At 50.1% G+C, this 139,135-nt stretch overlaps 6 protein-coding genes, 2 pseudogenes and 16 gene segments (V, D, J or C); all 24 read left to right on the forward strand.

The window, feature by feature from the left end:
* Nucleotides 1–5,013: 5,013 nt before the first annotated feature.
* Nucleotides 5,014–6,880, forward strand: LOC132502440 (immunoglobulin lambda variable 3-19-like). The segment is given in 3 exon segments: nucleotides 5,014–5,059; nucleotides 5,206–5,493; nucleotides 6,822–6,880. Coding segments are annotated over 3 exon segments (393 nt in total).
* A 6,071-nt stretch (nucleotides 6,881–12,951) lies between these two features.
* On the forward strand, nucleotides 12,952–17,707 carry LOC132502441 (immunoglobulin lambda-1 light chain-like). Its single transcript, XM_060118339.1, has 3 exons — nucleotides 12,952–12,997; nucleotides 13,144–13,467; nucleotides 17,358–17,707. Exons 1-3 carry the CDS (start codon nucleotides 12,952–12,954, stop codon nucleotides 17,705–17,707), a joined length of 720 nt encoding a protein of 239 aa, XP_059974322.1.
* A 3,171-nt stretch (nucleotides 17,708–20,878) lies between these two features.
* Nucleotides 20,879–26,045, forward strand: LOC132502442 (immunoglobulin lambda-1 light chain-like). The gene is made up of 4 exons (XM_060118340.1): nucleotides 20,879–20,924; nucleotides 21,070–21,393; nucleotides 25,004–25,350; nucleotides 25,977–26,045. The coding sequence occupies exons 1-4, from the start codon at nucleotides 20,879–20,881 to the stop codon at nucleotides 26,043–26,045; spliced, it is 786 nt and encodes a 261-aa protein (XP_059974323.1).
* A 2,250-nt stretch (nucleotides 26,046–28,295) lies between these two features.
* LOC132502443 (immunoglobulin lambda variable 3-19-like) lies at nucleotides 28,296–32,706 on the forward strand. The segment is given in 3 exon segments: nucleotides 28,296–28,341; nucleotides 28,487–28,816; nucleotides 32,633–32,706. Coding segments are annotated over 3 exon segments (450 nt in total).
* A 2,999-nt stretch (nucleotides 32,707–35,705) lies between these two features.
* On the forward strand, nucleotides 35,706–40,240 carry LOC132502444 (immunoglobulin lambda-1 light chain-like; annotated as a pseudogene).
* Nucleotides 40,241–42,182: 1,942 nt separating this feature from the next.
* Nucleotides 42,183–46,705, forward strand: LOC132502445 (immunoglobulin lambda-1 light chain-like). The gene is made up of 3 exons (XM_060118341.1): nucleotides 42,183–42,228; nucleotides 42,375–42,698; nucleotides 46,308–46,705. The coding sequence occupies exons 1-3, from the start codon at nucleotides 42,183–42,185 to the stop codon at nucleotides 46,703–46,705; spliced, it is 768 nt and encodes a 255-aa protein (XP_059974324.1).
* A 1,940-nt stretch (nucleotides 46,706–48,645) lies between these two features.
* LOC132502446 (immunoglobulin lambda variable 3-19-like) lies at nucleotides 48,646–49,226 on the forward strand. The segment is given in 2 exon segments: nucleotides 48,646–48,694; nucleotides 48,841–49,226. Coding segments are annotated over 2 exon segments (432 nt in total).
* Nucleotides 49,227–51,412: 2,186 nt separating this feature from the next.
* LOC132502447 (immunoglobulin lambda variable 4-3-like) lies at nucleotides 51,413–55,263 on the forward strand. The segment is given in 3 exon segments: nucleotides 51,413–51,428; nucleotides 53,006–53,332; nucleotides 55,028–55,263. Coding segments are annotated over 3 exon segments (579 nt in total).
* Nucleotides 55,264–55,346: 83 nt separating this feature from the next.
* Nucleotides 55,347–55,924, forward strand: LOC132502449 (immunoglobulin lambda variable 3-19-like). The segment is given in 2 exon segments: nucleotides 55,347–55,392; nucleotides 55,539–55,924. Coding segments are annotated over 2 exon segments (432 nt in total).
* A 3,377-nt stretch (nucleotides 55,925–59,301) lies between these two features.
* Nucleotides 59,302–60,501, forward strand: LOC132502450 (immunoglobulin lambda variable 4-3-like). The segment is given in 3 exon segments: nucleotides 59,302–59,347; nucleotides 59,460–59,806; nucleotides 60,433–60,501. Coding segments are annotated over 3 exon segments (462 nt in total).
* Nucleotides 60,502–62,751: 2,250 nt separating this feature from the next.
* On the forward strand, nucleotides 62,752–67,159 carry LOC132502451 (immunoglobulin lambda variable 3-19-like). The segment is given in 3 exon segments: nucleotides 62,752–62,797; nucleotides 62,943–63,272; nucleotides 67,086–67,159. Coding segments are annotated over 3 exon segments (450 nt in total).
* A 2,996-nt stretch (nucleotides 67,160–70,155) lies between these two features.
* LOC132502452 (immunoglobulin lambda-1 light chain-like) lies at nucleotides 70,156–74,639 on the forward strand. Its single transcript, XM_060118343.1, has 3 exons — nucleotides 70,156–70,204; nucleotides 70,351–70,680; nucleotides 74,290–74,639. Exons 1-3 carry the CDS (start codon nucleotides 70,159–70,161, stop codon nucleotides 74,637–74,639), a joined length of 726 nt encoding a protein of 241 aa, XP_059974326.1. The 5' UTR covers nucleotides 70,156–70,158.
* Nucleotides 74,640–76,629: 1,990 nt separating this feature from the next.
* LOC132502453 (immunoglobulin lambda variable 3-19-like) lies at nucleotides 76,630–77,206 on the forward strand. The segment is given in 2 exon segments: nucleotides 76,630–76,675; nucleotides 76,821–77,206. Coding segments are annotated over 2 exon segments (432 nt in total).
* A 2,185-nt stretch (nucleotides 77,207–79,391) lies between these two features.
* On the forward strand, nucleotides 79,392–83,242 carry LOC132502454 (immunoglobulin lambda variable 4-3-like). The segment is given in 3 exon segments: nucleotides 79,392–79,407; nucleotides 80,985–81,311; nucleotides 83,007–83,242. Coding segments are annotated over 3 exon segments (579 nt in total).
* Nucleotides 83,243–83,325: 83 nt separating this feature from the next.
* On the forward strand, nucleotides 83,326–83,903 carry LOC132502455 (immunoglobulin lambda variable 3-19-like). The segment is given in 2 exon segments: nucleotides 83,326–83,371; nucleotides 83,518–83,903. Coding segments are annotated over 2 exon segments (432 nt in total).
* Nucleotides 83,904–87,280: 3,377 nt separating this feature from the next.
* On the forward strand, nucleotides 87,281–88,480 carry LOC132502456 (immunoglobulin lambda variable 4-3-like). The segment is given in 3 exon segments: nucleotides 87,281–87,326; nucleotides 87,439–87,785; nucleotides 88,412–88,480. Coding segments are annotated over 3 exon segments (462 nt in total).
* A 2,250-nt stretch (nucleotides 88,481–90,730) lies between these two features.
* On the forward strand, nucleotides 90,731–95,138 carry LOC132502457 (immunoglobulin lambda variable 3-19-like). The segment is given in 3 exon segments: nucleotides 90,731–90,776; nucleotides 90,922–91,251; nucleotides 95,065–95,138. Coding segments are annotated over 3 exon segments (450 nt in total).
* Nucleotides 95,139–98,136: 2,998 nt separating this feature from the next.
* Nucleotides 98,137–102,897, forward strand: LOC132502458 (immunoglobulin lambda-1 light chain-like). Its single transcript, XM_060118344.1, has 3 exons — nucleotides 98,137–98,182; nucleotides 98,329–98,607; nucleotides 102,500–102,897. Exons 1-3 carry the CDS (start codon nucleotides 98,137–98,139, stop codon nucleotides 102,895–102,897), a joined length of 723 nt encoding a protein of 240 aa, XP_059974327.1.
* A 1,942-nt stretch (nucleotides 102,898–104,839) lies between these two features.
* Nucleotides 104,840–109,311, forward strand: LOC132502460 (immunoglobulin lambda variable 3-19-like). The segment is given in 3 exon segments: nucleotides 104,840–104,885; nucleotides 105,031–105,354; nucleotides 109,187–109,311. Coding segments are annotated over 3 exon segments (495 nt in total).
* A 3,164-nt stretch (nucleotides 109,312–112,475) lies between these two features.
* Nucleotides 112,476–117,285, forward strand: LOC132502461 (immunoglobulin lambda variable 4-3-like; annotated as a pseudogene).
* A 3,122-nt stretch (nucleotides 117,286–120,407) lies between these two features.
* LOC132502462 (immunoglobulin lambda-1 light chain-like) lies at nucleotides 120,408–126,770 on the forward strand. The gene is made up of 4 exons (XM_060118345.1): nucleotides 120,408–120,453; nucleotides 120,599–120,922; nucleotides 124,760–125,036; nucleotides 126,710–126,770. Exons 1-4 carry the CDS (start codon nucleotides 120,408–120,410, stop codon nucleotides 126,768–126,770), a joined length of 708 nt encoding a protein of 235 aa, XP_059974328.1.
* Nucleotides 126,771–127,101: 331 nt separating this feature from the next.
* On the forward strand, nucleotides 127,102–127,679 carry LOC132502463 (immunoglobulin lambda variable 3-19-like). The segment is given in 2 exon segments: nucleotides 127,102–127,147; nucleotides 127,294–127,679. Coding segments are annotated over 2 exon segments (432 nt in total).
* Nucleotides 127,680–131,056: 3,377 nt separating this feature from the next.
* LOC132502464 (immunoglobulin lambda variable 4-3-like) lies at nucleotides 131,057–132,256 on the forward strand. The segment is given in 3 exon segments: nucleotides 131,057–131,102; nucleotides 131,215–131,561; nucleotides 132,188–132,256. Coding segments are annotated over 3 exon segments (462 nt in total).
* A 2,250-nt stretch (nucleotides 132,257–134,506) lies between these two features.
* Nucleotides 134,507–138,914, forward strand: LOC132502465 (immunoglobulin lambda variable 2-14-like). The segment is given in 3 exon segments: nucleotides 134,507–134,552; nucleotides 134,698–135,027; nucleotides 138,628–138,914. Coding segments are annotated over 3 exon segments (663 nt in total).
* Nucleotides 138,915–139,135: the final 221 nt, after the last annotated feature.

The raw sequence follows: 139,135 nt of genomic DNA on the forward strand, positions 1-139,135 counted from the left end.
GGCCTTTCCTGAATGTGCTAGCAAGTTCTCTCTCCTATTTCAGACACAAGTGACTGACATTGTGACTTTGCAGTGCTGCCCTATCCATTACATGCACTATTTGAACCACATATGTAATTTTAAATTATCCAGTAAACACGTTTTAAAAATTAGGAGAAACCGATGCCGTTAGTCTCCATAATAGGTTTTGCTTAACGAAATTACTTGAAAATATCTTTTCAATATGAATTAAATATAAAAATATTGATACATTCTACACTACACTATCCTAAGTCCTTGAAATGTGCTGGGTATTTCATATCTACAGCACATCTCACTGCGACCACCCACATTGCACGTTCAGAAGCCTCATTGGCTTGTGGCCACCATGTTGGACAGAGCAGGTGAGATGGATGAGGTTTCCTTTGGGTAACCATGCCTGTAGTACATACTCACCACACCAAGAGGCGATGGAGGGTCCCAATCCCAGAGTCTTTGCTGGAGAGGAGCGACTGATCCATTTTCACCCAGACCAGGGATATTGAGGGTACCTCAAAATGAGGAGATTTAATACATGTATCCGTGTGACTTCTTTCTCATACGCAAGATAGTAAATACAACTATAATTTTAAAGGTGGTTCTGAATCATTAAACACATTTTTATTATAGTCTGTAAAGTGAATGGCAATACTCGGTACATTTTAAGGTAAATAGTGTCACATCACCCCTTTCAGTAGGGAGATCATTTCCATAAACCCCACAAGTCATAAAGTTATATTTTGTGAAAAGATCTAGATGGAAAGGTGGACCATAAGGAATATTTTATTGACATTGGATACGGATCACTTGAATACAGAAGAGAGGGTGGTGACAGGAGGGGCTCAGGAGGACTGGAGTAAGGATGGAGGAAACTATGGGGTGTTTTGAGGGGGCAGGGTTGGGAGTGGGCTGAAAGGTCCAGCTCTGAAGTCAGTCCCTTGGATGGAATCTTGACCCATGCAGCCCTGTCTGGGGGAATCTGGGAAAATCATTTACCCTCCCAATGATGGCTCCTCCTCATTAGACTGGGGAGAGGTTGTGCCTTCAGCAGAGGGCGCTGTGGGATTATTATGATGCCTGGTGAGGTGCTGCAGGAAACTCACCAAGGGTCTGGCATATTCTGGGGTCTCAAAAGTTGTTATTCTATTAAAGTAGCTCCATGTGTAGGAAGACGTCCATCTTTGGGGCACCAAGGGGCACTGTGGGTCCTGACTGGGACCCTCATAGGTCCAAGTCCCCTGGGGAGGGCTCAAGTGCAAAGGGCATGACTGATGCTGCCTTGGAGACACTTCTCTTGAGGAGAGTAAATCTCTCTCTGAAACCCACAGTTGGCCCTACTTCTGACCCCAGGGAGTCCCCAGCGTGATGTCCCTGGGCTCAGGGCTCAGCCAGGAGCTGAGACACAGGATGGGGAGGGAGGAGTAGATTTGCATTCACTGCTCCTCCCTTTTTGAGCTGCAAGGGGAGAGGATAAGACAGAGACCTGGAGAGGCCAGTCCAGCTGGGCAGCCTCAGTGCAGAGCTCGCAGAAGGACTTCCCACCATGACCTGGGTGCCCTTCTACCTCCTGCCCCTCCTGGTTCAACACAGGTCAGAGTGGCCCAGGGACTCGAGGCCTCCCAGCCCCTCCCTCCAGCACCGTCCTCAGGGTCACCTGCCCAGTGTCAGTGCCATCAGCCAACCCTTGCATTTCTGTCTGCAGGTCTCTGTGCTGTGCCTGTGCTGACCCAGACCCCGTCTGCATCTTCTCCCCTTGGAGGCTCGGCCAAGCTCACTTGCACCCTGAGCAGTGAGCACAGCACGTACTACATTGTGTGGTATCAACAGAGAGTAGGGCAGGCCCCTAGGTATCTGATGAAACTGACTAGTGACGGAAGCGTCACCAAGGGGGATGGGATCCCCAACCACTTCTCAGGCTCCAGCTCTGGGGCTGACCGCTACCTGACCATCACCAACATCCAGTCTGAGGACGAGACTGAGTATATCTGTGGTGTCAGCTATAAATCTGGTGGCCAATATGGATACCACAGTGACACAGACAAAGGGGAAGTGAGGCCAAAACTTCCCTCCCATGCCCTGCGTCCCACGGCACCAGGGTGGGTCTGTCCCCAGTGTCCTGACCTTTGAGTCTTCCCCTTGCAAACCCCTCACCCCCAACCTCTCCCCGAGTCACCCCCAGGGAGATGCAGACACACGTTAAAATTTAAGTGGTTTTGACGAGGTGGGATTCTGGTTCCTCCTCACAGGCCTGTGTGAGCAATGCTGGGAGAGACCAGCCCAGCCCAGGGCGGAACAGGACACTGGGAATGGGCTGAGCTGAGATGACCCTTTCCCCAGTGGCCCCCAGGCCCTGTGCTCCAAGTCTCTAAGGGAAGGAACATGGATCTTGGCATCCAGAGGCGACATGCAGGTCATGGTACCAATTGTCCTGACTTGGGTGCCCCGGGTGCAGAGCAGGACCCTGGCCAGGACTGAGGCCTCAGCAGGAAGCACTGGGCCTCTGGGGAGGGAGGATGGGAACCTTGACCTGATGGTGGGTGCAGAGCTGGGTCCTTAGTGAGTCAGGTGGCGGTGAGGGGGTCTGTGGCAGTACAGACTTGGAGCTCGGCAGGGCTTCTCCTGCTGAGGAAGGGTCTCAGCTTTGGTGACGAGAATGGCTCCCCTTTCTCCCACAGGACTTTCTAGGGACCGGCCAGCACAATGTCCACTGGTACAGCAGCAGGGATGGGGAATGGGGATGCTGAGCTGGAGAATATGGTCCCCTTAGAGCAGTCGGACACCCAGTGACTGAGGCCTGAGAGGCAAAGTCCAGGAGCTGTCCGTGGCCTGGAGGACTCCATGGGGGCAGGAGGGGAAGAGGGGGCTGGTCTTCGCGGGAGGGATGACGGCGGGTCGGGGGCAGGACTGGACAGGACATCAGGCCTCCGTCCTGCAGTGACCTCTGTCCCCAACTCACCGGGACTCACAGGGGACACAGGGCCCTCTCTGTCACCCCATCCGGGAAAGGGTTGTCCTCTCCAAGGGTTTGCTGTGACTTTGTCCCAAACAAGGCCTCCTGCAGTTCCCTCTAGTGGGGAGTGTCCTGGCCCACTTACACTGTAGGAAAGGGAGCCAGGAGGATGGGAGGGAGTAAACCCACCCCCATACAGGTCCCACCACATCCACACGCCCCGGGGCCTGGGCTGCTAAGAAGTGAAGAAAGCAGGAGCCTGTGACGGACACACAGAGGGACACACGGCAGGATGTGAGGACAAGGATGGAAAAGGGAAGACGATGAGACCATACCCTGCTGTGCTTAGATGGCGGCCCACCAGGGAGGGGTCTGTCCCTATGGACTCGATCAGAAAGAGATGGACACCCATTCGAGGGCATCTCTCTGGTCAAGGTCATAATAGGGTCAGGGCCTGGGTGAGAACGCTGTCATCCTGTCTGTGAAAGGGACTGATGAGCAGCGTGGAGGACGGTATCTCCTCCCAGGTTGGTCCGCACCTGTGGACATAGGATTAGTGAACTTAAAAGAAGAGACCAGAAACACACCCCTAACCCCAAGTGAGCCACTGAGACAGACCATCTAAGGACAGAGCCAGAAAGTGCCTTCAGGGAGCCGGGAGAGAGCTTGCACTGAAAACAATGTTAGGGCATCTTGATCACGGACTTCTGACCTCCAGAAGCATGGAAAGTAAATTTGTGGTGTTTAAGCAACATGTGGGTGGTATTTTTCCATGGCTGCCTGAGCTGATTAAGACAGGAGCTGGGAACACTTGCGTGTAGGTGTTTATGTGAGCATTAGTCTTCATTCCTCTGAAATAAAATCCCAAGGGTACAATTCCTAGATTGTACAGTAATTGCATGTTTAGTTTCATAGTAGCTGCAAAGCTGTTTTCTAGGGTGGCTGTACCACTTTATATTCCTACCAGCAACACCTGAGCGACTGGTCCCTCTGCTGCGCAGCCAGCGTTGGTTTTGCCACTGTTTTTTACTTTAGCCCATGGGCTCCATTCTGACTGCTGCATAGTGGCAGCACTTTAGGGTGTGACTGAAATTCCCCTAACGACTCACAGGGACCATCTTCCCGTGTGCTCATCAGACATCTGTACATTCCCGAAAAAATGTCTCTTCACATCATTTCCCAAATTCCACTTGGATTTTAGTTGTTTTGTTTATTGATTAGTTTTGACACATTTTTAAATGTATATACAAGTTTTCTGATGAATATGTGAGTGGAAAGTATTTTCTCCCTCTTTACTGGATTTTTCAACTCCATAAAAAGGACTTTTATAGAACAAATGTTTTTCATTTGAATACATTTTAATTTATCTTCTTCCTTTTACAAATCATGCATGTATTGTCAAGCCCAAGAATTCTTGCCTAGGTCTAGATAAGGAAGCCATTTTTCCTTTTTTTTTTAAATATAAAATGAAAAAGAATACATATGTTGATTTGAATCACTTTGTTGTGCACATGAAACTAAAACAACATTGTAAATCAGCTGTACTTCGAAAACTAAAAATAAAAAAACTTTGAAGAAATATACTAAAAACTCTGCCAGAGGTACATGACCAGTGTCCCTGTATCTGCTGCTGGAATTCTGGGCTCTCGCAGCAGCATGACCGTGGTCCCCACAGTGCCAGCTTCCAGCACCGTTCAGCCCACCACAAGATAACCTCATCCACAGAGAGGACACCTGTGTGACCCCAAGGCCCAGGGGGGAGCCCAGGAGGAGACTGGGAGGTGTGTGCACGTGCTGGGGCAGGGGCAGCCTTTCTCACTCCGCACCAGAAAGAGTTCTGGGGACCTGGGCTCAGTCCTGGAACTCAGGTCCCAGTTGAACTCCTCCTTGGATCCCAGCTGTTCTCTGCTCAGCAGGGAGCCAGTCACAAGGCCAAAGGTGGCAGGAAGGAGATTTGCATGAGGACACCCCTTCTGAGGATAAGAGAGGCCCAGAGGCCCCACCCCAGCTGTGAGCTCAGAGGCAGAGCTTGGGGCGTCTCCACCATGGCCTGGACCCCTCTCCTGCTCCCCCTCCTCACTCTCTGCACAGGTGCTACCCCCAGGCTCAGCCCGAAAAGTGACCAGAGCTCAGCCTGGTCCAGAACTTCAGCTCAGCACAGGAGCTGCTGCAGGGGGCATGAGGCTGCAGGGATGAGACCCTCTTCCTCACCCTCACTCTCCTCTCCTCTCTTGCAGGTTCTGTGGCCTCTTCTCAGCTGACTCAACCACCTGCGGCGTCCGTGTCCTTAGGACAGATGGCCAGGATCACTTGCCAAGGCGATAGCTTAGGAAGCTATTATGCTAGCTGGTACCAGCAGAAGCCAGGCCAGGCTCCTGTGCTGGTCATTTATGGTGATAGCAACCGGGCCTCAGGGATCCCTGACCGATTCTCTGGCTCCAAATCAGGCAACACAGCCACCCTGACCATCAGCGGGGCCCAGGCCGAGGACGAGGCTGACTATTACTGTGCGTCAGCTGACAGCAGTGATTATCCTCACAGTGACACAGGCAGACGGGGAAGTGAGACACAAACCACCTCTGTGTCTGGCTCACACTCTCCTCCAGCCCCAGGAGGACTATGAACAAAACAGTGACATGTGTGGCCTGGTTCCTCAAGATCTGAGACCCCAGGCTGCCCCTCCTCTCAGCCCTCCAGGCAGGCTCTGCACAGGGGGCTCAGGAGTGATTTTGGGCTGGCAGGACCCAGTTGTCTCAGGGTCTCGGCAGTGGTGTTGACTAGAGGAAATAAGGCCTGAATGAAGGACAGAAAGAGAGGGCAGAGACCCAGTGCTAGTGGACCCTGGATGTCCACATGGTGCTGACTGGCCACTCATGAGCCCAAATCTCTTGGATGGATGCCCAGAACCATCCAGCTCGTCAGAGCTCTGTAACCTCCAGGATCCCGTGACAACCTGGGACTCAAAACAAGGCAAAGCAGCACAGTGGCCAGAGTGGGGGCCACCACGTCCCTCCTCCGGGTTCACCCACCTCACACCCATGTTGGGGCCCCTGGCAGCTTCCCGCTGTGCCCTCCCTTGGGAAGGCTGTCATTGTAGAGACAGTCCCCCCAAGGTCGTGTCCCCTGGTGCCATCTCAAAAAGTGTAACAGCAAGTACAGAAAGGATTTAACTGTGACCAAGTACCTTTGTTGCAACTAAAAATAATAAGAAAGAAAGAACGTAGGGAGAAACAAACTAACCCATACCCAGCAAGGAAAGATTTACAATACCTGAATATCAAAAATTTCCTGTAAGGAATCAGAAAAATAAGAGTCAGAATAAGGACAAAAATCAGTTAATCCAAACTTGCGCTGAATGGCCCAGATGATGTATTTGATAGACAAGGACACAAGAGCAACTTTTATAATTATAGTCCATTTGTTCCTGAGGTTGAAGAAAGATTGAACATGTTAAATGGAGACACAGAGTGTAAAAACCTGATCCACATTGAATTTCTGCAAATGAAAACTACAACATCTAAGATTACAGTAATCTGGATGAGACTGAGAGCACATAGATTCTGCAGAAGAAGATCACTGAACTTGATGAAATAGGAGTAGAAACTATTCAAAATCAAACACAGACCCCGCCGAAAAAAATGATGAGAATTGTCATCCCCTGCCGAAAACCCACCCATGTGGCCTTAGAAAAAGTCTCCTCTTAACAAATTTTGCCCATCATTCCAGGGTCTAGAGTCTGACACAAGCTCAGTTTGATGAGCTTAGGACAGTTAAGCTCCAGACCCAAGTGGCCTTAGAAAGACTATGGAGGCCAGCAGGAGAGGGTGAGGGTGTCCATGGTGACCTGGAACAGAGCTCCTGAGATATGGTGGGCGCACTGAATGGATTGAGGGGCCCCATAATCCAGTATGAACTCAACTTAAGTAATTACATCTGAATGGACCCTATTTCCAAATAAGGTCCCACTCTTGGGTACTGGTGGTTAGGACTCAACTTGCAATTGTTAGAGGTCCTAAAATATGTTTGTGTATTTTGGTTTGGCTAGAAATTTTTGTCAGTGGCAAATCCCATACCCAAGACGTTTCCCTTCCATCCCATTCCTACATCCACTATTCCACTGTCTCTGCTTTCTATTAAGTGTATGGATAAGGATTAAGGATATTCATAGATGGAAGAGGAGTAAATATTCATGTGTGCTTAATACATATCAAGACCCATCCGTGTTCTTCCTACTTATTCACTTGTTTAATCACAACTAATCAATGAACAAGCATCGCCATTATATCCCATCTTACAGATGCGGAAGCTGAGGCATGAAGGGCAGAGCAACTTGTTTCAAGTCAGAACTGGAACGGGGCAGACCCGGCAGCACAGAGGTCCCTCCACCCGAGTTCCTGGACTTCCCCACCTTCCTGTGGCCTCTCATGGTGCTTCCCAAGCTAAGACATGGCCTTTCCTGAATGTGCTAGCAAGTTCTCCCTCCTATTTCAGACACAAGTGACTGACATTGTGACTTTGCACTGCTGCCCTATCCATTACATACAGTATTTGAACCACATATGTAATTTTAAATTATCCAGTAAACACTTTCTAAAAATTAGGAGAAACCCATGCCGTTAGTCTCCATAATAGGTTTTGCTTAACTAAATTACTTGAAAATATCATTTCAATATGAATTAAATATAAAAATATTGATACATTCTACACTACACTATCCTAAATCTTTGAAATGTGCTGGGTATTTCAGATCTACAGCATATCTCACTGCGACCACCCACATTGCACGTTCAGAAGCCTCATTGGCTTGGGGCCACCATGTTGGACAGAGCAGGTGAGATGGTTGAGGTTTCCTTGGGGTAACTGTGCCTGTAGTACATACTCACCACACCAAGAGGTGATGAAGGGTCCCAAGCCCATAGTCTTTGCTGGAGAGGAACTGCTGATCCATTTTCCACCTAGACCAGGGATATTGAGGGTACGTCAAAAGGAGGAGATTTAATACATGTATCCATGTGACTTCTTTCTCAAAGGCAACATAGTAAATACAACTACAATTTTAAAGGTGGTTCTGAATCGTTAAACACATTATTTATTTATTTATTTATTTATTTATTTATGGCTGTGTTGGGTCTTCGTTTCTGTGCGAGGGCTTTCTCTAGTTGTGATAAGTGGGGGCCCCTCCTCATCGCGGTGCGCGCGCCTCTCACTATCGCGGCCTCTCTTGTTGCGGAGCACAGGCTCCAGATGCGCAGGCTCAGTAATTGTGCCTCACGGGGTAGTTGCTCCGTGGCATGCGGGATCCTCCCAGACCAGGGCTCGAACCCGTGTCCCCTGCATTGGCAGGCAGCTTCTCAACCACTGCGCCGCAAGGGAAGCCTAAACCCATTTTTATTATAGTCTGTGAAATGCATGACAATAGTCTGTACATTTTTCAGTAAATAGTGTCACGTCATCCCTTTCAGTAGGGAGATCATTTCCATAAACCCCACAAATCATAAAGTTATATTTTGTGAATAGATCTAGATGGAAAGGTGGACCTTAAGGAATATTTTATTGACATTGGATACGGATCACCTGAATACAGAAGAGAGGGTGGTGTCAGTAGGGGCTCAGGAAGCCTGGAGTAGGGATGGAGGAAACTATGGGGGGTTTTGAGGGTGCAGGGTGGGGAGGGGGATGAAAGGTCAGGCTCTGAAGTCAGTCCCTTGGATGGAATCTTGACCCATGCATCCTTGACTGGGGGAATCTGGTAAAATCATTTACCCTCCCAAAGATGGCTCCTCCACATTAGACTGGGGAGAGGTTGTGCCTTCAGCAGAGGGCGCTGTGGGATTATTATGATGCCAGGTGAGGTGCTGCAGGAAACTCACCAAGGTTCTGGCATATACTGGGGGCTCCAAAGTTGTCATTTTAGTAAAGTAGCTACATTTGTAGGAAGACGTCCATCCTGGGGGCAGGAAGGGGCATTGTGGGTCCTGACTTGGACCCTCATAGGTCCAAGTCCCCTGGGGAGGGCTCAAGTGCAAAGGGCATGACTGACGCTTCCTTGAAGACACTTCTCTTGAGGAGAGTAAATCTGTCTCTGAAACCCACACGTGGCCCTTCTTCTGACCCCAGGGAGTCCCCAGCGTGAGGCCCCTGGGCTCAGGGCTCAGCCAGGAGCTGAGACACAGGATGGGGAGGGAGGAGTAGATTTGCATTCACTGCTCCTCCCTTTTTGAGCTGCAAGGGGAGGGCAAGACAGAGACCTGGAGAGGCCAGTCCAGGTGGGCAGCCTCAGTGCAGAGCTCGCAGAAGGACCTCCCACCATGACCTGGGTGCCCTTTTACCTCCTGCCCCTCCTGGTTCAACACAGGTCAGAGTGGACCAGGCACTCGGGGGCCTCCCAGCCCCTCCCTCCAGCACAGTCCTGAGGGTCACCTGCCCAGTGTCAGTGCCGTCAGCCAACATTTGCATTTCTGTCTGCAGGTCTCTGTGCTGTGCCTGTGCTGACCCAGACCCCATCTGCATCTTCTTCCCTGGGAGGCTCGGCCAAGCTCACTTTCACACTGAGCAGTGACTACAGCACGTAGTACATTGCCTAGTATCAACAGAGAGTAGGGCAGGCCCCTAGGTATCTGATGAAGCTCACCAGTGACGGAAGTGTCACCAAGGGCGGTGGGATCCCCGACCGCTTCTCAGGCTCCAGCTCTGGGGCTGACCGCTACCTGACCATCGCCAACATCCAGTCTGAGGACGAGACTGAGTATATCTGTGGTGTCCACTATAAAATGATGGCCAATATGGATACCACAGTGACCCAGACAAAGAGAAAGTGAGGCCAAAACCTCCCTCTCATGCCCTCCGTCCCACGGCACCAGGGTGAGCTGCTCCCTGTCTGTCCCCGGAGTCCTGACCTTTGAGTCTTCCCCTTGTAAACCCCTCACCGCCAACCTCTCCCAGAGTCAGCCCCAGGGAGACGCAGACACACGTTAAAATTTAGGTGGTTTTGACGAGGTGGGATTCTGGTTCCTCCTCACAGGCCTGTGTGGGCAATGCTGGGAGAGACCAGCCCAGCCCAGGGCGGAACAGGACACAGGGAAAGCGGTGAGCTGAGATGACGCTGTCCCCAGTAGCTCCCAGGCCCTGTGCTCCAGGTCTTTCAGGGAAGGAAGACGGACCTTGGCGTCCAGAGGCGACATGCAGGGCATGGTACGAAATGTCCTGACTTGGGTGCCCCGGGTGCAGAGCAGGACCCTGGCCAGGACTGAGGGCTCAGCAGGAAGCACTGGGCCTCTGGGGAGGGAGGATGGGAAACTTGACCCCATGGTGGGTGCAGAGCTGGGTCCTTAGTGAGTCAGGGGGCGGTGAGGGGGTCTGTGGCAGTACAGACTTGGAGCTCGGCCGGGCTTCTCCTGCTGGGGAAGGGTCTCAGCTTTGGTGCCAAGAATGGCTCCCCGTTCACCCACAGGATGTTCTAGGCACCGGCCAGCACCACGTCCACTGGGACAGCAGCAGGGATGGGGAACGGGGATGCTGAGCTGGAGAAAATGGTCCCCTTAGTGCAGTCGGACCCCCAGTGACTAAGGCCTGAGAGTCAAAGTCCAGGAGCTGTCCGTGGCCTGGAGGACTCCACGGGGGCAGGAGGGGAGGAGGCTGCTGGTCTCCCAGTGAGAGATGGACAGGGCCTTGGGGGCAGGACTGGAAAGGACATCAGGATCCGTCCTGCAGTGACCTGTATTCCCGACTCTGCCGGGACTCTCAGGGGACCCAGGGCCCTCTCCTGTCACCACACCCCAGAAAGGGTTGTTTTCTTCAAGGGTTTGCTGTGATTTTGTCCCAAACAAGGCCTCCTGCAGGTCCCTCTAGTGGAGAGTACCCTGCTCCCCTTACACTGTAGGAAAGGGAGACAGGAGGATGGCAGTGAGTACATCCACCCCCACGCAGGTCCCACCACATCCACACGCCCCGGGGCCTGTGTGCTAAGAAGTGAAGAAAGCAGGAGCCTGTCACGGACACACAGAGGGACACACGGCAGGATGTGAGGACAAGGATGGAAAAGGGAAGACGATGAGACCATACCCTGCTGTGCTTAGATGGCGACCCACCATGGAGGGGTCTGCCCCTATGGACTCGATCAGAGAGAGATGGACACCCATTCGAGGGCATCTCTCTGGTCAAGGTCATAATAGGGTCAGGGTTTGGGTGAGAACATTGTCAGCCTGTCTGTGAAAGGGACTGATGAACAGGATGGAGGACGGTATCTCCTCCCAGGTTGGTCCGCACCTGTAAACATAGGATTAGTGACCTTATAAGAAGAGACCAGAAACACAACCCCAACCCCGAGTGAGCCACTGAGACAGACCATCTAAGGACAGAGCCAGAAAGCGCCTTCAGGGAGCCGGGGGAGAGCTTGCACGAAAACAGTATGAGGGCATCTCGATCACGGACTTCTGACCTCCAGAAGCATGGAAAATAAAATTGTGGTGTTTAAGCAACATGTGGGTGGTATTTTTCCATGGCTGCCTGAGCTGACTAAGACAGGAGCTGGGAACACTTGCATGTAGGTGTTTATGGGGGCATTAGTCTTCATTTCTCTGAAATAAAATCCCAAGGGTACACTTCCTAGATTGTACAGTAATTGCATGTTTCGTTTCATAGTAGCTGCAAAGCTGTTTTCTAGGGTGGCTGTACCACTTTATATTCCTACCAGCAACAGCTGAGCGACTGGTCCCTCTGCTGCGCAGCCAGCATTGGTTTTGCCACTGTTTTTTACTTTAGCCCATCGGCTCCATTCTGACTGGTGTGCAGTGGCAACTCTTTAGGGTGTGACTGACATTCCCCTAACGACTCACGGGGACCCTCATCCCGTGTGCTCATCGGACATCTGTACATTCCCGAAAAAATGTCTCTTCACATCATTTCCCAAATTCCACTTGCATTTTAGTTGTTTTGTTTATTGATTAGTTTTGACACATTTTTTAATGTATATACAAGTTTTTTGATGAATATGTGAGTGGAAAGTATTTTCTCCCACTTTCCTTGATTTTTCAACTCCATAAAAAGGACTTTTAAAGAACAAATGCTTTCCATTTTAATACATTTCAATTTATCTTCTTCCTTTTACAAATCATGCATGTATTGTCAAGTCCAAGAATTCTTGCCTAGGTCTAGATAAGGAAGCCATTTTTCCTTTTTTTTTAAAAATATAAAATGAAAAAGAATATATATGTTGATTTGAAACACTTAGCTGTGCACCTAAAACTAAAACAACATTGTAGGGCTTCCCTGGTGGCTCAGTGGTTGAGGTGCGCCTGCTGATGCAGGGGACGCGGGTTCGTGCCGCGTTCCGGGAAGATCCCACATGCCGCGGAGCGGCTCGGCCCGTGAGCCATGGCAGCTGAGCCTGCGCGTCCGGAGCCTGTTCTCCGCAACGGGAGAGACCACAACAGTAAGAGGCCTGCGTACCTCAAAAAAACAAAAAAAACATTGTAAATCAACTATCCTCGAAAGTAAAAATAAAAAAACTTTGAAGAAATATAATAAAAACTCTGCCAGAGGTACATGACCAGTGTCCCTGTATCTGCTACTGGAATTCTGGGCTCTTGCAGCAGCATGACTGTGGTCCCTGCAGTGCCAGCTTCCAGCAATGTCCAGCCCACCACACGATAACCTCATCCTCAGAGAGGACGCCTGTGTGTCCCCAAGGCCCAGGGGGGAGCTCAGGAGCAGACTGGGAGGTGTGTTCACATGCTGCAGCAGGGGCAGCCTTTCTCACTCAGCACCAGAGAGACTTGTGGGGACCTGGGCTCAGGCCTGGAACCCAGGTCCCACTTAAACTCCTCCTTGGATCCCAGCTGTTCTCTGCTCAGCAGGGAGCCGGTCACAAGGCCAAAGGTGGCAGGAAGGAGATTTGCATGAGGCCAGCCCTTCTGAGGATAAGAGAGGCCCAGAGGCCCCACCCCAGCTGTGAGCTCAGAGCCAGAGCTTGGGGCGTCTCCACAATGGCCTGGACCCCTCTCCTGCTCCCCCTCCTCACTCTCTGCACAGGTGCTACCCCCAGGCTCAGCCCGAAAAGTGACCAGAGCTCAGCCTGGTCCAGAATTTCAGCTCAGCACAGGAGCAACTGCAGGGGGCATGAGGCTACAGGGATGAGACCCTCTTCCTCACCCTCACTCTCCTCTCTTCTCTTGCAGGTTCTGTGGCCTCCTCCCAGCTGACTCAGCCACCTGCGGCGTCCGTGTCCTTGGGACAGACGGCCAGGATCACCTGCCAGGGAGACAACGTAGGAAGCTATTATGCTTACTGGTACCAGCAGAAGCCAGGCCAGGCCCCTGTTCTGGTCATTTATTATGATAGCAACCTGGCCTCAAGGATCCCTGACCGATTCTCTGGCTCCAAATCAGGCAACACAGCCACCCTGACCATCAGCGGGGCCCAGGCCGAGGACGAGGCTGACTATTACTGTGCGTCAGCTGGCAGCAGTGGTTATTCCCACAGTGACACAGGCAGACGGGGAAGTGAGACACAAACCACCTCTGTGTCTGGCTCACACTCTCCTCCAGCTTCAGGAGGACTATGAACAAAACAGGGACAGGTGTGGCCTGGTTCCTCAAGATCTGAGCCCCCCAGGCAGCCCCTCTACCCAGCCCTCCAGCCAGGCTCTGCACAGGGGGCTCAGGAGTGAATATGGGTTGGCAGGACCAGGCTGTCTCAGTGTCTCCGCAGTGGTGTTGACTTGAGGAAATAAGGCCTGAATGAAGGACAGACAGAGAGGGCAGAGACCCAGTATTAGTGGACCCTGGATGTCCACATGGTGCTGACTGGTCACTCAAGAGCCCAAATCTCTTGGATGGATGCCCAGAACCACCCAGCTCCTCAGAGCTCTGGAACCTCCAGGATCCCGTGACAACCTGGGACTCAAAACAAGGCAAAGCAGCGCAGTGGACAGAGTGGGGGCCACCAAGTCCCTCCTCCGGGTTCACCCACCTCACACCCATGTTGGAGCCCCTGGCAGCTCCCAGCTGTGCCCTCCCTGGCGTGGGCTGTCATTGTAGAGACAGTCCCCTCAAGGTCGTGTCCCCTGGTGCCATCTCAAAAAGTGTAACAGCAAGTACAGAATGGATTTAACTCTGACCAAGTACCTTTGTTGCAACTAAAAATAATAAGAAAGAAAGAACATAGGGAGAAACAAAATATCCCATACCCAGCAAGAAAAGATTCACAATACCTGAGTATCAAAAATTTCCTGTAAGATATCAGAAAAATAAGAGTCAGAATAAGGACAAAAATCAGGTAATCCAAACTTGCCCTGAATGGCCCAGATGATGTATTTGATAGACAAGGATACAAGAGCAACTTTTATAGTTATAGTCCATTTGTTCCTGAGGTTGAAAAAGATTGAACATGTTAAATGGAGACACAGAGTGTAAAAACCTGATCCACATAGAATTTTGACAAATGAAAACTACAACATCTGAGATTAAAATAAACTGGATGAGACTGAGAGCACATAGATTCTGCATAAGAATATCACTGAACTTGATGAAATAGGAGTAGAAACTATTCAAAATCAAACACAGACCCCGCCGAAAAAAATGATGAGAATTGTCATCCCCTGCCGAAAACCCATGTGGCCTGAGAAAAAGTCTCCTCTTAACAAATTTTGCCCATCATTTCAGGTTCTAGAATCTGACACATGCTCAGTTTGATGAGTTTAGGACAGTTAAACTCCAGATCCAAGTGGTCTTAGAAAGACTAAGGAGGCCAGCAGGAGAGGGTGAGGGTGTCCATGGTGACCTGGAACAGAGCTCCTGAGACCTGGTCGGCACACTGAATGGGTTGAGGGGCCCCATAATCCAGTATAAACTCACCTTAAATAATTACATCTAAATAGACCCTATTTCCAAATAAGGTCCCAGTCTTGGGCACTGGTGGTTAGGACTTCAACTGACAATTGTTAGAGGTCCTACAATATGTTTGTGTGTTTTTGTGTGGCCAGAAAATTTTGTCAGTGGGAAACCCCAAGCCCAAGACTTTTCCCTTCCATCCCATTCCTACATCCACTATTCCACTGTCTCTGCTTTCTATTAAGTGTATGGATAAGGATTAAGGATATTCATAGATGGAAGAGGAGTAAATATTCATGTGTGCTTAATACATCTCAAGACCCATCTACGTTCTTCCTACTTATTAACTTGTTTAATCACAACTAATCAATGAACAAGCATCCCCATTATATCCCATCTTACAGATGCAGAAGCTGAGGCATGAAGGGCAGAGCAACGTGTTTCAAGTCAGAACTGGAACGGGGCAGACCCAGCAGCAAAGAGGTCCCTCCACCCGAGTTCCTGGACTTCCCCACCTTCCTGTGGCCTCTCACGGTGCTTCCCAAGCTAAGACATGGCCTTTCCTGAATGTGCTAGCAAGTTCTCCCTCCTATTTCAGACACAAGTGACTGACATTGTGACTTTGCACTGCTGCCCTATCCATTACATGCACTATTTGAACCACATATGTAATTTTACATTATCCAGTAAACAAGTTTTAAAAATTAGGAGGAACCGATGCAGTTAGTTTCCATCATAGGTTTTGCTTAACTAAATTACTTGAAAATATCATTTCAATATGAATTAAATACAAAAATATTGATACATTCTACACTACACTATCCTAAATCTTTGAAATGTGCTGGGTATTTCAGATCTACAGCACATCTCACTGCAATCACCCACATTGCACGTTCAGAAGCCTCATTGGCTTGTGGCCACCATGTTGGACAGAGCAGGTGAGATGGTTGAGGTTTCCTTGGGGTAACTGTGTCTGTAGAACATACTCACCACACCAAGAGGTGATGAAGGGTCCCAAGCCCAGAGTCTTTGCTGGCGAGGAACTGCTGATCCATTTTCCACCCAGACCAGGGATATTGAGGGTACCTCAAAAGGAGGAGATTTATTACATGTATCCGTGTGACTTCTTTCTCAAAGGCAACATAGTAAATACAACTACAATCTTAAAGGTGATTCTGAATCGTTAAACACATTATTTATTTATTTATTTATTTATGGCTGTGTTGGGTCTTCGTTTCTGTGCGAGGGCTTTCTCTAGTTGTGATAAGTGGGGGCCCCTCCTCATCGCGGTGCGCGCGCCTCTCACTATCGCGGCCTCTCTTGTTGCGGAGCACAGGCTCCAGATGTGCAGGCTCAGTAATTGTGCCTCACGGGGTAGTTGCTCCGTGGCATGCGGGATCCTCCCAGACCAGGGCTCGAACCCGTGTCCCCTGCATTGGCAGGCAGCTTCTCAACCACTGCGCCGCAAGGGAAGCCTAAACCCATTTTTATTATAGTCTGTGAAATGCATGACAATAGTCTGTACATTTTTCAGTAAATAATGTCACGTCATCTCTTTCAGTAGGGAGATCATTTCCGTAAACCCCACAAATCATAAAGTTATATTTTGTGAATAGATCTAGATGGAAAGGTGGACCATAAGGAATATTTTATTGACATTGGATACGGATCACTTGAATACAGAAGAGAGGGTGGTGACAGGAGGGGATCAGGAGGCCTGGAGTAGGGATGGAGGAAACTATGGGGGGTTTTGAGGGGGCAGGGTGGGGAGCGGGCTGAAAGGTCAGGCTCTGAAGTCAGTCCCTTGGATGGAATCTTGACCCATGCATCCTTGTCTGGGGGAATCTGGGAAAATCATTTACCCTCCCAAAGATGGCTCCTCCACATTAGACTGGGGAGAGGTTGTGCCTTCAGCAGAGGGCGCTGTGGGATTATTATGCTGCCAGGTGAGGTGCTGCAGGCAACTCACCAAGGGTCTGGCATATACAGGGGGCTCAAAAGTCGTCATTTTAGTAAAGTAGCTACATGTGTAGGAAGACGTCCATGCTGGGGGCACGAGGTGGCACTGTGGGTCCTGGCTGGGACCCTCATAGGTCCAAGTCCCCTGGGGAGGGCTCAAGTGCAAAGGGCATGACTGACGCTTCCTTGAAGACACTGCTCTTGAAGAGAGTAAATCTGTCTCTGAAACCCACACGTGGCCCTTCTTCTGACCCCAGGGAGTCCCCAGCGTGAGGCCCCTGGGCTCAGGGCTCAGCCAGGAGCTGAGACACAGGATGGGGAGGGAGGAGTAGATTTGCATTCACTGCTCCTCCCTTTTTGAGCTGCAAGGGGAGGGTAAGACAGAGACCTGGAGAGGCCAGTCCAGGTGGGCAGCCTCAGTGCAGAGCTCGCAGAAGTACCTCCCACCATGACGTGGGTGCCCTTCTACCTCCTGCCCCTCCTGGTTCAACACAGGTCAGAGTGGCCCAGGCATTCGGGGGCCTCCCAGCCCCTCCCTCCAGCACAGTCCTGAGGGTCACTTGCTCAGTGCCGTCAGCCAACCCTTGCATTTCTATCTGCAGGTCTCTGTGCTCTGCCTGTGCTGACCCAGACCCCGTCTGCATCTTCTTCCCTGGGAGGCTCAGCCAAGCTCACTTTCACACTGAGCAGTGACTACAGCACGTACTACATTGAGTGGTACCAACAGAGAGTAGGGCAGGCCCCTAGGTATCTGATGAAGCTGACCAGTGACGGAAGCGTCACCAAGGGGGATGGGATCCCCGACCACTTCTCAGGCTCCAGCTCTGGGGCTGACCGCTACCTGACCATCGCCAACATCCAGTCTGAGGACGAGACTGAGTATATCTGTGGTGTCCACTATAAAATGATGGCCAATATGGATACCACAGTGACCCAGACAAAGGGGAAGTGAGGCCAAAACCTCCCTCCCATGTCCTCCGTCCCACGGCACCAGGGTGAGCTGCTCCCTGTCTGTCCCCGGAATCCTGACTTTGACTCTTCGCCTTGCAAAACCCTCACCCCCAACCACTCCCCGAGTCACCCCCAGGGAGACGCAGACACACGTTAAAATTTAGGTGGTTTTGACGAGGTGGGATTCTGGTTCCTCCTCACAGGCCTGTGTGGTCAATGCTGGGAGAGACCAGCCTAGCCCAGGGCGGAACAGGACACTGGGAAAGGGCTGAGCTGAGATAACGCTATCCCCAGTAGCCCCCAGGCCCTGTGTTCCAAGTCTCTCAGGGAAGCAACACGGATCACGGTGTCCGGAGGGGACATGCCTGTCATGATACCAAGTGTCCTGACTTGGGTGCCCCGGGTGCTGAGCAGGACCCTGGCCAGGACTGAGGGTTCAACAACAAGCACTGGGCCTCTGGGGAGGGAGGATGGGAACCTTGACCCCATGGTGGGTGCAGAGCTGGGTCCTTAGGGAGTCAGGCGGTGGTGAGGGGGTCTGTGGTAGTACAGACTTGGAGCTTGGCCAAACTTCTCCTGCTGGGGAAGGGTCTCAGCTTTGGTGCCAAGAGTGGCTCCCCATTCACACACAGGACGTTCTAGGCACCGGGCAGCACCACGTCCCCTGGGAGAGCAGCAGGGATGGGGAACGGGGATGCTGAGCTGGAGAATACTGTCCCTTTAACGCAGTTGCACCCGCATTGACAGAGGCCTGAGAGGCAAAGTCCAGGAGTTGCCCGTGGCCTGGAGGACTCCACGGGGGCAGGAGGGGAGGAGGCGGCAGAGCTCCCGGGGAGGGATGACGGGGGACCGGGTGCAGGACTGGACAGGACATCAGTGCTCCGTCCTGCAGTGGCCTCTGTCCCCGACTCTGCCAGGACTCACAGGGGACACAGGGACCTCTCCTGTCACCCTACCCCGGAAAGGGTTGTTCTCTCCAAGGGTTTGTTGTGACTTTGTCCCAAACAAGGCCTCCTGCAGGTCCCTCTAGTGTGGAGTGTCCTGCCCCCCTACACTGTAGGAAAGGGAGCCAGAGGATGGCAGTGAGTAAACCCACCCCCATGCGGGCCCGACCACATCCACACACCTCGGGGCCTGTGCTGCTGAGAAATGAAGACAGCCGGAACCTGTGACGGACACACATGAGGGACACACGACAGGATGTGAGGACAAGGATGGAAAGGGAAAGACGATGAGACCATACCCTGCTGTGCTTAGATGGCGACCCACCATGGAGGGGTCTGCCCCTATGGACTCGATCAGAGAGAGATGGACAGCCATTCGAGGGCATCTCTCTGGTCAAGGTCATAATAGGGTCAGGGTCTGGGTGAGAACAGTGTCAGCCTGTCTGTGAAAGGGACTGATGAGCAGGGTGGAGGATGGTATCTCCTCCCAGGTTGGTCCGCACCCGTGGACATAGGATTAGTGACCTTGTAAGAAGAGACCAGAAACACACCCTCAATCCAGAGTGAGCCACTGAGACAGACCATCTAAGGACAGAGCCAGAAAGTGCCTTCAGGGAGCCGGGGGAGAGCTTGCACTGAAAACAATGTTAGGGCATCTTGATCATGGAGTTCTGACCTCCAGAAGCATGGAAAGTAAATTTGTGGTGTTTAAGCAACATGTGGGTGGTATTTTTCCATGGCTGCCTGAGCTGACTAAGACAGGAGCTGGGAACACTTGCGTGTAGGTGTTTATGGGAGCATTAGTCTTCATTCCTCTGAAATAAAATCCCAAGGATACAATTCCTAGATTGTACAGTAATTGCATGTTTAGTTTTATAGTAGCTGCAAAGCTGTTTTCTAGGGTGGCTGTACCAGTTTATATTCCTACCAGCAACACCTGAGCGACCAGCCCCTCTGCTGCGCAGCCAGCATTGGTTTTGCCACTGTTTTTTACTTTAGCCCATCGGCTCCATTCTGACTGGTGTGCAGTGGCAACTCTTTAGGGTGTGACTGACATTCCCCTAACGACTCACGGGGACCATCTTCCCGTGTGCTCATCGGACACCTGTACATTCCCGAAAAAATGTCTCTTCACATTATTTCCCAAATTCCACTTGGATTTTACTTGTTTTGTTTATTGATTAGTTTTGACACATTTTTTAATGTATATACAAGTTTTTTGATGAATATGTGAGTGGAAAGTATTTTCTCCCACTTTCCTGGATTTTCAAACTCCAAAAAAAGGACTTATATAGAACAAATGTTTTCCATTTTAATACTTTCAATTTATCTTCTTCCTCTTACAAATCATGCGTGTATTGTCAAGTCCAAGAATTCTTGCCTAGGTCTAGATAAGGAAGACATTTTTCCTTTTTTTTTTAAACATAAAATGAAAACGAATATATATGTTGATTTGAATCACTTAGCTGAGCAACTAAAACTAAAACAACATTGCAGGGCTTCCCTGTTGGTGCAGTGGTTGAGAGTCCACCTGCCGATGCAGGGGATGCGGGTTCGAACCTCGGTCCGGGAAGATCCCACATGCCGCGGAGCGGCTCGGCCCGTGAGCCATGGCCCCTGAGCCTGCGCGTCCGGAGAATGTGCTCCGCAACGGGAGAGACGACAACAGTAAGAGGCCCGCGTACCTCAGAAAAAAAACCCCCAAAAAACCACTGTAAATCAACTATCCTCGAAAAATAAAAATAAAAAATCTTTAACGAAATATAATAAAAACTCTGCCAGAGGTACATAACCAGTGTCCCTGTATCTGCTGCTGGAATTCTGGGCTCTCGCAGCAGCATGACCGTGGTCACGGCTGTGAGACCTTCCAGCACTGTCCAGCCCACCACACAATAACCTCATCCCCAGAGATGACGCCTGTTTGTCCCCAAGGCCCAAGGGGGAGCCCAGGAGCAAACTGAGGAGTGTGTGCACATGCTGGGGCAGGGGCAGTCTTTCTCACTCAGCACCAGAAAGAGTTCTGGGGACCTGGGCTCAGGCCTGGAACTCAGGTCCCTGTTTAACTCCTCCTTGGATCCCAGCTGTTCTCTGCTCAGCAGGGAGCCAGTCACAAGGCCAAAGGTCTCAGGAAGAAGATTTGCATGAAGACACCCCTTCTGAGGATAAGAGAGGCCCAGAGGCCCCACCCCAGCTGTGAGCTCAGAGGCAGAGCTCGGGGCGTCTCCACCATGGCCTGGACCCATCTCCTGCTCCCCCTCCTCACTCTCTGCACAGGTGCTGCCCCCAGGCTCAGCCCGAAAAGTGACCAGAGCTCAGCCTGGTCCAGACTTCAGCTCAGCACAGGAGCTGCTGCAGGGGGCATGAGGCGACGGGGATGAGACCCTCTTCCTCACCCTCACTCTCCTCTCCTCTCTTGCAGGTTCTGTGGCCTCTTCTCAGCTGACTCAGCCACCTGCGGTGTCCGTGTCCTTACGACAGACGGCCAGGATCACCTGCCAGGGAGACAACTTAGGAAGCTATTATGCTAGCTGGTACCAGCAGAAGCCAGGCCAGGCCCCTGTGCTGGTCATTTATAGGAATAGCAACCGGGCCTCAGGGATCCCTGACCGATTCTCTGGCTCCAAATCAGGCAACACAGCCACGCTGACCATCAGCGGGGCCCAGGCCGAGGACGAGGCTGACTATTACTGTGCATCAGCTGACAGCAGTGGTTATCCTCACAGTGACACAGGCAGACGAGGAAGTGAGACACAAACCCCCTCCCTGTCTGGCTCACACTCTCCTCCAGCCCCAGGACGACTATGAACAAAACAGTGACAGGTTTGGCCTGGTTCCTCACGATCTGAGCCCCCCAGGCTGCCCCTCTACCCAGCCCTCCAGGGAGGCTCTGCACAGGGGGCTCAGGAGTGATTATGGGCTGGCAGGACCAGGCTGTCTCAGTGTCTCGGCAGTGGTGTTGACTTGAGGAAATAAGGCCTGAATGAAGGACAGACAGAGAGGGCAGAGACCCAGTGCTAGTGGACCCTGGATGTCCACATGGTGCTGACTGGCCACTCATGAGCCCAAATCTCTTGGATGCATGCCCAGAACCACCCAGCTCATCAGAGCTCTGGAAACTACAGTATCCCGTGACAACCTGGACACCAAACATGGCAAAGCAGAACAGTGGACAGAGTGGGGGCCACCATGTCCCTACCCGGGCTCACCCACCTCAAACCCAGTTGGGGCCCCTGGCAGCTCCCAGCTGTGCCCTCCCTGGGGAGGGCTGTCATTGTAGAGACAGTCCCCCCAAGGTCGTGTCCCCTGGTACCATCTAAAAAAGTGTGAAAGCAAGTACAGAAAGGATTTAACTCTGACCAAGTACCTTTGCTGAAACTAAAAAACATAAGAAAGAAAGAACATAGGGAAAAACAAAATATCCCATACCCAGCAAGGAAAGATTCACAATACCTGAATATCAAAAATTTCCTGTAAGGAATCAGAAAAATAAGAGTCAGAATAAGGACAAAAATCAGGTAATCCAAACTTGTGCTGAATGGCCCAGATGATGTATTTGATAGACAAGGACACAAAAGCAACTTTTATAGTTATAGTCCATTTGTTCTTGAGGTTGAGGAAAGATTGAACATGTTAAATGGAGACACAGAGTGTAAAAACATGATCCACATTGAATTTCTGCAAATGAAAACTACAACATCTGAGATTAAAATAAACTGGATGAGACTGAGAGCACATAGATGCTGCAGAAGAAGATCACTGAACTTGATGAAATAGCAGTAGAAACTATTCAAAATCAAACACAAGCCCCCCAAAAAATGATGAGAGATGTCATACCCTTCCCAAAGGCCACCCATGTGGCCTGAGAAAAAGTCTCCTCTTAACAAATTTTGCCCATCATTCCACGGTCTAGAGTCTGACACAAGCTCAGTTTGATGAGTTTAGGAAAGTTAAGCTCCAGACCCAAGTGGCCTTAGAAAGACTAAGGAGGCCAGCAGGAGAGGGTGAGGGTGTCCATGGTGACCTGGAACAGAGCTCCTGAGACCTGGTGGACTCACTGAATGGGTTGAAGGGCCCCTCAAGCCAGTATGAACTCACCTTAAGTAATTACATCAGAATGGACCTTATTTGCAAATAAGGTCCCACTCTTGGGCACTGGTGGTTAGGACTTCAACTGGCAATTGTTAGAGGTCCTACAATATGTTTGTGTATTTTGGTGTGGCCAGAAAATTTTGTCAGTGGCAAATCCCAAGCCCAAGACTTTTCCCTTCCATCCCATTCCTACATCCACTATTCCACTGTCTCTGCTTTCTATTAAGTGTATGGATAAGGATTAAGGATATTCATAGATGGAAGAGGAGTAAATATTCATGTGTGCTTAATACATATCAAGACCCATCTGCGTTCTTCCTACTTATTAACTTGTTTAATCATAACTAATCAATGAACAAGCATCGTCATTATATCCCATCTTACAGATGCGGAAGCTGAGGCATGAAGGGCAGAGCAACTTGTTTCAAGTCAGAACTGGAACGGGGCAGACCCGGCAGCAAAGAGGTCCCTCCTCCCGAGTTCCTGGACTTCCCCACCTTCCTGTGGCCTCTCATGGTGCTTCCCAAGCTAAGACATGGCCTTTCCTGAATGTGCTAGCAAGTTCTCCCTCCTATTTCAGACACAAGTGACTGACATTGTGACTTTGCACTGCTGCCCTATCCATTACATACACTATTTGAACCACATATGTAATTTTAAATTATCCAGTAAACACGTTTTAAAAATTAGGGGAAACCGATGCAGTTAGATTCCATAATAGGTTTTGCTGAACTAAATTACTTGAAAATATCATTTCCAATAGAATTAAATATAAAAATATTGATACATTCTACACTACACTATCCTAAATCTTTGAAATGTGCTGGGTATTTCAGATCTACAGCATATCTCACTGCGACCAGCCACATTGCACGTTCAGCAGCCTCATTGGCTTGTGGCCACCATGTTGGACAGAGCAGGTGAGATGGATGAGGTTTCCTTGGGGTAACCGTGCCTGTAGTACATACTCACCACACCGAGAGGTGACGGAGGGTCCAAAGCCCAGAGTCTCTGCTGGAGAGGAACTGCTGATCCATTTTCCACCCAGACCAGGGATATTGAGGGTACCTCAAAATGAGGAGATTTAATATATGTATCCGTGTGACTTCTTTCTGAAAGGCAACATAGTAAATACAACTACAATTTTAAAGGTGGTTCTGAATCGTTAAACACATTTTTATTATAGTCTGTGAAATGAATGACAATAGTCTACATTTTTCAGTAAATAGTGTCACGTCATCCCTTTCAGTAGGGAGATCATTTCCATAAACCCCACAAGTCATAAAGTTATATTTTGTGAAAAGATCTAGATGGAAAGGTGGGCCATAGGAATATTTTATTGACATTGGATACGGATCACTTGAATACAGAAGAGAGGGGGGTGACTCTAGGGGCTATGGAAGCCTGGAGTAAGGATGGAGGAAACTATGGGGTGTTTTGAGGGGGCAGGGAGGGGAGTGGGCTGAAAGCTCAAGCTCTGAAGTCAGTCCCTTGGATGGAATCTTGAACCATGCAGCCCTGTCTGGGGGAATCTGGCAAAATCATTTACCCTCCCAAAGATGGCTCCTCCTCATTAGACTGGGGAGAGGTTGTGCCTTCAGCAGAGGGCGCTGTGGGATTATTATGATGCCAGGTGAGGTGGTGCAGGAAACTCACCAAGGGTCTGGAATATTCTGGGGGCTCAAAAGTTGTTATTCTATTAAAGTAGCTACATGTGTAGGAAGACGTCCATCTTGGGGGCACCAAGGTGCACTGTGGGTCCTGACTGGGACCCTCATAGGTTCAAGTCCCTTGGGGAAGGCTCAAGTGCAAAGATCATGACTGACACTTCCTTGAAGACACTTCTCTTGAGGAGAGTAAATCTGTCTCTGAAACCCACAGGTGGCCCTACTTCTGCCCCAGGGAGTCCCCAGCGTGAGGCCCCTGGGTTCAGGGCTCAGCCAGGAGCTGAGACACAGGATGGGGAGGGAGGAGTAGATTTGCATTCACTGCTCCTCCCTTTTTGAGCTGCAAGGGGAGAGGATAAGACAGAGAAGACAGAGACCTGGAGAGGCCAGTCCAGCTGGGCAGCCTCAGTGCAGAGCTCGCAGAAGGACCTCCCACCATGATGTGGGTGCCCTTCTACCTCCTGCCCCTCCTGGTTCAACACAGGTCAGAGTGGCCCAGGCATTCGGGGGCCTCCCAGCCCCTCCCTCCAGCACAGTCCTGAGGGTCACCTGCCCAGTGTCAGTGCCATCAGCCAACCCTTGCATTTCTGTCTGCAGGTCTCTGTGCTGTGCCTGTGCTGACCCAGACCCCGTCTGCATCTTCTCCCCTTGGAAGCTCGGCCAAGCTCACCAGCACCCTGAGCAGTGAGCACACCACGTACTACATTGCGTGGTATCAACAGAGAGTAGGGCAGGCCCCTAGGTATCTGATGAAGCTGACCAGTGACGGAAGCGTCACCAAGGGGGATTGGATCCCCGACTGCTTCTCAGTCTCCAGCTCTGGGGCTGACCGCTACCTGACCATCGCCAACATCCAGTCTGAGGACGAGACTGAGTATATCTGTGGTGTCAACTATAAATCTGGTGGCCAATATGGATACCACAGTGACACAGACAAAGAGGAAGTGAGGCCAAAACTTCCCTCCCGTGCCCTCCGTCACACGGCACCAGGGTGGGTCTGTCCCCAGTGTCCTGACCTTTGAATCTTCCCCTTACAAACCCCTCACCCCCAACCTCTCCCCGAGTCACCCCCAGGGAGACGCAGACACACGTTAAAATTTAAGTGGTTTTGACGAGGTGAGATTCTGGTTCTTCCTCACAGGCCTGTGTGGGCAATGCTGGGAGAGACCAGCCCAGCCCAGGGCGGAACAGGACACTGGGAATGGGCTGAGGGGAGATGACCCTTTCCCCAGTAGCCCCCAGGCCCTGTGCTCCAAGTCTCTAAGGGAAGGAACACGGATCTTGGCGTCCAGAGGCGATATGCAGGTCATGGTACCAAGTGTCCTGACTTGGGTGCCCCGGGTGCAGAGCAGGACCCTGGCCAGGACTGAGGGCTCAGCAGGAATCACTGGGCCTCTGGGGAGGGAGGATGAGAAACTTGATCCCAAGGTGGGTGCAGAGCTGGGTTCTTAGGGAGTCAGGGGGCAGTGAGGGGGTCTGTGGTAGTACAGACTTGGAGCTTGGCCGGGCTTCTCCTGCTGGAGAAGGGTCTCAGCTTTGGTGACAAGAATTGCTCCCCTTTCGCCCACAGGACGTTCTAGGGACCGGCCAGCACAATGTCCGCTGGGACAGCAGCAGGGATGGGGAATGGGGATGCTGAGCTGGAGAATATGGTCCCCTTAGGGCAGTCGGACCCCCAGTGACTGAGGCCTGAGAGGCAAAGTCCAGGATCTGTCCATGGCCTGGAGGACTCCATGGGGGCAGGAGAGGAAGAGGGGGCTGGTCTTCGCAGGAGGGATGACAGGGGGCCGGGGGCAGGACTGGACAGGACATCAGGGCTCCGTGCTGCAGTGACCTCTGTCCCTGACTCACCGGGACTCACAGGGGACACAGGGCCCTCTCTGTCACCCCGTCTGGGAAAGGGTTGTCCTCTCCAAGGGTTTGCTGTGATTTTGTCCCAAACAAGGCCTCCTGCAGTTCCCTCTAGTGGAGAGTGTCCTGCTCCCCTTACACTGTAGGAAAGGGAACCAGGAGGATGGCACTGAGTAAGCCCATCCCCATGCAGGTCCCACCACATCCACACGCCCCAGGGCCTGTGTTGCTAAGAAGTGAAGACAGCAGGAGCCTGTGACGGACACACAGAGGGACACACGGCAGGATGTGAGGACAAGGATGGAAAAGGGAAGACGATGAGACCATAACCTGCTGTGCTTAGATGGCGACCCACCAGGGAGGGGTCTGCCCCTATGGACTCGATCAGAGAGAGATGGACACCCATTCGAGGGCATCTCTCTGGTCAAGGTCATAATAGGGTCAGGGTCTGGGTGAGAACGCTGTCATCCTGTATGTGAAAGGGACTGATGAGCAGCGTGGAGGATGGTATCTCCTCCCAGGTTGGTCCGCACCTGTGGACATAGGATTAGTGACCTTATAAGAAGAGACCAGAAACACACCCCCAACCCCGAGTGAGCCACTGAGACAGACCATCTAAGGACAGAGCCAGAAAGTGCCTTCAGGGAGCCGGGGGAGAGCTTGCACTGAAAACAATGTTAGGGCATCTCGATCACGGACTTCTGACCTCCAGAAGCATGGAAAGTAAATTTGTGGTGTTTAAGCAACATGTGGGTGGTATTTTTCCATGGCTGCCTGAGCTGACTAAGACAGGAGGTGGGAACACTTGCGTGTAGGTGTTTATGGGAGCATTCGTCTTCTTTCTCTGAAATAAAATCCCAAGGGTACAATTCCTAGATTGTTCAGTAATTGCATGTTTAGTTTCATAGTAGCTGCAAAGCTGTTTTCTAGGGTGGCTGTACCACCTTATATTCCTACCAGCAACACCTGAGCCACCGGTCCCTCTGCTGCGCAGCCAGCATTGGTTTTGCCACTGTTTTTTACTTTAGCCCATCGGCTCCATTCTGACTGCTGTGTACTGGCAACTCTTTAGGGTGTGACTGACATTCCCCTAACGACTCACGGGGACCATCTTCCCGTGTGCTCATCGGACATCTGTACATTCCCGAAAAAATGTCTGTTCACATCATTTCCCAAATTCCACTTGGATTTCAGTTGTTTTCTTTATTGATTAGTTTTGACACATTTTTTAATGTATATAGAAGTGTTTTGATGAATATGTGAGTGGAAAGTATTTTCTCCCACTTTCCTGGATTTTTCAACTCCATAAAAAGGACTTTTATAGAACAAATGCTTTTCATGTGAATACATTTCAATTTATCTTCTTCCTTTTACAAATCATGCATGTATTGTGAAGTCTAAGAATTCTTGCCTTTGTCTAGATAAGGAACCCATTTTTCCTTTTTTTTTTAAATATAAAATGAAAAAGGATATATATGTTGATTTGAATCACTTTGCTGTGCACATGAAACTAAAACAACATTGTAAATCAACTATACTTCGAAAAATAAAAATAAAAAAACTTTAAAGAAATATAATAAAAACTCTTCCAGAGGTACATGACCAGTGTCCCTGTATCTGCTGCTGGAATTCTGGGCTCTCGCAGCAGCATGACCGTGGTCCCCACAGTGCCAGCTTCCAGCACTGTCCAGCCCACCACAAGATAACCTCATCCCCAGAGAGGACGCCTGTGTGTCTCCAAGGCCCAGGGGGGAGCCCAGGAGCAGACTGGGAGGTGTGTGCACATGCTGGGGCAGGGGCAGTCTTTCTCTCTAAGCACCAGAAAGATTTCTGGGGACCTGGGCTCAGGCCTGGAACTCAGGTCCCTGTTTAACTCCTCCTTGGATCCCAGCTGTTCTCTGCTCAGCAGGGAGCCAGTCACAAGGCCAAAGGTGGCAGGAAGGAGATTTGCATGAAGACACCCCTTCTGAGGATATGAGAGGCCCAGAGGCCCCACCCCAGCTGTGAGCTCAGAGGCAGAGCTCGGGGCATCTCCACCATGGCCTGGACACCTCTCCTGCTCCCCCTCCTCACTCTCTGCACAGGTGCTGTCCCCAGGCTCAGCCCGGAAAGTGACCAGAGCTCAGCCTGGTCTAGACTTCAGCTCAGCACAGGAGCTGCTACAGGGGGCATGAGGCTGCAGGGATGAGACCCTCTTCCTCACCGTCACTCTCCTCTCCTCTCTTGCAGGTTCTGTGGCCTCTTCTCAGCTGACTCAGCCACCTGCGGCATCCGTGTCCTTAGGACAGACGGCCAGGATCATTTGCCAGGGTGACAGTTCAGGAAGCTATTATGCTAGCTGGTACCAGCAGAAGTCAGGCCAGGCCCCTGTGCTGGTCATTTATAGGAATAGCAACCGGGCCTCAGGGATCCCTGACCGATTCTCTGGCTCCAAATCAGGGAACACAGCCACCCTGACCATCAGCAGAGCCCAGGCCGAGGACGAGGCTGACTATTACTGTGGTACTAGTACTGGTTACAGCAGTGGTTATTCTCACAGTGACACAGGCAGACGGGGAAGTGAGACACAAACCCCCTCACCGTCTGGCTCACACTGTCCTCCAGTCCCAGGAGGACTATGAACAAAACAGTGACAAGTCTGGCCTGGTTCCTCAAGATCTGAGCCCCCCAGGCTGCCCCTCCTCCCAGCTCTCCAGGCAGGCTCTGCACAGGGGGGTCAGGAGTGATTATGGACGGCCTGGACCAGGCTGTCTCAGTGTCTGGGCTGTGGTGTTGACTTGAGGAAATAAGGCCTGAATGAAGGACAGACAGAGAGGGCAGAGACCAGTGCTAGTGGACCCTGGATGTCCACATGGTGCTGACTGGCCACTCATGAGCCCAAATCTCTTGGATGGATGCCTAGAACCATCCAGCTCGTCAGAGCTCTGGAACCTCCAGGATCCCGTGACACCCTGGAACCCCGGACAAGGCAAAGCAGCACAGTGGAGAGAGTGGGGTCACCACGTCCCTCCTCCGGGTTCACCCACCTCACACATATGCTGGAGCCCCTGGCAGCACCCAGCTGTGCCCTCCCTGGTGAGTGCTGTCGTAGAGACAGTTCCCCCAAGGTCATGTCCCCTGGTTCCATCTAAAAATGTGTAAAAGCAATTACAGAAAGGATTTAACTGTGACCAAGTACCTTTGTTGAAACTAAAAAAAAATAAGAAAGAAAGAACATAGGGAGAAACAAAATAGCCCATGTCCAGCAAGGGAAGACTCACAATACCTGAATATGAAAAATTTCCTGTAAGGAATCAGAAAAATAAGAGTCAGAATAAGTAGAAAATTCAGTTAATCAAAACTTGCCCTGAATGGCCCAGAAGATGTATTTCATAGTCAAGGACAAAAAAGCAACTTTTATAGTTATAGTCCATTTGTTCTTGAGGTTGAGGAAAGATGGAACATGTTAAATGGAGACATAGAGTGTAAAAACCTGAACCAGATTGGATTTCTCCAAATGAAAACTACAACATATGAGATTAAAATAAACTGGATGAGACTGAGAGCAGATAGATGCTGCAGAAGAAGATCACGGAACTTGAAGAAATAGCAGTAGAAACTATTCAAAATCAAACACAGAACCCCTCCCAAAAAAATGATGAGAATTGTCATCCCCTGCCCAAAACCCACCCATGTGGCCTGAGAAAAAGTCTCCTCTTAACAAATTTGGCCCATCATTCCGTGGTCTAGATTATGACACAAGCTCAGTTTGATGAGTTTAGGACAGTTAAACTCCTGACCCAAGTGGCCTTAGAAAGACTAAGGAGGCCAGCAGAAGAGGGTGAGGGTGTCCATGGTGACCTGGAACAGAGCTCCTGAGACCTGGTGGGCACACTGAATGGGTTGAGGGGCCCCTCAATCCAGTATGAACTCAACTTAAGTAATTACATCTGAATGGACCCTATTTCCAAATAAGGTCCCACTCTTGAGCACTGGTGGTTAGGACTTCAACTGGCAATTGTTAGAGGTCCTACAATATGTTTGTGTAGTTTGGTGTGGTCAGAAAATTTTGTCAGTGGCAAATCCCAAGCCCAAGACTTTTCCCTTCCATCCCATTCCTACATCCACTATTCCACTGTCTCTGCTTTCTATTAAGTGTATGGATAAGGATTAAGGATATTCATAGATGGAAGAGGAGTAAATATTCATGTGTGCTTAATACATATCAAGACCCATCTGTGTTCTTCCTACTTATTAACTTGTTTAATCACAACTAATCAATGAACAAGCATCCCCATTATATCCCATCTTACAGATGCAGAAGCTGAGGCATGAAGGGCAGAGCAACGTGTTTCAAGTCAGAACTGGAACGGGGCAGACCCGGCAGCACAGAGGTCCCTCCACCCGAGTTCCTGGACTTCCCCACCTTCCTGTGGTCTCTCATGGTGCTTCCAAAGCTAAGACATGGCCTTTCCTGAATGTGCTAGCAAGTTCTCCCTCCTATTTCAGACACAAGTGACTGACATTGTGACTTTGCAGTGCTGCCCTATCCATTACATACACTATTTGAACCACATATGTAATTTTAAATTATCCAGTAAACACGTTTTAAAAATTAGGAGAAACCGATGCAGTTAGTTTCCATCATAGGTTTTGCTTAACTAAATTACTTGAAAATATCATTTCAATATGAAGTAAATATAACAATATTGATACATTCTACACTACACTATCCTAAATCTTTGAAATGTGCTGGGTATTTCAGATCTACAGCACATCTCACTGCGACCACCCACATTGCATGTTCAGCAGCCTCATTGGCTTGTGGCCACCATGTTGGACAGAGCAGGTGAGATGGATGAGGTTTCCTTTGGGTAACTGTGCCTGTAGTACATACTCACCACACCAAGAGGTGATGAAGGGTCCCAAGCCCAGAGTCTTTGCTGGAGAGGAACTGCTAATCCATTTTCCACCCAGACCAGGATATTGAGGGTACCTCAAAATGGGGAGATTAAATACATGTATCCGTGTGACTTCTTTCTCAAACGCAAGATAGTAAATACAACTACAATTTTAAAGGTGGTTCTGAATCGGTAAACACATTTTTATCATAGTCTGTGAAATGCATGACAATAGTCTGTACATTTTTCAGTAAATAGTGTCACATCATCCCTTTCAGTAGGGAGGTCATTTCCATAAACCCCACAAGTCATAAAGTTATATTTTGTGAAAAGATCTAGATGGAAAGGTGGACCTTAAGGAATATTTTATTGACATTGGATACGGATCACCTGAATACAGAAGAGAGGGTGGTGACTGTAGGGGCTCAGGAAGCCTGGAGTAAGGATGGAGGAAACTTTGGGGGTTTTGAGGGTGCAGGGTGGGGAGGGGGCTGAAAGGTCAGGCTCTGAAGTCAGTCCCTTGGATCGAATCTTGACCCATGCATCCTTGTCTGGGGGAATCTGGGAAAATCATTTACCCTCCCAAAGATGGCTCCTCCACATTAGACTGGGGAGAGGTTGTGCCTTCAGCAGAGGGCGCTGTGGGATTATTATGCTGCCAGGTGAGGTGCTGCAGGAAACTCACCAAGGGTCTGGCATATACTGGGGGCTGCAAAGTGGTCATTTTAGTAAAGTAGCTACATGTGTAGGAAGACATCAATCCTGGGGGCACCAGGTGGCACTGTGGGTCCTGGCTGGGACCCTCATAGGTACAAGTCCCCTGGGGAGGGCTCAAGTGCAAAGGGCATGACTGACACTTCCTTGAAGACACTTCTCTTGAGGAGAGTAAATCTGTCTCTGAAACCCACACGTGGCCCTTCTTCTGACCCCAGGGAGTCCCCAGCGTGAGGCCCCTGGGCTCAGGGCTCAGCCAGGAGCTGAGACACAGGATGGGGAGGGAGGAGTAGATTTGCCTTCACTGCTCCTCCCTTTTTGAGCTGCAAGGGGAGGGTAAGACAGAGACCTGGAGAGGCCAGTCCAGCTGGGCAGCCTCAGTGCAGAGCTCGCAGAAGGACCTCCCACCATGACCTGGGTGCCCTTCTATCTCCTGCCCCTCCTGGTTCAACACAGGTCAGAGTGGCCCAGGGACTCGAGGCCTCCCAGCCCCTCCCTCCAGCACAGTCCTGAGGGTCACCTGCCCAGTGTCATTGCCTTCAGCCAATATTTGCATTTCTGTCTGCAGGTCTCTGTGCTCTGCCTGTGCTGACACACACCCCGTCTGCATCTTCTTCCCTGGGAGGCTTGGCCAAGCTCACCTGCACACTCAGCAGTGACCACAGCACATACTACATTGAGTAGTACCAACAGAGAGTAGGGCAGGCCCCTAGGCATCTGATGAAGCGGACCAGTGGCGGAAGTGTCACCAAGGGGGATGGGATCCCCAACTGCTTCTCAGGCTCCAGCTCTGGGGCTGACCGCTACCTGACCATCGCCAACATCCAGTCTGAGTCCGAGTGGTGTCAACTATAAAACTGATGGCCAATATGGATACCACAGTGACCCAGACAAAGGGGAAGTGAGGCCAAAACCTCCCTCCCATGCCCTCCGTCCCATGGCACCAGGGTGAGCTGCTCCCTGTCTGTCCTCGGAGTCCTGACTTTGAGTCTTCCCCTTGCAAAACCCTCACCCCCAACCACTCCCCGAGTCACCCCCAGGGAGACGCATACACACGTTAAAATTTAAGTGGTTTTGACGAGGTGGGATTCTGGTTCCTCCTCACAGGCCTGTGTGGGCAATGCTGGGAGAGACCAGCCCAGCCCAGGGCGGAACAGGACACTGAGAAAGGGCTGAGCTGAGATGACCCTGTCCCCAGTAGCCCCCAAGGCCCTGTGCTCCAAGTCTCTCAGGGAAGCAACATGGATCATGGCGTCAAGAGGCCACATGCAGGTCATGGTACTAAGTGTCCTGACATTGGTGCCCCGGGTGCAGAGCAGGACCCTGGCCAGGACTGAGGCCTCAGCCGGAAGCACTGGGCCTCTGGGGAGGGAGGATGGGAACCTTGACCCCATGGTGGGTGCAGAGCTGGGTCCTTAGGGAGTCAGGCGGCGGTGAGGGGGTCTGTGGCAGTACAGACTTGGAGCTTGGCCAAACTTCTCCTGCTGGGGAAGGGTCTCAGCTTTGGTGCCAAGAATGTCTCCCAATTCACCCACAGGACTTTCTAGGGACCGGCCAGCACCACGTTCCCTGGGACAGCAGCAGGGTTGGGAATGGGGATGCTGAGCTGGAGAATATGGTCCCCTTAGTGCAGTCGGACCCCCAGTGACTAAGGCCTGAGAGGCAAAGTCCAGGATCTGTCCGTGGCCTGGAGGACTCCATGGGGGCAGGAGGGGAGGAGGGGGCTGGTCTTCGTGGGAGGGATGACAGGGGGCCGGGGGCAGGACTGGACAGGATATCAGGGCTCCATCCTGCAGTGACCTCTGTCCCTGGCTCTGCCGGGAATCATAGGGTACACAGGGCCCTCTCCTGTCACCCCACCACGGAAAGGGTTGTTCTCTCCAAGGGTTTGCTGTGATTTTGTCCCAAACAAGGACTCCTGCAGGTCCCTCTAGGGGAGAGTGTCCTTCTCCCCTTACACTGTAGCAAAGGGAGCCTGGAGGATGGCAGTGAGTAAACCCACCCCCATGTGGTTCGACCACATCCACACGCCTCGGGGCATGTGCTGCTGAGAAATGAATACAGCAGGAGACTGTGATGGACACACAGAGGGACACACGGCAGGATGTGAGGACAAGGATGGAAAAGGGAAGACGATGAGAGCATACACTGCTGTGCTTAGATGGCGACCCACCAGGGAGGGGTCTGCCCCTATGGACTCGATCAGAGAGAGATGGACACCCATTCGAGGGCATCTCTCTGGTCAAGGTCATAATAGGGTCAGGGTCTGGGTGAGAACGCTGTCAGCCTGTCTGTGAAAGGGACTGATGAGCAGGGTGGAGGACGGTATCTCCTCCCAGGTTGGTCCGCACCTGTGGACATAGGATTAGTGACCTTGTAAGAAGAGACCAGAAACACACCCCCAACCCCGAGTGAGCCACTGAGACAGACCATCTAAGGACAGAGCCAGAAAGTGCCTTCAGGGAGCCGGGGGAGAGCTTGCACTGAAAACAATGTTAGGGCATCTCGATCACGGACTTCTGACCTCCAGAAGCATGGAAAGTAAATTTGTGGTGTTTAAGCAACATGTGGGTGGTATTTTTCCATGGCTGCCTGAGCTGACTAAGACAGGAGGTGGGAACACTTGCTTGTAGGTGTTTATGGGAGCATTAGTCTTCATTTCTCTGAAATAAAATCCCAAGGGTACAATTCCTAGGTTGTACAGTAATTGCATGTTTAGTTTCATAGTAGCTGCAAAGCTGTTTTCTAGGGTGGCTGTACCACTTTATATTCCTACCAGCAACACCTGAGCGACCGGTCCCTCTGCTGCGCAGCCAGCATTGGTTTTGCCACTGTTTTTTACTTTAGCCCATCGGCTCCATTCTGACTGCTGTGTAGAGGCGACTCTTTAGGGTGTGACTGACATTCCCCTAACGACTCACGGGGACCATCTTCCCGTGTGCTCATCGGACCTCTGTACATTCCCAAAAAATTGTCTGTTCACATCATTTCCCAAATTCCACTTGCATTTTAGTTGTTTTGTTTATTGATTAGTTTCGACACATTTTTTAATGTATATACAAGTTTTTTGATGAATATGTGAGTGGAAAGTACTTTGTCCCACTTTCCAGGATTTTTCAACTCCATAAAAAGGACTCTTATAGAACAAATGCTTTTCATTTCAATACATTTCAATTTATCTTCTTCCTTTTACAAATCATGCATGTATTGTCAACTCCAAGGATTCTTGCCTAGGTCTAGATAAGGAAGACATTTTTCCTTTTTTTTTTTAATATAAAATGTAAAAGAATATATATGTTGATTTGAATCACTTTGCTGTGCACCTGAAAGTAAAACAACATTGTAAATCAACTATACTTCGAAAAATAAAAATAAAATCTTTAAAGAAATATAATAAAAACTTTGCCAGAGGTACGTGACCAGTGTCCCTGTATCTGCTGCTGGAATTCTGGGCTCTCGCAGCAGCATGACCGTGGTCCCCGCGGTGCCAGCTTCCAGCACTGTCCAGCACACCACACGACAACCTCATCCGCAGAGAGGATGCCTGTGCGTCCCCAAGGCCCAGGGAGGAGCCCAGGAGCAGACTGAGAGGTGTGTGCACATGCTGGGGCAAGGGCAGCCTTTCTCACTCAGCACCAGGAAGTGTCTGGGGACCTGGGCTCAGGCCTGGAACTCAGGTCCCAGTTGAACTTCTCCTTGGATCCCAGCTATTATCTGCTCAGCAGGGAGCCGGTCACAAGGCCAAAGGTGGGAGGAAGGAGATTTGCATGAGGCCAGCCCTTCTGAGGATAAGAGAGGCCCAGAGGCCCCACCCCAGCTGTGAGCTCAGAGGCAGAGCTCGGGGCGCCTCCACCATGGCCTGGACCCCTCTCCTGCTCCCCCTCCTCACTCTCTGCACAGGTGCTGCCCCCAGGCTCAGCCCGAAAAGTGACCAGAACACAGCCTGGTCCAGAACTTCAGCTCAGCACAGGAGCTGCTACAGGGGGCATGAGGCGGCGGGGATGAGACCCTCTTCCTCACCCTCACTCTCCTCTCCTCTCTTGCAGGTTCTGTGGCCTCTTCTCAGCTGACTCAGCCACCTGCGGCATCCGTGTCCTTAGGACAGACGGCCAGGATCACCTGCCAGGGAGACAACGTAGGAAGCTATTATGCTGGCTGGTACCAGCAGTAGCCAGGCCAGGCTCCTGTGCTGGTCATTTATGGTGATAGCAACCGTGCCTCAGGGATCCCTGACCGATTCTCTGGCTCCAAATCAGGGAACACAGCCACCCTGACCATCAGCAGGGCCCAGGCCGAGGACGAGGCTGACTATTACTGTGGTACTAGTACTGGTTACAGCAGTGGTTATTCTCACAGTGACACAGGCAGACGGGGAAGTGAGACACAAACCCCCTCCCCGTCTGGCTCACACTGTCCTCCAGTCCCAGGAGGACTATGAACAAAACAGTGACAGGTCTGGCCTGGTTTCTCAAGATCTGAGCCCCCCAGGCTGCCCCTCCTCCCAGCTCTCCAGGCAGGCTCTGCACAGGGGGGTCAGGTGTGATTATGGACGGCCTGGACCAGGCTGTCTCAGTGTCTGGGCTATGGGGTTGACTTGAGGAAATAAGGCCTGAATCAAGGACAGACAGAGAGGGCAGAGACCAGTGCTAGTGGACCCTGGATGTCCACATGGTGCTGACTGGCCACTCATGAGCCCAAATCTCTTGGATGGATGCCTAGAACCATCCAGCTCGTCAGAGCTCTGGAACCTCCAGGATCCCGTGACACCCTGGAATCCCGGACAAGGCAAAGCAGCACAGTGGAGAGAGTGGGGTCACCACGTCCCTCCTCCGGGTTCACCCACCTCACACATATGCTGGAGCCCCTGGCAGCACCCAGCTGTGCCCTCCCTGGTGAGTGCTGTCGTTGTAGAGACAGTTCCCCCAAGGTCGTGTCCCCTGGTTCCATCTAAAAATGTGTAAAAGCAATTACAGAAAGGATTTAACTGTGACCAAGTACCTTTGTTGAAACTAAAAAAAAAAAATAAGAAAGAAAGAACATAGGGAGAAACAAAATAGCCCATATCCAGCAAGGGAAGATTCACAATACCTGAATATGAAAAATTTCCTGTAAGGAATCAGAAAAATAAGAGTCAGAATACGTAGAAAATTCAGTTAATCAAAACTTGCCCTGAATGGCCCAGAAGATGTATTTCATAGTCAAGGACGAAAAAGCAACTTTTATAGTTATAGTCCATTTGTTCTTGAGGTTGAGGAAAGATTGAAGACGTTAAATGGAGACACAGAGTGTAAACACATGATCCACATTGAATTTCTGCAAATGAAAACTACAACATCTGAGATTAAAATAACCTGGATGAGACGGAGAGCACATAGATGCAGCTGAGGGTCACTGAACTTAATGAAATAGCAGTAGAAACTATTCAAAATCAAACACAGATCCCCCCCCCAAAAAAAATGATGAGAGATGTCATCCCCTGTCCAAAACCCACCCATGTGGCCTGAGAAAAAGTCTCCTCTTAACAAATTTTGCCCATCATTCCAGGATGTAGAGTCTGACACAAGCTCAGTTTGATGAGTTTAGGAGGACAGTTAAGTTCCAGACCCAAGTGGCCTTAGGAAGACTAAGGAGGCCAGCAGGAGGGGGTGAGGGTGTCCATGGTGACCTGGCACAGAGCTCCTGAGACCTGGTGGACTCACTGAATGGGTTGAAGGGCCCCTCAATCCAGTGTGAACTCACCTTAAGTAATTACATCTGAATGGACCCTATTTGTAAATAAGGTCCCACTCTTGGGCACTGGTGATTAAGACTTCAACTGGCAATTGTTAGAGGTCCTACAATATGTTTGTGTAGTTTGGTGTGGCCAGAAAATTTTGTCAGTGGCAAATCCCAAACCCAAGACGTATCGCTTCCATCCCATTCCTACATCCACTATTCCACTGTCTCTGCTTTCTATTAAGTGTATGAATAAGGATTAAGGATATTCATAGATGGAAGAGGAGTAAATATTCATGTGTGCTTAATACATATCAAGACCCATCTGCGTTCTTCCTACTTATTAACCTGTTTAATCACAACTAATCAATGAACAAGCATCCCCACTATATCCCATGTTACAGATGCGGAAGCTGAGGCATGAAGGGCAGAGCAACTTGTTTCAAGTCAGAACTCGAACGGGGCAGACCCGGCAGCAAACAGGTCCCTCCTCCCGAGTTCCTGGACTTCCCCACCTTCCTGTGGCCTCTCATGGTGCTTTGCAAGCTAAGACATGGCCTTTCCTGAATGTGCTAGCAAGTTCTCTCTCCTATTTCAGACACAAGTGACTGACATTGTGACTTTGCACTGCTGCCCTATCCATTACATAGACTATTTGAACCACATATGTAATTTTAAATTATCCAGTAAACACGTTTTAAAAATTAGGAGAAACCGATGCAGTTAGATTCCATAATAGGTTTTGCTTAACTAAATTACTTGGAAATATCATTTCAATGTGAATTAAATATAAAAATATTGATACATTCTACACTACACTATCCTAAATCTTTGAAATGTGCTGGGTATTTCAGATCTACAGCACATCTCACTGCAATCACCCACATTGCACGTTCAGCAGCCCCATTGGCTTCTGGCCACCATGTTGGACAGAGTAGGTGAGATGGATGAGGTTTACTTGGGGTAACCGTGCCTATAGTACATACTCACCACACCAAGAGGTGATGGAGGTTCCCAAGCCCAGAATCTTTGCTGGAGAGGAACTGCTGATCCATTTTCCACCCAGACCAGGGATATTGAGGGTACCTCAAAAGGAGGAGATTTAATACATGTATCCGTGTGACTTCTTTCTCAAAGGCCAGATAGTGAATACAACTACAATTTTAAAGGTGGTTCTGAATCGGTAAACACATTTTTATCATAGTCTGTGAAATGAATGACAATAGTCTGTACATTTTTAAGTAAATAGTGTCACATCATCCTTTCAGTAGGGAGATCATTTCCATAAACCCCACAAATCATAAAGTTATATTTTGTGAATAAATTTAGATGGAAAGATGGACCATAAGGAATATTTTATAGAAATTGGATATGGATCACTTGAATACAGAAGAGAGGGTGTTGACAGGAGGGGCTCAGGAGGCCTGGAGTAGGGATGGAGGAAACTATTGGGGGTTATGAGGGGGCAGGGTGGGGAGGGGGCTGAAAGGTCAGGCTCTGAAGTCAGTCCCTTGGATGGAATCTTGAACCATGCTTCCTTGTCCAGGAGAATCTGGGAAAATTATTTACCCTCCCAATGATGGCGCCTCCTCATTAGACTGGGGAGAAGTTGTGCCGTCAGCAGAGGGCGCTGTGGGATTATTATGATGCCAGGTGAGGTGCTGCAGGAAACTCACCAAGGGTCTGGCATATACTGGGGGCTCAAAAGTTGTCATTCTATTCAAGTAGCTACATGTGTAGGAAGACGTCCATCCTGGGGGCACCAAGGGGCATTGTTGGTCCTGGCTGGGACCCTCATAGGTCCAAGTCCCCTGGGGAGGGCTCAAATGCAAAGGGCATGACTGACACTTCCTTGAAGACACTTCTCTTGAGGAGACTAAATCTGTCTCTGAAACCCACACGGGGCTCTTCTTCTGACCCCAGGGAGTCCCCAGCCTGAGACCCCTGGGCTCAGGGCTCAGCCATGAGCTGAGACACAGGATGGGGAGGGAGGAGTAGATTTGCATTCACTGCTCCTCCCTTTTTGAGCTGCAAGGGGAGAGGATAAGACAGAGACCAGGAGGGGCCAGTCCAGCTGGGCAGCCTCAGTGCAGAGCTCCCAGAAGGACCTCCCACCATGACCTGGGTGCCCTTCTACCTCCTACCTCTCCTGGTTCAACACAGGTCAGATTGGCTCAGGGACTCGTGGGCCTCCCTGCCCTTCCCTCCAGCACAGCCCTGAGGGTCACCTGCCCATTGTCAGTGCCGTCAGCCAACATTTGCATTTCTGTCTGCAGGTCTCTGTGCTGTGCCTGTGCTGACACAGACCCCATCTGCATCTTCTTCCCTGGGAGGCTCGGTGAAGCTCACCTACACCCTGAGCAGTGAGCACAGCACATACTTCATTGAGTGGTATCAACAGAGAGTAGGGCAGGCCCCTAGGTATCTGATGAAGCTGACCAGTGACGGAAGCGTCACCAAGGGGGATGGGATCCCCTACCGCATCACAGGCTCCAGCTCTGGGGCTGACCGCTACCTGACCATCGCCAACATCCAGTCTGAGGACGAGACTGAGTATATCTGTGGTGTCAGCTACAAAACTGATGGCCAATATGGTTATCCCAGTGACCCAGACAAAGGGGAAGTGAGGCCAAAACCTCCCTCCCATGCCCTCCGTCCCACGGCACCAGGGTGAGCTGCTCCCTGTCTGTCCCCGGAGTCCTGACCTTTGAATCATACCCTTGTAAACCCCTCACCCCCAACCTCTCCCTGGGTACACGTACCCCCATGCAGGTCCAGGCACGTCCACACGCCCCGGGGCCTGGGCTGCTAAAAAGTGAAAACAGCAGGAGCCTGTGATGGACACACAGAGGGACACACACCAGGATGTGAGGACAAGGATGGAAAAGGGAAGACGATGAGACCATACCCTGCTGTGCTTAGATGGCGACCCACCAGGGAGGGGTCTGCCCCTATGGACTCAATCAGAGAGAGATGGACACCCATTCGAGGGCATCTCTCTGGGCAAGGTCATAATAGGGTCAGAGTCTGGGTGAGAACACTGTCATCCTGTCTGTGAAAGGGACTGATGAACAGGGTGGAGGACGGTATCTCCTCCCAGGTTGGTCCGCACCTGTGGACATAGGATTAGTGACCTTATAAGAAGAGACCAGAAACACACCACCAACCCCGAGTGAGTCACCGAGACAGACCATCTAAGGACAGAGCCAGAAAGTGCCTTCAGGGAGCCGTGGGAGAGCTTGCTCTGAAAACAATATTAGGGCATCTTGATCACGGACTTCTGACCTCCAGAAGCATGGAAAGTAAATTTGTGGTGTTTAAGCAACATGTGGGTTGTATTTTTCCATGGCTGCCTGAGCTGACTAAGACAGGAGCTGGGAACACTTGCGTGTAGGTGTTTATGGGGGCATTAGTCTTCATTTCTCTGAAATAAAATCCCAAGGGTACACTTCCTAGATTGTACATAATTGCATGTTTAGTTTCATAGTAGCTGCAAAGCTGTTTTCTAGGGTGGCTGTACCACTTTATATTCCTACCAGCAACACCTGAGCGACCAGTCCCTCTGCAGCGCACACAGCGTTGGTTTTGCCACTGATTTTTACTTTAGCCCATCGGCTCCATTCTGACTGGTGTGCAGTGGCAACTCTTTAGGGTGTGACTGACGTTCCCCTAATGACTCACGGGGACCATCGTCCCGTGTGCTCATCTGACCTCTGTACATTCCCGAAAAAATGTCTGTTCACATCATTTCCCAAATTCCACTTGGATTTCAGTTGTTTTGTTTATTGATTAGTTTTGACACATTTTTTAATGTATATACAAGTTTTCTGATGAATATGTGAGTTGAAAGTATTTTCTCCCTCTTTAATGGATTTTTCAACTCCATACAAAGTACTTTTATAGAACCAATGCTTTTCATTTCAATACATTTCAATTTATCTTCTTCCTTTTACAAATCACGCATGTACTGTCAAGTCCTAGAATTCTTGCCTAGGTCTAGATAAGGAAGACATTTTTCCTTTTTTTAAAAAATATAAAATGAAAAAGAATATATATGTTGATTTGAATCACTTTGCTGTGCACCTGAAACTAAAACAACAGTGTAAATCAACTATACTTCGAAAAATAAAAATAAAAAACTTTAAAGAAATATAATAAAAACTCTGCCAGAGGTACATGACCAGTGTCCCTGTATCTGCTGCTGGAATTCTGGGCTCTCGCAGCAGCATGAACATGGTCCCCGCAGTGCCAGCTTCCAGCACTGTCGAGCCCACCAAACGATAACCTCATCCCCAGAGAGGATGCCTGTCTGTCCCCATGGCCCAGGGTGGAACCCAGGAGCAGACTGAGAAGTGTGTGCACATGCTGGGGCAGGGGCAGCCTTTATCACTCAGCACCAGAAAGAGTTGTGGGGACCTGGGCTCAGGCCTGGAACTCAGGTCCCTGTTGAACTCCTCCTTGGATCCCAGCTGTTCTCTGCTCAGCAGGGAGCCAGTCACAAGGCCAAAGGTGGCAGGAAGGAGATTTGCATGAAGACACCCCTTCTGAGGATAAGAGAGCCCCAGAGGCCCCACCCCAGCTGTGAGCTCAGAGGCAGAGCTCGGGGCGTCTCCACCATGGCCTGGACCCCTCTCCTGCTCCCCCTCCTCACTCTCTGCACAGGTGCTGCCCCCAGGCTCAGCCCGAAAAGAGACCAGAGCTCAGCCTGGTCCAGAACTTCAGCTCAGCACAGGAGCTGCTACAGGGGGCATGAGGTGGCAGGGATGAGACCCTCTTCCTCACCCTCACTCTCCTCTCCTCTCTTGCAGGTTCTGTGGCCTCTTCTCAGCTGACTCAGCCACCTGCGGTGTCTGTGTCCTTACGACAGACAGCCAGGATCACCTGCCAGGGAGACAACGTAGGAAGCTATTATGCTTACTGGTACCAGCAGAAGCAAGGCCAGGCCCCTGTGCTGGTCATTTATGAGGATAGCAAGCGGCCCTCCGGTATCCCTGACCGATTCTCTGGCTCCAATTCAGGCAACACAGCCACCCTGACCATCAGCGGGGCCCAGGCCGAGGACGAAGCTGACTATTACTGTGCGTCAGCTGTCAGCAGTGATTATCCTCACAGTGACACAGGCAGACGGGGAAGTGAGACACAAACCCCCTCCCTGTCTGGCTCACACTCTCCTCCAGCCCCAGGACGACTATGAACCAAACAGTGACAGGTTTGACCTGGTTCCTTAAGATCTGAGGCCCCAGGCTGCCCCTCCTCTCAGCCCTCCAGGCAGGCTCTGCACAGGGGGCTCAGGAGTGATTATGGGCTGGCAGGACCAGGCTGTCTCAGTGTCTCGGCAGTGGTGTTGACTTGAGGAAATAAGGCCTGAATGAAGGACAGACAGAGAGGGCAGAGACCCAGTGCTAGTGCACCCTGGATGTCCACATGGTGCTGACTGGCCACTCATGAGCCCAAATCTGTTGGATGGATGCCCAGAACCACCCAGCTCGCCAGAGCTCTGTAACCTCCAGGATCCCGTGACAACCTGGAACTCAAAACAAGGCAAAGCAGCACCGTGGACAGAGTGGGGGCCACCACGTCCCTCCTCCGGGTTCACCCACCTCACACCCATGTTGGAGCCCCTGGCACCTCCCACCTGTGCCCTCCCTGGGGAGGGCTGTCGTTGTAGAGACATGCCCCCCAAGGTCGTGTCCCCCGGTGCCATCTAAAAAAGTGTAAAAGCAAGTACAGAAAGGATTTAACTGTGACCAAGTACCTTTGCTGACACTAAAAATAATAAGAAAGAAAGAACATAGGGAGAAACAAAATAACCCATATCCAGCAAGGAAGATTCACAATACCTGAATTTCAAAAATTTCCTGTAAGGAATCAGAGAAATAAGAGTCAGAATAAGTACAAAAAACAGGTAATCCAAACTTGCGCTGAATGGCCCAGATGATGTATTTGATAGACAAGGACACAAAAGCAACTTTTATAGTTATAGTCCATTTGTTCTTGAGGTTGAGGAAAGATTGAACATGTTAAATGGAGACACAGAGTGTAAAAACCTGATCCACATTGAATTTCTGCAAATGAAAACTACAACATCTAAGATTGCAATAATCTGGATGAGACTGAGAGCACATAAATGCTGCCGAAGGAGATCACTGAACTTGATGAAATAGGAGTAGAAACTATTCAAAATCAAACACAGACCACCCCAAAAAAAATGATGAGAATTTTCATCCCCTGCTGAAAACCCCCCCATGTGGCCTGAAAAAAAGTCTCCTCTTAACAAATTTTGCCCATCATTTCAGGGTCTAGAATCTGACACAAACTTAGTTTGATGAGTTTAGGACAGTTAAGCTCCAGACCCAAGTGGTCTGAGAAAAACTAAGGAGGCCAGCAGGAGAGGGTGAGGGTGTCCATGGTGACCTGGAACAGAGCTCCTGAGACATGGTGGGCGCACTTAATGGGTTGAGGGGCCCAATAATCCAGTATGAACTCACCTTAAGTAATTACATCTGAATGGACCCTATTTCCAAATAAGGTCCCACTCTTGGGCACTGGTGGTTAGGACTTCAACCGGCAATTGTTAGAGGTCCTACAATATGTTTGTGTGTTTTTGTGTGGCCAGAAAATTTTGTCAGTGGGAAATCCCAAACCCAAGACTTTTCCCTTCCATCCCATTCGTACATCCACTATTCCACTGTCTCTGCTTTCTATTAAGTGTATGGATAAGGATTAGAGGTATTCATAGATGGAAGAGGAGTAAATATTCATGTGTGATTAATACATATCAAGACCCGTGTGCGTCCTTCCTACTTATTAACGTGTATAATCACAAATAATCAATGAACAAGCATCCCCATTATATCCCATCTTACAGATGCGGAAGCTGAGGCATGAAGGGCAGAGCAACGTGTTTCAAGTCAGAACTGGAACGGGGCAGACCCGGCAGCAAAGAGGTCCCTCCTCCCGAGTTCCTGGACTTCCCCACCTTCCTGTGGCCTCTCACGGTGCTTCCCAAGCTAAGACATGGCCTTTCCTGAATGTGCTAGCAAGTTCTCTCTCCTATTTCAGACACAAGTGACTGACATTGTGACTTTGCACTGCTGCCCTATCCATTACATACACTATTTGAACCACATATGTAATTTTCAATTATCCAGTAAACACTTTCTAAAAATTAGGAGAAACCGATGCCGTTAGTCTCCATAATAGGTTTTGCTTAACTAAATTACTTGAAAATATCATTTCAATATGAATTAAATATAAAAATATTGATACATTCTACACTATACTATCCTAAATCTTTGAAATGTGCTGGGTATTTCATATCTACAGCACATCTCACTGCGACCACCCACATTGCATGTTGAGAAGCCTCATTGGCTTGTGGCCACCATGTTGGACAGAGCAGGTGAGATGGATGAGGTTTCCTTGGGGTAACCGTGCCTGTAGTACATACTCACCACTCAAAGAGGTAATGGAGGGTCCCAAGCCCACAGTCTTTGCTGGAGAGGAACTGCTGATCCATTTTCCACCCAGACCAGGGATATTGAAAGTACCTCAAAACGAGGAGATTTAATACATGTATCCGTGTGACTTCTTTCTCAAAGGCAAGATACTAGATACACCTACAATTTTAAAGGTGGTTCTGAATCGTTAAACACATTTTTATCATAGTCTGTGAAATGAATGACAATAGTCTGTACATTTTTCAGTAAATAGTGTCACATCATCCCTTTCAGTGGGGAGATCATTTCCATAAACCCCACAAGTCATAAAGTTATATTTTGTGAATAGATCTAGATGGAAAGATGGACCATAAGGAATATTTTATAGAAATTGGATACGGATAACTTGAATACAGAAGAGAGGGTGGTGACAGGAGGGGCTCAGGAGGCCTGGAGTAGGGATGGAGGAAACTATGGAGGGGTTTGAGGGGGCAGGGTGGGGAGCGGGCTGAAAGGTCAGGCTCTGAAGTCAGTCCCTTGGATGGAATCTTGAACCATGCTTCCTTGTCCGGGAGAATCTGGGAAAATTGTTTACCCTCCCAGTGATGGCTCCTCCTCATTAGACTGGGGAGAAGTTGTGCCTTCAGCAGAGGGCGGTGTGGGATTATTATGATGCCAGGTGAGGTGCTGCAGGAAACTCACCAAGGGTCTGGCATATACTGGGGGCTCAAAAGTTGTCATTCTATTCAAGTAGCTACATGTGTAGGAAGAAGTCCATCCTGGGGGCACCAAGGGGCATTGTTGGTCCTGGCTGGGACCCTCATAGGTCCAAGTCCCCTGGGGAAGGCTCAAGTGCAAAGGGCATGACTGACACTTCCTTGAAGACACTTCTCTTGAGGAGAGTAAATCTGTCTCTGAAACCCACACGTGGCTCTTCTTCTGACCCCAGGGAGTCCCCAGCCTGAGGCCCCTGGGCTCAGGGCTCAGCCAGGAGCTGAGACACAGGATGGGGAAGGAGGAGTAGATTTGCATTCACTGCTCCTCCATTTTTGAGCTGCAAGGGGAGAGGATAAGAAAGAGACCTGGAGGGGCCAGTCCAGCTGGGCAGCCTCAGTGCAGAGCTCGCAGAAGGACCTCCCACCATGACCTGGGTGCCCTTCTACCTCCTACCTCTCCTGGTTCAACACAGGTCAGATTGGCTCAGGGACTCGTGGGCCTCCCTGCCCTTCCCTCCAGCACAGCCCTGAGGGTCACCTGCCCATTGTCAGTGCCGTCAGCCAACATTTGCATTTCTGTCTGCAGGTCTCTGTGCTGTGCCTGTGCTGACACAGACCCCGTCTGCATCTTCTTCCCTGGGAGGCTCGGCCAAGCTCACCTGCACCCTGCGCAGCGAGCACAGCACATACTTCATTGAGTGGTATCAACAGAGAGTAGGGCAGGCCCCTAGGTATCTGATGAAGCTGACCAGTGACGGAAGCGTCACCAAGGGGGATGGGATCCCCTACCGCATCACAGGCTCCAGCTCTGGGGCTGACCGCTACCTGACCATCGCCAACATCCAGTCTGAGGACGAGACTGAGTATATCTGTGGTGTCAGCTACAAAACTGATGGCCAATATGGTTATCCCAGTGACCCAGACAAAGGGGAAGTGAGGCCAAAACCTCCCTCCCATGCCCTCCGTCCCACGGCACCAGGGTGAGCTGCTCCCTGTCTGTCCCCGGAGGCCTGACCTTTGAATCATACCCTTGTAAACCCCTCACCCCCAACCTCTCCCTGGGTACACGTACCCCCATGCAGGTCCAGGCACGTCCACACGCCCTGGGGCCTGGGCTGCTAAAAAGTGAAAACAGCAGGAGCCTGTGATGGACACACAGAAGGACACACATCAGGATGTGAGGACAAGGATGGAAAAGGGAAGACGATGAGACCATACCCTGCTGTGCTTAGATGGCGACCCACCAGGGAGGGGTCTGCCCCTATGAACTCGATCAGAGAGAGATGGACACCCATTCGAGGGCATCTCTCTGGTCAAGGTCATAATAGGGTCAGAGTCTGGGTGAGAACACTGTCATCCTGTCTGTGAAAGGGACTGATGAACAGGGTGGAGGACGGTATCTCCTCCCAGGTTGGTCCGCACCCGTGGACATAGGATTAGTGACCTTATAAGAAGAGACCAGAAACACACGACCAACCCCGAGTGAGCCACAGAGACAGACCATCTAAGGACAGAGCCAGAAAGTGCCTTCAGGGAGCCGGGGGAGAGCTTGCACTGAAAACAGTATGAGGGCATCTCGATCACGGACTTCTGACCTCCAGAAGCATGGAAAGTAAATTTGTGGTGTTTAAGCAACTTGTGGGTGGTATTTTTCCATGGCTGCCTGAGCTGTCTGAGACAGGAGCTGGGAACACTTGCATGTAGGTGTTTATGGGAGCATTCGTCTTCATTTCTCTGAAATAAAATCCCAAGGGTACACTTCCTAGATTGTACATAATTGCATGTTTAGTTTCATAGTAGCTGCAAAGCTGTTTTCTAGGGTGGCTGTACCACTTTATATTCCTACCAACAACACCTGAGCGACCGGTCCCTCTGCTGCGCAGCCAGCATTGGTTTTGCCACTGTTTTTTACTTTAGCCCATCGGCTCCATTCTGACTGGTGTGCAGTGGCGACTCTTTAGGGTGTGACTGACATTCCCCTAACGACTCACGGGGACCATCTTCCCGTGTGCTCATCGGACATCTGTACATTCCCGAAAAAATGTCTGTTCACATCATTTCCCAAATTCCACTTGCATTTTAGTTGTTTTGTTTATTGATTAGTTTTGACACATTTTTAAATGTATATACAAGTTTTTTGATGAATATGTGAGTGGAAAGTTTTTTCTCCCACTTTACTGGATTTTTCAAATCCATAAAAAGGACTTTTATACAACAAATGCTTTTCATTTCAATACATTTCAATTTATCTTCTTCCCTTTAAAAATCACGCATATATTGTCAAGTCCAAGAATTTTTTCCTAGGTCTAGATAAGGAAGACATTTTTCCTTTTTTTTTTAAAACATAAAATGAAGAAGAATATATATGTTGATTTGAATCACTTGGCTATGCCCCTAAAACTTAAACAACATTGTAAATCAACTATACTTCGAAAAATAAAAATAAAAAAACTTTAAAGAAATATAATAAAAACTCTGCCAGAGGTACATGACCAGTGTCCCTGTATCTGCTGCTGGAATTCTGGGCTCTCGCAGCAGCATGACCGTGGTCCCCGCAGTGCCAGCTTACAGCAATGTCCAGCCCACCACACAATAAACTCATCCCCAGAAATGACGCCTGTGTGTCCCCAAGCCCAGGGGGGAGCCCAGGAGCAGATTGAGAAGTGTGTGCACATGCTGGGGCAGGGGCAGCATTTCTCACTCAGCACCAGAAACAGTTCTGGGTACCAGGGCTCAGGCCTGGAACTCAGGTCCCTGTTGAACTCCTCCTTGGATCCCAGCTGTTCTCTGCTCAGCAGGGAGCCAGTCACAAGGTCAAAGGTGGCAGGAAGGAGATTTGCATGAGGACACCCCTTCTGAGGATAAGAGAGGCCCAGAGGCCCCATCCCAGTTGTGAGCTCAAACGCAGAGCTTGGGGCGTCTCCACCATGGCCTGGACCCCTCTCCTGCTCCCCCTCCTCACTCTCTGCACAGGTGCTGTCCCCAGGCTCAGCCCGAAAAGTGACCAGAGCTCAGCCTGTTCCAGAACTTCAGCTCAGCACAGGAACTTCTGCAGGGGGCATGAGGCGACGGGGATGAGACCCTCTTCCTCACCCTCACTCTCCTCTCCTCTCTTGCAGGTTCTGTGACCTCTTCTCAGCTGGCTCAGCCACCTGCGGTGTCCGCGTCCTTAGGACAGACGGCCAGGATCACCTGCCAGGGAGACAACGTAGGAAGCTATTATGCTAGCTGGTACCAGCAGAAGCCAGGCCAGGCCCCTGTGCTGGTCATTTATGAGGATAGCAAGCGGCCCTCAGGGATCCCTGACCGATTCTCTGGCTCCAAATCAGGCAACACAGCCACCCTGACCATCAGCGGGGCCCAGGCCGAGGACGAGGCTGACTATTACTGTGCGTCAGCTGACAGCAGTGGTTATCTTCACAGTGACACAGGCAGACGAGGAAGTGAGACACAAACCCCCTCGCTGTCTGGCTCACACTCTCCTCCAGCCCCAGGAGGACTATGAACAAAACAGGGACAGGTCTGGCCTGGTTCCTCAAGATCTGAGACTCCAGGCTGCCCCTCCTCCCAGCCCTCCAGGAAGGCTCTGCACAGGGGGCTCAGGAGTGATTATGGGTTGGCAGGACCAGGCTGTCTCAGTGTCTCGGCAGTGGTGTTGACTTGAGGAAATAAGGACTGAATGAAGGACAGACAGAGAGGGCAGAGACCCAGTGCTAGTGGACCCTGGATGTCCACATGGTGCTGACTGGCCACTCAGGAGCCCAAATCTCTTGGATGCATGCCCAGAACCACCCTGCTCGTCAGAGCTCTGGAACCTCCAGGATCCCGTGACAACTGGGACTCAAAAAAGGCAAAGCAGCACCGTGGACAGAGTGGGGCCACCACGTCCCTCCTCCGGGCTCACCCACCTTACACCCATGTTGGAGCCCCTGGCATCTCCCAGCTGTGCCCTCCCTGGGAGGGCTGTCTTTGTAGAGACAGTTTCCCCAAGGTCGTGTCCCCTGATGCCATCTAAAAAAGCGTAAAACCATGTACAGAAAAGATTTAACTCTGATCAAGTACCTTTGTTGAAACTAAAAAAATATAAGAAAGAAAGAACATAGGGAGAAACAAAATATCCCATACCCAGCAAGGAAAGATTCACAATACCTGAATATCAAAAATTTCCTGTAAGGAATCAGAAAAATAAGAGTCAGAATAAGGACATAAATCAGGTAATCCAAACTTGCCCTGAATGGCCCAGATGATGTATTTGATAGACAAGGACACAAAAGCAACTTTTATAGTTATAGTCCATTTGTTCTTGAGGTTGAGGAATGATTGAACATGTTAAATGGAGACACAGGGTGTAAAAACCTGATCCACATTGAATTTCTGCAAATGAAAACTACAACATCTAAGATTACAATAAACTGAATGAGACTGAGACCACATACATGCTGCAGAAGATCACTGAACTTGATGAAATAGGAGCAGAAAGTATTCAAAATCAAACACAGACCTCCCCCCAAAAAATAATGAGAATTGTCATCCCCTGCCGAAAACCCACCCATGTGGCCTGAGAAAAAGTCTCCTCTTAGCAAATTTTGCCCATCATTTCAGGGTCTAGAATCTGACACAAGCTCAGTTTGATGAGTTTAGGAAAGTTAAGCTCCAGACCCAAGTGGCCTTAGAAAGACTAAGGAGGCCAGCAGGAGAGGGTGAGGGTGTCCATGGTGATCTGGAACAGAGCTCCTGAGACCTGGTGGGCGCACTGAATGGGTTGAGGGGCCCCACCGTCCAGTATGAACTCACCTTAAGTAATTACATCTGAATGGACCCTATTTGCAAATAAGGTCCCACTCTTGGGCACTGGTGGTTAGGACTTCAACCGGCAATTGTTAGAGGTCCTACAATATGTTCTGTGTTTTGGTGTGGCCAGAAAATTTTGTCAGTGGCAAATCCCAAACCCAAGACCTTTCCCTTCCATCCTATTCCTACATCCACTATTCCACTGTCTCTGCTTTCTATGAAGTATATGGATAAGGATTAAGGATATTCATAGATGGAAGAGGAATAACTATTCTTGTGTGCTTCATACATATCAAGACCCATCTGCATTCTTCCTACTTATTAACTTGTTTAATCACAACTAATCAATGAACAAGCATAGCCATTATATCCCATCTTACAGATGCGGAAGCTGAGGCATGAAGGGCAGAGCAACTTGTTTCAAGTCAGAACTGGAACGGGGCAGACCCGGCAGCAAAGAGGTCCCTCCTCCCGAGTTCCTGGACTTCCCCACCTTCCTGTGGCCTCTCACGGTGCTTCCCAAGCTAAGACATGGCCTTTCTTGAATGTGCTAGCAAGTTCTCTCTCCTATTTCAGACACAAGTGACTGACATTGTGACTTTGCACTGCTGCCCTATCCATTACATACACTATTTGAACCACATATGTAATTTTAAATTATCCAGTAAACACTTTCTAAAAATTAGGAGAAACCCATGCCGTTAGTCTCCATAATAGGTTTTGCTTAACTAAATTACTTGAAAATATCATTTCAATATGAATTAAATATAAAAATATTGATACATTCTACACTATACTATCCTAAATCTTTGAAATGTGCTGGGTATTTCAGATCTACAGCACATCTCACTGCGACCACCCACATTGCATGTTGAGAAGCCTCATTGGCTTGTGGCCACCATGTTGGACAGAGCAGGTGAGATGGATGAGGTTTCCTTGGGGTAACCGTGCCTGTAGTACATACTCACCACACAAAGAGTTGATGTAGGGTCCTAAGTCCACAGTCTTTGCTGGAGAGGAACTGCTGATCCATTTTCCACCCAGACCAGGGATATTGAGGGTACCTCAAAATGAAGAGATTTAATACATGTATCCGTGTGACCTCTTTCTCAAAGACAAGATAGTAAATACAACTACAATTTTAAAGGTGGTTCTGAATCGTTAAACACATTTTTATTATAGTCTGTAAAGTGAATGGCAATACTCGGTACATTTTTAGGTAAATAGTGTCACATCATCCCTTTCAGTAGGGAGATCATTTCCATAAACCCCACAAGTCATAAAGTCATATTTTGTGAATAGATCTATATGGAAAGGTGAACCATAGGAATATTTTATTGACATTGGATACGGATCACCTGAATACAGAAGAGAGGGTGGTGACAGGAGGGGCTCAGGAGGCCTGGAGTGATGATGGAGGAAAGTATTGGGGGTTTTGAGGGGGCAGGGTGGGGAGGGGGATGAAAGGTCAGGCTCTGAAGTCAGTCCCTTGGATGGAATCTTGACCCATGCATCCTTGTCTGGAGGAATCTGGGAAAATCATTTACCCTCCCAATGATGGCTCCCCCTCTTTAGACTGGGGTGAGGTTGTGCCTTCAGCAGAGGGCGCTGTGGGATTATTATGATGCCAGGTGAGGTGCTGCAGGAAACTCACCGAGGGTCTGGCATATACTGGGGGCTCAAAAGTTGTCATTCTAGGGCTTACCCGGTGGCGCAGTGGTTGAGAGTCCGCCTGGCGATGCAGGGGACACGGGTTCGTGCCGCGGTCCGGGAGGATCCCACATTCCGCGGAGAGGCTGGGTCCGTGAGCCGTGGCTGCTGAGCCTGTGTGTCCGGAGCCTGTGCTCCGCAACGGGAGAGGCCACAACAGTGAGAGGCCCGCGTACCGAAAAAAATAAATAAATAAATAAATAAATAAAATAAAGTTGTCATTCTATTAAAGTAGCTACATGTTTAGGAAGACGCCCATCTTGGGGGCACCAAGGGGCCCTTTGGGGCCTGGCTGGCACCCTCATAGGTCCAAGTTCCCTGGGGAGGGCTCAAGTGCAAAGGGCATGACTGACGCTTCTTTGAAGACACTTCTCTTGAGGAGAGTAAATCTGTCTCTGAAACCCACACGAGGCCCTTCTTCTGACCCCAGGGAGTCCCCAGCGTGAGGCCCCTGGGCTCAGGGCTCAGCCAGGAGCTGAGACACAGGATGGGGAGGGAGGAGTAGATTTGCATTCACTGCTCCTCCCTTTTCGAGCTGCAAGGGGAGAGGATAAGACAGAGAGTTGGAGAGGCCAGTCCAGGTGGGCAGCCTCAGTGCAGAGCTCGCAGAAGGACCTCCCACCATGACCTGGGTGCCTTTCTACCTCCTGTCCCTCCTGGTTCAACACAGGTCAGAGTGGCCCAGGGACTCGGGGGCCTCCCAGCCCCTCCCTCCAGCACAGTCTTGAGGGTCACCTGCCCAGTGTCAGTGGCATCAGCCAAACCTTGCATTTCTGTCTGCAGGTCTCTGTTCTCTGCCTGTGCTGACCCAGACCCCGTCTGCATCTTCTTCCCTGGGAGGCTTGGCCAAGCTCACCTGCACCCTGAGCAGCGAGCACAGCACGTACTTCATTTACTGGTATCAACAGAGAGTAGGGCAGGCCCCTAGGTATCTGATGAAGCTGACCAGTGACGGAAGTGTCACCAAGGGGGATGGGATCCCCGACCGCTTCTCAGGCTCCAGCTCTGGGGCTGACCGCTACCTGACCATCGCCAACATCCAGTCTGAGGACGAGACTGAGTATATCTGTGGTGTCAGCTATAAAACCGACGGCCAATATGGATACCACAGTGACCCAGACAAAGGGGAAATGAGGCCAAAACCTCCCTCCCATGCCCTCCATCCCACGGCACCAGGGAGAGCTGTTCCCTGTCTGTCCCAGGAGTCCTGACCTTTGAATCTTCCCCTTGTAAACCCCTCACCCTCAACTTCCCTCCGAGTAAACCTAACCCCATGTAGGTCCCACCACAATCACATGCCCTGGGGCCTGCGCTGCTAAGAAGTGAAGACAGCAGGAGCCTGTGACGGACACACAGAGGGACACACGGCAGGATGTGAGGACAAGGATGGAAAAGGGAAGACGATGAGACCATAACCTGCTGTGCTTAGATGGCGACCCACCAGGGAGGGGTCTGCCCCTATGGACTCGATCAGAGAGAGATGGATACCCATTCGAGGGCATCTCTCTGGTCAAGGTCATAATAGGGTCAGGGTCTGGGTGAGAACATTGTCAGCCTGTCTGTGAAAGGGACTGATGAGCAGCGTGGAGGATGGTATCTCCTCCCAGGTTGGTCCGCACCTGTGGACATAGGATTAGTGACCTTATAAGAAGAGACCAGAAACACACCCCCAACCCTGAGTGACCCACTGAGACAGACCATCTAAAGACAGAGCCAGAAAGTGCCTTCAGGGAGCCGTGGGAGAGCTTGCACTGAAAACAATGTTAGGGCATCTCGATCACGGACTTCTGACCTCCAGAAGCATGGAAAGTAAATTTGTGGTGTTTAAGCAACATGTGGGTGGTATTTTTCCATGGCTGCCTGAGCTGACTAAGACAGGAGCTGGGAACACTTGCGTGTAGGTGTTTATGGGAGCATTAGTCTTCATTCCTCTGAAATAAAATCCCAAGGGTACACTTCCTAGATTGTACAGTAATTGCATGTTTAGTTTCATAGTAGCTGCAAAGCTGTTTTCTAGGGTGGCTGTTCCACTTTATATTCCTACCAGCAACACCTGAGCTACCAGTCCCTCTGCTGCGCAGCCAGCGTTGGTTTTCCCACTGTTTTTTACTTTAGTCTATCGGCTCCATTCTGACTGGTGTGTACTGGCAACTCTTTAGGGTGTGACTGACATTCCCCTAACGACTCACGGGGACCATCTTTCCGTGTGTTCATCGGACATCTGTACATTCCCGAAAAAATGTCTGTTCACATCATTTCCCAAATTCCACTTGCATTTTAGTTGTTTTGTTTATTGATTAGTTTCGACACATTTTTTAATGTATATACAAGTGTTTTGATGAATATGTGAGTGGAAAGTATTTTCTCCCACTTTACTGGATTTTTCAACACCATAAAAAGGACTTTTATAGACCAAATGCTTTTCATTTGAGTACATTTCAATTTATCATCTTCCTTTTAGAAATCATGCATGTATTGTCAAGTCCAAGAATTCTTGCCTAGGTCTAGATAAGGAAGCCATTTTTCCTTTATTTTAAAAAACATAAAATGAAAAAGAATATATATGTTGATTTGAATCACTTAGCTGTGCACCTAAAACTAAAACAACAGTGTAAATCAACTATACTTCGAAAAAGAAAAGCAAAAAACTTTAAAGAAATTTAATAAAAACTCTGCCAGAGGTACATGACCAGTGTCCCTGTATCTGCTGCTGGAATTCTGGGCTCTCGCAGCAGCATGACCGTGGTCCCCGCGGTGCCAGCTTCAGGCACTGTCCAGCCTACCACACGATAACCTCATCCGCAGAAGGACGCTTTTGTGTCCCCAAGGCCCAGGGGGGAGCCCAGGAGCAGACTGGGAGGTGTGTGCACATGCTGGGGCAGGGGCAGCCTTTCTCCCTCAGCACCAGAGAGAGTTGTGGGGACCTGGGCTCAGGCCTGGAACTCAGGTCCCACTTGAACTCCTCCTTGGATCCCAGCTGTTCTCTGCTCAGCAGGGAGCCGGTCACAAGGCCAAAGGTGGCAGGAAAGAGATTTGCATGAGGACACCCCTTCTGAGGATAAGAGAGGCCCAGAGGCCCCACTCCAGCTGTGAGCTCAGAGGCAGAGCTCGGGGCATCTCCACCATGGCCTGGACCCCTCTCCTGCTCCCCCTCCTCACTCTCTGCACAGGTGCTGCCCCCAGGCTCAGCCCGAAAAGTGACCAGAGCTCAGACTAGTCCAGAACTTCAGCTCAGCACAGGAGCTGCTGCAGGGGGCATGAGGCGACAGGGATGAGACCCTCTTCCTCACCGTCACTCTCCTCTCCTCTCTTGCAGGTTCTGTGGCCTCTTCTCAGCTGACTCAGCCACCTGCGGTGTCCATGTCCTTGGGACAGACGGCCAGGATCACCTGCCAGGGAGACAACTTAGGAAGCTATTATGCTTACTGGTACCAGCAGAAGCCAGGCCAGGCTCCTGTGCTGGTCATTTATAGGAATAGCAACCGGGCCTCAGGGATCCCTGACCGATTCTCTGGCTCCAAATCAGGCAACACAGCCACCCTGACCATCAGCGGGGCCCAGGCCGAGGACGAGGCTGACTATTACTGTGCATCAGCTGACAGCAGTGATTATCCTCACAGTGACACAGGCAGACGGGGAAGTCAGACACAAACCCCCTCGCTGTCTGGCTCACACTCTCCTCCAGTCCCAGGAGGACTATGAACAAAACAGTGACAGGTTTGGCCTGGTTCCTCAAGATCTGAGACCCCCAGGCTGCCCCTCCTCCCAGCTCTCCAGGCAGGCTCTGCACAGGGGGCTCAGGAGTGATTATGGGCTGGCAGGACCAGGCTGTCTCAGTGTCTCGGCAGTGGTGTTGACTGGAGGAAATAAGGCCTGAATGAAGGACAGACAGAGAGGGCAGAGACCCAGTGCTAGTGGACCCTGGATGTCCACATGGTGCTGACTGGCCACTCATGAGCCCAAATCTCTTGGATGCATGCCCAGAACCACCCAGCTCATCAGAGCTCTGGAAACTACAGTATCCCGTGACAACCTGGACACCAAACATGGCAAAGCAGAACAGTGGACAGAGTGGGGGCCACCATGTCCCTACCCGGGCTCACCCACCTCAAACCCAGTTGGGGCCCCTGGCAGCTCCCAGCTGTGCCCTCCCTGGGGAGGGCTGTCATTGTAGAGACAGTCCCCCCAAGGTCGTGTCCCCTGGTACCATCTAAAAAAGTGTGAAAGCAAGTACAGAAAGGATTTAACTCTGACCAAGTACCTTTGCTGAAACTAAAAAACATAAGAAAGAAAGAACATAGGGAAAAACAAAATATCCCATACCCAGCAAGGAAAGATTCACAATACCTGAATATCAAAAATTTCCTGTAAGGAATGAGAAAAATAAGAGTCAGAATAAGTACAAAAATCAGTTAATCCAAACTTGCCCTGAATGGCCCAGATGATGTATTTGATAGACAAGGACACAAAAGCAACTTTTATAGTTATAGTCCATTTGTTCTTGATGTTGAGGAAAGATTGAACATGTTAAATGGAGACACAGAGTGTAAAAACATGATCCACATTGAATTTCTGCAAATGAAAACTACAACATCTGAGATTAAAATAAACTGGATGAGACTGAGAGCACATAGATGCTGCAGAAGAAGATCACTGAACTTGATGAAATAGCAGTAGAAACTATTCAAAACCAAACACAAGCCCCTCAAAAAATGATGAGAGATGTCATACCCTTCCCAAAGGCCACCCATGTGGCCTGAGAAAAAGTCTCCTCTTAACAAATTTTGCCCATCATTCCACGGTCTAGAGTCTGACACAAGCTCAGTTTGATGAGTTTAGGAAAGTTAAGCTCTAGACCCAAGTGGCCTTAGAAAGACTAAGGAGGCCAGCAGGAGAGGGTGAGGGTGTCCATGGTGACCTGGAACAGAGCTCCTGAGACCTGGTGGACTCACTGAATGGGTTGAAGGGCCCCTCAAGCCAGTATGAACTCACCTTAAGTAATTACATCAGAATGGACCTTATTTCCAAATAAGATCCCACTCTTGGGCACTGGTGGTTAGGACTTCAACTGGCAATTGTTAGAGGTCCTACAATATGTTTGTGTATTTTGGTGTGGCCAGAAAATTTTGTCAGTGGCAAATCCCAAGCCCAAGACTTTTCCCTTCCATCCCATTCCTACATCCACTATTCCACTGTCTCTGCTTTCTATTAAGTGTATGGATAAGGATTAAGGATATTCATAGATGGAAGAGGAGTAAATATTCATGTGTGCTTAATACATATCAAGACCCATCTGCGTTCTTCCTACTTATTAACTTGTTTAATCATAACTAATCAATGAACAAGCATCACCATTATATCCCATCTTACAGATGCGGAAGCTGAGGCATGAAGGGCAGAGCAACTTGTTTCAAGTCAGAACTGGAACGGGGCAGACCCGGCAGCAAAGAGGTCCCTCCACCCGAGTTCCTGGACTTCCCCACCTTCCTGTGGCCTCTCACGGTGCTTCCCAAGCTAAGACATGGCCTTTCCTCAATGTGCTAACAAGTTCTCCCTCCTATTTCACACACAAGTGACTGACATTGTGACTTTGCACTGCTGCCCTATCCATTACATACACTATTTGAACCACATATGTAATTTTAAATTATCCAGTAAACACGTTTTAAAAATTAGGGGAAACCGATGCAGTTAGATTCCATAATAGGTTTTGCTGAACTAAATTACTTGAAAATATCATTTCCAATAGAATTAAATTTAATAATATTGATACATTCTACACTACACTATCCTAAATCTTTGAAATGTGCTGGGTATTTCAGATCTACAGCATATCTCACTGCGACCACCCACATTGCACGTTCAGCAGCCTCATTGGCTTGTGGCCACCATGTTGGACAGAGCAGGTGAGATGGATGAGGTTTCCTTGGGGTAACCGTGCCTGTAGTACATACTCACCACACCGAGAGGTGACGGAGGGTCCAAAGCCCAGAGTCTTTGCTGGAGAGGAACTGCTGATCCATTTTCCACCCAGACCAGGATATTGACGGTACCTCAAAATGAGGAGATTTAATATATGTATCCGTGTGACTTCTTTCTCAATGGCAATATAGTAAATAAAACTACAATTTTAAAGGTGGTTCTGAATCGTTAAACACATTTTTATTATAGTCTGTAAAATGAATGACAATAGTCTACATTTTTCAGTAAATAGTGTCACGTCATCCCTTTCAGTAGGGAGATCATTTCCATAAACACCACAAATCATAAAGATGTACTTTGCGAATAGATCTAGATGGAAAGGTGGACCATAAAGAATTTTTTGTTGACATTGGATACGGATCACCTGAATACAGGGGAGAGGTTGGTGACAGGAGGGGCTCAGGAGTCCTAGGGTATGGATGGAGGAAACTATGGGGGGTTTAGAGGGGGCAGGGTGGGGAGGGGGCTGAAAGGTCAGGCTCTGAAGTCAGTCCCTTGGATGGAATCTTGACCCATGCAGCCCTGCCTAGGAGAATCTGGAAAATCATTTACCCTGCCAATAAGGGCTCCTCCTCATTAGACTGGGGAGAGGTTGTGCCTTCAGCAGAGGGCGCTGTGGGATTATTATGATGCCAGGTGAGGTGCTGCAGGCAACTCACCAAGGGTCTGGCATATACTGGGGGCTGCAAAGTGGTCATTTTAGTAAAGTAGCTACATGTGTAGGAAGACATCAATCCTGGGGGCACCAGGTGGCACTGTGGGTCCTGGCTGGGACCCTCATAGGTCCAAGTCCCCTGGGGAGGGCTCAAGTGCAAAGGGCATGACTGACGCTTCCTTGAAGACACTTCTCTTGAGGAGAGTAAATCTGTCTCTGAAACCCACACGTGGCCCTACTTCTGACCCCAGGGAGCCCCCAGCGTGAGGCCCCTGGGCTCAGAGCTCAGCCAGGAGCTGAGACACAGGATGGGGAGGGAGGAGTAGATTTGCCTTCACTGCTCCTCCCTTTTTGAGCTGCAAGGGGAGGGTAAGACAGAGACCTGGAGAGGCCAGTCCAGCTGGGCAGCCTCAGTGCAGAGCTCGCAGAAGGACCTCCCACCATGACCTGGGTGCCCTTCTACCTCCTGCCCCTCCTGTTCAACGCAGGTCACAGTGGCCCAGGGACTCGGGGCCTCCCTGCCCCTCCCTCCAGCACAGTCCTGAGGGTCACCTGCCCAGTGTCAGTGCCATCAGCCAACCCTTGCATTTCTGTCTGCAGGTCTCTGTGCTGTGCCTGTGCTGAACCAGACCCCGTCTGCATCTTCTCCCCTTGGAAGCTCGGCCAAGCTCACCAGCACCCTGAGCAGTGAACACACCACGTACTACATTGCGTGGTATCAACAGAGAGTAGGGCAGGCCCCTAGGTATCTGATGAAGCTGACCAGTGACGGAAGCGTCACCAAGGGGGATTGGATCCCCGACTGCTTCTCAGTCTCCAGCTCTGGGGCTGACCGCTACCTGACCATCGCCAACATCCAGTCTGTGGACGAGACTGAGTATATCTGTGGTGTCAACTATAAATCTGGTGGCCAATATGGATACCACAGTGACACAGACAAAGAGGAAGTGAGGCCAAAACTTCCCTCCCGTGCCCTCCGTCCCACGGCACCAGGGTGGGTCTGTCCCCAGTGTCCTGACCTTTGAATCTTCCCCTTACAAACCCCTCACCCCCAACCTCTCCCCGAGTCACCCCCAGGGAGACGCAGACACACGTTAAAATTTAAGTGGTTTTGACGAGGTGAGATTCTGGTTCTTCCTCACAGGCCTGTGTGGGCAATGCTGGGAGAGACCAGCCCAGCCCAGGGCGGAACAGGACACTGGGAATGGGCTGAGGGGAGATGACCCTTTCCCCAGTAGCCCCCAGGCCCTGTGCTCCAAGTCTCTAAGGGAAGGAACACAGATCTTGGCGTCCAGAGGCGATATGCAGGTCATGGTACCAAGTGTCCTGACTTGGGTGCCCCGTGTGCAGAGCAGGACCCTGGCCAGGACTGAGGGCTCAGCAGGAAGCACTGGGCCTCTGGGGAGGGAGGATGAGAAACTTGATCCCAAGGTGGGTGCAGAGCTGGGTCCTTAGTGAGTCAGGGGGCGGTGAGGGGGTCTGTGGCAGTACAGACTTGGAGCTTGGCCGGGCTTCTCCTGCTGGAGAAGGGTCTCAGCTTTGGTGACAAGAATTGCTCCCCTTTCGCCCACAGGACGTTCTAGGGACCGGCCAGCACAATGTCCGCTGGGACAGCAGCAGGGATGGGGAATGGGGATGCTGAGCTGGAGAATATGGTCCCCTTAGGGCAGTCGGACCCCCAGTGACTGAGGCCTGAGAGGCAAAGTCCAGGATCTGTCCGTGGCCTGGAGGACTCCATCGGGGCAGGAGAGGAAGAGGGGGCTGGTCTTCGCAGGAGGGATGACAGGGGGCCGGGGGCAGGACTGGACAGGACATCAGGGCTCCGTGCTGCAGTGACCTCTGTCCCCGACTCACCGGGACTCACAGGGGACACAGGGCCCTCTCTGTCACCCCGTCTGGGAAAGGGTTGTCCTCTCCAAGGGTTTGCTGTGATTTTGTCCCAAACAAGGCCTCCTGCAGTTCCCTCTAGTGGAGAGTGTCCTGCTCCCCTTACACTGTAGGAAAGGGAACCAGGAGGATGGCACTGAGTAAGCCCATCGCCATGCAGGTCCCACCACATCCACACGCCCCAGGGCCTGTGTTGCTAAGAAGTGAAGACAGCAGGAGCCTGTGACGGACACACAGAGGGACACACGGCAGGATGTGAGGACAAGGATGGAAAAGGGAAGACGATGAGACCATACCCTGCTGTGCTTAGATGGCGACCCACCAGGGAGGGGTCTGCCCCTATGGACTCGATCAGAGAGAGATGGACACCCATTCGAGGGCATCTCTCTGGTCAAGGTCATAATAGGGTCAGGGTCTGGGTGAGAACACTGTCATCCTGTCTGTGAAACGGACTGATGAGCAGGATGGAGGACGGTATCTCCTCCCAGGTTGGTCCGCACCTGTGGACATAGGATTAGTGACCTTATAAGAAGAGACCAGAAACACACCCCCAACCCCGAGTGAGCCACTGAGACAGACCATCTAAGGACAGAGCCAGAAAGTGCCTTCAGGGAGCCGGGGGAGAGCTTGCACTGAAAACAATGTTAGGGCATCTCGATCACGGACTTCTGACCTCCAGAAGCATGGAAAGTAAATTTGTGGTGTTTAAGCAACATGTGGGTGGTATTTTTCCATGGCTGCCTGAGCTGACTAAGACAGGAGCTGGGAACACTTGCGTGTAGGTGTTTATGGGAGCATTCGTCTTCTTTCTCTGAAATAAAATCCCAAGGGTACAATTCCTAGATTGTTCAGTAATTGCATGTTTAGTTTCATAGTAGCTGCAAAGCTGTTTTCTAGGGTGGCTGTACCACCTTATATTCCTACCAGCAACACCTGAGCGACTGGTCCCTCTGCTGCGCAGCCAGCATTGGTTTTGCCACTGTTTTTTACTTTAGCCCATCGGCTCCATTCTGACTGGTGTGTAGTGGCAACTCTTTAGGGTGTGACTGACATTCCCCTAACGACTCACGGGGACCATCTTCCCGTGTGCTCATCGGACATCTGTACACTCCCGAAAAAATGTCTGTTCACATCATTTCCCAAATTCCACTTGCATTTTAGTTGTTTTGTTTATTGATTAGTTTTGACACATTTTTAAATGTATATACAAGTGTTTTGATGAATATGTGAGTGGAAAGTATTTTCTCCCACTTTCCTGGATTTTTCAACTCCATAAAAAGGACTTTTATAGAACAAATGCTTTTCATGTGAATACATTTCAATTTATCTTCTTCCTTTTACAAATCATGCATGTATTGTGAAGTCCAAGAATTCTTGCCTTTGTCTAGATAAGGAAGCCATTTTTCCTTTTTTTTTTAAATATAAAATGAAAAAGGATATATATGTTGATTTGAATCACTTTGCTGTGCACATGAAACTAAAACAACATTGTAAATCAACTATACTTCGAAAAATAAAAATAAAAAAACTTTAAAGAAATATAATAAAAACTCTGCCAGAGGTACATGACCAGTGTCCCTGTATCTGCTGCTGGAATTCTGGGCTCTCGCAGCAGCATGACCGAGGTCCCCACAGTGCCAGCTTCCAGCACTGTCCAGCCCACCACAAGATAACCTCATCCCCAGAGAGGATGCCTGTGTGTCTCCAAGGCCCAGGGGGGAGCCCAGGAGGAGACTGGGAGGTGTGTGCACATGCTGGGGCAGGGGCAGCCTTTCTCTCTAAGCACCAGAAAGATTTCTGGGGACCGGGGCTCAGGCCTGGAACTCAGGTCCCTGTTTAACTCCTCCTTGGATCCCAGCTGTTCTCTGCTCAGCAGGGAGCCAGTCACAAGGCCAAAGGTGGCAGGAAGGAGATTTGCATGAAGACACCCCTTCTGAGGATATGAGAGGCCCAGAGGCCCCACCCCAGCTGTGAGCTCAGAGGCAGAGCTCGGGGCATCTCCACCATGGCCTGGACACCTCTCCTGCTCCCCCTCTTCACTCTCTGCACAGGTGCTGCCCCCAGGATCAGCCCGAAAAGTGACCAGAGCTCAGCCTGGTCCAGACTTCAGCTCAGCACAGGAGCTGCTACAGGGGGCATGAGGCTGCAGGGATGAGACCCTCTTCCTCACCCTCACTCTCCTCTCCTCTCTTGCAGGTTCTGTGGCCTCTTCTCAGCTGACTCAGCCACCTGCGGCATCCGTGTCCTTAGGACAGACGGCCAGGATCACTTGCCAGGGTGACAGTTCAGGAAGCTATTATGCTAGCTGGTACCAGCAGAAGTCAGGCCAGGCCCCTGTGCTGGTCATTTATAGGAATAGCAACCGGGCCTCAGGGATCCCTGACCGATTCTCTGGCTCCAAATCAGGGAACACAGCCACCCTGACCATCAGCAGAGCCCAGGCCGAGGACGAGGCTGACTATTACTGTGGTACTGGTACTGGTTACAGCAGTGGTGATCTTCACAGTGACACAGGCAGACGGGGAAGTGAGACACAAACCCCCTCACCGTCTGGCTCACACTGTCCTCCAGTCCCAGGAGGACTATGAACAAAACAGTGACAAGTCTGGCCTGGTTCCTCAAGATCTGAGCCCCCCAGGCTGCCCCTCCTCCCAGCTCTCCAGGCGGGCTCTGCACAGGGGGGTCAGGAGTGATTATGGACGGCCTGGACCAGGCTGTCTCAGTGTCTGGGCTGTGGTGTTGACTTGAGGAAATAAGGCCTGAATGAAGGACAGACAGAGAGGGCAGAGACCAGTGCTAGTGGACCCTGGATGTCCACATGGTGCTGACTGGCCACTCATGAGCCCAAATGTCTTGGATGGATGCCTAGAACCATCCAGCTCGTCAGAGCTCTGGAACCTCCAGGATCCCGTGACACGCTGGAACCCCGGACAAGGCAAAGCAGCACAGTGGAGAGAGTGGGGTCACCACGTCCCTCCTCCGGGTTCACCCACCTCACACACATGCTGGAGCCCCTGGCAGCACCCAGCTGTGCCCTCCCTGGTGAGTGCTGTCGTAGAGACAGTTCCCCCACGGTCGTGTCCCCTGGTTCCATCTAAAAATGTGTAAAAGCAATTACAGAAAGGATTTAACTGTGACCAAGTACCTTTGTTGAAACTAAAAAAAAATAAGAAAGAAAGAACATAGGGAGAAACAAAATAGCCCATGTCCAGCAAGGGAAGATTCACAATACCTGAATATGAAAAATTTCCTGTAAGGAATCAGAAAAATAAGAGTCAGAATAAGTAGAAAATTCAGTTAATCAAAACTTGCCCTGAATGGCCCAGAAGATGTATTTCATAGTCAAGGACAAAAAAGCAACTTTTATAGTTATAGTCCATTTGTTCTTGAGGTTGAGGAAAGATGGAACATGTTAAATGGAGACATAGAGTGTAAAAACCTGAACCAGATTGGATTCCTCCAAATGAAAACTACAACATCTGAGATTAAAATAACCTGGATGAGACAGAGAGCACATAGATGCAGCTGAGGGTCACTGAACTTAATGAAATAGCAGTAGAAACTATTCAAAATCAAACACAGATCCCCCCCCCCAAAAATGATGAGAGATGTCATCCCCTGTCCAAAACCCACCCATGTGGCCTGAGAAAAAGTCTCCTCTTAACAAATTTTGCCCATCATTCCATGGTCTAGATTATGACACAAGCTCAGTTTGATGAGTTTAGGACAGTTAAACTCCTGACCCAAGTGGCCTTAGAAAGACTAAGGAAGCCAGCAGAAGAGGGTGAGGGTGTCCATGGTGACCTGGAACAGAGCTCCTGAGACCTGGTGGGCACACTGAATGGGTTGAGGGGCCCCTCAATCCAGTATGAACTCACCTTAAGTAATTACATCTGAATGGACCCTATTTCCAAATAAGGTCCCACTTTTGAGCACTGGTGGTTAGGACTTCAACTGGCAATTGTTAGAGGTCCTACAATATGTTTGTGTAGTTTGGTGTGGTCAGAAAATTTTGTCAGTGGCAAATCCCAAGCCCAAGACTTTTCCCTTCCATCCCATTCGTACATCCACTATTCCACTGTCTCTGCTTTCTATTAAGTGTTTGGATAAGGATTAAGGATATTCATAGATGGAAGAGGAGTAAATATTCATGTGTGCTTAATACATATCAAGACCCATCTGTGTTCTTCCTACTTATTAACTTGTTTAATCAGAACTAATCAATGAACAAGCATCCACATTATATCCCATCTTACAGATGCAGAAGCTGAGGCATGAAGGGCAGAGCAACTTGTTTCAAGTCAGAACTGGAACGGGGCAGACCCGGCAGCAAAGAGGTCCCTCCTCCCGAGTTCCTGGACTTCCCCACCTTCCTGTGGCCTCTCACGGTGCTTCCCAAGCTAAGACACGGCCTTTCCTGAATGTGCTAGCAAGTTCTCTCTCCTATTTCAGACACAAGTGACTGACATTGTGACTTTGCACTGCTGCCTTATCCATTACATACACTATTTGAACCACATATGTAATTTTCAATTATCCAGTAAACACTTTTTAAAAATTAGGGGAAACCGATGCAGTTAGATTCCATAATAGGTTTTGCTGAACTAAATTACTTGAAAATATCATTTCAATATGAATTAAATATAAAAATATTGATACATTCTACACTACACTATCTTAAATCTTTGAAATGTGCTGGGTATTTCAGATCTACAGCACATCTCACTGCGACCACCCACATTGCATGTTCAGCAGCCTCATTGGCTTGTGGCCACCATGTTGGACAGAGCAGGTGAGATGGATGAGGTTTCCTTTGGGTAACTGTGCCTGTAGTACATACTCACCACACCAAGAGGTGATGAAGGGTCCAAAGCCCAGAGTCTTTGCTGGAGAGGAACTGCTGATCCATTTTCCACCCAGACCAGGATATTGACGGTACCTCAAAATGAGGAGATTAAATACATGTATCCGTGTGACTTCTTTCTCAAACGCAAGATAGTAAATACAACTACAATTTTAAAGGTGGTTCTGAATCGTTAAACATATTTTTATTACAGTCTGTGAAATGAATGACAATAGTCTGTACATTTTTCAGTAAATAGTGTCACATCATCCCTTTCAGTAGGGAGATCATTTCCATAAACCCCACAAGTCATAAAGTTATATTTTGTGAATAGATCTAGATGGAAAGGTGGACCTTAAGGAATATTTTATTGACATTGGATACGGATCACCTGAATACAGAAGAGAGGGTGGTGACTGTAGGGGCTGTGGAAGCCTGGAGTAAGGATGGAGGAAACTTTGGGGGTTTTGAGGGTGCAGGGTAGGGAGCGGGCTGAAAGGTCAGGCTCTGAAGTCAGTCCCTTGGATGGAATCTTGACCCATGCAGCCCTGCCTGGGAGAATCTGGGAAAATCATTTACCTTCCCTGTAAGGGCTCCTCCTCATTAGACTGGGGAGAGGTTGTGCCTTCAGCAGAGGGCGCTGTGGGATTATTATGATGCCAGGTGAGGTGCTGCAGGCAACTCACCAAGGGTCTGGCATATACTGGGGGCTGCAAAGTGGTCATTTTAGTAAAGTAGCTACATGTGTAGGAAGACATCAATCCTGGGGGCACCAGGTGGCACTGTGGGTCCTGGCTGGGACCCTCATAGGTCCAAGTCCCCTGGGGAGGGCTCAAGTGCAAAGGGCATGACTGACACTTCCTTGAAGACACTTCTCTTGAGGAGAGTAAATCTGTCTCTGAAACCCACACGTGGCCCTTCTTCTGACCCCAGGGAGTCCCCAGCATGAGGCCCCTGGGCTCAGGGCTCAGCCAGGAGCTGAGACACAGGATGGGGAGGGAGGAGTAGATTTGCCTTCACTGCTCCTCCCTTTTTGAGCTGCAAGGGGAGGGTAAGACAGAGACCTGGAGAGGCCAGTCCAGCTGGGCAGCCTCAGTGCAGAGCTCGCAGAAGGACCTCCCACCATGACCTGGGTGCCCTTCTATCTCCTGCCCCTCCTGGTTCAACACAGGTCAGAGTGGCCCAGGGACTCGAGGCCTCCCAGCCCCTCCCTCCAGCACAGTCCTGAGGGTCACCTGCCCAGTGTCATTGCCTTCAGCCAATATTTGCATTTCTGTCTGCAGGTCTCTGTGCTCTGCCTGTGCTGACACACACCCCGTCTGCATCTTCTTCCCTGGGAGGCTTGGCCAAGCTCACTTGCACACTCAGCAGTGACCACAGCACATACTACATTGAGTAGTACCAACAGAGAGTAGGGCAGGCCCCTAGTTATCTGATGAAGCTGACCAGTGGCGGAAGCGTCACCAAGGGGGATGGGATCCCCAACCACTTCTCAGTCTCCAGCTCTGGGGCTGACCGCTACCTGACCATCGCCAACATCCAGTCTGAGTACGAGTGGTGTCAACTATAAAACTGATGGCCAATATGGATACCACAGTGACCCAGACAAAGGGGAAGTGAGGCCAAAACCTCCCTCCCATGCCCTCCGTGCCATGGCACCAGGGTGAGCTGCTCCCTGTCTGTCCCCGGAGTCCTGACTTTGAGTCTTCCCCTTGCAAAACCCTCACCCCCAACCACTCCCCGAGTCACCCCCAGGGAAACGCAGACACACGTTAAAATTTAAGTGGTTTTGACGAGGTGGGATTCTGGTTCCTCCTCACAGGCCTTTGTGGGCAATGCTGGGAGAGACCAGCCCAGCCCAGGGCGGAACAGGACACTGAGAAAGGGCTGAGCTGAGATGACCCTGTCCCCAGTAGCCCCCAGGCCCTGTGCTCCAAGTCTCTCAGGGAAGCAACATGGATCATGGCGTCAAGAGGCCACATGCAGGTCATGGTACTAAGTGTCCTGACATTGGTGCCCCGTGTGCAGAGCAGGACCCTGGCCAGGACTGAGGCCTCAGCCGTAAGCACTGGGCCTCTGGGGAGGGAGGATGGGAACCTTGACCCCATGGTGGGTGCAGAGCTGGGTCCTTAGGGAGTCAGGCGGCGGTGAGGGTGTCTGTGGTAGTACAGACTTGGAGCTTGGCCAAACTTCTCCTGCTGGGGAAGGGTCTCAGCTTTGGTGCCAAGAATGGCTCCCAATTCACCCACAGGACTTTCTAGGGACCGGCCAGCACCACGTTCCCTGGGACAGCAGCAGGGTTGGGAATGGGGATGCTGAGCTGGAGAATATGGTCCCCTTAGTGCAGTCGGACCCCCAGTGACTAAGGCCTGAGAGGCAAAGTCCAGGATCTGTCCGTGGCCTGGAGGACTCCATGGGGGCAGGAGGGGAGGAGGGGGCTGGTCTTCGTGGGAGGGATGACAGGGGGACGGGGGCAGGACTGGACAGGATATCAGGGCTCCGTCCTGCAGTGACCTCTGTCCCCGGCTCTGCCGGGACTCATAGGGTACACAGGGCCCTCTCCTGTCACCCCACCCAGGAAAGGGTTGTTCTCTCCAAGGGTTTGCTGTGATTTTGTCCCAAACAAGGACTCCTGCAGGTCCCTCTAGGGGAGAGTGTCCTTCTCCCCTTACACTGTAGGAAAGGGAGCCTGGAGGATGGCAGTGAGTAAACCCACCCCCATGTGGTTCGACCACATCCACACGCCTCGGGGCATGTGCTGCTGAGAAATGAATACAGCAGGAGACTGTGATGGACACACAGAGGGACACCCGGCATGATTTGAGGACAAGGATGGAAAAGGGAAGACGATGAGAGCATACACTGCTGTGCTTAGATGGCGACCCACCAGGGAGGGGTCTGCCCCTATGGACATGATCAGAGAGAAATGGACACCCATTCGAGGGCATCTCTCTGGTCAAGGTCATAATAGGGTCAGGGTCTGGGTGAGAACGCTGTCAGCCTGTCTGTGAAAGGGACTGATGAGCAGGGTGGAGGACGGTATCTCCTCCCAGGTTGGTCCGCACCTGTGGACATAGGATTAGTGACCTTATAAGAAGAGACCAGAAACACACCCCCAACCCCGAGTGAGCCACTGACACAGACCATCTAAGGACAGAGCCAGAAAGTGCCTTCAGGGAGCCGGGGGAGAGCTTGCACTGAAAACAATGTTAGGGCATCTCGATCACGGACTTCTGACCTCCAGAAGCATGGAAAGTAAATTTGTGGTGTTTAAGCAACATGTGGGTGGTATTTTTCCATGGCTGCCTGAGCTGACTAAGACAGGAGCTGGGAACACTTGCGTGTAGGTGTTTATGGGAGCATTAGTCTTCATTTCTCTGAAATAAAATCCCAAGGGTACAATTCCTAGATTGTTCAGTAATTGCATGTTTAGTTTCATAGTAGCTGCAAAGCTGTTTTCTAGGGTGGCTGTACCACTTTATATTCCTACCAGCAACACCTGAGCGACCGGTCCCTCTGCTGCGCAGCCAGCATTGGTTTTGCCACTGTTTTTTACTTTAGCCCATTGGCTCCGTTCTGACTGGTGTGTAGAGGCGACTCTTTAGGGTGTGACTGACATTCCCCTAACGACTCACGGGGACCATCTTCCCGTGTGCTCATCGGACATCTGTACATTCACGAAAAAAATGTCTGTTCACATCATTTCCCAAATTCCACTTGCATTTTAGTTGTTTTGTTTATTGATTAGTTTCGACACATTTTTTAATGTATATACAAGTTTTTTGATGAATATGTGAGTGGAAAGTACTTTGTCCCACTTTCCAGGATTTTTCAACTCCATAAAAAGGACTTTTATAGAACAAATGCTTTTCATTTCAATACATTTCAATTTATCTTCTTCCTTTTACAAATCATGCATGTATTGTCAACTCCAAGGATTCTTGCCTAGGTCTAGATAAGGAAGACATTTTTCCTTTTTTTTTAAAATATAAAATGAAAAAGAATATATATGTTGATTTGAATCACTTTGCTGTGCACCTGAAACTAAAACAACATTGTAAATCAACTATACTTCGAAAAATAAAAATAAAATCTTTAAAGAAATATAATAAAAACTTTGCCAGAGGTACGTGACCAGTGTTCCTGTATCTGCTGCTGGAATTCTGGGCTCTCGCAGCAGCATGACCGTGGTCCCCACAGTGCCAGCTTCCAGCACTGTCCAGCACACCACACGACAACCTCATCTGCAGAGAGGATGCCTGTGTGTCCCCAAGGCCCAGGGAGGAGCCCAGGAGCAGACTGAGAGGTGTGTGCACATGCTGGGGCAAGGGCAGCCTTTCTCACTCAGCACCAGGAAGTGTCTGGGGACCTGGGCTCAGGCCTGGAACTCAGGTCCCAGTTGAACTCCTCCTTGGATCCCAGCTATTATCTGCTCAGCAGGGAGCCGGTCACAAGGCCAAAGGTGGGAGGAAGGAGATTTGCATGAGGCCAGCCTTTCTGAGGATAAGAGAGGCCCAGAGGCCCCACCCCAGCTGTGAGCTCAGAGGCAGAGCTCGGGGCGTCTCCACCATGGCCTGGACCCCTCTCCTGCTCCCCCTCCTCACTCTCTGCACAGGTGCTACCCCCAGGCTCAGTCCGAAAAGTGACCAGAACACAGCCTGGTCCAGAACTTCAGCTCAGCACAGGAGCTGCTACAGGGGGCATGAGGCGGCGGGGATGAGACCCTCTTCCTCACCCTCACTCTCCTCTCCTCTCTTGCAGGTTCTGTGGCCTCTTCTCAGCTGACTCAGCCACCTGCGGCGTCCGTGTCCTTAGGACAGACGGCCAGGATCACCTGCCAGGGAGACAACGTAGGAAGCTATTATGCTTACTGGTACCAGCAGAAGCCAGGCCAGGCTCCTGTGCTGGTCATTTATGGTGATAGCAACCGTGCCTCAGGGATCCCTGACCGATTCTCTGGCTCCAAATCAGGGAACACAGCCACCCTGACCATCAGCAGGGCCCAGGCCGAGGACGAGGCTGACTATTACTGTGGTACTAGTACTGGTTACAGCAGTGGTTATTCTCACAGTGACACAGGCAGACGGGGAAGTGAGACACAAACCCCCTCCCCGTCTGGCTCACACTGTCCTCCAGCCCCAGAAGGACTATGAACAAAACAGTGACAGGTCTGGCCTGGTTTCTCAAGATCTGAGCCCCCCAGGCTGCCCCTCCTCCCAGCTCTCCAGGCAGGCTCTGCACAGGGGGGTCAGGAGTGATTATGGACGGCCTGGACCAGGCTGTCTCAATGTCTGGGCTATGGGGTTGACTTGAGGAAATAAGGCCTGAATCAAGGACAGACAGAGAGGGCAGAGACCAGTGCTAGTGGACCCTGGATGTCCACATGGTGCTGACTGGCCACTCATGAGCCCAAATCTCTTGGATGGATGCCTAGAACCATCCAGCTCGTCAGAGCTCTGGAACCTCCAGGATCCCGTGACACCCTGGAATCCCGGACAAGGCAAAGCAGCACAGTGGAGAGAGTGGGGTCACCACGTCACTCCTCCGGGTTCACCCACCTCACACATATGCTGGAGCCCCTGGCAGCACCCAGCTGTGCCCTCCCTGGTGAGTGCTGTCGTTGTAGAGACAGTTCCCCCAAGGTCGTGTCCCCTGGTTCCATCTAAAAATGTGTAAAAGCAATTACAGAAAGGATTTAACTGTGACCAAGTACCTTTGTTGACACTAAAAAAAAATAAGAAAGAAAGAACATAGGGAGAAACAAAATATCCCATATCCAGCAAGGGAAGATTCACAATACCTGAATATCAAAAATTTCCTGTAAGATATCAGAAAAATAAGAGTCAGAATACGTAGAAAATTCAGTTAATCAAAACTTGCCCTGAATGGCCCAGAAGATGTATTTCATAGTCAAGGACGAAAAAGCAACTTTTATAGTTATAGTCCATTTGTTCTTGAGGTTGAGGAAAGATTGAACACCTTAAATGGAGACACAGAGTGTAAACACATGATCCACATTGAATTTCTGCAAATGAAAACTACAACATCTGAGATTAAAATAACCTGGATGAGACAGAGAGCACATAGATGCAGCTGAGGGTCACTGAACTTAATGAAATAGCAGTAGAAACTATTCAAAATCAAACACAGATCCCCCCCCCAAAAATGATGAGAGATGTCATCCCCTGTCCAAAACCCACCCATGTGGCCTGAGAAAAAGTCTCCTCTTAACAAATTTTGCCCATCATTCCAGGATGTAGAGTCTGACACAAGCTCAGTTTGATGAGTTTAGGAGGACAGTTAAGCTCCAGACCCAAGTGGCCTTAGAAAGACTAAGGAGGCCAGCAGGAGGGGGTGAGGGTGTCCATGGTGACCTGGCACAGAGCTCCTGAGACCTGGTGGACTCACTGAATGGGTTGAAGGGTCCCTCAATCCAGTGTGAACTCACCTTAAGTAATTACATCTGAATGGACCCTATTTCTAAATAAGGTCCCACTCTTGGGCACTGGTGGTTAAGACTTCAACTGGCAATTGTTAGAGGTCCTACAATATGTTTGTGTAGTTTGGTGTGGCCAGAAAATTTTGTCAGTGGCAAATCCCAAACCCAAGACGTGTCGCTTCCATCCCATTCCTACATCCACTATTCCACTGTCTCTGCTTTCTATTAAGTGTATGAATAAGGATTAAGGATATTCATAGATGGAAGAGGAGTAAATATTCATGTGTGCTTAATACATATCAAGACCCATCTGCGTTCTTCCTACTTATTAACCTGTTTAATCACAACTAATCAATGAACAAGCATCCCCACTATATCCCATGTTACAGATGCGGAAGCTGAGGCATGAAGGGCAGAGCAACTTGTTTCAAGTCAGAACTGGAACGGGGCAGACCCGGCAGCAAAGAGGTCCCTCCTCCCGAGTTCCTGGACTTCCCCACCTTCCTGTGGCCTCTCACGGTGCTTCCAAAGCTAAGACATGGCCTTTCCTCAATGTGCTAGCAAGTTCTCTCTCCTATTTCAGACACAAGTGACTGACATTGTGACTTTGCACTGCTGCCCTATCCATTACATACACTATTTGAACCACATATGTAATTTTAAATTATCCAGTAAACACGTTTTAAAAATTAGGAGAAACCGATGCAGTTAGATTCCATAATAGGTTTTGCTTAACTAAATTACTTGGAAATATCATTTCAATGTGAATTAAATATAAAAATATTGATACATTCTACACTATGCTATCTTAAATCTTTGAAATGTGCTGGGTATTTCAGATCTACAGCACATCTCACTGCAATCACCCACATTGCACGTTCAGCAGCCCCATTGGCTTCTGGCCACCATGTTGGACAGAGTAGGTGAGATGGATGAGGTTTACTTGGGGTAACCGTGCCTGTAGTACATACTCACCACACCAAGAGGTGATGGAGGTTCCCAAGCCCAGAGTCTTTGCTGGAGAGGAACTACTGATCCTTTTTGCATTCAGACCAGGGATATTGAGGGTACCTCAAAAGGAGGAGATTTAATACATGTATCCCTGTGACTTCTTTCTCAAAGGCCAGATAGTGAATACAACTACAATTTTAAAGGTGGTTCTGAATCGGTAAACACATTTTTATCATAGTCTGTGAAATGAATGGCAATAGTCTGTACATTTTTAAGTAAATAGTGTCACATCATCCTTTCAGTAGGGAGATCATTTCCATAAACCCCACAAATCATAAAGTTATATTTTGTGAATAAATCTAGATGGAAAGATGGACCATAAGGAATATTTTATAGAAATTGGATATGGATCACTTGAATACAGAAGAGAGGGTGGTGACAGGAGGGGCTCAGGAGGCCTGGAGTAGGGATGGAGGAAACTATTGGGGGTTATGAGGAGGCAGGGTGGGGAGGGGGCTGAAAGGTCAGGCTCTGAAGTCAGTCCCTTGGATGGAATCTTGAACCATGCTTCCTTATCCAGGAGAATCTGGGAAAATTATTTACCCTCCCAATGATGGCTCCTCCTCATTAGACTGGGGAGAAGTTGTGCCGTCAGCAGAGGGAGCTGTGGGATTATTATGATGCCAGGTGAGGTGCTGCAGGAAACTCACCAAGGGTCTGGCATATACTGGGGGCTCAAAAGTTGTCATTCTATTCAAGTAGCTACATGTGTAGGAAGACGTCCATCCTGGGGGCACCAAGGGGCATTGTTGGTCCTGGCTGGGACCCTCATAGGTCCAAGTCCCCTGGGGAGGGCTCAAGTGCAAAGGGCATGACTGACACTTCCTTGAAGACACTTCTCTTGAGGAGAGTAAATCTGTCTCTGAAACCCACACGTGGCTCTTCTTCTGACCCCAGGGAGTCCCCAGCGTGAGGCCCCTGGGCTCAGGGCTCAGCCAGGAGCTGAGGCACAGGATGGGGAGGGAGGAGTAGATTTGCATTCACTGCTCCTCCCTTTTTGAGCTGCAAGGGGAGAGGATAAGACACAGACCTGGAGGGGCCAGTCCAGCTGGGCAGCCTCAGTGCAGAGCTCCCAGAAGGACCTCCCACCATGACCTGGGTGCCCTTCTACATCCTACCCCTCCTGGTCCAACACAGGTCAGATTGGCTCAGGGACTCGTGGGCCTCCCTGCCCTTCCCTCCAGCACAGCCCTGAGGGTCAACTGCCCAGTGTCAGTGCCGTCAGCCAACATTTGCATTTCTGTCTGCAGGTCTCTGTGCTGTGCCTGTGCTGACCCAGACCCCATCTGCATCTTCTTCCCTGGGAGGCTCGGTGAAGCTCACCTACACCCTGAGCAGTGAGCACAGCACATACTTCATTGAGTGGTATCAACAGAGAGTAGGGCAGGCCCCTAGGTATCTGATGAAGCTGACCAGTGACGGAAGCGTCACCAAGGGGGATGGGATCCCCTACCGCATCACAGGCTCCAGCTCTGGGGCTGACCGCTACCTGACCATCGCCAACATCCAGTCTGAGGACGAGACTGAGTATATCTGTGGTGTCAGCTACAAAACTGATGGCCAATATGGTTACCCCAGTGACCCAGACAAGGGGAAATGAGGCCAAAACCTCCCGCCCATGCCCTCCGTCCCACGGCACCAGGGTGAGCTGATCACTGTCTGTCCCTGGAGTCCTGACCTTTGAATCACACCCTTGTAAACCCCTCACCACCAACCTCTCCCTGGGTATACCTACCCCCATGCAGGTCCAGGCACGTCCACACGCCCCGGGGCCTGGGCTGCTAAAAAGTGAAAACAGCAGGAGCCTGTGATGGACACACAGAAGGACACACATCAGGATGTGAGGACAAGGATGGAAAAGGGAAGACGATGAGACCATACCCTGCTGTGCTTAGATGGCGACCCATCAGGGAGGGGTCTGCCCCTATGGACTCGATCAGAGAGAGATGGACACCCATTCGAGGGCATCTCTCTGGTCAAGGTCATAATAGGGTCAGGGTCTGGGTGAGAACACTGTCATCCTGTCTGTTAAAGGGACTGATGAGCAGGATGGAGGACGGTATCTCCTCCCAGGTTGGTCCGCACCTGTGGACATAGGATTAGTGACCTTATAAGAAGAGACCAGAAACACACCCCCAACCCCGAGTGAGCCACTGAGACAGACCATCTAAGGACAGAGCCAGAAAGTGCCTTCAGGGAGCCGGGGGAGAGCTTGCACTGAAAACAATGTTAGGGCATCTCGATCACGGACTTCTGACCTCCAGAAGCATGGAAAGTAAATTTGTGGTGTTTAAGCAACAAGTGGGTGGTATTTTTCCATGGCTGCCTGAGCTGACTATGACAGGAGCTGGGAACACTTGCATGTAGGTGTTTATGGGAGCATTCGTCTTCATTTCTCTGAAATAAAATCCCAAGGGTACAATTCCTAGATTGTATATAATTGCATGTTTAGTTTTATAGTAGCTGCAAAGCTGTTTTCTAGGGTGGCTGTACCACTTTATATTCCTACCAGCAACACCTGAGCGACAGGTCCCTGTGCTGCGCAGCCAGCATTGGTTTTGCCACTGTTTTTTACTTTAGCCCATCGGCTCCATTCAGACTGGTGTGTAGTGGCAACTCTTTAGGGTGTGACTGACATTCCCCTAACGACTCACGGGGACCATCTTCCCGTGTGCTCATCGGACATCTGTACATTCCCGAAAAAATGTCTGTTTACATCATTTCCCAAATTCCACTTGGATTTTAGTTGTTTTGTTTATTGATTAGTTTTGACACATTTTTTAATGTATATACAAGTGTTTTGATGAATATGTGAGTGGAAAGTATTTTCTCCCACTTTCCTGGATTTTTCAAATCCATAAAAAGGACTTTTATAGAACAAATGCTTTTCATTTGAATACATTTCAATTTATCTTCTTCCTTTTACAAATCATGCATATATTGTCAAGTCCAAGAATTCTTGCCTAGGTCTAGATAAGGAAGCCATTTTTCCTTTTTTTTTCAAATATAAAATGAAAAAGGATATATATGTTGATTTGAATCACTTTGCTGTGCACATGAAACTAAAACAACATTGTAAATCAACTATACTTCGAAAAATAAAAATAAAAAAACTTTAAAGAAATATAATAAAAACTCTGCCAGAGGTACATGACCAGTGTCCCTGTATCTGCTGCTGGAATTCTGGGCTCTCGCAGCAGCATGACCGTGGTCCCCACAGTGCCAGCTTCCAGCACTGTCCAGCCCACCACAAGATAACCTCATCCCCAGAGAGGACGCCTGTGTGTCTCCAAGGCCCAGGGGGAAGCCCAGGAGGAGACTGGGAGGTGTGTGCACATGCTGGGGCAGGGGCAGCCTTTCTCTCTAAACACCAGAAAGAGTTCTGGGGACCTGGGCTCAGGCCTGGAACTCAGGTCCCTGTTTAACTCCTCCTTGGATCCCAGCTGTTCTCTGCTCAGCAGGGAGCCAGTCACAAGGCCAAAGGTGGCAGGAAGGAGATTTGCATGAAGACACCCCTTCTGAGGATAAGAGAGGCCCAGAGGCCCCACCCCAGCTGTGAGCTCAGAGGCAGAGCTCGGGTCGCCTCCACCATGGCCTGGACCCCTCTCCTGCTCCCCCTCCTCACTCTCTGCACAGGTGCTGTCCCCAGGCTCAGCCCGAAAAGTGACCAGAGCTCAGCCTGGTCCAGACTTCAGCTCAGCACAGGAGCTGCTACAGGGGGCATGAGGCTGCAGGGATGAGACCCTCTTCCTCACCCTCACTCTCCTCTCCTCTCTTGCAGGTTCTGTGGCCTCTTCTCAGCTGACTCAGCCACCTGCGGCATCCGTGTCCTTAGGACAGACGGCCAGCATCACCTGCCAGGGAGACAACGTAGGAAGCTATTATGCTAGCTGGTACCAGCAGAAGCCAGGCCAGGCCCCTGTGCTGGTCATTTATGGGTATAGCAACCGGCCCTCAGGGATCCCTGACCGATTCTCTGGCTCCAGTTCAGGCAACACAGCCACCCTGATTATCAGCGGGGCCCAGGCCGAGGACGAGGCTGACTATTACTGTGCATCAGCTGACAGCAGTGATTATCCTCACAGTGACACAGGCAGACGAGGAAGTGAGACACAAACCCCCTCCCTGTCTGGCTCACACTCTCCTCCAGCCCCAGGACGACTATGAACAAAACAGTGACAGGTTTGGCCTGGTTCCTCAAGATCTTAGACTCCAGGCTGCCCCTCCTCTCAGCCCTCCAGGCAGGCTCTGCACAGGGGGCTCAGGAGTGATTATGGGCTGACTGACCCGGTAGTCTCAGTGTCTGGACTGTGGTGTTGACTTGAGGAAATAAGGCCTGAATGAAGGACAGACAGAGGGGGCAGAGACCCAGTGCTAGTGGACCCTGGATGTCCACATGGTGCTGACTGGCCACTCATGAGCCCAAATCTCTTGGATGCATGCCCAGAACCACCCAGCTCGTCAGAGCTCTGTAACCTCCAGGATCCCGTGACAACTGGGACTCAAAAAAGGCAAAGCAGCACAGTGGACAGAGTGGGGCCACCACGTCCCTCCTCCGGGCTCACCCACCTCACACCCATGTTGGAGCCCCTGGCAACTCCCAGCTGTGCCCTCCCTGGGAGGGCTGTCTTTGTAGAGACAGTTTCCCCAAGGTCGTGTCCCCTGATGCCATCTAAAAAAGTGTAAAAGCATGTACAGAAAGGATTTAACTCTGATTAAGTACCTTTGTTGAAACTAAAAAAATATAAGAAAGAAAGAACATAGGGAGAAACAAAATATCCCATACCCAGCAAGGAAAGATTCACAATACCTGAATATCAAAAATTTCCTGTAAGGAATCAGAAAAATAAGAGTCAGAATAAGGACATAAATCAGGTAATCCAAACTTGCCCTGAATGGCCCAGATGATGTATTTGATAGACAAGGACACAAAAGCAACTTTTATAGTTATAGTCCATTTGTTCTTGAGGTTGAGGAATGATTGAACATGTTAAATGGAGACACAGGGTGTAAAAACCTGATCCACATTGAATTTCTGCAAATGAAAACTACAACATCTAAGATTACAATAAACTGAATGAGACTGAGACCACATACATGCTGCAGAAGATCACTGAACTTGATGAAATAGGAGCAGAAAGTATTCAAAATCAAACACAGACCTCCCCCCCAAAAATAATGAGAATTGTCATCCCCTGCCGAAAACCCACCCATGTGGCCTGAGAAAAAGTCTCCTCTTAGCAAATTTTGCCCATCATTTCAGGGTCTAGAATCTGAAACAAGCTCAGTTTGATGAGTTTAGGACAGTTAAGCTCCAGACCCAAGTGGCCTTAGAAAGACTAAGGAGGCCAGCAGGAGAGGGTGAGGGTGTCCATGGTGACCTGGAACAGAGCTCCTGAGACCTGGTGGGTGCACTGAATGGGTTGAGGGTCCCCACCGTCCAGTATGAACTCACCTTAAGTAATTACATCTGAATGGACCCTATTTGCAAATAAGGTCCCACTCTTGGGCACTGGTGGTTAGGACTTCAACTGGCAATTGTTAGAGGTCCTACAATATGTTCTGTGTTTTGGTGTGGCCAGAAAATTTTGTCAGTGGCAAATCCCAAACCCAAGACCTTTCCCTTCCATCCTATTCCTACATCCACTATTCCACTGTCTCTGCTTTCTATTAAGTGTATGGATAAGGATTAAGGATATTCATAGATGGAAGAGGAATAACTATTCTTGTGTGCTTCATACATATCAAGACCCATCTGCATTCTTCCTACTTATTAACTTGTTTAATCACAACTAATCAATGAACAAGCATAGCCATTATATCCCATCTTACAGATGCAGAAGCTGAGGCATGAAGGGCAGAGCAACTTGTTTCAAGTCAGAACTGGAACGGGGCAGACCCGGCAGCAAAGAGGTCCCTCCACCCGAGTTCCTGGACTTCCCCACCTTCCTGTGGCCTCTCACGGTGCTTCCCAAGCTAAGACATGGCCTTTCTTGAATGTGCTAGCAAGTTCTCTCTCCTATTTCAGACACAAGTGACTGACATTGTGACTTTGCACTGCTGCCCTATCCATTACATACACTATTTGAACCACATATGTAATTTTCAATTATCCAGTAAACACTTTCTAAAAATTAGGAGAAACCCATGCCGTTAGTCTCCATAATAGGTTTTGCTTAACTAAATTACTTGAAAATATCATTTCAATATGAATTAAATATAAAAATATTGATACATTCTACACTATACTATCCTAAATCTTTGAAATGTGCTGGGTATTTCAGATCTACAGCACATCTCACTGCGACCACCCACATTGCATGTTGAGAAGCCTCATTGGCTTGTGGCCACCATGTTGGACAGAGCAGGTGAGATGGATGAGGTTTCCTTGGGGTAACCGTGCCTGTAGTACATACTCACCACACAAAGAGTTGATGTAGGGTCCTAAGTCCACAGTCTTTGCTGGAGAGGAACTGCTGATCCATTTTCCACCCAGACCAGGGATATTGAGGGTACCTCAAAATGAAGAGATTTAATACATGTATCCGTGTGACCTCTTTCTCAAAGACAAGATAGTAAATACAACTACAATTTTAAAGGTGGTTCTGAATCGTTAAACACATTTTTATTATAGTCTGTAAAGTGAATGGCAATACTCGGTACATTTTTAGGTAAATAGTGTCACATCATCCCTTTCAGTAGGGAGATCATTTCCATAAACCCCACAAGTCATAAAGTCATATTTTGTGAATAGATCTATATGGAAAGGTGAACCATAGGAATATTTTATTGACATTGGATACGGATCACCTGAATACAGAAGAGAGGGTGGTGACAGGAGGGGCTCAGGAGGCCTGGAGTGATGATGGAGGAAAGTATTGGGGGTTTTGAGGGGGCAGGGTGGGGAGGGGGATGAAAGGTCAGGCTCTGAAGTCAGTCCCTTGGATGGAATCTTGACCCATGCATCCTTGTCTGGAGGAATCTGGGAAAATCATTTACCCTCCCAATGATGGCTCCCCCTCTTTAGACTGGGGTGAGGTTGTGCCTTCAGCAGAGGGCGCTGTGGGATTATTATGATGCCAGGTGAGGTGCTGCAGGAAACTCACCGAGGGTCTGGCATATACTGGGGGCTCAAAAGTTGTCATTCTAGGGCTTACCCGGTGGCGCAGTGGTTGAGAGTCCGCCTGGCGATGCAGGGGACACGGGTTCGTGCCGCGGTCCGGGAGGATCCCACATTCCGCGGAGAGGCTGGGTCCGTGAGCCGTGGCTGCTGAGCCTGTGTGTCCGGAGCCTGTGCTCCGCAACGGGAGAGGCCACAACAGTGAGAGGCCCGCGTACCGAAAAAAATAAATAAATAAATAAATAAATAAAATAAAGTTGTCATTCTATTAAAGTAGCTACATGTTTAGGAAGACGCCCATCTTGGGGGCACCAAGGGGCCCTTTGGGGCCTGGCTGGCACCCTCATAGGTCCAAGTTCCCTGGGGAGGGCTCAAGTGCAAAGGGCATGACTGACGCTTCTTTGAAGACACTTCTCTTGAGGAGAGTAAATCTGTCTCTGAAACCCACACGAGGCCCTTCTTCTGACCCCAGGGAGTCCCCAGCGTGAGGCCCCTGGGCTCAGGGCTCAGCCAGGAGCTGAGACACAGGATGGGGAGGGAGGAGTAGATTTGCATTCACTGCTCCTCCCTTTTCGAGCTGCAAGGGGAGAGGATAAGACAGAGAGTTGGAGAGGCCAGTCCAGGTGGGCAGCCTCAGTGCAGAGCTCGCAGAAGGACCTCCCACCATGACCTGGGTGCCTTTCTACCTCCTGTCCCTCCTGGTTCAACACAGGTCAGAGTGGCCCAGGGACTCGGGGGCCTCCCAGCCCCTCCCTCCAGCACAGTCTTGAGGGTCACCTGCCCAGTGTCAGTGGCATCAGCCAAACCTTGCATTTCTGTCTGCAGGTCTCTGTTCTCTGCCTGTGCTGACCCAGACCCCGTCTGCATCTTCTTCCCTGGGAGGCTTGGCCAAGCTCACCTGCACCCTGAGCAGCGAGCACAGCACGTACTTCATTTACTGGTATCAACAGAGAGTAGGGCAGGCCCCTAGGTATCTGATGAAGCTGACCAGTGACGGAAGTGTCACCAAGGGGGATGGGATCCCCGACCGCTTCTCAGGCTCCAGCTCTGGGGCTGACCGCTACCTGACCATCGCCAACATCCAGTCTGAGGACGAGACTGAGTATATCTGTGGTGTCAGCTATAAAACCGACGGCCAATATGGATACCACAGTGACCCAGACAAAGGGGAAATGAGGCCAAAACCTCCCTCCCATGCCCTCCATCCCACGGCACCAGGGAGAGCTGTTCCCTGTCTGTCCCAGGAGTCCTGACCTTTGAATCTTCCCCTTGTAAACCCCTCACCCTCAACTTCCCTCCGAGTAAACCTAACCCCATGTAGGTCCCACCACAATCACATGCCCTGGGGCCTGCGCTGCTAAGAAGTGAAGACAGCAGGAGCCTGTGACGGACACACAGAGGGACACACGGCAGGATGTGAGGACAAGGATGGAAAAGGGAAGACGATGAGACCATAACCTGCTGTGCTTAGATGGCGACCCACCAGGGAGGGGTCTGCCCCTATGGACTCGATCAGAGAGAGATGGATACCCATTCGAGGGCATCTCTCTGGTCAAGGTCATAATAGGGTCAGGGTCTGGGTGAGAACATTGTCAGCCTGTCTGTGAAAGGGACTGATGAGCAGCGTGGAGGATGGTATCTCCTCCCAGGTTGGTCCGCACCTGTGGACATAGGATTAGTGACCTTATAAGAAGAGACCAGAAACACACCCCCAACCCTGAGTGACCCACTGAGACAGACCATCTAAAGACAGAGCCAGAAAGTGCCTTCAGGGAGCCGTGGGAGAGCTTGCACTGAAAACAATGTTAGGGCATCTCGATCACGGACTTCTGACCTCCAGAAGCATGGAAAGTAAATTTGTGGTGTTTAAGCAACATGTGGGTGGTATTTTTCCATGGCTGCCTGAGCTGACTAAGACAGGAGCTGGGAACACTTGCGTGTAGGTGTTTATGGGAGCATTAGTCTTCATTCCTCTGAAATAAAATCCCAAGGGTACACTTCCTAGATTGTACAGTAATTGCATGTTTAGTTTCATAGTAGCTGCAAAGCTGTTTTCTAGGGTGGCTGTTCCACTTTATATTCCTACCAGCAACACCTGAGCTACCAGTCCCTCTGCTGCGCAGCCAGCGTTGGTTTTCCCACTGTTTTTTACTTTAGTCTATCGGCTCCATTCTGACTGGTGTGTACTGGCAACTCTTTAGGGTGTGACTGACATTCCCCTAACGACTCACGGGGACCATCTTTCCGTGTGTTCATCGGACATCTGTACATTCCCGAAAAAATGTCTGTTCACATCATTTCCCAAATTCCACTTGCATTTTAGTTGTTTTGTTTATTGATTAGTTTCGACACATTTTTTAATGTATATACAAGTGTTTTGATGAATATGTGAGTGGAAAGTATTTTCTCCCACTTTACTGGATTTTTCAACACCATAAAAAGGACTTTTATAGACCAAATGCTTTTCATTTGAGTACATTTCAATTTATCATCTTCCTTTTAGAAATCATGCATGTATTGTCAAGTCCAAGAATTCTTGCCTAGGTCTAGATAAGGAAGCCATTTTTCCTTTATTTTAAAAAACATAAAATGAAAAAGAATATATATGTTGATTTGAATCACTTAGCTGTGCACCTAAAACTAAAACAACAGTGTAAATCAACTATACTTCGAAAAAGAAAAGCAAAAAACTTTAAAGAAATTTAATAAAAACTCTGCCAGAGGTACATGACCAGTGTCCCTGTATCTGCTGCTGGAATTCTGGGCTCTCGCAGCAGCATGACCGTGGTCCCCGCGGTGCCAGCTTCAGGCACTGTCCAGCCTACCACACGATAACCTCATCCGCAGAAGGACGCTTTTGTGTCCCCAAGGCCCAGGGGGGAGCCCAGGAGCAGACTGGGAGGTGTGTGCACATGCTGGGGCAGGGGCAGCCTTTCTCCCTCAGCACCAGAGAGAGTTGTGGGGACCTGGGCTCAGGCCTGGAACTCAGGTCCCACTTGAACTCCTCCTTGGATCCCAGCTGTTCTCTGCTCAGCAGGGAGCCGGTCACAAGGCCAAAGGTGGCAGGAAAGAGATTTGCATGAGGACACCCCTTCTGAGGATAAGAGAGGCCCAGAGGCCCCACTCCAGCTGTGAGCTCAGAGGCAGAGCTCGGGGCATCTCCACCATGGCCTGGACCCCTCTCCTGCTCCCCCTCCTCACTCTCTGCACAGGTGCTGCCCCCAGGCTCAGCCCGAAAAGTGACCAGAGCTCAGACTAGTCCAGAACTTCAGCTCAGCACAGGAGCTGCTGCAGGGGGCATGAGGCGACAGGGATGAGACCCTCTTCCTCACCGTCACTCTCCTCTCCTCTCTTGCAGGTTCTGTGGCCTCTTCTCAGCTGACTCAGCCACCTGCGGTGTCCATGTCCTTGGGACAGACGGCCAGGATCACCTGCCAGGGAGACAACTTAGGAAGCTATTATGCTTACTGGTACCAGCAGAAGCCAGGCCAGGCTCCTGTGCTGGTCATTTATAGGAATAGCAACCGGGCCTCAGGGATCCCTGACCGATTCTCTGGCTCCAAATCAGGCAACACAGCCACCCTGACCATCAGCGGGGCCCAGGCCGAGGACGAGGCTGACTATTACTGTGCATCAGCTGACAGCAGTGATTATCCTCACAGTGACACAGGCAGACGGGGAAGTCAGACACAAACCCCCTCGCTGTCTGGCTCACACTCTCCTCCAGTCCCAGGAGGACTATGAACAAAACAGTGACAGGTTTGGCCTGGTTCCTCAAGATCTGAGACCCCCAGGCTGCCCCTCCTCCCAGCTCTCCAGGCAGGCTCTGCACAGGGGGCTCAGGAGTGATTATGGGCTGGCAGGACCAGGCTGTCTCAGTGTCTCGGCAGTGGTGTTGACTGGAGGAAATAAGGCCTGAATGAAGGACAGACAGAGAGGGCAGAGACCCAGTGCTAGTGGACCCTGGATGTCCACATGGTGCTGACTGGCCACTCATGAGCCCAAATCTCTTGGATGCATGCCCAGAACCACCCAGCTCATCAGAGCTCTGGAAACTACAGTATCCCGTGACAACCTGGACACCAAACATGGCAAAGCAGAACAGTGGACAGAGTGGGGGCCACCATGTCCCTACCCGGGCTCACCCACCTCAAACCCAGTTGGGGCCCCTGGCAGCTCCCAGCTGTGCCCTCCCTGGGGAGGGCTGTCATTGTAGAGACAGTCCCCCCAAGGTCGTGTCCCCTGGTACCATCTAAAAAAGTGTGAAAGCAAGTACAGAAAGGATTTAACTCTGACCAAGTACCTTTGCTGAAACTAAAAAACATAAGAAAGAAAGAACATAGGGAAAAACAAAATATCCCATACCCAGCAAGGAAAGATTCACAATACCTGAATATCAAAAATTTCCTGTAAGGAATGAGAAAAATAAGAGTCAGAATAAGTACAAAAATCAGTTAATCCAAACTTGCCCTGAATGGCCCAGATGATGTATTTGATAGACAAGGACACAAAAGCAACTTTTATAGTTATAGTCCATTTGTTCTTGATGTTGAGGAAAGATTGAACATGTTAAATGGAGACACAGAGTGTAAAAACATGATCCACATTGAATTTCTGCAAATGAAAACTACAACATCTGAGATTAAAATAAACTGGATGAGACTGAGAGCACATAGATGCTGCAGAAGAAGATCACTGAACTTGATGAAATAGCAGTAGAAACTATTCAAAACCAAACACAAGCCCCTCAAAAAATGATGAGAGATGTCATACCCTTCCCAAAGGCCACCCATGTGGCCTGAGAAAAAGTCTCCTCTTAACAAATTTTGCCCATCATTCCACGGTCTAGAGTCTGACACAAGCTCAGTTTGATGAGTTTAGGAAAGTTAAGCTCTAGACCCAAGTGGCCTTAGAAAGACTAAGGAGGCCAGCAGGAGAGGGTGAGGGTGTCCATGGTGACCTGGAACAGAGCTCCTGAGACCTGGTGGACTCACTGAATGGGTTGAAGGGCCCCTCAAGCCAGTATGAACTCACCTTAAGTAATTACATCAGAATGGACCTTATTTCCAAATAAGATCCCACTCTTGGGCACTGGTGGTTAGGACTTCAACTGGCAATTGTTAGAGGTCCTACAATATGTTTGTGTATTTTGGTGTGGCCAGAAAATTTTGTCAGTGGCAAATCCCAAGCCCAAGACTTTTCCCTTCCATCCCATTCCTACATCCACTATTCCACTGTCTCTGCTTTCTATTAAGTGTATGGATAAGGATTAAGGATATTCATAGATGGAAGAGGAGTAAATATTCATGTGTGCTTAATACATATCAAGACCCATCTGCGTTCTTCCTACTTATTAACTTGTTTAATCATAACTAATCAATGAACAAGCATCACCATTATATCCCATCTTACAGATGCGGAAGCTGAGGCATGAAGGGCAGAGCAACTTGTTTCAAGTCAGAACTGGAACGGGGCAGACCCGGCAGCAAAGAGGTCCCTCCACCCGAGTTCCTGGACTTCCCCACCTTCCTGTGGCCTCTCACGGTGCTTCCCAAGCTAAGACATGGCCTTTCCTCAATGTGCTAACAAGTTCTCCCTCCTATTTCACACACAAGTGACTGACATTGTGACTTTGCACTGCTGCCCTATCCATTACATACACTATTTGAACCACATATGTAATTTTAAATTATCCAGTAAACACGTTTTAAAAATTAGGGGAAACCGATGCAGTTAGATTCCATAATAGGTTTTGCTGAACTAAATTACTTGAAAATATCATTTCCAATAGAATTAAATTTAATAATATTGATACATTCTACACTACACTATCCTAAATCTTTGAAATGTGCTGGGTATTTCAGATCTACAGCATATCTCACTGCGACCACCCACATTGCACGTTCAGCAGCCTCATTGGCTTGTGGCCACCATGTTGGACAGAGCAGGTGAGATGGATGAGGTTTCCTTGGGGTAACCGTGCCTGTAGTACATACTCACCACACCGAGAGGTGACGGAGGGTCCAAAGCCCAGAGTCTTTGCTGGAGAGGAACTGCTGATCCATTTTCCACCCAGACCAGGATATTGACGGTACCTCAAAATGAGGAGATTTAATATATGTATCCGTGTGACTTCTTTCTCAATGGCAATATAGTAAATAAAACTACAATTTTAAAGGTGGTTCTGAATCGTTAAACACATTTTTATTATAGTCTGTAAAATGAATGACAATAGTCTACATTTTTCAGTAAATAGTGTCACGTCATCCCTTTCAGTAGGGAGATCATTTCCATAAACACCACAAATCATAAAGATGTACTTTGCGAATAGATCTAGATGGAAAGGTGGACCATAAAGAATTTTTTGTTGACATTGGATACGGATCACCTGAATACAGGGGAGAGGTTGGTGACAGGAGGGGCTCAGGAGTCCTAGGGTATGGATGGAGGAAACTATGGGGGGTTTAGAGGGGGCAGGGTGGGGAGGGGGCTGAAAGGTCAGGCTCTGAAGTCAGTCCCTTGGATGGAATCTTGACCCATGCAGCCCTGCCTAGGAGAATCTGGAAAATCATTTACCCTGCCAATAAGGGCTCCTCCTCATTAGACTGGGGAGAGGTTGTGCCTTCAGCAGAGGGCGCTGTGGGATTATTATGATGCCAGGTGAGGTGCTGCAGGCAACTCACCAAGGGTCTGGCATATACTGGGGGCTGCAAAGTGGTCATTTTAGTAAAGTAGCTACATGTGTAGGAAGACATCAATCCTGGGGGCACCAGGTGGCACTGTGGGTCCTGGCTGGGACCCTCATAGGTCCAAGTCCCCTGGGGAGGGCTCAAGTGCAAAGGGCATGACTGACGCTTCCTTGAAGACACTTCTCTTGAGGAGAGTAAATCTGTCTCTGAAACCCACACGTGGCCCTTCTTCTGACCCCAGGGAGTCCCCAGCGTGAGGCCCCTGGGCTCAGAGCTCAGCCAGGAGCTGAGACACAGGATGGGGAGGGAGGAGTAGATTTGCCTTCACTGCTCCTCCCTTTTTGAGCTGCAAGGGGAGGGTAAGACAGAGACCTGGAGAGGCCAGTCCAGCTGGGCAGCCTCAGTGCAGAGCTCGCAGAAGGACCTCCCACCATGACCTGGGTGCCCTTCTACCTCCTGCCCCTCCTGTTCAACGCAGGTCACAGTGGCCCAGGGACTCGGGGCCTCCCTGCCCCTCCCTCCAGCACAGTCCTGAGGGTCACCTGCCCAGTGTCAGTGCCATCAGCCAACCCTTGCATTTCTGTCTGCAGGTCTCTGTGCTGTGCCTGTGCTGAACCAGACCCCGTCTGCATCTTCTCCCCTTGGAAGCTCGGCCAAGCTCACCAGCACCCTGAGCAGTGAACACACCACGTACTACATTGCGTGGTATCAACAGAGAGTAGGGCAGGCCCCTAGGTATCTGATGAAGCTGACCAGTGACGGAAGCGTCACCAAGGGGGATTGGATCCCCGACTGCTTCTCAGTCTCCAGCTCTGGGGCTGACCGCTACCTGACCATCGCCAACATCCAGTCTGTGGACGAGACTGAGTATATCTGTGGTGTCAACTATAAATCTGGTGGCCAATATGGATACCACAGTGACACAGACAAAGAGGAAGTGAGGCCAAAACTTCCCTCCCGTGCCCTCCGTCCCACGGCACCAGGGTGGGTCTGTCCCCAGTGTCCTGACCTTTGAATCTTCCCCTTACAAACCCCTCACCCCCAACCTCTCCCCGAGTCACCCCCAGGGAGACGCAGACACACGTTAAAATTTAAGTGGTTTTGACGAGGTGAGATTCTGGTTCTTCCTCACAGGCCTGTGTGGGCAATGCTGGGAGAGACCAGCCCAGCCCAGGGCGGAACAGGACACTGGGAATGGGCTGAGGGGAGATGACCCTTTCCCCAGTAGCCCCCAGGCCCTGTGCTCCAAGTCTCTAAGGGAAGGAACACAGATCTTGGCGTCCAGAGGCGATATGCAGGTCATGGTACCAAGTGTCCTGACTTGGGTGCCCCGTGTGCAGAGCAGGACCCTGGCCAGGACTGAGGGCTCAGCAGGAAGCACTGGGCCTCTGGGGAGGGAGGATGAGAAACTTGATCCCAAGGTGGGTGCAGAGCTGGGTCCTTAGTGAGTCAGGGGGCGGTGAGGGGGTCTGTGGCAGTACAGACTTGGAGCTTGGCCGGGCTTCTCCTGCTGGAGAAGGGTCTCAGCTTTGGTGACAAGAATTGCTCCCCTTTCGCCCACAGGACGTTCTAGGGACCGGCCAGCACAATGTCCGCTGGGACAGCAGCAGGGATGGGGAATGGGGATGCTGAGCTGGAGAATATGGTCCCCTTAGGGCAGTCGGACCCCCAGTGACTGAGGCCTGAGAGGCAAAGTCCAGGATCTGTCCGTGGCCTGGAGGACTCCATCGGGGCAGGAGAGGAAGAGGGGGCTGGTCTTCGCAGGAGGGATGACAGGGGGCCGGGGGCAGGACTGGACAGGACATCAGGGCTCCGTGCTGCAGTGACCTCTGTCCCCGACTCACCGGGACTCACAGGGGACACAGGGCCCTCTCTGTCACCCCGTCTGGGAAAGGGTTGTCCTCTCCAAGGGTTTGCTGTGATTTTGTCCCAAACAAGGCCTCCTGCAGTTCCCTCTAGTGGAGAGTGTCCTGCTCCCCTTACACTGTAGGAAAGGGAACCAGGAGGATGGCACTGAGTAAGCCCATCGCCATGCAGGTCCCACCACATCCACACGCCCCAGGGCCTGTGTTGCTAAGAAGTGAAGACAGCAGGAGCCTGTGACGGACACACAGAGGGACACACGGCAGGATGTGAGGACAAGGATGGAAAAGGGAAGACGATGAGACCATACCCTGCTGTGCTTAGATGGCGACCCACCAGGGAGGGGTCTGCCCCTATGGACTCGATCAGAGAGAGATGGACACCCATTCGAGGGCATCTCTCTGGTCAAGGTCATAATAGGGTCAGGGTCTGGGTGAGAACACTGTCATCCTGTCTGTGAAAGGGACTGATGAGCAGGATGGAGGACGGTATCTCCTCCCAGGTTGGTCCGCACCTGTGGACATAGGATTAGTGACCTTATAAGAAGAGACCAGAAACACACCCCCAACCCCGAGTGAGCCACTGAGACAGACCATCTAAGGACAGAGCCAGAAAGTGCCTTCAGGGAGCCGGGGGAGAGCTTGCACTGAAAACAATGTTAGGGCATCTCGATCACGGAGTTCTGACCTCCAGAAGCATGGAAAGTAAATTTGTGGTGTTTAAGCAACATGTGGGTGGTATTTTTCCATGGCTGCCTGAGCTGACTAAGACAGGAGCTGGGAACACTTGCGTGTAGGTGTTTATGGGAGCATTCGTCTTCTTTCTCTGAAATAAAATCCCAAGGGTACAATTCCTAGATTGTTCAGTAATTGCATGTTTAGTTTCATAGTAGCTGCAAAGCTGTTTTCTAGGGTGGCTGTACCACCTTATATTCCTACCAGCAACACCTGAGCGACTGGTCCCTCTGCTGCGCAGCCAGCATTGGTTTTGCCACTGTTTTTTACTTTAGCCCATCGGCTCCATTCTGACTGGTGTGTAGTGGCAACTCTTTAGGGTGTGACTGACATTCCCCTAACGACTCACGGGGACCATCTTCCCGTGTGCTCATCGGACATCTGTACACTCCCGAAAAAATGTCTGTTCACATCATTTCCCAAATTCCACTTGCATTTTAGTTGTTTTGTTTATTGATTAGTTTTGACACATTTTTAAATGTATATACAAGTGTTTTGATGAATATGTGAGTGGAAAGTATTTTCTCCCACTTTCCTGGATTTTTCAACTCCATAAAAAGGACTTTTATAGAACAAATGCTTTTCATGTGAATACATTTCAATTTATCTTCTTCCTTTTACAAATCATGCATGTATTGTGAAGTCCAAGAATTCTTGCCTTTGTCTAGATAAGGAAGCCATTTTTCCTTTTTTTTTTAAATATAAAATGAAAAAGGATATATATGTTGATTTGAATCACTTTGCTGTGCACATGAAACTAAAACAACATTGTAAATCAACTATACTTCGAAAAATAAAAATAAAAAAACTTTAAAGAAATATAATAAAAACTCTGCCAGAGGTACATGACCAGTGTCCCTGTATCTGCTGCTGGAATTCTGGGCTCTCGCAGCAGCATGACCGAGGTCCCCACAGTGCCAGCTTCCAGCACTGTCCAGCCCACCACAAGATAACCTCATCCCCAGAGAGGATGCCTGTGTGTCTCCAAGGCCCAGGGGGGAGCCCAGGAGGAGACTGGGAGGTGTGTGCACATGCTGGGGCAGGGGCAGCCTTTCTCTCTAAGCACCAGAAAGATTTCTGGGGACCGGGGCTCAGGCCTGGAACTCAGGTCCCTGTTTAACTCCTCCTTGGATCCCAGCTGTTCTCTGCTCAGCAGGGAGCCAGTCACAAGGCCAAAGGTGGCAGGAAGGAGATTTGCATGAAGACACCCCTTCTGAGGATATGAGAGGCCCAGAGGCCCCACCCCAGCTGTGAGCTCAGAGGCAGAGCTCGGGGCATCTCCACCATGGCCTGGACACCTCTCCTGCTCCCCCTCCTCACTCTCTGCACAGGTGCTGCCCCCAGGATCAGCCCGAAAAGTGACCAGAGCTCAGCCTGGTCCAGACTTCAGCTCAGCACAGGAGCTGCTACAGGGGGCATGAGGCTGCAGGGATGAGACCCTCTTCCTCACCCTCACTCTCCTCTCCTCTCTTGCAGGTTCTGTGGCCTCTTCTCAGCTGACTCAGCCACCTGCGGCATCCGTGTCCTTAGGACAGACGGCCAGGATCACTTGCCAGGGTGACAGTTCAGGAAGCTATTATGCTAGCTGGTACCAGCAGAAGTCAGGCCAGGCCCCTGTGCTGGTCATTTATAGGAATAGCAACCGGGCCTCAGGGATCCCTGACCGATTCTCTGGCTCCAAATCAGGGAACACAGCCACCCTGACCATCAGCAGAGCCCAGGCCGAGGACGAGGCTGACTATTACTGTGGTACTGGTACTGGTTACAGCAGTGGTGATCTTCACAGTGACACAGGCAGACGGGGAAGTGAGACACAAACCCCCTCACCGTCTGGCTCACACTGTCCTCCAGTCCCAGGAGGACTATGAACAAAACAGTGACAAGTCTGGCCTGGTTCCTCAAGATCTGAGCCCCCCAGGCTGCCCCTCCTCCCAGCTCTCCAGGCGGGCTCTGCACAGGGGGGTCAGGAGTGATTATGGACGGCCTGGACCAGGCTGTCTCAGTGTCTGGGCTGTGGTGTTGACTTGAGGAAATAAGGCCTGAATGAAGGACAGACAGAGAGGGCAGAGACCAGTGCTAGTGGACCCTGGATGTCCACATGGTGCTGACTGGCCACTCATGAGCCCAAATGTCTTGGATGGATGCCTAGAACCATCCAGCTCGTCAGAGCTCTGGAACCTCCAGGATCCCGTGACACGCTGGAACCCCGGACAAGGCAAAGCAGCACAGTGGAGAGAGTGGGGTCACCACGTCCCTCCTCCGGGTTCACCCACCTCACACACATGCTGGAGCCCCTGGCAGCACCCAGCTGTGCCCTCCCTGGTGAGTGCTGTCGTAGAGACAGTTCCCCCACGGTCGTGTCCCCTGGTTCCATCTAAAAATGTGTAAAAGCAATTACAGAAAGGATTTAACTGTGACCAAGTACCTTTGTTGAAACTAAAAAAAAATAAGAAAGAAAGAACATAGGGAGAAACAAAATAGCCCATGTCCAGCAAGGGAAGATTCACAATACCTGAATATGAAAAATTTCCTGTAAGGAATCAGAAAAATAAGAGTCAGAATAAGTAGAAAATTCAGTTAATCAAAACTTGCCCTGAATGGCCCAGAAGATGTATTTCATAGTCAAGGACAGAAAAGCAACTTTTATAGTTATAGTCCATTTGTTCTTGAGGTTGAGGAAAGATGGAACATGTTAAATGGAGACATAGAGTGTAAAAACCTGAACCAGATTGGATTCCTCCAAATGAAAACTACAACATCTGAGATTAAAATAACCTGGATGAGACAGAGAGCACATAGATGCAGCTGAGGGTCACTGAACTTAATGAAATAGCAGTAGAAACTATTCAAAATCAAACACAGATCCCCCCCCCCAAAAATGATGAGAGATGTCATCCCCTGTCCAAAACCCACCCATGTGGCCTGAGAAAAAGTCTCCTCTTAACAAATTTTGCCCATCATTCCATGGTCTAGATTATGACACAAGCTCAGTTTGATGAGTTTAGGACAGTTAAACTCCTGACCCAAGTGGCCTTAGAAAGACTAAGGAAGCCAGCAGAAGAGGGTGAGGGTGTCCATGGTGACCTGGAACAGAGCTCCTGAGACCTGGTGGGCACACTGAATGGGTTGAGGGGCCCCTCAATCCAGTATGAACTCACCTTAAGTAATTACATCTGAATGGACCCTATTTCCAAATAAGGTCCCACTTTTGAGCACTGGTGGTTAGGACTTCAACTGGCAATTGTTAGAGGTCCTACAATATGTTTGTGTAGTTTGGTGTGGTCAGAAAATTTTGTCAGTGGCAAATCCCAAGCCCAAGACTTTTCCCTTCCATCCCATTCGTACATCCACTATTCCACTGTCTCTGCTTTCTATTAAGTGTTTGGATAAGGATTAAGGATATTCATAGATGGAAGAGGAGTAAATATTCATGTGTGCTTAATACATATCAAGACCCATCTGTGTTCTTACTACTTATTAACTTGTTTAATCACAACTAATCAATGAACAAGCATCCCCATTATATCCCATCTTACAGATGCAGAAGCTGAGGCATGAAGGGCAGAGCAACTTGTTTCAAGTCAGAACTGGAACGGGGCAGACCCGGCAGCAAAGAGGTCCCTCCTCCCGAGTTCCTGGACTTCCCCACCTTCCTGTGGCCTCTCACGGTGCTTCCCAAGCTAAGACATGGCCTTTCCTGAATGTGCTAGCAAGTTCTCCCTCCTATTTCAGACACAAGTGACTGACATTGTGACTTTGCACTGCTGCCCTATCCATTACATACACTATTTGAACCACATATGTAATTTTCAATTATCCAGTAAACACTTTCTAAAAATTAGGAGAAACCCATGCCGTTAGTCTCCATAATAGGTTTTGCTGAACTAAATTACTTGAAAATATCATTTCAATATGAATTAAATATAAAAATATTGATACATTCTACACTACACTATCTTAAATCTTTGAAATGTGCTGGGTATTTCAGATCTACAGCACATCTCACTGCGACCACCCACATTGCATGTTCAGCAGCCTCATTGGCTTGTGGCCACCATGTTGGACAGAGCAGGTGAGATGGATGAGGTTTCCTTTGGGTAACTGTGCCTGTAGTACATACTCACCACACCAAGAGGTGATGAAGGGTCCCAAGCCCAGAGTCTTTGCTGGAGAGGAACTGCTAATCCATTTTCCACCCAGACCAGGATATTGAGGGTACCTCAAAATGGGGAGATTAAATACATGTATCCGTGTGACTTCTTTCTCAAACGCAAGATAGTAAATACAACTACAATTTTAAAGGTGGTTCTGAATCGTTAAACATATTTTTATTACAGTCTGTGAAATGAATGACAATAGTCTGTACATTTTTCAGTAAATAGTGTCACATCATCCCTTTCAGTAGGGAGATCATTTCCATAAACCCCACAAGTCATAAAGTTATATTTTGTGAATAGATCTAGATGGAAAGGTGGACCTTAAGGAATATTTTATTGACATTGGATACGGATCACCTGAATACAGAAGAGAGGGTGGTGACTGTAGGGGCTGTGGAAGCCTGGAGTAAGGATGGAGGAAACTTTGGGGGTTTTGAGGGTGCAGGGTAGGGAGCGGGCTGAAAGGTCAGGCTCTGAAGTCAGTCCCTTGGATGGAATCTTGACCCATGCAGCCCTGCCTGGGAGAATCTGGGAAAATCATTTACCTTCCCTGTAAGGGCTCCTCCTCATGAGACTGGGGAGAGGTTGTGCCTTCAGCAGAGGGCGCTGTGGGATTATTATGATGCCAGGTGAGGTGCTGCAGGCAACTCACCAAGGGTCTGGCATATACTGGGGGCTGCAAAGTGGTCATTTTAGTAAAGTAGCTACATGTGTAGGAAGACATCAATCCTGGGGGCACCAGGTGGCACTGTGGGTCCTGGCTGGGACCCTCATAGGTCCAAGTCCCCTGGGGAGGGCTCAAGTGCAAAGGGCATGACTGACGCTTCCTTGAAGACACTTCTCTTGAGGAGAGTAAATCTGTCTCTGAAACCCACACGTGGCCCTTCTTCTGACCCCAGGGAGTCCCCAGCGTGAGGCCCCTGGGCTCAGGGCTCAGCCAGGAGCTGAGACACAGGATGGGGAGGGAGGAGTAGATTTGCCTTCACTGCTCCTCCCTTTTTGAGCTGCAAGGGGAGGGTAAGACAGAGACCTGGAGAGGCCAGTCCAGCTGGGCAGCCTCAGTGCAGAGCTCGCAGAAGGACCTCCCACCATGACCTGGGTGCCCTTCTATCTCCTGCCCCTCCTGGTTCAACACAGGTCAGAGTGGCCCAGGGACTCGAGGCCTCCCAGCCCCTCCCTCCAGCACAGTCCTGAGGGTCACCTGCCCAGTGTCATTGCCTTCAGCCAATATTTGCATTTCTGTCTGCAGGTCTCTGTGCTCTGCCTGTGCTGACACACACCCCGTCTGCATCTTCTTCCCTGGGAGGCTTGGCCAAGCTCACTTGCACACTCAGCAGTGACCACAGCACATACTACATTGAGTAGTACCAACAGAGAGTAGGGCAGGCCCCTAGGCATCTGATGAAGCTGACCAGTGGCGGAAGCGTCACCAAGGGGGATGGGATCCCCAACCGCTTCTCAGGCTCCAGCTCTGGGGCTGACCGCTACCTGACCATCGCCAACATCCAGTCTGAGTACGAGTGGTGTCAACTATAAAACTGATGGCCAATATGGATATCACAGTGACCCAGACAAAGGGGAAGTGAGGCCAAAACCTCCCTCCCATGCCCTCCGTGCCATGGCACCAGGGTGAGCTGCTCCCTGTCTGTCCCCGGAGTCCTGACTTTGAGTCTTCCCCTTGCAAAACCCTCACCCCCAACCACTCCCTGAGTCACCCCCAGGGAAACGCAGACACACGTTAAAATTTAAGTGGTTTTGACGAGGTGGGATTCTGGTTCCTCCTCACAGGCCTGTGTGGGCAATGCTGGGAGAGACCAGCCCAGCCCAGGGCGGAACAGGACACTGAGAAAGGGCTGAGCTGAGATGACCCTGTCCCCAGTAGCCCCCAGGCCCTGTGCTCCAAGTCTCTCAGGGAAGCAACATGGATCATGGCGTCAAGAGGCCACATGCAGGTCATGGTACTAAGTGTCCTGACATTGGTGCCCCGGGTGCAGAGCAGGACCCTGGCCAGGACTGAGGCCTCAGCCGTAAGCACTGGGCCTCTGGGGAGGGAGGATGGGAACCTTGACCCCATGGTGGGTGCAGAGCTGGGTCCTTAGGGAGTCAGGCGGCGGTGAGGGTGTCTGTGGTAGTACAGACTTGGAGCTTGGCCAAACTTCTCCTGCTGGGAAAGGGTCTCAGCTTTGGTGCCAAGAATGGCTCCCAATTCACCCACAGGACTTTCTAGGGACCGGCCAGCACCACGTTCCCTGGGACAGCAGCAGGGTTGGGAATGGGGATGCTGAGCTGGAGAATATGGTCCCCTTAGTGCAGTCGGACCCCCAGTGACTAAGGCCTGAGAGGCAAAGTCCAGGATCTGTCCGTGGCCTGGAGGACTCCATGGGGGCAGGAGGGGAGGAGGGGGCTGGTCTTCGTGGGAGGGATGACAGGGGGCCGGGGGCAGTACTGGACAGGATATCAGGGCTCCGTCCTGCAGTGACCTCTGTCCCCGGCTCTGCCGGGACTCATAGGGTACACAGGGCCCTCTCCTGTCACCCCACCACGGAAAGGGTTGTTCTCTCCAAGGGTTTGCTGTGATTTTGTCCCAAACAAGGACTCCTGCAGGTCCCTCTAGGGGAGAGTGTCCTTCTCCCCTTACACTGTAGGAAAGGGAGCCTGGAGGATGGCAGTGAGTAAACCCACCCCCATGTGGTTCGACCACATCCACACGCCTCGGGGCATGTGCTGCTGCGAAATGAATACAGCAGGAGACTGTGATGGCCACACAGAGGGACACCCGGCATGATTTGAGGACAAGGATGGAAAAGGGAAGACGATGAGAGCATACACTGCTGTGCTTAGATGGCGACCCACCAGGGAGGGGTCTGCCCATATGGACATGATCAGAGAGAGATGGACACCCATTCGAGGGCATCTCTCTGGTCAAGGTCATAATAGGGTCAGGGTCGGGGTGAGAACGCTGTCAGCCTGTCTGTGAAAGGGACTGATGAGCAGGGTGGAGGACGGTATCTCCTCCCAGGTTGGTCCGCACCTGTGGACATAGGATTAATGACCTTATAAGAAGAGACCAGAAACACACCCCCAACCCCGAGTGAGCCACTGAGACAGACCATCTAAGGACAGAGCCAGAAAGTGCCTTCAGGGAGCCGGGAGACAGCTTGCACTGAAAACAATATTAGGGCATCTCGATCACGGACTTCTGACCTCCAGAAGCATGGAAAGTAAATTTGTGGTGTTTAAGCAACATGTGGGTGGTATTTTTCCATGGCTGCCTGAGCTGACTAAGACAGGAGGTGGGAACACTTGCGTGTAGGTGTTTATGGGAGCATTCGTCTTCTTTCTCTGAAATAAAATCCCAAGGGTACAATTCCTAGATTGTTCAGTAATTGCATGTTTAGTTTCATAGTAGCTGCAAAGCTGTTTTCTAGGGTGGCTGTACCACCTTATATTCCTACCAGCAACACCTGAGCCACCGGTCCCTCTGCTGCGCAGCCAGCATTGGTTTTGCCACTGTTTTTTACTTTAGCCCATCGGCTCCATTCTGACTGCTGTGTACTGGCAACTCTTTAGGGTGTGACTGACATTCCCCTAACGACTCACGGGGACCATCTTCCCGTGTGCTCATCGGACATCTGTACATTCCCGAAAAAAATGTCTGTTCACATCATTTCCCAAATTCCACTTGCATTTTAGTTGTTTTGTTTATTGATTAGTTTCGACACATTTTTTAATGTATATACAAGTTTTTTGATGAATATGTGAGTGGAAAGTACTTTGTCCCACTTTCCAGGATTTTTCAACTCCATAAAAAGGACTTTTATAGAACAAATGCTTTTCATTTCAATACATTTCAATTTATCTTCTTCCTTTTACAAATCATGCATGTATTGTCAATTCCAAGGATTTTTGCCTAGGTCTAGATAAGGAAGACATTTTTCCTTTTTTTTTCAAATATAAAATGAAAAAGAATATATATGTTGATTTGAATCACTTTGCTGTGCACCTGAAACTAAAACAACATTGTAAATCAACTATACTTCGAAAAATAAAAATAAAATCTTTAAAGAAATATAATAAAAACTTTGCCAGAGGTACGTGACCAGTGTCCCTGTATCTGCTGCTGGAATTCTGGGCTCTCGCAGCAGCATGACCGTGGTCCCCACAGTGCCAGCTTCCAGCACTGTCCAGCACACCACACGACAACCTCATCCGCAGAGAGGATGCCTGTGTGTCCCCAAGGCCCAGGGAGGAGCCCAGGAGCAGACTGAGAGGTGTGTGCACATGCTGGGGCAAGGGCAGCCTTTCTCACTCAGCACCAGGAAGTGTCTGGGGACCTGGGCTCAGGCCTGGAACTCAGGTCCCAGTTGAACTCCTCCTTGGATCCCAGCTATTATCTGCTCAGCAGGGAGCCGGTCACAAGGCCAAAGGTGGGAGGAAGGAGATTTGCATGAGGCCAGCCTTTCTGAGGATAAGAGAGGCCCAGAGGCCCCACCCCAGCTGTGAGCTCAGAGGCAGAGCTCGAGGCGCCTCCACCATGGCCTGGACCCCTCTCCTGCTCCCCCTCCTCACTCTCTGCACAGGTGCTGCCCCCAGGCTCAGCCCGAAAAGTGACCAGAACACAGCCTGGTCCAGAACTTCAGCTCAGCACAGGAGCTGCTACAGGGGGCATGAGGCGGCGGGGATGAGACCCTCTTCCTCACCCTAACTCTCCTCTCCTCTCTTGCAGGTTCTGTGGCCTCTTCTCAGCTGACTCAGCCACCTGCGGCATCCGTGTCCTTAGGACAGACGGCCAGGATCACCTGCCAGGGAGACAACGTAGGAAGCTATTATGCTGGCTGGTACCAGCAGAAGCCAGGCCAGGCTCCTGTGCTGGTCATTTATGGTGATAGCAACCGTGCCTCAGGGATCCCTGACCGATTCTCTGGCTCCAAATCAGGGAACACAGCCACCCTGACCATCAGCAGAGCCCAGGCCGAGGACGAGGCTGACTATTACTGTGGTACTGGTACTGGTTACAGCAGTGGTTATTCTCACAGTGACACAGGCAGACGGGGAAGTGAGACACAAACCCCCTCCCCGTCTGGCTCACACTGTCCTCCAGTCCCAGGAGGACTATGAACAAAACAGTGACAGGTCTGGCCTGGTTTCTCAAGATCTGAGCCCCCCAGGCTGCCCCTCCTCCCAGCTCTCCAGGCAGGCTCTGCACAGGGGGGTCAGGAGTGATTATGGACGGCCTGGACCAGGCTGTCTCAGTGTCTGGGCTATGGGGTTGACTTGAGGAAATAAGGCCTGAATCAAGGACAGACAGAGAGGGCAGAGACCAGTGCTAGTGGACCCTGGATGTCCACATGGTGCTGACTGGCCACTCATGAGCCCAAATCTCTTGGATGGATGCCTAGAACCATCCAGCTCGTCAGAGCTCTGGAACCTCCAGGATCCCGTGACACCCTGGAATCCCGGACAAGGCAAAGCAGCACAGTGGAGAGAGTGGGGTCACCACGTCACTCCTCCGGGTTCACCCACCTCACACATATGCTGGAGCCCCTGGCAGCACCCAGCTGTGCCCTCCCTGGTGAATGCTGTCGTTGTAGAGACAGTTCCCCCAAGGTCGTGTCCCCTGGTTCCATCTAAAAATGTGTAAAAGCAATTACAGAAAGGATTTAACTGTGACCAAGTACCTTTGTTGACACTAAAAAAAAATAAGAAAGAAAGAACATAGGGAGAAACAAAATATCCCATATCCAGCAAGGGAAGATTCACAATACCTGAATATCAAAAATTTCCTGTAAGATATCAGAAAAATAAGAGTCAGAATAAGTAGAAAATTCAGTTAATCAAAACTTGCCCTGGGGCTTCCCTGGTGGCGCAGTGGTTGAGAGTCCACCTGCCGATGCAGGGGACACGGGTTCGTGCCCCGGTCCGGGAAGATCCCACATGCGGTGGAGCGGCTGGGCCCGTGAGCCATGGCCGCTGAGCCTGCGCGTCCGGAGCCTGTGCTCCGCAGCGGGAGAGGCCACAACAGTGAGAGGCCCGCGTACCGCAAAAAAAAAAAAAAAAAAAAAAAAAAAACTTGCCCTGAATGGCCCAGAAGATGTATTTCATAGTCAAGGACGAAAAAGCAACTTTTATAGTTATAGTCCATTTGTTCTTGAGGTTGAGGAAAGATTGAACACGTTAAATGGAGACACAGAGTGTAAACACATGATCCACATTGAATTTCTGCAAATGAAAACTACAACATCTGAGATTAAAATAACCTGGATGAGACGGAGAGCACATAGATGCAGCTGAGGGTCACTGAACTTAATGAAATAGCAGTAGAAACTATTCAAAATCAAACACAGATCCCCCCCCCCAAAAAAATGATGAGAGATGTCATCCCCTGTCCAAAACCCACCCATGTGGCCTGAGAAAAAGTCTCCTCTTAACAAATTTTGCCCATCATTCCAGGATGTAGAGTCTGACACAAGCTCAGTTTGATGAGTTTAGGAGGACAGTTAAGCTCCAGACCCAAGTGGCCTTAGAAAGACTAAGGAGGCCAGCAGGAGGGGGTGAGGGTGTCCATGGTGACCTGGCACAGAGCTCCTGAGACCTGGTGGACTCACTGAATGGGTTGAAGGGTCCCTCAATCCAGTGTGAACTCACCTTAAGTAATTACATCTGAATGGACCCTATTTCTAAATAATGTCCCACTCTTGGGCACTGGTGGTTAAGACTTCAACTGGCAATTGTTAGAGGTCCTACAATATGTTTGTGTAGTTTGGTGTGGCCAGAAAATTTTGTCAGTGGCAAATCCCAAACCCAAGACGTGTCGCTTCCATCCCATTCCTATATCCACTATTCCACTGTCTCTGCTTTCTATTAAGTGTATGAATAAGGATTAAGGATATTCATAGATGGAAGAGGAGTAAATATTCATGTGTGCTTAATACATATCAAGACCCATCTGCGTTCTTCCTACTTATTAACCTGTTTAATCACAACTAATCAATGAACAAGCATCCCCATTATATCCCATGTTACAGATGCGGAAGCTGAGGCATGAAGGGCAGAGCAACTTGTTTCAAGTCAGAACTGGAACGGGGCAGACCCGGCAGCAAAGAGGTCCCTCCACCCGAGTTCCTGGACTTCCCCACCTTCCTGTGGCCTCTCACGGTGCTTCCCAAGCTAAGACATGGCCTTTCCTGAATGTGCTAGCAAGTTCTCTCTCCTATTTCAGACACAAGTGACTGACATTGTGACTTTGCACTGCTGCCCTATCCATTACATACACTATTTGAACCACATATGTAATTTTAAATTATCCAGTAAACACGTTTTAAAAATTAGGAGAAACCGATGCAGTTAGTCTCCATAATAGGTTTTGCTTAACTAAATTACTTGAAAATATCATTTCAATGTGAATTAAATATAAAAATATTGATACATTCTACACTATACTATCCTAAATCTTTGAAATGTGCTGGGTATTTCAGATCTACAGCACATCTCACTGCGACCACCCACATTGCACGTTCAGCAGCCCCATTGGCTTCTGGCCACCATGTTGGACAGAGTAGGTGAGATGGATGAGGTTTACTTGGGGTAACCGTGCCTGTAGTACATACTCACCACACCAAGAGGTGACGGAGGTTCCCAAGCCCAGAGTCTTTGCTGGAGAGGAACTACTGATCCTTTTTGCATTCAGACCAGGGATATTGAGGGTACCTCAAAAGGAGGAGATTTAATACATGTATCCGTGTGACTTCTTTCTCAAAGGCAAGATAGTGAATACAACTACAATTTTAAAGGTGGTTCTGAATCGGTAAACACATTTTTATCATAGTCTGTGAAATGAATGACAATAGTCTGTACATTTTTAAGTAAATAGTGTCACATCATCCTTTCAGTAGGGAGATCATTTCCATAAACCCCACAAATCATAAAGTTATATTTTGTGAATAAATCTAGATGGAAAGTTGGACCATAAGGAATATTTTATAGAAATTGGATACGGATCACTTAAATACAGAAGAGAGGGTGGTGACAGGAGGGGCTCAGGAGGCCTGGAGTAGGGATGGAGGAAACTATTGGGGGTTATGAGGGGGCAGGGTGGGGAGGGGGCTGAAAGGTCAGGCTCTGAAGTCAGTCCCTTGGATGGAATCTTGAACCATGCTTCCTTGTCCAGGAGAATCTGGGAAAATTATTTACCCTCCCAATGATGGCTCCTCCTCATTAGACTGGGGAGAGGTTGTGCCTTCAGCAGAGGGCGCTGTGGGATTATTATGATGCCAGGTGAGGTGCTGCAGGAAACTCACCAAGGGTCTGGCATATACTGGGGGCTCAAAAGTGGTCATTTTATTGAAGTAGCTACATGTGTAGGAAGACGTCCATCCTGGGGGCACCAAGGGGCATTGTTGGTCCTGGCTGGGACCCTCATAGGTCCAAGTCCCCTGGGGAGGGCTCAAGTGCAAAGGGCATGACTGACACTTCCTTGAAGACACTTCTCTTGAGGAGAGTAAATCTGTCTCTGAAACCCACACGGGGCTCTTCTTCTGACCCCAGGGAGCCCCCAGCCTGAGACCCCTGGGTTCAGGGCTCAGCCAGGAGCTGAGACACAGGATGGGGAGGGAGGAGTAGATTTGCATTCACTGATCCTCCCTTTTTGAGCTGCAAGGGGAGAGGATAAGACACAGACCTGGAGGGGCCAGTCCAGCTGGGCAGCCTCAGTGCAGAGCTCCCAGAAGGACCTCCCACCATGACCTGGGTGCCCTTCTACATCCTACCCCTCCTGGTCCAACACAGGTCAGATTTGCTCAGGGACTCGTGGGCCTCCCTGCCCTTCCCTCCAGCACAGCCCTGAGGGTCAACTGCCCAGTGTCAGTGCCGTCAGCCAACATTTGCATTTCTGTCTGCAGGTCTCTGTGCTGTGCCTGTGCTGACCCAGACCCCATCTGCATCTTCTTCCCTGGGAGGCTCGGCCAAGCTCACCTACACCCTGAGCAGTGAGCACAGCACATACTTCATTGAGTGGTATCAACAGAGAGTAGGGCAGGCCCCTAGGTATCTGATGAAGCTGACCAGTGACGGAAGCGTCACCAAGGGGGATGGGATCCCCTACCGCATCACAGGCTCCAGCTCTGGGGCTGACCGCTACCTGACCATCGCCAACATCCAGTCTGAGGACGAGACTGAGTATATCTGTGGTGTCAGCTACAAAACTGATGGCCAATATGGTTACCCCAGTGACCCAGACAAAGGGGAAATGAGGCCAAAACCTCCCGCCCATGCCCTTCGTCCCACGGCACCAGGGTGAGCTGATCACTGTCTGTCCCTGGAGTCCTGACCTTTGAATCACACCCTTGTAAACCCCTCACCACCAACCTCTCCCTGGGTATACCTACCCCCATGCAGGTCCAGGCACGTCCACACGCCCCGGGGCCTGGGCTGCTAAAAAGTGAAAACAGCAGGAGCCTGTGATGGACACACAGAAGGACACACATCAGGATGTGAGGACAAGGATGGAAAAGGGAAGACGATGAGACCATACCCTGCTGTGCTTAGATGGCGACCCACCAGGGAGGGGTCTGCCCCTATGGACTCGATCAGAGAGAGATGGACACCCATTCGAGGGCATCTCTCTGGTCAGGATCATAATAGGGTCAGGGTCTGGGTGAGAACGCTGTCAGCCTGTCTGTGAAAGGGACTGATGAACAGGATGGAGGACGGTATCTCCTCCCAGGTTGGTCCGCACCTGTGGACATATGATTAGTGACCTTATAAGAAGAGACCAGAAACACACCCCCAACCCCGAGTGAGACACTGAGACAGCCATCTAAGGACAGAGCCAGAAAGTGCCTTCAGGGAGCCGGGGGAGAGCTTGCACTGAAAACAATGTTAGGGCATCTCGATCACGGACTTCTGACCTCCAGAAGCATGGAAAGTAAATTTGTGGTGTTTAAGCAACAAGTGGGTGGTATTTTTCCATGGCTGCCTGAGCTGACTAAGACAGGAGCTGGGAACACTTGCATGTAGGTGTTTATGGGAGCATTAGTCTTCATTTCTCTGAAATAAAATCCCAAGGGTACAATTCCTAGATTGTACATAATTGCATGTTTAGTTTTATAGTAGCTGCAAAGCTGTTTTCTAGGGTGGCTGTACCACTTTATATTCCTACTAGCAACACCTGAGCGACAGGTCCCTGTGCTGCGCAGCCAGCATTGGTTTTGCCACTGTTTTTTACTTTAGCCCATCGGCTCCATTCAGACTGGTGTGTAGTGGCAACTCTTTAGGGTGTGACTGACATTCCCCTAACGACTCACGGGGACCATCTTCCCGTGTGCTCATCGGACATCTGTACATTCCCGAAAAAATGTCTGTTTACATCATTTCCCAAATTCCACTTGGATTTTAGTTGTTTTGTTTATTGATTAGTTTTGACACATTTTTTAATGTATATACAAGTGTTTTGATGAATATGTGAGTGGAAAGTATTTTCTCCCACTTTCCTGGATTTTTCAAATCCATAGAAAGGACTTTTATAGAACAAATGCTTTTCATTTGAATACATTTCAATTTATCTTCTTCCTTTTACAAATCATGCATATATTGTCAAGTCCAAGAATTCTTGCCTAGGTCTAGATAAGGAAGCCATTTTTCCTTTTTTTTTCAAATATAAAATGAAAAAGGATATATATGTTGATTTGAATCACTTTGCTGTGCACATGAAACTAAAACAACATTGTAAATCAACTATACTTCGAAAAATAAAAATAAAAAAACTTTAAAGAAATATAATAAAAACTCTGCCAGAGGTACATGACCAGTGTCCCTGTATCTGCTGCTGGAATTCTGGGCTCTCGCAGCAGCATGACCGTGGTCCCCACAGTGCCAGCTTCCAGCACTGTCCAGCCCACCACAAGATAACCTCATCCCCAGAGAGGACGCCTGTGTGTCTCCAAGGCCCAGGGGGAAGCCCAGGAGCAGACTGGGAGGTGTGTGCACATGCTGGGGCAGGGGCAGCCTTTCTCTCTAAACACCAGAAAGAGTTCTGGGGACCTGGGCTCAGGCCTGGAACTCAGGTCCCTGTTTAACTCCTCCTTGGATCCCAGCTGTTCTCTGCTCAGCAGGGAGCCAGTCACAAGGCCAAAGGTGGCAGGAAGGAGATTTGCATGAAGACACCCCTTCTGAGGATAAGAGAGGCCCAGAGGCCCCACCCCAGCTGTGAGCTCAGAGGCAGAGCTCGGGGCGCCTCCACCATGGCCTGGACCCCTCTCTTGCTCCCTCTCCTCACTCTCTGCACAGGTGCTGCCCCCAGGCTCAGCCCGAAAAGTGACCAGAGCTCAGCCTGGTCCAGACTTCAGCTCAGCACAGGAGCTGCTACAGGGGGCATGAGGCGGCAGGGATGAGACCCTCTTCCTCACCCTCACTCTCCTCTCCTCTCTTGCAGGTTCTGTGGCCTCTTCTCAGCTGACTCAGCCACCTGCGGTATCCGTGTCCTTAGGACAGACGGCCAGCATCACCTGCCAGGGAGACAACGTAGGAAGCTATTATGCTAGCTGGTACCAGCAGAAGCCAGGCCAGGCCCCTGTGCTGGTCATTTATGGGTATAGCAACCGGCCCTCAGGGATCCCTGACCGATTCTCTGGCTCCAGTTCAGGCAACACAGCCACCCTGACCATCAGCGGGGCCCAGGCCGAGGACGAGGCTGACTATTACTGTGCATCAGCTGACAGCAGTGATTATCCTCACAGTGACACAGGCAGACGGGGAAGTGAGACACAAACCCCCTCCCTGTCTGGCTCACACTCTCCTCCAGCCCCAGGACGACTATGAACAAAACAGTGACAGGTTTTGCCTGGTTCCTCAAGATCTTAGACTCCAGGCTGCCCCTCCTCCCAGCCCTCCAGGCAGGCTCTGCACAGGGGGCTCAGGAGTGATTATGGGCTGACGGAACCGGCAGTCTCAGTGTCTGGACTGTGGTGTTGACTTGAGGAAATAAGGCCTGAATGAAGGACAGACAGAGGGGGCAGAGACCCAGTGCTAGTGGACCCTGGATGTCCACATGGTGCTGACTGGCCACTCAGGAGCCCAAATCTCTTGGATGCATGCCCAGAACCACCCAGCTCGTCAGAGCTCTGTAACCTCCAGGATCCCGTGACAACTGGGACTCAAAAAAGGCAAAGCAGCACAGTGGACAGAGTGGGGCCACCACGTCCCTCCTCCGGGCTCACCCAGCTCACACCCATGTTGGAGCCCCTGGCATCTCCCAGCTGTGCCCTCCCTGGGAGGGCTGTCTTTGTAGAGACAGTTTCCCCAAGGTCGTGTCCCCTGATGCCATCTAAAAAAGTGTAAAAGCATGTATAGAAAGGATTTAACTCTGATTAAGTACCTTTGTTGAAACTAAAAAAATATAAGAAAGAAAGAACATAGGGAGAAACAAAATATCCCATACCCAGCAAGGAAAGATTCACAATACCTGAATATCAAAAATTTCCTGTAAGGAATCAGAAAAATAAGAGTCAGAATAAGGACATAAATCAGGTAATCCAAACTTGCCCTGAATGGCCCAGATGATGTATTTGATAGACAAGGACACAAAAGCAACTTTTATAGTTATAGTCCATTTGTTCTTGAGGTTGAGGAATGATTGAACATGTTAAATGGAGACACAGGGTGTAAAAACCTGATCCACATTGAATTTCTGCAAATGAAAGCTACAACATCTAAGATTACAATAAACTGAATGAGACTGAGACCACATACATGCTGCAGAAGATCACTGAACTTGATGAAATAGGAGCAGAAAGTATTCAAAATCAAACACAGACCTCCCCCCCAAAAATAATGAGAATTGTCATCCCCTGCCGAAAACCCACCCATGTGGCCTGAGAAAAAGTCTCCTCTTAGCAAATTTTGCCCATCATTTCAGGGTCTAGAATCTGAAACAAGCTCAGTTTGATGAGTTTAGGACAGTTAAGCTCCAGACCCAAGTGGCCTTAGAAAGACTAAGGAGGCCAGCAGGAGAGGGTGAGGGTGTCCATGGTGACCTGGAACAGAGCTCCTGAGACCTGGTGGGCGCACTGAATGGGTTGAGGGTCCCCACCGTCCAGTATGAACTCACCTTAAGTAATTACATCTGAATGGACCCTATTTGCAAATAAGGTCCCACTCTTGGGCACTGGTGGTTAGGACTTCAACTTGCAATTGTTAGAGGTCCTACAATATGTTCTGTGTTTTGGTGTGGCCAGAAAATTTTGTCAGTGGCAAATCCTAAACCCAAGACCTTTCCCTTCCATCCCATTCCTACATCCACTATTCCACTGTCTCTGCTTTCTATTAAGTGTATGGATAAGGATTAAGGATATTCATAGATGGAAGAGGAATAACTATTCTTGTGTGCTTCATACATATCAAGACCCATCTGCATTCTTCCTACTTATTAACTTGTTTAATCACAACTAATCAATGAACAAGCATCCCCACTATATCCCATGTTACAGATGCGGAAGCTGAGGCATGAAGGGCAGAGCAACTTGTTTCAAGTCAGAACTGGAACGGGGCAGACCCGGCAGCAAAGAGGTCCCTCCTCCCGAGTTCCTGGACTTCCCCACCTTCCTGTGGCCTCTCACGGTGCTTCCAAAGCTAAGACATGGCCTTTCCTGAATGTGCTAGCAAGTTCTCTCTCCTATTTCAGACACAAGTGACTGACATTGTGACTTTGCAGTGCTGCCCTATCCATTACATACACTATTTGAACCACATATGTAATTTTCAATTATCCAGTAAACACTTTCTAAAAATTAGGAGAAACCCATGCCGTTAGTCTCCATAATAGGTTTTGCTTAACTAAATTACTTGAAAATATCATTTCAATATGAATTAAATATAAAAATATTGATACATTCTACACTATGCTATCTTAAATCTTTGAAATGTGCTGGGTATTTCAGATCTACAGCACATCTCACTGCGACCACCCACATTGCACGTTCAGAAGCCTCATTGGCTTGTGGCCACCCTGTTGGACAGAGCAGGTGAGATGGATGAGGTTTCCTTGGGGTAACCGTGCCTGTAGGACATACTCACCACACAAAGAGTTGATGTAGGGTCCTAAGTCCACAGTCTTTGCTGGAGAGGAACTGCTGATCCATTTTCCACCCAGACCAGGGATATGGAGGGTACCTCAAAATGAGGAGATTTAATACATGTATCCCTGTGACCTCTTTCTCAAAGACAAGATAGTAAATAAAGCTTCATTTTTAAAGGTGGTTCTGAATCATTAAACACATTGTTATTACAGTCTGTGAAATGAATGACAATAGTCGGTACATTTTTAATTAAATACTGTCACGTCATCCCTTTCAGTAGGGAGATCATTTCCATAAACCCCACAAATCATAAAGTTATATTTTGTGAATAGATCTAGATGGAAAGGTGAACCATAGGAATATTTTATTGACATTGGATACGGATCACCTGAATACAGGAGAGAGGGTGGTGACAGGAGGGGCTCAGGAGGCCTGGAGTGAGGATGAAGGAAAGTATTGGGGGTTTTGAGGGGGCAGGGTGGGGAGCGGGCTGAAAGGTCAGGCTCTGAAGTCAGTCCCTTGGATGGAATCTTGACCCATGCATCCTTGTCTGGAGGAATATGGGAAAATCATTTACCCTCCCAATGATGGCTCCCCCTCTTTAGACTGGGGTGAGGTTGTGCCTTCAGCAGAGGGCGCTGTGGGATTATTATGATGCCAGGTGAGGTGCTGCAGGAAACTCACCAAGGGTCTGGCATATACTGGGGGCTCAAAAGTGGTCATTCTAGGGCTTCCCCGGTGGCTCAGTGGTTGAGAGTCCGCCTGCCGATGCAGGGGACACGGGTTCGTGCCGCGGTCCGGGAGGATCCCACATGCCGCGGAGAGGCTGGGTCCGTGAGCCATGGCTGCTGAGCCTGTGTGTCCGGAGCCTGTGCTCCGCAACGGGAGAGGCCACAACAGTGAGAGGCCCGCGTACCGAAAAAAAAATAAAATAAAAAAAAATAAAGTTGTCATTCTATTAAAGTAGCTACATGTGTAGGAAGACGCCCATCTTGGGGGCACCAAGGGGCCCTTTGGGGCCTGGCTGGCACCCTCATAGGTCCAAGTTCCCTGGGGAGGGCTCAAGTGCAAAGGGCATGACTGACGTTTCCCTGAAGACACTTCTCTTGAGGAGAGTAAATCTGTCTCTGAAACCCACACGTGGCCCTTCTTCTGACCCCAGGGAGTCCCCAGCGTGAGGCCCCTGGGCTCAGGGCTCAGCCAGGAGCTGAGACACAGGATGGGGAGGGAGGAGTAGATTTGCCTTCCCTGCTCCTCCCTTTTTGAGCTGCAAGGGGAGAGGATAAGACAGAGACTTGGAGAGGCCAGTCCAGCTGGGCATCCTCAGTGCAGAGCTGGCAGAAGGACCTCCCACCATGACCTGGGTGCCTTTCTACCTCCTGTCCCTCCTGGTTCAACACAGGTCAGAGTGGCCCAGGGACTCGGGGGCCTCCCAGCCCCTCCCTCCAACACAGTCCTGAGGGTCACCTGCCCAGTGTCATTGCCTTCAGCCAACATTTGCATTTCTGTCTGCAGGTCTCTGTTCTCTGCCTGTGCTGACAGAGACCCCGTCTGCATCTTCTTCCCTGGGAGGCTCGGCCAAGCTCACCTGCACCCTGAGCAGTGAGCACAGCACGTACTACATTGAGTGTTATCAATAGAGAGTAGGGCAAGCCCCTAGGTATCTGATGAAGCTGACCAGTGACGGAAGCGTCACCAAGCGGGGTGGGATCCCCGACCGCTTCTCAGGCTCCAGCTCTGGGGCTGACCGCTACCTGACCATCGCCAACATCCAGTCTGAGGACGAGACTGAGTATATCTGTGGTGTCCACTATAAAATGATGACCAATATGGGTACCACAGTGACCCAGACAAAAGGGAAGTGAGGCCAAAACCTCCCTCCCATGCCCTCCGTCCCACGGCACCAGGGTGAGCTGCTCCCTGCCTGTCCCCGGAGTCCTGACTTTGAGTCTTCCCCTTGCAAAACCCTCACCCCCAACCACTCCCCGAGTCACCCCCAGGGAGACGCAGACACACGTTAAAATTTAAGTGGTTTTGACGAGGTGGGATTCTGGTTCCTCCTCACAGGCCTGTGTGGGCAATGCTGGGAGAGACCAGCCCAGCCCAGGGCGGAACAGGACACTGGGAAAGGGCTGAGCTGAGATGACCCTGTCCCCAGTAGCCCCCAGGCCCTGTGCTCCAAGTCTCTCAGGGAAGCAACATGGATCATGGCGTCCAGAGGCCACGTGCAGGTCATGGCACTAAGTGTCCTGACTTTGGTGCCCCGGGTGCAGAGCAGGACCCTGGCCAGGAATGAGGGCTCAGCAGGAAGCACTGGGCCTCTGGGGAGGGAGGATGGGAACCTTGACCCCATGGTGGGTGCAGAGCTGAGTCCTTAGGGAGTCAGGCGGCGGTGAGGGGGTCTGTGGTAGTACAGACTTGGAGCTTGGCCAAACTTCTCCTGCTGGGAAAGGGTCTCAGCTTTGGTGCCAAGAATGGCTCCCAATTCACCCACAGGACTTTCTAGGGACTGGCCAGCACCACGTTCCCTGGGACAGCAGCAGGGCTGGGGAACGGGGATGCTAAGCTGGAGAATATGGTCCCCTTAGTGCAGTTGGACCCCCAGTGACTAAGGCCTGAGAGGCAAAGTCCAGGAGCTGTCCGTGGCCTGGAGGACTCCATGGGGGCAGGAGGGGAGGAGGGGGCTGGTCTTCGTGGGAGGGATGACAGGGGGCCGGGGGCAGGACTGGACAGGATATCAGGGCTCCGTCCTGCAGTGACCTCTGTCCCTGACTCTGCCGGGACTCATAGGGTACACAGGGCCCTCTCCTGTCACCCCACCACGGAAAGGGTTGTTCTCTCCAAGGGTTTGCTGTGACTTTGTCCCAAACAAGGACTCGTGCAGGTCCCTCTAGGGGAGAGTGTCCTGCTCCCCTTACACTGTAGGAAAGGGAGCCTGGAGGATGGCAGTGAGTAAACCCACCCACATGTGGTTTGACCATATCCACACGCCTCGGGGCCTGTGCTGCTGAGAAATGAATACAGCAGGAGACTGTGATGGACACACAGAGGAACATCCGGCATGATTTGAGGACAAGGATGGAAAAGGGAAGACGATGAGAGCATACACTGCTGTGCTTAGATGGCGACCCACCAGGGAGGGGTCTGCCCCTATGGACTCGATCAGAGAGAGATGGACACCCATTCGAGGGCATCTACTGGTCAAGGTCATAATAGGGTCAGGGTCTGGGTGAGAACGCTGTCAGCCTGTCTGTGAAAGGACTGATGAACAGGATGGAGGACGGTATCTCCTCCCAGGTTGGTCCGCACCTGTGGACATAGGATTAGTGACCTTGTAAGAAGAGACCAGAAACACACCCCCAACCCCGAGTGAGCCACTGAGACAGACCATCTAAGGACAGTGCCTTCAGGGAGCCGGGGGAGAGCTTGCACTGAAAACAATATTAGGGCATCTCGATCACGGACTTCTGACCTCCAGAAGCATGGAAAGTAAATTTGTGGTGTTTAAGCAACATGTGGGTGGTATTTTTCCATGGCTGCCTGAGCTGACTAAGACAGGAGCTGGGAACACTTGCATGTAGGTGTTTATGGGAGCATTAGTCTTCATTTCTCTGAAATAAAATCCCAAGGGTACAATTCCTAGGTTGTACAGTAATTGCATGTTTAGTTTCATAGTAGCTGCAAAGCTGTTTTCTAGGGTGGCTGTACCACTTTATATTCCTACCAGCAACACCTGAGCGACAGGTCCCTGTGCTGCGCAGCCAGCATTGGTTTTGCCACTGTTTTTTACTTTAGACCATCAGCTCCATTCTGACTGGTGTGTACTGGCAACTCTTAAGGGTATGACTGACATTCCCCTAACGACTCACGGGGACCATCTTCCCGTGTGCTCATCGGACATCTGTACATTCCCGAAAAAATGTCTGTTTACATCATTTCCCAAATTCCACTTGGATTTTAGTTGTTTTGTTTATTGATTAGTTTTGACACATTTTTTAATGTATATACAAGTGTTTTGATGAATATGTGAGTGGAAAGTATTTTCTCCCACTTTCCTGGATTTTTCAACTCCATAAAAAGGACTTTTATAGAACAAATGCTTTTCATGTGAATACATTTCAATTTATCTTCTTCCTTTTACAAATCATGCATGTATTGTGAAGTCCAAGAATTCTTGCCTTTGTCTAGATAAGGAAGCCATTTTTCCTTTTTTTTCAAATATAAAATGAAAAAGGATATATATGTTGATTTGAATCACTTTGCTGTGCACATGAAACTAAAACAACATTGTAAATCAACTATACTTCGAAAAATAAAAATAAAAAAACTTTAAAGAAATATAATAAAAACTCTGCCAGAGGTACATGACCAGTGTCCCTGTATCTGCTGCTGGAATTCTGGGCTCTCGCAGCAGCATGACTGTGGTCCCCACAGTGCCAGCTTCCAGCACTGTCCAGCCCACCACAAGATAACCTCATCACCAGAGAGGACGCCTGTGTGTCTCCAAGGCCCAGGGGGAAGCCCAGGAGCAGACTGGGAGGTGTGTGCACATGCTGGGGCAGGGGCAGCCTTTCTCTCTAAGCACCAGAAAGATTTCTGGGGACCTGGGCTCAGGCCTGGAACTCAGGTCCCTGTTTAACTCCTCCTTGGATCCCAGCTGTTCTCTGCTCAGCAGGGAGCCAGTCACAAGGCCAAAGGTGGCAGGAAGGAGATTTGCATGAAGACACCCCTTCTGAGGATAAGAGAGGCCCAGAGGCCCCACCCCAGCTGTGAGCTCAGAGGCAGAGCTCGGGGCGCCTCCACCATGGCCTGGACCCCTCTCTTGCTCCCTCTCCTCACTCTCTGCACAGGTGCTGTCCCCAGGCTCAGCCCGAAAAGTGACCAGAGCTCAGCCTGGTCCAGAACTTCAGCTCAGCACAGGAGCTGCTACAGGGGGCATGAGGCTGCAGGGATGAGACCCTCTTCCTCACCTTCACTCTCCTCTCCTCTCTTGCAGGTTCTGTGGCCTCTTCTCAGCTGACTCAGCCACCTGCGGCATCCGTGTCCTTAGGACAGACAGCCAGGATCACCTGCCAGGGAGACAACTTAGGAAGCTATTATGCTGGCTGGTACCAGCAGAAGCCAGGACAGGCCCCTGTGCAGGTCATTGATGGGTATAACGACCGGGCCTCAGGGATCCCTGACCGATTCTCTGGCTCCAATTCAGGCAACACAGCCACCCTGACCATCAGCGGGGCCCAGGCCGAGGACGAGGCTGACTATTACTGTGCGTCAGTTGACAGCAGTGATTATCCTCACAGTGACACAGGCAGACGGGGAAGTGAGAAACAAACCACCTCTGTGTCTGGCTCACACTCTCCTCCAGTCCCAGGAGGACTATGAACAAAACAGTGACAGGTGTGGCCTGGTTCCGCAAGATCTGAGACCCCAGGCTGCCCCTCCTCTCAGCCCTCCAGGCAGGCTCTGCACAGGGGGCTCAGGAGTGATTTTGGGCTGGCAGGACCCAGTTGTCTCAGTGTCTCGGCAGTGGTGTTGACTAGAGGAAATAAGGCCTGAATGAAGGACAGAAAGAGAGGGCAGAGACCCAGTGCTAGTGGACCCTGGATGTCCACATGGTGCTGACTGGCCACTCATGAGCCCAAATCTCTTGGATGGCTGCCCAGAACCACCCAGCTCGCCAGAGCTCTGTAACCTCCAGGATCCCGTGACGACCTGGGACTCAAAACAAGGCAAAGCAGCACAGTGGCCAGAGTGGGGGCCACCACGTCCCTCCTCCGCTTTCACCCACCTCACACCCATGTTGGGGCCCCTGGCAGCTTCCCGCTGTGCCCTCCCTTGGGAAGGCTGTCATTGTAGAGACAGTCCCCCCAAGGTCGTGTCCCCTGGTGCCATCTCAAAAAGTGTAAAAGCAAGTACAGAAAGGATTTAACTGTGACCAAGTACCTTTGCTGACACTAAAAATAATAAGAAAGAAAGAACATAGGGAGAAACAAAATAACCCATATCCAGCAAGGAAGATTCACAATACCTGAATTTCAAAAATTTCCTGTAAGGAATCAGAGAAATAAGAGTCAGAATAAGTACAAAAAACAGGTAATCCAAACTTGCGCTGAATGGCCCAGATGATGTATTTGATAGACAAGGACACAAAAGCAACTTTTATAGTTATAGTCCATTTGTTCTTGAGGTTGAGGAAAGATTGAACATGTTAAATGGAGACACAGAGTGTAAAAACCTGATCCACATTGAATTTCTGCAAATGAAAACTACAACATCTAAGATTGCAATAATCTGGATGAGACTGAGAGCACATAAATGCTGCCGAAGGAGATCACTGAACTTGATGAAATAGGAGTAGAAACTATTCAAAATCAAACACAGACCACCCCAAAAAAAATGATGAGAATTTTCATCCCCTGCTGAAAACCCCCCCATGTGGCCTGAAAAAAAGTCTCCTCTTAACAAATTTTGCCCATCATTTCAGGGTCTAGAATCTGACACAAGCTTAGTTTGATGAGTTTAGGACAGTTAAGCTCCAGACCCAAGTGGTCTTAGAAAGACTAAGGAGGCCAGCAGGAGAGGGTGAGGGTGTCCATGGTGACCTAGAACAGAGCTCCTGAGACCTGGTCGGCGCACTGAATGGGTTGAGGGGCCCCTCAATCCAGTATGAACTCAACTTAAGTAATTACATCTGAATGGACCCTATTTGCAAATACGTCCCAGTCTTGGGCACTGGTGGTTAGGACTTCAACTGGCAATTGTTAGAGTTCCTACAATATGTTTGTGTGTTTTTGTGTGGCCAGAAAATTTTGTCAGTGCGAAATCCCAAACCCAAGACTTTTCCCTTCCATCCCATTCGTACATCCACTATTCCACTGTCTCTGCTTTCTATTAAGTGTATGGATAAGGATTAAGGATATTCATAGATGGAAGAGGAGTAAATATTCATGTGTGCTTAATACATATCAAGACCCATCTGTGTTCTTCCTACTTATTATCTTGTTTAATCACAACTAATCAATGAACAAGCATCCCCATTATATCCCATCTTACAGATACGGAAGCTGAGGCATGAAGGGCAGAGCAACTTGTTTCAAGTCAGAACTGGAACGGGGCAGACCCGGCAGCAAAGAGGTCCCTCCACCCGAGTTCCTGGACTTCCCCACCTTCCTGTGGCCTCTCACGGTGCTTCCAAAGCTAAGACATGGCCTTTCCTCAATGTGCTAGCAAGTTCTCCCTCCTATTTCAGACACAAGTGACTGACATTGTGACTTTGCACTGCTGCCCTATCCATTACATACACTATTTGAACCACATATGTAATTTTAAATTATCCAGTAAACACTTTCTAAAAATTAGGGGAAACCGATGCAGTTAGATTCCATAATAGGTTTTGCTTAACTAAATTACTTGAAAATATCATTTCAATATGAATTAAATATAAAAATATTGATACATTCTACACTACACTATCCTAAATCTTTGAAATGTGCTGGGTATTTCATATCTACAGCATATCTCACTGCGACCACCCACATTGCACGTTCAGAAGCCTCATTGGCTTGTGGCCACCATGTTGGACAGAGCAGGTGAGATGGATGAGGTTTCCTTGGGGTAACCGTGCCTGTAGTACTTACTCACCACACCAAGAGGTGATGAAGGGTCCCAAGCCCAGAGTCTTTGCTGGAGAGGAACTACTGATCCATTTTCCACACAGACCAGGGATATTGAGGGTACCTCAAAATGAGGAGATTTAATACATGTATCCGTGTGACTTCTTTCTCAAAGGCAACATAGTAAATACAACTACAATTTTATAGGTGGTTCTGAATCGTTAAACACATTATTTATTTATTTATTTATTTATGGCTGTGTTGGGTCTTCGTTTCTGTGCCAGGGCTTTCTCTAGTTGCGATAAGTGGGGGCCACTCCTCATTGCGGTGCGCGGGCCTCTCAGTATCGCAGCCTCTCTTGTTGCGGAGCACAGGCTCCAGATGCGCAGGCACAGTAATTGTGCCTCACGGGGTAGTTGCTCCGTGGCATGCAGGATCCTCCCAGACCAGGGCTCGAACCCGTGTCCCCTGCATTGGCAGGCAGCTTCTCAACCACTGCGCCGCAAGGGAAGCCTAAACCCATTTTTATTATAGTCTGTGAAATGCATGACAATAGTCTGTACATTTTTCAGTAAATAATGTCACGTCATCTCTTTCAGTAGGGAGATCATTTCCATAAACCCCACAAATCATAAAGTTATATTTTGTGAATAGATCTAGATGGAAAGGTGGACCATAAGGAATATTTTATTGACATTGGATACGGATCACCTGAATACAGAAGAGAGGGTGGTGACAGGAGGGGCTCAGGAGGCCTAGGGTAGGGATGGGGGAAACTATGGGGGGTTTTGAGGGGGCAGGGTGGGGAGCGGGCTGAAAGGTCAGGCTCTGAAGTCAGTCCCTTGGATGGAATCTTGACCCATGCATCCTTGTCTGGGGGAATCTGGGAAAATCATTTACCCTCCCAAAGATGGCTCCTCCACATTAGACTGGGGAGAGGTTGTGCCTTCAGCAGAGGGCGCTGTGGGATTATTATGATGCCAGGTGAGGTGCTGCAGGCAACTCACCAAGGGTCTGGCATATACAGGGGGCTCAAAAGTGGTCATTTTAGTAAAGTAGCTACATGTGTAGGAAGACGTCCATGCTGGGGGCACGAGGTGGCACTGTGGGTCCTGGCTGGGACCCTCATAGGTCCAAGTCCCCTGGGGAGGGCTCAAGTGCAAAGGGCGTGACTGACGCTTCCTTGAAGACACTGCTCTTGAGGAGAGTAAATCTGTCTCTGAAACCCACACGTGGCCCTTCTTCTGACCCCAGGGAGTCCCCAGCGTGAGGCCCCTGGGCTCAGGGCTCAGCCAGGAGCTGAGACACAGGATGGGGAGGGAGGATTAGATTTGCATTCACTGCTCCTCCCTTTTTGAGCTGCAAGGGGAGGGTAAGACAGAGACCTGGAGAGGCCAGTCCAGGTGGGCAGCCTCATGCAGAGCTCGCAGAAGGACCTCCCACCATGACGTGGGTGCCCTTCTACCTCCTGCCCCTCCTGGTTCAACACAGGTCAGAGTGGCCCAGGCATTCGGGGGCCTCCCAGCCCCTCCCTCCAGCACAGTCCTGAGGGTCACCTGCTCAGTGTCAGTGCCGTCAGCCAACCCTTGCATCTCTATCTGCAGGTCTCTGTGCTCTGCCTGTGCTGACCCAGACCCCGTCTGCATCTTCTTCCCTGGGAGGCTCGGCCAAGCTCACTTTCACACTGAGCAGTGACTACAGCACGTACTACATTGAGTGGTACCAACAGAGAGTAGGGCAGGCCCCTAGGTATCTGATGAAGCTGACCAGTGACGGAAGCGTCACCAAGGGGGATGGGATCCCCGACCACTTCTCAGGCTCCAGCTCTGGGGCTGACCGCTACCTGACCATCGCCAACATCCAGTCTGAGGACGAGACTGAGTATATCTGTGGTGTCCACTATAAAATGATGGCCAATATGGATACCACAGTGACCCAGACAAAGGGGAAGTGAGGCCAAAACCTCCCTCCCATGTCCTCCGTCCCACGGCACCAGGATGAGCTGCTCCCTGTCTGTCCCCGGAATCCTGACTTTGACTCTTCGCCTTGCAAAACCCTCACCCCCAACCACTCCCCGACTCACCCCCAGGGAGACGCAGACACACGTTAAAATTTAGGTGGTTTTGACGAGGTGGGATTCTGGTTCCTCCTCACAGGCCTGTGTGGGCAATGCTGGGAGAGACCAGCCTAGCCCAGGGCGGAACAGGACACTGGGAAAGGGCTGAGCTGAGATAACGCTGTCCCCAGTAGCCCCCAGGCCCTGTGTTCCAAGTCTCTCAGGGAAGCAACACGGATCACGGTGTCCGGTGGGGACATGCCTGTCATGGTACCAAGTGTCCTGACTTGGGTGCCCCGGGTGCAGAGCAGGACCCTGGCCAGGACTGAGGGTTCAACAACAAGCACTGGGCCTCTGGGGAGGGAGGATGGGAACCTTGACCCCATGGTGGGTGCAGACCTGGGTCCTTAGGGAGTCAGGCGGCGGTGAGGGGGTCTGTGGTAGTACAGACTTGGAGCTTGGCCAAACTTCTCCTGCTGGGGAAGGGTCTCAGCTTTGGTGCCAAGAGTGGCTCCCCATTCACACACAGGACGTTCTAGGCACCGGGCAGCACCACGTCCCCTGGGAGAGCAGCAGGGATGGGGAACGGGGATGCTGAGCTGGAGAATACTGTCCCTTTAACGCAGTTGCACCCGCATTGACAGAGGCCTGAGAGGCAAAGTCCAGGAGTTGCCCGTGGCCTGGAGGACTCCACGGGGGCAGGAGGGGAGGAGGCGGCAGAGCTCCCGGGGAGGGATGACGGGGGACCGGGTGCAGGACTGGACAAGACATCAGTGCTCCGTCCTGCAGTGGCCTCTGTCCCCGACTCTGCCGGGACTCACAGGGGACACAGGGACCTCTCCTGTCACCCTACCCCGGAAAGGGTTGTTCTCTCCAAGGGTTTGTTGTGACTTTGTCCCAAACAAGGCCTCCTGCAGGTCCCTCTAGTGTGGAGTGTCCTGCCCCCCTACACTGTAGGAAAGGGAGCCAGAGGATGGCAGTGAGTAAACCCACCCCCATGCGGGCCCGACCACATCCACACACCTCGGGGCCTGTGCTGCTGAGAAATGAAGACAGCCGGAACCTGTGACGGACACACATGAGGGACACACGACAGGATGTGAGGACAAGGATGGAAAGGGAAAGACGATGAGACCATACCCTGCTGTGCTTAGATGGCGACCCACCAGGGAGGGGTCTGCCCCTATGGACTCGATCAGAGAGAGATGGACAGCCATTCGAGGGCATCTCTCTGGTCAAGGTCATAATAGGGTCAGGGTCTGGGTGAGAACAGTGTCAGCCTGTCTGTGAAAGGGACTGATGAGCAGGGTGGAGGACGGTATCTCCTCCCAGGTTGGTCCGTACCCGTGGACATAGGATTAGTGACCTTGTAAGAAGAGACCAGAAACACACCCCCAATCCAGAGTGAGCCACTGAGACAGACCAACTAAGGACAGAGCCAGAAAGTGCCTTCAGGGAGCCGGGGGAGAGCTTGCACTGAAAACAATGTTAGGGCATCTTGATCATGGAGTTCTGACCTCCAGAAGCATGGAAAGTAAATTTGTGGAGTTTAAGCAACATGTGGGTGGTATTTTTCCATGGCTGCCTGAGCTGACTAAGACAGGAGCTGGGAACACTTGCGTGTAGGTGTTTATGGGAGCATTAGTCTTCATTCCTCTGAAATAAAATCCCAAGGGTACAATTCCTAGATTGTACAGTAATTGCATGTTTAGTTTTATAGTAGCTGCAAAGCTGTTTTCTAGGGTGGCTGTACCACTTTATATTCCTACCAGCAACACCTGAGCGACCAGCTCCTCTGCTGCGCAGCCAGCATTGGTTTTGCCACTGTTTTTTACTTTAGCCCATCGGCTCCATTCTGACTGGTGTGCAGTGGCAACTCTTTAGTGTGTGACTGACATTCCCCTAACGACTCACGGGGACCATCTTCCCGTGTGCTCATCGGACATCTGTACATTCCCGAAAAAATGTCTCTTCACATTATTTCCCAAATTCCACTTGGATTTTACTTGTTTTGTTTATTGATTAGTTTTGACACATTTTTAAATGTATATACAAGTTTTTTGATGAATATGTGAGTGGAAAGTATTTTCTCCCACTTTCCTGGATTTTCAAACTCCAAAAAAAGGACTTTTATAGAACAAATGTTTTCCATTTTAATACATTTCAATTTATCTTCTTCCTCTTACAAATCATGCATGTATTGTCAAGTCCAAGAATTCTTGCCTAGGTCTAGATAAGGAAGACATTTTTCCTTTTTTTTTTAAACAAAATGAAAACGAATATATATGTTGATTTGAATCACTTAGCTGTGCAACTAAAACTAAAACAACATTGCAGGGCTTCCCTGTTGGCGCAGTGGTTGAGAGTCCACCTGCCGATGCAGGGGATGCGGGTTCGAACCTCGGTCCGGGAAGATCCCACATGCCGCGGAGCGGCTCGGCCCGTGAGCCATGGCCCCTGAGCCTGCGCGTCCGGAGCATGTGCTCCGCAACGGGAGAGACCACAACAGTAAGAGGCCCGCGTACCTCAAAAAAAAAAAACAAAAAAACCACTGTAAATCAACTATCCTCGAAAAATAAAAATAAAAAATCTTTAACGAAATATAATAAAAACTCTGCCAGAGGTACATAACCAGTGTCCCTGTATCTGCTGCTGGAATTCTGGGCTCTCGCAGCAGCATGACCGTGGTCACGGCTGTGAGACCTTCCAGCACTGTCCAGCCCACCACACGATAACCTCATCCCCAGAGATGACGCCTGTTTGTCCCCAAGGCCCAAGGGGGAGCCCAGGAGCAAACTGAGGAGTGTGTGCACATGCTGGGGCAGGGGCAGCCTTTCTCACTCAGCACCAGAAAGAGTTCTGGGGACCTGGGCTCAGGCCTGGAACTCAGGTCCCACTTGAACTCCTCCTTGGATCCCAGCTGTTCTCTGCTCAGCAGGGAGCCAGTCACAAGGCCAAAGGTCTCAGGAAGGAGATTTGCATGAAGACACCCCTTCTGAGGATAAGAGAGGCCCAGAGGCCCCACCCCAGCTGTGAGCTCAGAGGCAGAGCTCGGGGCGTCTCCACCATGGCCTGGACCCGTCTCCTGCTCCCCCTCCTCACTCTCTGCACAGGTGCTGCCCCCAGGCTCAGCCCGAAAAGTGACCAGAGCTCAGCCTGTTCCAGACTTCAGCTCAGCACAGGAGCTGCTGCAGGGGGCATGAGGCTGCAGGGATGAGACCCTCTTCCTCACCCTCACTCTCCTCTCCTCTCTTGCAGGTTCTGTGACCTCTTCTCAGCTGGCTCAGCCACCAGCGGTGTCCGTGTCCTTAGGACAGACGGCCAGGATCACCTGCCAGGGAGACAACTTAGGAAGCTATTATGCTAGCTGGTACCAGCAGAAGCCAGGCCAGGCCCCTGTGCTGGTCATTTATGAGGATAGCAAGCGGCCCTCAGGGATCCCTGACCGATTCTCTGGCTCCAAATCAGGCAACACAGCCACCCTGACCATCAGCGGGGCCCAGGCCGAGGACGAGGCTGACTATTACTGTGCATCAGCTGACAGCAGTGGTGATCTTCACAGTGACACAGGCAGACGGGGAAGTGAGACACGAACCCCCTCCCCATCTGGCTCACACTGTCCTCCAGCCCCAGGAGGACTATGAACAAAACAGTGACAGGTCTGGCCTGGTTCCTCAAGATCTGAGACTCCAGGCTGCCCCTCCTCCCAGCCCTCCAGGCAGGCTCTGCACAGGGGGCTCAGGAGTGATTATGGGCTGGCAGGACCAGGCTGTCTCAGTGTCTCGGCAGTGGTGTTGACTTGAGGAAATAAGGACTGAATGAAGGACAGACAGAGAGGGCAGAGACCCAGTGCTAGTGGACCCTGGATGTCCACATGGTGCTGACTGGCCACTCAGGAGCCCAAATCTCTTGGATGCATGCCCAGAACCACCCTGCTCGTCAGAGCTCTGGAACCTCCAGGATCCCGTGACAACTGGGACTCAAAAAAGGCAAAGCAGCACCGTGGACAGAGTGGGGCCACCACGTCCCTCCTCCGGGCTCACCCACCTTACACCCATGTTGGAGCCCCTGGCATCTCCCAGCTGTGCCCTCCCTGGGAGGGCTGTCTTTGTAGAGACAGTTTCCCCAAGGTCGTGTCCCCTGATGCCATCTAAAAAAGCGTAAAACCATGTACAGAAAAGATTTAACTCTGATCAAGTACCTTTGTTGAAACTAAAAAAATATAAGAAAGAAAGAACATAGGGAGAAACAAAATATCCCATACCCAGCAAGGAAAGATTCACAATACCTGAATATCAAAAATTTCCTGTAAGGAATCAGAAAAATAAGAGTCAGAATAAGGACATAAATCAGGTAATCCAAACTTGCCCTGAATGGCCCAGATGATGTATTTGATAGACAAGGACACAAAAGCAACTTTTATAGTTATAGTCCATTTGTTCTTGAGGTTGAGGAATGATTGAACATGTTAAATGGAGACACAGGGTGTAAAAACCTGATCCACATTGAATTTCTGCAAATGAAAACTACAACATCTAAGATTACAATAAACTGAATGAGACTGAGACCACATACATGCTGCAGAAGATCACTGAACTTGATGAAATAGGAGCAGAAAGTATTCAAAATCAAACACAGACCTCCCCCCAAAAAATAATGAGAATTGTCATCCCCTGCCGAAAACCCACCCATGTGGCCTGAGAAAAAGTCTCCTCTTAGCAAATTTTGCCCATCATTTCAGGGTCTAGAATCTGACACAAGCTCAGTTTGATGAGTTTAGGAAAGTTAAGCTCCAGACCCAAGTGGCCTTAGAAAGACTAAGGAGGCCAGCAGGAGAGGGTGAGGGTGTCCATGGTGATCTGGAACAGAGCTCCTGAGACCTGGTGGGCGCACTGAATGGGTTGAGGGGCCCCACCGTCCAGTATGAACTCACCTTAAGTAATTACATCTGAATGGACCCTATTTGCAAATAAGGTCCCACTCTTGGGCACTGGTGGTTAGGACTTCAACCGGCAATTGTTAGAGGTCCTACAATATGTTCTGTGTTTTGGTGTGGCCAGAAAATTTTGTCAGTGGCAAATCCCAAACCCAAGACCTTTCCCTTCCATCCCATTCCTACATCCACTATTCCACTGTCTCTGCTTTCTATTAAGTGTATGGATAAGGATTAAGGATATTCATAGATGGAAGAGGAATAACTATTCTTGTGTGCTTCATACATATCAAGACCCATCTGCATTCTTCCTACTTATTAACTTGTTTAATCACAACTAATCAATGAACAAGCATCGCCATTATATCCCATCTTACAGATGCAGAAGCTGAGGCATGAAGGGCAGAGCAACTTGTTTCAAGTCAGAACTGGAACGGGGCAGACCCGGCAGCAAAGAGGTCCCTCCACCCGAGTTCCTGGACGTCCCCACCTTCCTGTGGCCTCTCACGGTGCTTCCCAAGCTAAGACATGGCCTTTCCTGAATGTGCTAGCAAGTTCTCCCTCCTATTTCAGACACAAGTGACTGACATTGTGACTTTGCAGTGCTGCCCTATCCATTACATGCACTATTTGAACCACATATGTAATTTTAAATTATCCAGTAAACACGTTTTAAAAATTAGGAGAAACCGATGCAGTTAGGTTCCATAATAGGTTTTGCTTAACTAAATTACTTGAAAATATCATTTCAATATGAATTAAATATAAAAATATTGATACATTCTACACTATACTATCCTAAATCTTTGAAATGTGCTGGGTATTTCAGATCTACAGCACATCTCACTGCGACCACCCACATTGCATGTTGAGAAGCCTCATTGGCTTGTGGCCACCATGTTGGACAGAGCAGGTGAGATGGATGAGGTTTCCTTGGGGTAACCGTGCCTGTAGTACATACTCACCACACCAAGAGGTGATGGAGGGTCCTAAGTCCACAGTCTTTGCTGGAGAGGAACTGCTGATCCATTTTCCACCCAGACCAGGGATATTGAGGGTACCTCAAAATGAAGAGATTTAATACATGTATCCGTGTGACCTCTTTCTCAAAGACAAGATAGTAAATACAACTACAATTTTAAAGGTGGTTCTGAATCGTTAAACACATTTTTATTATAGTCTGTAAAGTGAATGGCAATACTCGGTACATTTTTAGGTAAATAGTGTCACATCATCCCTTTCAGTAGGGAGATCATTTCCATAAACCCCACAAATCATAAAGTCATATTTTGTGAATAGATCTATATGGAAAGGTGAACCATAGGAATATTTTATTGACATTGGATACGGATCACCTGAATACAGAAGAGAGGGTGGTGACAGGAGGGGCTCAGGAGGCCTGGAGTGATGATGGAGGAAAGTATTGGGGGTTTTGAGGGGGCAGGGTGGGGAGCGGGCTGAAAGGTCAGGCTCTGAAGTCAGTCCCTTGGATGGAATCTTGACCCATGCATCCTTGTCTGGAGGAATCTGGGAAAATCATTTACACTCCCAATGATGACTCCCCCTCTTTAGACTGGGGTGAGGTTGTGCCTTCAGCAGAGGGCGCTGTGGGATTATTATGATGCCAGGTGAGGTGCTGCAGGAAACTCACCGAGGGTCTGGCATATACTGGGGGCTCAAAAGTTGTCATTCTAGGGCTTACCCGGTGGCGCAGTGGTTGAGAGCCCGCCTGCCGATGCAGGGGACACGGGTTCGTGCCGCGGTCCGGGAGGATCCCACATTCCGCGGAGAGGCTGGGTCCGTGAGCCGTGGCTGCTGAGCCTGTGTGTCCGGAGCCTGTGCTCCGCAACGGGAGAGGCCACAACAGTGAGAGGCCCGCGTACCGAAAAAAATAAATAAATAAATAAATAAAATAAAGTTGTCATTCTATTAAAGTAGCTATATGTTTAGGAAGACGCCCATCTTGGGGGCACCAAGGGGCCCTTTGGGGCCTGGCTGGCACCCTCATAGGTCCAAGTTCCCTTGGGAGGGCTCAAGTGCAAAGGGCATGACTGACGCTTCTTTGAAGACACTTCTCTTGAGGAGAGTAAATCTGTCTCTGAAACCCACACGAGGCCCTTCTTCTGACCCCAGGGAGTCCCCAGCGTGAGGCCCCTGGGCTCAGGGCTCAGCCAGGAGCTGAGACAAAGGATGGGGAGGGAGGAGTAGATTTGCATTCACTGCTCCTCCCTTTTCGAGCTGCAAGGGGAGAGGATAAGACAGAGAGTTGGAGAGGCCAGTCCAGGTGGGCAGCCTCAGTGCAGAGCTCGCAGAAGGACCTCCCACCATGACCTGGGTGCCTTTCTACCTCCTGTCCCTCCTGGTTCAACACAGGTCAGAGTGGCCCAGGGACTCGGGGGCCTCCCAGCCCCTCCCTCCAGCACAGTCCTGAGGGTCACCTGCCCAGTGTCAGTGGCATCAGCCAAACCTTGCATTTCTGTCTGCAGGTCTCTGTTCTCTGCCTGTGCTGACCCAGACCCCGTCTGCATCTTCTTCCCTGGGAGGCTTGGCCAAGTTCACCTGCACCCTGAGCAGCGAGCACAGCACGTACTTCATTTACTGGTATCAACAGAGAGTAGGGCAGGCCCCTAGGTATCTGATGAAGCTGACCAGTGACGGAAGTGTCACCAAGGGGGATGGGATCCCCGACCGCTTCTCAGGCTCCAGCTCTGGGGCTGACCGCTACCTGACCATCGCCAACATCCAGTCTGAGGACGAGACTGAGTATATCTGTGGTGTCAGCTATAAAACTGACGGCCAATATGGATACCACAGTGACCCAGACAAAGGGGAAATGAGGCCAAAACCTCCCTCCCATGCCCTCCATCCCACGGCACCAGGGAGAGCTGTTCCCTGTCTGTCCCAGGAGTCCTGACCTTTGAATCTTCCCCTTGTAAACCCCTCACCCTCAACTTCCCTCCGAGTAAACCTAACCCCATGTAGGTCCCACCACAATCACATGCCCTGGGGCCTGCGCTGCTAAGAAGTGAAGACAGCAGGAGCCTGTGACGGACACACAGAGGGACACACGGCAGGATGTGAGGACAAGGATGGAAAAGGGAAGACGATGAGACCATAACCTGCTGTGCTTAGATGGCGACCCACCAGGGAGGGGTCTGCCCCTATGGACTCGATCAGAGAGAGATGGATACCCATTCGAGGGCATCTCTCTGGTCAAGGTCATAATAGGGTCAGGGTCTGGGTGAGAACATTGTCAGCCTGTCTGTGAAAGGGACTGATGAGCAGCGTGGAGGATGGTATCTCCTCCCAGGTTGGTCCGCACCTGTGGACATAGGATTAGTGACCTTATAAGAAGAGACCAGAAACACACCCCCAACCCTGAGTGACCCACTGAGACAGACCATCTAAAGACAGAGCCAGAAAGTGCCTTCAGGGAGCCGGGGGAGAGCTTGCACTGAAAACAATGTTAGGGCATCTCGATCACGGACTTCTGACCTCCAGAAGCATGGAAAGTAAATTTGTGGTGTTTAAGCAACATGTGGGTGGTATTTTTCCATGGCTGCCTGAGCTGACTAAGACAGGAGCTGGGAACACTTGCGTGTAGGTGTTTATGGGAGCATTAGTCTTCATTCCTCTGAAATAAAATCCCAAGGGTACACTTCCTAGATTGTACAGTAATTGCATGTTTAGTTTCATAGTAGCTGCAAAGCTGTTTTCTAGGGTGGCTGTTCCACTTTATATTCCTACCAGCAACACCTGAGCTACCAGTCCCTCTGCTGCGCAGCCAGCGTTGGTTTTCCCACTGTTTTTTACTTTAGTCTATCGGCTCCATTCTGACTGGTGTGTACTGGCAACTCTTTAGGGTGTGACTGACATTCCCCTAACGACTCACGGGGACCATCTTTCCGTGTGTTCATCGGACATCTGTACATTCCCGAAAAAATGTCTGTTCACATCATTTCCCAAATTCCACTTGCATTTTACTTGTTTTGTTTATTGATTAGTTTTGACACATTTTTTTAATGTATATACAAGTGTTTTGATGAATATGTGAGTGGAAAGTATTTTCTCCCACTTTACTGGATTTTTCAACACCATAAAAAGGACTTTTATAGACCAAATGCTTTTCATTTGAGTACATTTCAATTTATCATCTTCCTTTTACAAATCATGCATGTATTGTCAAGTCCAAGAATTCTTGCCTAGGTCTAGATAAGGAAGCCATTTTTCCTTTATTTTAAAAAACATAAAATGAAAAAGAATATATATGTTGATTTGAATCACTTAGCTGTGCACCTAAAACTAAAACAACAGTGTAAATCAACTATACTTCGAAAAAGAAAAGCAAAAAACTTTAAAGAAATTTAATAAAAACTCTGCCAGAGGTACATGACCAGTGTCCCTGTATCTGCTGCTGGAATTCTGGGCTCTCGCAGCAGCATGACCGTGGTCCCCGCGGTGCCAGCTTCAGGCACTGTCCAGCCTACCACACGATAACCTCATCCGCAGAAGGACGCTTTTGTGTCCCCAAGGCCCAGGGGGGAGCCCAGGAGCAGACTGGGAGGTGTGTGCACATGCTGGGGCAGGGGCAGCCTTTCTCCCTCAGCACCAGAGAGAGTTGTGGGGACCTGGGCTCAGGCCTGGAACTCAGGTCCCACTTGAACTCCTCCTTGGATCCCAGCTGTTCTCTGCTCAGCAGGGAGCCGGTCACAAGGCCAAAGGTGGCAGGAAAGAGATTTGCATGAGGACACCCCTTCTGAGGATAAGAGAGGCCCAGAGGCCCCACTCCAGCTGTGAGCTCAGAGGCAGAGCTCGGGGCATCTCCACCATGGCCTGGACCCCTCTCCTGCTCCCCCTCCTCACTCTCTGCACAGGTGCTGCCCCCAGGCTCAGCCCGAAAAGTGACCAGAGCTCAGACTAGTCCAGAACTTCAGCTCAGCACAGGAGCTGCTGCAGGGGGCATGAGGCGACAGGGATGAGACCCTCTTCCTCACCGTCACTCTCCTCTCCTCTCTTGCAGGTTCTGTGGCCTCTTCTCAGCTGACTCAGCCACCTGCGGTGTCCATGTCCTTGGGACAGACGGCCAGGATCACCTGCCAGGGAGACAACTTAGGAAGCTATTATGCTTACTGGTACCAGCAGAAGCCAGGCCAGGCTCCTGTGCTGGTCATTTATAGGAATAGCAACCGGGCCTCAGGGATCCCTGACCGATTCTCTGGCTCCAAATCAGGCAACACAGCCAACCTGACCATCAGCGGGGCCCAGGCCGAGGACGAGGCTGACTATTACTGTGCATCAGCTGACAGCAGTGATTATCCTCACAGTGACACAGGCAGACGGGGAAGTCAGACACAAACCCCCTCGCTGTCTGGCTCACACTCTCCTCCAGTCCCAGGAGGACTATGAACAAAACAGTGACAGGTTTGGCCTGGTTCCTCAAGATCTGAGACCCCCAGGCTGCCCCTCCTCCCAGCTCTCCAGGCAGGCTCTGCACAGGGGGCTCAGGAGTGATTATGGGCTGGCAGGACCAGGCTGTCTCAGTGTCTCGGCAGTGGTGTTGACTGGAGGAAATAAGGCCTGAATGAAGGACAGACAGAGAGGGCAGAGACCCAGTGCTAGTGGACCCTGGATGTCCACATGGTGCTGACTGGCCACTCATGAGCCCAAATCTCTTGGATGCATGCCCAGAACCACCCAGCTCATCAGAGCTCTGGAAACTACAGTATCCCGTGACAACCTGGACACCAAACATGGCAAAGCAGAACAGTGGACAGAGTGGGGGCCACCATGTCCCTACCCGGGCTCACCCACCTCAAACCCAGTTGGGGCCCCTGGCAGCTCCCAGCTGTGCCCTCCCTGGGGAGGGCTGTCATTGTAGAGACAGTCCCCCCAAGGTCGTGTCCCCTGGTACCATCTAAAAAAGTGTGAAAGCAAGTACAGAAAGGATTTAACTCTGACCAAGTACCTTTGCTGAAACTAAAAAACATAAGAAAGAAAGAACATAGGGAAAAACAAAATATCCCATACCCAGCAAGGAAAGATTCACAATACCTGAATATCAAAAATTTCCTGTAAGGAATGAGAAAAATAAGAGTCAGAATAAGTACAAAAATCAGTTAATCCAAACTTGCCCTGAATGGCCCAGATGATGTATTTGATAGACAAGGACACAAAAGCAACTTTTATAGTTATAGTCCATTTGTTCTTGAGGTTGAGGAATGATTGAACATGTTAAATGGAGACACAGGGTGTAAAAACCTGATCCACATTGAATTTCTGCAAATGAAAACTACAACATCTGAGATTAAAATAAACTGGATGAGACTGAGAGCACATAGATGCTGCAGAAGAAGATCACTGAACTTGATGAAATAGCAGTAGAAACTATTCAAAACCAAACACAAGCCCCCCAAAAAATGATGAGAGATGTCATACCCTTCCCAAAGGCCACCCATGTGGCCTGAGAAAAAGTCTCCTCTTAACAAATTTTGCCCATCATTCCACGGTCTAGAGTCTGACACAAGCTCAGTTTGATGAGTTTAGGAAAGTTAAGCTCTAGACCCAAGTGGCCTTAGAAAGACTAAGGAGGCCAGCAGGAGAGGGTGAGGGTGTCCATGGTGACCTGGAACAGAGCTCCTGAGACCTGGTGGACTCACTGAATGGGTTGAAGGGCCCCTCAAGCCAGTATGAACTCACCTTAAGTAATTACATCAGAATGGACCTTATTTCCAAATAAGATCCCACTCTTGGGCACTGGTGGTTAGGACTTCAACTGGCAATTGTTAGAGGTCCTACAATATGTTTGTGTATTTTGGTGTGGCCAGAAAATTTTGTCAGTGGCAAATCCCAAGCCCAAGACTTTTCCCTTCCATCCCATTCCTACATCCACTATTCCACTGTCTCTGCTTTCTATTAAGTGTATGGATAAGGATTAAGGATATTCATAGATGGAAGAGGAGTAAATATTCATGTGTGCTTAATACATATCAAGACCCATCTGCGTTCTTCCTACTTATTAACTTGTTTAATCATAACTAATCAATGAACAAGCATCACCATTATATCCCATCTTACAGATGCGGAAGCTGAGGCATGAAGGGCAGAGCAACTTGTTTCAAGTCAGAACTGGAACGGGGCAGACCCGGCAGCAAAGAGGTCCCTCCTCCCGAGTTCCTGGACTTCCCCACCTTCCTGTGGCCTCTCACGGTGCTTCCCAAGCTAAGACATGGCCTTTCCTGAATGTGCTAGCAAGTTCTCCCTCCTATTTCAGACACAAGTGACTGACATTGTGACTTTGCAGTGCTGCCCTATCCATTACATACACTATTTGAACCACATATGTAATTTTAAATTATCCAGTAAACACGTTTTAAAAATTAGGGGAAACCGATGCAGTTAGATTCCATAATAGGTTTTGCTGAACTAAATTACTTGAAAATATCATTTCCAATAGAATTAAATTTAATAATATTGATACATTCTACACTACACTATCCTAAATCTTTGAAATGTGCTGGGTATTTCAGATCTACAGCATATCTCACTGCGACCACCCACATTGCACGTTCAGCAGCCTCATTGGCTTGTGGCCACCATGTTGGACAGAGCAGGTGAGATGGATGAGGTTTCCTTGGGGTAACCGTGCCTGTAGTACATACTCACCACACCGAGAGGTGACGGAGGGTCCAAAGCCCAGAGTCTTTGCTGGAGAGGAACTGCTGATCCATTTTCCACCCAGACCAGGATATTGACGGTACCTCAAAATGAGGAGATTTAATATATGTATCCGTGTGACTTCTTTCTCAATGGCAATATAGTAAATAAAACTACAATTTTAAAGGTGGTTCTGAATCGTTAAACACATTTTTATTATAGTCTGTGAAATGAATGACAATAGTCTACATTTTTCAGTAAATAGTGTCACGTCATCCCTTTCAGTAGGGAGATCATTTCCATAAACACCACAAATCATAAAGATGTACTTTGCGAATAGATCTAGATGGAAAGGTGGACCATAAAGAATTTTTTGTTGACATTGGATACGGATCACCTGAATACAGGGGAGAGGTTGGTGACAGGAGGGGCTCAGGAGTCCTAGGGTATGGATGGAGGAAACTATGGGGGGTTTAGAGGGGGCAGGGTGGGGAGGGGGCTGAAAGGTCAGGCTCTGAAGTCAGTCCCTTGGATGGAATCTTGACCCATGCAGCCCTGCCTAGGAGAATCTGGAAAATCATTTACCCTGCCAATAAGGGCTCCTCCTCATTAGACTGGGGAGAGGTTGTGCCTTCAGCAGAGGGCGCTGTGGGATTATTATGATGCCAGGTGAGGTGCTGCAGGCAACTCACCAAGGGTCTGGCATATACTGGGGGCTGCAAAGTGGTCATTTTAGTAAAGTAGCTACATGTGTAGGAAGACATCAATCCTGGGGGCACCAGGTGGCACTGTGGGTCCTGGCTGGGACCCTCATAGGTCCAAGTCCCCTGGGGAGGGCTCAAGTGCAAAGGGCATGACTGACGCTTCCTTGAAGACACTTCTCTTGAGGAGAGTAAATCTGTCTCTGAAACCCACACGTGGCCCTTCTTCTGACCCCAGGGAGTCCCCAGCGTGAGGCCCCTGGGCTCAGAGCTCAGCCAGGAGCTGAGACACAGGATGGGGAGGGAGGAGTAGATTTGCCTTCACTGCTCCTCCCTTTTTGAGCTGCAAGGGGAGGGTAAGACAGAGACCTGGAGAGGCCAGTCCAGCTGGGCAGCCTCAGTGCAGAGCTCGCAGAAGGACCTCCCACCATGACCTGGGTGCCCTTCTACCTCCTGCCCCTCCTGTTCAACGCAGGTCACAGTGGCCCAGGGACTCGGGGCCTCCCTGCCCCTCCCTCCAGCACAGTCCTGAGGGTCACCTGCCCAGTGTCAGTGCCATCAGCCAACCCTTGCATTTCTGTCTGCAGGTCTCTGTGCTGTGCCTGTGCTGAACCAGACCCCGTCTGCATCTTCTCCCCTTGGAAGCTCGGCCAAGCTCACCAGCACCCTGAGCAGTGAACACACCACGTACTACATTGCGTGGTATCAACAGAGAGTAGGGCAGGCCCCTAGGTATCTGATGAAGCTGACCAGTGACGGAAGCGTCACCAAGGGGGATTGGATCCCCGACTGCTTCTCAGTCTCCAGCTCTGGGGCTGACCGCTACCTGACCATCGCCAACATCCAGTCTGTGGACGAGACTGAGTATATCTGTGGTGTCAACTATAAATCTGGTGGCCAATATGGATACCACAGTGACACAGACAAAGAGGAAGTGAGGCCAAAACTTCCCTCCCGTGCCCTCCGTCCCACGGCACCAGGGTGGGTCTGTCCCCAGTGTCCTGACCTTTGAATCTTCCCCTTACAAACCCCTCACCCCCAACCTCTCCCCGAGTCACCCCCAGGGAGACGCAGACACACGTTAAAATTTAAGTGGTTTTGACGAGGTGAGATTCTGGTTCTTCCTCACAGGCCTGTGTGGGCAATGCTGGGAGAGACCAGCCCAGCCCAGGGCGGAACAGGACACTGGGAATGGGCTGAGGGGAGATGACCCTTTCCCCAGTAGCCCCCAGGCCCTGTGCTCCAAGTCTCTAAGGGAAGGAACACAGATCTTGGCGTCCAGAGGCGATATGCAGGTCATGGTACCAAGTGTCCTGACTTGGGTGCCCCGTGTGCAGAGCAGGACCCTGGCCAGGACTGAGGGCTCAGCAGGAAGCACTGGGCCTCTGGGGAGGGAGGATGAGAAACTTGATCCCAAGGTGGGTGCAGAGCTGGGTCCTTAGGGAGTCAGGGGGCGGTGAGGGGGTCTGTGGCAGTACAGACTTGGAGCTTGGCCGGGCTTCTCCTGCTGGAGAAGGGTCTCAGCTTTGGTGACAAGAATTGCTCCCCTTTCGCCCACAGGACGTTCTAGGGACCGGCCAGCACAATGTCCGCTGGGACAGCAGCAGGGATGGGGAATGGGGATGCTGAGCTGGAGAATATGGTCCCCTTAGGGCAGTCGGACCCCCAGTGACTGAGGCCTGAGAGGCAAAGTCCAGGATCTGTCCGTGGCCTGGAGGACTCCATCGGGGCAGGAGAGGAAGAGGGGGCTGGTCTTCGCAGGAGGGATGACAGGGGGCCGGGGGCAGGACTGGACAGGACATCAGGGCTCCGTGCTGCAGTGACCTCTGTCCCCGACTCACCGGGACTCACAGGGGACACAGGTCCCTCTCTGTCACCCCGTCTGGGAAAGGGTTGTCCTCTCCAAGGCTTTGCTGTGATTTTGTCCCAAACAAGGCCTCCTGCAGTTCCCTCTAGTGGAGAGTGTCCTGCTCCCCTTACACTGTAGGAAAGGGAACCAGGAGGATGGCACTGAGTAAGCCCATCGCCATGCAGGTCCCACCACATCCACACGCCCCAGGGCCTGTGTTGCTAAGAAGTGAAGACAGCAGGAGCCTGTGACGGACACACAGAGGGACACACGGCAGGATGTGAGGACAAGGATGGAAAAGGGAAGACGATGAGACCATACCCTGCTGTGCTTAGATGGCGACCCACCAGGGAGGGGTCTGCCCCTATGGACTCGATCAGAGAGAGATGGACACCCATTCGAGGGCATCTCTCTGGTCAAGGTCATAATAGGGTCAGGGTCTGGGTGAGAACACTGTCATCCTGTCTGTGAAACGGACTGATGAGCAGGATGGAGGACGGTATCTCCTCCCAGGTTGGTCCGCACCTGTGGACATAGGATTAGTGACCTTATAAGAAGAGACCAGAAACACACCCCCAACCCCGAGTGAGCCACTGAGACAGACCATCTAAGGACAGAGCCAGAAAGTGCCTTCAGGGAGCCGGGGGAGAGCTTGCACTGAAAACAATGTTAGGGCATCTCGATCACGGACTTCTGACCTCCAGAAGCATGGAAAGTAAATTTGTGGTGTTTAAGCAACATGTGGGTGGTATTTTTCCATGGCTGCCTGATCTGACTAAGACAGGAGCTGGGAACACTTGCGTGTAGGTGTTTATGGGAGCATTCGTCTTCTTTCTCTGAAATAAAATCCCAAGGGTACAATTCCTAGATTGTTCAGTAATTGCATGTTTAGTTTCATAGTAGCTGCAAAGCTGTTTTCTAGGGTGGCTGTACCACCTTATATTCCTACTAGCAACACCTGAGCGACTGGTCCCTCTGCTGCGCAGCCAGCATTGGTTTTGCCACTGTTTTTTACTTTAGCCCATCGGCTCCATTCTGACTGGTGTGTAGTGGCGACTCTTTAGGGTGTGACTGACATTCCCCTAACGACTCACGGGGACCATCTTCCCGTGTGCTCATCGGACATCTGTACACTCCCGAAAAAATGTCTGTTCACATCATTTCCCAAATTCCACTTGCATTTTAGTTGTTTTGTTTATTGATTAGTTTTGACACATTTTTAAATGTATATACAAGTGTTTTGATGAATATGTGAGTGGAAAGTATTTTCTCCCACTTTCCTGGATTTTTCAACTCCATAAAAAGGACTTTTATAGAACAAATGCTTTTCATGTGAATACATTTCAATTTATCTTCTTCCTTTTACAAATCATGCATGTATTGTGAAGTCCAAGAAGTCTTGCCTTTGTCTAGATAAGGAAGCCATTTTTCCTTTTTTTTTTAAATATAAAATGAAAAAGGATATATATGTTGATTTGAATCACTTTGCTGTGCACATGAAACTAAAACAACATTGTAAATCAACTATACTTCGAAAAATAAAAATAAAAAAACTTTAAAGAAATATAATAAAAACTCTGCCAGAGGTACATGACCAGTGTCCCTGTATCTGCTGCTGGAATTCTGGGCTCTCGCAGCAGCATGACCGTGGTCCCCACAGTGCCAGCTTCCAGCACTGTCCAGCCCACCACAAGATAACCTCATCCCCAGAGAGGATGCCTGTGTGTCTCCAAGGCCCAGGGGGGAGCCCAGGAGGAGACTGGGAGGTGTGTGCACATGCTGGGGCAGGGGCAGCCTTTCTCTCTAAGCACCAGAAAGATTTCTGGGGACCGGGGCTCAGGCCTGGAACTCAGGTCCCTGTTTAACTCCTCCTTGGATCCCAGCTGTTCTCTGCTCAGCAGGGAGCCAGTCACAAGGCCAAAGGTGGCAGGAAGGAGATTTGCATGAAGACACCCCTTCTGAGGATATGAGAGGCCCAGAGGCCCCACCCCAGCTGTGAGCTCAGAGGCAGAGCTCGGGGCATCTCCACCATGGCCTGGACACCTCTCCTGCTCCCCCTCTTCACTCTCTGCACAGGTGCTGCCCCCAGGATCAGCCCGAAAAGTGACCAGAGCTCAGCCTGGTCCAGACTTCAGCTCAGCACAGGAGCTGCTACAGGGGGCATGAGGCTGCAGGGATGAGACCCTCTTCCTCACCCTCACTCTCCTCTCCTCTCTTGCAGGTTCTGTGGCCTCTTCTCAGCTAACTCAGCCACCTGCGGCATCCGTGTCCTTAGGACAGACGGCCAGGATCACTTGCCAGGGTGACAGTTCAGGAAGCTATTATGCTAGCTGGTACCAGCAGAAGTCAGGCCAGGCCCCTGTGCTGGTCATTTATAGGAATAGCAACCGGGCCTCAGGGATCCCTGACCGATTCTCTGGCTCCAAATCAGGGAACACAGCCACCCTGACCATCAGCAGAGCCCAGGCCGAGGACGAGGCTGACTATTACTGTGGTACTGGTACTGGTTACAGCAGTGGTGATCTTCACAGTGACACAGGCAGACGGGGAAGTGAGACACAAACCCCCTCACCGTCTGGCTCACACTGTCCTCCAGTCCCAGAAGGACTATGAACAAAACAGTGACAAGTCTGGCCTGGTTCCTCAAGATCTGAGCCCCCCAGGCTGCCCCTCCTCCCAGCTCTCCAGGCGGGCTCTGCACAGGGGGGTCAGGAGTGATTATGGACGGCCTGGACCAGGCTGTCTCAGTGTCTGGGCTGTGGGGTTGACTTGAGGAAATAAGGCCTGAATGAAGGACAGACAGAGAGGGCAGAGACCAGTGCTAGTGGACCCTGGATGTCCACATGGTGCTGACTGGCCACTCATGAGCCCAAATGTCTTGGATGGATGCCTAGAACCATCCAGCTCGTCAGAGCTCTGGAACCTCCAGGATCCCGTGACACGCTGGAACCCCGGACAAGGCAAAGCAGCACAGTGGAGAGAGTGGGGTCACCACGTCCCTCCTTCGGGTTCACCCACCTCACACACATGCTGGAGCCCCTGGCAGCACCCAGCTGTGCCCTCCCTGGTGAGTGCTGTCGTAGAGACAGTTCCCCCAAGGTCGTGTCCCCTGGTTCCATCTAAAAATGTGTAAAAGCAATTACAGAAAGGATTTAACTGTGACCAAGTACCTTTGTTGAAACTAAAAAAAAATAAGAAAGAAAGAACATAGGGAGAAACAAAATAGCCCATGTCCAGCAAGGGAAGATTCACAATACCTGAATATGAAAAATTTCCTGTAAGGAATCAGAAAAATAAGAGTCAGAATAAGTAGAAAATTCAGTTAATCAAAACTTGCCCTGAATGGCCCAGAAGATGTATTTCATAGTCAAGGACAGAAAAGCAACTTTTATAGTTATAGTCCATTTGTTCTTGAGGTTGAGGAAAGATGGAACATGTTAAATGGAGACATAGAGTGTAAAAACCTGAACCAGATTGGATTCCTCCAAATGAAAACTACAACATCTGAGATTAAAATAACCTGGATGAGACAGAGAGTACATAGATGCAGCTGAGGGTCACTGAACTTAATGAAATAGCAGTAGAAACTATTCAAAATCAAACACAGATCCCCCCCCCCAAAAATGATGAGAGATGTCATCCCCTGTCCAAAACCCACCCATGTGGCCTGAGAAAAAGTCTCCTCTTAACAAATTTTGCCCATCATTCCATGGTCTAGATTATGACACAAGCTCAGTTTGATGAGTTTAGGACAGTTAAACTCCTGACCCAAGTGGCCTTAGAAAGACTAAGGAAGCCAGCAGAAGAGGGTGAGGGTGTCCATGGTGACCTGGAACAGAGCTCCTGAGACCTGGTGGGCACACTGAATGGGTTGAGGGGCCCCTCAATCCAGTATGAACTCACCTTAAGTAATTACATCTGAATGGACCCTATTTCCAAATAAGGTCCCACTTTTGAGCACTGGTGGTTAGGACTTCAACTGGCAATTGTTAGAGGTCCTACAATATGTTTGTGTAGTTTGGTGTGGTCAGAAAATTTTGTCAGTGGCAAATCCCAAGCCCAAGACTTTTCCCTTCCATCCCATTCGTACATCCACTATTCCACTGTCTCTGCTTTCTATTAAGTGTTTGGATAAGGATTAAGGATATTCATAGATGGAAGAGGAGTAAATATTCATGTGTACTTAATACATATCAAGACCCATCTGTGTTCTTCCTACTTATTAACTTGTTTAATCAGAACTAATCAATGAACAAGCATCCCCATTATATCCCATCTTACAGATGCAGAAGCTGAGGCATGAAGAGCAGAGCAACGTGTTTCAAGTCAGAACTGGAACGGGGCAGACCCGGCAGCAAAGAGGTCCCTCCACCCGAGTTCCTGGACTTTCCCACCTTCCTGTGGCCTCTCATGGTGATTCCAAAGCTAAGACATGACCTTTCCTGAATGTGCTAGCAAGTTCTCCCTCCTATTTCAGACACAAGTGACTGACATTGTGACTTTGCACTGCTGCCCTATCCATTACATACACTATTTGAACGACATATGTAATTTTACATTATCCAGTAAACACTTTTTAAAAATTAGGGGAAACCGATGCAGTTAGATTCCATAATAGGTTTTGCTGAACTAAATTACTTGAAAATATCATTTCAATATGAATTAAATATAAAAATATTGATACATTCTACACTACACTATCTTAAATCTTTGAAATGTGCTGGGTATTTCAGATCTACAGCACATCTCACTGCGACCACCCACATTGCATGTTCAGCAGCCTCATTGGCTTGTGGCCACCATGTTGGACAGAGCAGGTGAGATGGATGAGGTTTCCTTTGGGTAACCGTGCCTGTAGTACATACTCTCCACACCAAGAGGTAATGAAGGGTCCAAAGCCCAGAGTCTTTGCTGGAGAGGAACTGCTAATGCATTTTCCACCCAGACCAGGATATTGACGGTACCTCAAAATGAGGAGATTAAATACATGTATCTGTGTGACTTCTTTCTCAAACGCAAGATAGTAAATACAACTACAATTTTAAAGGTGGTTCTGAATCGTTAAACATATTTTTATTACAGTCTGTGAAATGAATGACAATAGTCTGTACATTTTTCAGTAAATAGTGTCACATCATCCCTTTCAGTAGGGAGATCATTTCCATAAACCCCACAAGTCATAAAGTTATATTTTGTGAATAGATCTAGATGGAAAGGTGGACCTTAAGGAATATTTTATTGACATTGGATACAGATCACCTGAATACAGAAGAGAGGGTGGTGACTGTAGGGGCTATGGAAGCCTGGAGTAAGGATGGAGGAAACTTTGGGGGTTTTGAGGGTGCAGGGTGGGGAGCGGGCTGAAAGGTCAGGCTCTGAAGTCAGTCCCTTGGATGGAATCTTGACCCATGCAGCCCTGCCTGGGAGAATCTGGGAAAATCATTTACCTTCCCTGTAAGGGCTCCTCCTCATGAGACTGGGGAGAGGTTGTGCCTTCAGCAGAGGGCGCTGTGGGATTATTATGATGCCAGGTGAGGTGCTGCAGGCAACTCACCAACGGTCTGGCATATACTGGGGGCTGCAAAGTGGTCATTTTAGTAAAGTAGCTACATGTGTAGGAAGACATCAATCCTGGGGGCACCAGGTGGCACTGTGGGTCCTGGCTGGGACCCTCATAGGTCCAAGTCCCCTGGGGAGGGCTCAAGTGCAAAGGGCATGACTGACACTTCCTTGAAGACACTTCTCTTGAGGAGAGTAAATCTGTCTCTGAAACCCACACGTGGCCCTTCTTCTGACCCCAGGGAGTCCCCAGCGTGAGGCCCCTGGGCTCAGGGCTCAGCCAGGAGCTGAGACACAGGATGGGGAGGGAGGAGTAGATTTGCCTTCACTGCTCCTCCCTTTTTGAGCTGCAAGGGGAGGGCAAGACAGAGACCTGGAGAGGCCAGTCCAGCTGGGCAGCCTCAGTGCAGAGCTCGCAGAAGGACCTCCCACCATGACCTGGGTGCCCTTCTATCTCCTGCCCCTCCTGGTTCAACACAGGTCAGAGTGGCCCAGGGACTCGAGGCCTCCCAGCCCCTCCCTCCAGCACAGTCCTGAGGGTCACCTGCCCAGTGTCATTGCCTTCAGCCAATATTTGCATTTCTGTCTGCAGGTCTCTGTGCTCTGCCTGTGCTGACACACACCCCGTCTGCATCTTCTTCCCTGGGAGGCTTGGCCAAGCTCACTTGCACACTCAGCAGTGACCACAGCACATACTACATTGAGTGGTACCAACAGAGAGTAGGGCAGGCCCCTAGTTATCTGATGAAGCTGACCAGTGGCGGAAGCGTCACCAAGGGGGATGGGATCCCCAACCACTTCTCAGTCTCCAGCTCTGGGGCTGACCGCTACCTGACCATCGCCAACATCCAGTCTGAGTACGAGTGGTGTCAACTATAAAACTGATGGCCAATATGGATACCACAGTGACCCAGACAAAGGGGAAGTGAGGCCAAAACCTCCCTCCCATGCCCTCCGTCCCATGGCACCAGGGTGAGCTGCTCCCTGTCTGTCCCCGGAGTCCTGACTTTGAGTCTTCCCCTTGCAAAACCCTCACCCCCAACCACTCCCCGAGTCACCCCCAGGGAAACGCAGACACACGTTAAAATTTAAGTGGTTTT

Source organism: Mesoplodon densirostris, chromosome 15 (genome assembly GCF_025265405.1).
Source record: "Mesoplodon densirostris isolate mMesDen1 chromosome 15, mMesDen1 primary haplotype, whole genome shotgun sequence".
NCBI lineage: Eukaryota > Metazoa > Chordata > Mammalia > Artiodactyla > Ziphiidae > Mesoplodon > Mesoplodon densirostris.

What these genes read in the sequence shown, in the direction of transcription:
- LOC132502452 (XM_060118343.1), top strand. Translation starts at nt 70,159, where the DNA reads ATGGCCTGGACCCCTCTCCTGCTCCCCCTCCTCACTCTCTGCACAG. An exon ending in CCTCCTCACTCTCTGCACAG is followed by an intron (nt 70,205 to 70,350) that starts GTGCTACCCCCA and finishes CCTCTCTTGCAG; the next exon opens with GTTCTGTGGCCTCTTCTCAG. An exon ending in TGACACAGGCAGACGGGGAA is followed by an intron (nt 70,681 to 74,289) that starts GTGAGACACAAA and finishes TTCTGTCTGCAG; the next exon opens with GTCTCTGTGCTGTGCCTGTG.
- LOC132502445 (XM_060118341.1), top strand. Translation starts at nt 42,183, where the DNA reads ATGGCCTGGACCCCTCTCCTGCTCCCCCTCCTCACTCTCTGCACAG. An exon ending in CCTCCTCACTCTCTGCACAG is followed by an intron (nt 42,229 to 42,374) that starts GTGCTGCCCCCA and finishes CCTCTCTTGCAG; the next exon opens with GTTCTGTGGCCTCTTCTCAG. An exon ending in TGACACAGGCAGACGGGGAA is followed by an intron (nt 42,699 to 46,307) that starts GTGAGACACAAA and finishes TTCTGTCTGCAG; the next exon opens with GTCTCTGTGCTGTGCCTGTG.
- LOC132502458 (XM_060118344.1), top strand. Translation starts at nt 98,137, where the DNA reads ATGGCCTGGACCCCTCTCCTGCTCCCCCTCCTCACTCTCTGCACAG. An exon ending in CCTCCTCACTCTCTGCACAG is followed by an intron (nt 98,183 to 98,328) that starts GTGCTGCCCCCA and finishes CCTCTCTTGCAG; the next exon opens with GTTCTGTGGCCTCTTCTCAG. An exon ending in TGACTATTACTGTGGTACTG is followed by an intron (nt 98,608 to 102,499) that starts GTACTGGTTACA and finishes TTCTGTCTGCAG; the next exon opens with GTCTCTGTGCTGTGCCTGTG.
- LOC132502442 (XM_060118340.1), top strand. Translation starts at nt 20,879, where the DNA reads ATGGCCTGGACCCATCTCCTGCTCCCCCTCCTCACTCTCTGCACAG. An exon ending in CCTCCTCACTCTCTGCACAG is followed by an intron (nt 20,925 to 21,069) that starts GTGCTGCCCCCA and finishes CCTCTCTTGCAG; the next exon opens with GTTCTGTGGCCTCTTCTCAG. An exon ending in GTGACACAGACAAAGAGGAA is followed by an intron (nt 25,351 to 25,976) that starts GTGAGGCCAAAA and finishes TTTCGCCCACAG; the next exon opens with GACGTTCTAGGGACCGGCCA.
- LOC132502462 (XM_060118345.1), top strand. Translation starts at nt 120,408, where the DNA reads ATGGCCTGGACCCGTCTCCTGCTCCCCCTCCTCACTCTCTGCACAG. An exon ending in CCTCCTCACTCTCTGCACAG is followed by an intron (nt 120,454 to 120,598) that starts GTGCTGCCCCCA and finishes CCTCTCTTGCAG; the next exon opens with GTTCTGTGACCTCTTCTCAG. An exon ending in TGACACAGGCAGACGGGGAA is followed by an intron (nt 120,923 to 124,759) that starts GTGAGACACGAA and finishes TTCTGTCTGCAG; the next exon opens with GTCTCTGTTCTCTGCCTGTG.
- LOC132502441 (XM_060118339.1), top strand. Translation starts at nt 12,952, where the DNA reads ATGGCCTGGACCCCTCTCCTGCTCCCCCTCCTCACTCTCTGCACAG. An exon ending in CCTCCTCACTCTCTGCACAG is followed by an intron (nt 12,998 to 13,143) that starts GTGCTACCCCCA and finishes CTTCTCTTGCAG; the next exon opens with GTTCTGTGGCCTCCTCCCAG. An exon ending in TGACACAGGCAGACGGGGAA is followed by an intron (nt 13,468 to 17,357) that starts GTGAGACACAAA and finishes TTCTATCTGCAG; the next exon opens with GTCTCTGTGCTCTGCCTGTG.